The 116,997-nt window shown below is 43.7% G+C and overlaps 2 protein-coding genes across 4 annotated transcripts; one reads left to right on the top strand and one right to left on the bottom strand.

The window, feature by feature from the left end:
- Window positions 1-38,983: 38,983 nt before the first annotated feature.
- On the bottom strand, window positions 38,984-89,583 carry WDFY1 (WD repeat and FYVE domain containing 1). The gene is made up of 12 exons (XM_047773635.1): window positions 89,361-89,583; window positions 74,526-74,593; window positions 69,129-69,202; window positions 63,461-63,515; window positions 61,030-61,180; window positions 58,547-58,659; window positions 56,077-56,203; window positions 54,720-54,825; window positions 47,815-47,916; window positions 45,855-45,985; window positions 44,320-44,428; window positions 38,984-43,514 (listed from the first exon to the last, which is right to left on the bottom strand). The coding sequence occupies exons 1-12, from the start codon at window positions 89,495-89,497 to the stop codon at window positions 43,455-43,457; spliced, it is 1,233 nt and encodes a 410-aa protein (XP_047629591.1). The 5' UTR covers window positions 89,498-89,583; the 3' UTR covers window positions 38,984-43,454.
- A 12,040-nt stretch (window positions 89,584-101,623) lies between these two features.
- MRPL44 (mitochondrial ribosomal protein L44) lies at window positions 101,624-114,270 on the top strand. 3 transcript variants are annotated; one of them, XR_007134093.1, is made up of 6 exons: window positions 101,624-101,840; window positions 103,640-104,108; window positions 107,514-107,692; window positions 108,827-109,038; window positions 113,700-113,844; window positions 113,970-114,270. XR_007134093.1 is itself a non-coding variant. In XM_047773637.1 (5 exons), exons 1-4 carry the CDS (start codon window positions 101,662-101,664, stop codon window positions 108,996-108,998), a joined length of 999 nt encoding a protein of 332 aa, XP_047629593.1. In that variant the 5' UTR covers window positions 101,624-101,661; the 3' UTR covers window positions 108,999-109,038; window positions 113,700-113,869. The 3 variants fall into 3 exon arrangements, 2 of the variants coding, with proteins under 2 accessions (XP_047629593.1, XP_047629592.1); XM_047773637.1 differs by lacking the exon at window positions 113,970-114,270 and having other exon boundaries at window positions 113,700-113,869; XM_047773636.1 differs by lacking the exons at window positions 113,700-113,844; window positions 113,970-114,270 and having other exon boundaries at window positions 108,827-109,352.
- The last annotated feature ends 2,727 nt before the right edge of the window (window positions 114,271-116,997 follow it).

Below are 116,997 nucleotides of genomic sequence, written 5' to 3' on the forward strand. Positions count from 1 at the left end.
AACCTCCTGATAGCTTCCACCTGGGGTGGTGGCATCTGTCAAGAGAACTCTAGGACCCAGGGGCCCTGTAAATCAAAATGCTCCACTGGGAAGATGGTCCAATCCTGAAGGGGCCTTTGGTGTGCAAATCTGCTGTCATAAGCCTAAGTCAGGGAGCCTGGTGTGGTATGTGACGTGGTTCAGATCAAAGCCATCTCTGAGCTGGTGTGTGTGATTCTGGGCGTGGACATCTACTCACAACACAAAGCCCTGGTGTTGTGTCAACCTGATTTGAGTTTCACTGCTCAAATCACTCCATAACTGTATAGTAACGGAAGACACCGCGAATACAGAAAAAACCACCATGGAGTCCAAGCGGGGGGAGAGGGAGGGTTGGAGTTACAATCAGGACATGATGATAAAGCAAAAATTATGATAGTCTAAGCCAAAATATCAGCTTTCTAGAAATTGAGAAGAGTCAAGCTACAAGTTTAAAAAAATAAATAAATAAAAGAAGCAAAGGAGAGGCCAGCTTCAAAACCAGCTCTTACCCTTCCTCCAGGGTAGCACACGTTTGATTGAAGCCTGACCCCGCTGTTCTTGAATGCCTTGCTGTTCATGTCTTAAGTAATCAACAGTAATCTCCAGTAATCTCTTCTGCAGCATTCAGGAATTCACCTTGTCATGGGGAAACTTGTGGTTGGAGGCCTTATGTTCTTAGAAAACTCCTTTTCCTTTGAAAACTGGACATTTTTATTCCAAATAAAAGAACCTTATCCAATAAATTTCTAAAGAATATTTTCAGAAAATTTTCAGTTAAAAAAATATTATAGGTTCATTGTAGATTTGGAAAATACAGAAAAGTGGTCTCTTAAAGCCCCACTTTAAATTTTACCTTATTGTATGTAGTGTATTTCCTTTTAGATTTGTATTCTGCAGACACAGAAGAGAGAAAGAGATTTCGTTTTTAAAACAAAAATTGGAATCCTATCATATGTCCTGTTTTATACTTAACTGATTGGGTTTTGTTGGTTGGTTTTTGCAAACATGGTTATTGAACACATGTTAATGGAGCATCTGCTTTGTGCCAAGAACTGTGCTGGCTACTGGACATAGAACAGTGGGAAAAAAAAAAAAAAAAAAGACATGGTCCCTCTCAAGTTGAATGTACTGTGTTATAGGGAAGACAAATGTCTTTTTTAAAATAACACCTAAATGTATAATTTTCACAAATGCTATTAAAGGGAAGGAGAAAGTGCTATGTTAACATGTAGTAAAAAAAATTTCCTTGGATTTCCTGTTGTGGCTCACAGTAACAAGTCCAACTAGTATCCATGAGGATGAGGGTTCAATCCCCAGCCCTGCTTAGTGGGTTAAGGATCTGGTGTTGCCGTGAATGTGATGTAGGCCAGCAGCTGCAGCTCCAATTCCACCTCTAGTCTGGGAACTTCCCTATGCTGAGCGGCGTGGCCCCACCCCCCAAAAATCCTGGCAGACATTTGTTGTTTGCCTCCCCAGGAACCATTCCTCCTGCTTCTGGAAATCCCAGTTTGGGTGTGGGGACCCAACGCACACGTAACTCTTAGCCTTAGGAGTAGCACGTGGCCTGACAGCAACCAGAGAGCTCAGAGAACTGTTTTCAATGCATTTCAGCGGCAATGATTGGTTCTAAAATCGGCATAAGCTTGGAGTCAAGTAACCTAAGCCAACCGGACTAAATTCTGGGACGTTTTTTGGCATCCTCTTGGAGAAGTACATCCACTCTTCCTACTAGGTTAGAAGGTGAAAGAGGAAGCTGGAGCCACTGCAGCCACCTTAGCACCACAAAGGATGAGCTTCTGTTCGGAGCCAACACCAAAGAAATGGGGCCAAGAGACAAGGAGATAATCAGGTCCTGGTGAAAGTTTTTAAGTCCCAGATCAAGCTGGAAATGAACTCTGGATTTTGTGATTACCTGAAGTAGTTTGGGTTGTCACAGTGTGGGTGATTAAGATGAGTCACAGTATAAAGTTTCCCTGAGGGCGGGAGGTATAAGGTGAGACCTGAGGAATTAGTAGGAGTTAAACTGGCCTGGAGCAGGGGGGAGGTGAAGAAAGCAACTGAAGGTGAGAAACGGCATGCTCAAGTTCAGGGGCCTGGGGCAGATGTAGCTATAAAATAGTGGAGCAAAAAGCTTGAGTGCAGGAGTTTGGATTAAGGATTCAGAACATGAGATCAAGAAATGAGAAGCCATTTAAGACTTACAAGAAGAGAAGTGTCAAAATTTGTCTTAAAGATATTTATTAACAGTCCCATTTGCTGTGGTGTGAACAGAACAGGTGGCAGACAGGAGGGGATGCAGGGAGTCTAAGGAACAAGTGACGGGTGATACTGTGACTTCCACAAGGATGTTCCGATGGATGTTTTTTTTTTTTACTCAATGCTACTTTGTGAGAATCTCTCAATATTAATTTCTAGTTTAAAAAACCACAGTACTTTTTTTTTTTTTGTCTTTTTAGGGCCACACCCACAGCATATGGACGTTCCCAGCCTAGGGGTCTAATCAGAGGTATAGCCGCCGGCCTACACCACAGCCACAGCAACGCCAGATCTGAGCTGCATCTGTGACCTACACCACAGCTCACGGCAATGCCAGATCCTTAACCCACTGAGCAGGGACAGGGATTGAATCCACAACCTCGCGGTTCCTAGTTGGATTCGTTTCCACTGCACCACAATGGGAACTCCCAAAAAACCTCAGTACTTAAAGAACATATAAAGAGTCCATTCTTGGTCTATTCCTATTCTATTCCCTTATACTGATATATAATGAAATTCCAGGAATCTAAGTCCTTATGACAAAATACTGAGATTATTTTCACTTGTTATTTTATGAATATTACAATGGAAATCTTGTACATAAAATTTTTCTCCCAGCTTCTGGTTACATCAGGATAAATTCATAAAGTTCAAATTACTGGTGCAGAGAACAAACCTTCTCGAAGCTCCTCTCTCTCTCTCCCCATACACACACAAACACACACACACACACACACACACACACACACACACACACACCCATTAAGGAAGATTGTACCAGGGAATTCCCATCATGGCTCAGTGGTAACAAACCCGACTAGTATATCCATGAGGACTTGGGTTCGATCCCTGGCCTCAGTCAGTGGGTTAAGGATTCAGCGTTGCTGTGAGCTGTGGTGTAGGTCACAGATGCAGCTCGGATCCCAACATTGCTGTGGCTGTGGTATAAAGCTGGCAGCTACAGCCCCTATTTGACCCTAGCCTGGGAACTTCCATAGGCCACAGATGTGGCCCTAAAAAGACCAAAAAAAAAAAAAGTATTGTACAAGTTTACACTGATCCACATTCCTACCAGTAACAAACAACCCATGTAACTCTTGAACGAAGAATAAATTTCAGGCGTTCCCTGTAGGCCCAGGGGTTAAGGATTCAGTATTGTCACTGCTAGAGCCTGAGTAACTGCTGTGACTCAGGTTGGATCCCTGGCCTGGGAACTGCCATGGGCATAGCCAAAATGAATAAATAAATAAATAAATTTCCTTATAAACAAAGTTCCAGCTGAATTACCTGGAGAAGACTCACAAGTAGGCTGACTAGTCTCACTTTAAGTTCCTGCTCACAAATGTAAACAGCCTTTAGGGAGTTCCTGTTGTGGTTCAGCAGGTTAAGAACCCAACATTAGTGTCCGTGAGGATGCAAGTTCCATCCCTGTCCTGGCTCAGTGGGTTAAGTGCAACGGGAGTGGCAGACACGACTTGGATCTGGCGTTGCTGTGGCTGTGGTATAGGCTGGCAGCAGCTGCTCGGATTCGACGCCAAGCCTGAGAACTTCCATATGCTGCAAGTGGGATCACAAAAGGAAAAAAAAAAATAACAATAAATATATAAATAAATAGCCTTTAGGGCCACGGGGGGTGGGGGGGTTCCCGCAGCCAACTTGCTCCCCTCTGCTGAGGCCTGTTGAACACCTTCTCTTCCCTCCTCAGACCTGAGCACTTCCTCCCCCTTCCTCCCGCTGAGCTTTTCATTCACTGAGCGAATAGGAGCAACCAAAAGACAACCTCTTTCACCCTTAACACACCCATGTGCAGCCTTCCCGAGTTCTCTCTCATTTCCCACCCGCTACCACCATGCATGGCCTGTCAGGACCCCTCTATTGGGGCACAGGTACCCCACCTCGCCCCTCGCAGAGGCAAGGATCTCATTCTGGAATGGCCACTTTCTTTCCTTCATCGGCACTTCCTTTCTACAGCAACATCCTTAAATATGCAGTGATACCCTCCATCTTTTAAAAACAAGACAAAATTTCCTTTGGCCAACCTTCTAGCTGCCAAACTATACCTCTTCTCTCTCTTTTTTAATGTTTATTTTGTTAATGTTTATTTTCTAGCTGCCAACCTATACCTCTTCTCTCTTTTCTTTTAATGTTTATTTTGTTAATGTTTATTTTTAATGGTTTATTTTTTTAATGTTAATTCAGCAGGCAGAATTTCCCAGGCCAAGAATCAAACCCGTGCTGCAGCACTGACTATGCTGGATCCTTTAACCACTAGGCCACCAGGGAACTCCTCTCTTCTCCCTTTTATAGTAATGTCTCAAACAGTTCGCCGTTACTCCCTGTCTGTATCCACTCATCCCACAGGCTTTTGAACCTACTCCCATTAGGCTCCAGCCCCCGCCATGCTGCTTTTATGAGGTCACCACCGAGCTCGTGTTGCTCAACCCAGTGGGGAGCGCTCAGTCGTCCTCTCCATCCATCCATCAGCAACGTTTGCCCAAACTGCATACAACTTCCTCCAGGAAACAGTTTACCTGGAAGCCAGGACACCACCCTTTCCAAGCTCCAAAGGCTTCCCTGGAACCATCCTTTTGCCTTTGCTCAATCCCCTCATTTTCCAATCCTCTGAGCACTGGACTACCCAGACCCAGGGTTTGCACCTCTCACACCTTCACACTCTCCCTGGTTTAGCTGAGATATGGCATGGGTTAGGATAGTGAGTGTTTCAAAGCTTCTAGTGTGGGTTTGGACCAGTTTTTGAAGGGCACTAATGTCAGTCAAATAATACCTGTTTTACTTTTAGACAATGAGGATCTATTGAAGGTTTTTAAGCTAGAGTGAGGATGTAGGGAGGGGGGACAGAGGAGAGGGTGAGTGTGTGGCTGGAACAAAGCTGTGCTTGAAGGAGATTAACTCGAGAAGGTATTTGGCTGACGGGCATAAGAACATGATGCCAGAGGAGCTCTTGAAACAACTGGATGCCCAGTCAAGTGGGACGTTCAATGGACCTTGTGAGATTTGAGAATGAATCTAGTAAACTGGCCAAGAAATTCAGTGTGTGTATGTGACATAATTTACTGACATGAGCATACACACACACACACACACACACACACACACACACACACCCCAGATGAAGATAAAAATTCCGCAAGGAATTCAGTTTCTTTGGGTTATGGTTTTATGGATTCCTGAAATCAATCACCAGGAGAGGCAGTACACAAACTCTCAAGTTGTTTCCATTTCTATATAAGCATGTTTCCAACATGATTCTCATGCAGAAGGGATTTATGGAAAGAGGGGTGTGAATCCCAGAGCCAGAGCTGTGGTGGAATCAGGACAGATCCCTGAGAAAGGTGGGAACCCAGCAAGTCACCCCTATAAGTTCTCAGTGGGGGATGCTTTGAGTAGGCCCCTCCCTCTTTGGGGACCACAGATTGGCTTTCAAAACATAGCTACCTGCATATGACCAAGAGTGGGCTGGTCTCCCATCTCTTCCTGACATGCTAAAGACCTTGAGCAGACATCACACATCCCTGAGAATGTGAAATTATTATTAAAGAATGAGACAGATATCCCTGCAGTTACCTGCACCTTTCCCTTAGAGGTTTAATGGTCTCTCACCAAATGGCATGTATACTAATTAATACTATTCAAATGTTACTTCATCACCCTGTAAATGCCAGATTGTTTTCAGAAAAGAAAAAAGATATCGAGTGTATATTAGCGTATGTGTGTGATGATGCAAAATGCTTCCTGCTGGCTATTGAAATCTGCACGGTAATCTCTGGAATTTGCAAATAAGTAAGATTTACTGATGTCATCAAACAAGTCTTGTCAGGAAGTGAGCAAGGTCATTCTTTCTAATCATCGTGGTGATCTGGTTAAAGTCTCACTCAAAATCAATGGAATGGGAGTAATAGTTTCTGGGTTTCTTGCTTTGTTAATCTGGTCAAATACAAGATACTTCACCAAAGCAGGCTGATGGTTATCACTGCTACACCAAAGGAGAAAAGAAAACGGAACACACATACACCTTGATATTGGGTGGCAGTTACGATCACCACTGAGAATGCAGAATATGTCAACGGAATGGGTGCCAAGTAAACTCGAGAGCCTTTCATGTGTGAGAGCTGGCCTTGGGTTTGATCCTCCAGGCATGTTCCCAGACCTGCCTTCCCCAGCCTGGGCCTTGGTTTCAAAGGATTGGCATCCTTCCTGACTGCTGCACTGTGCTTTTTTTTTTTTTTTTTGGCTTTTTAGGGCTTGCGGCTTGTGGAAGTTCCCAGACTAGGGGTCGAATCAGAGCTGTAGCTGTCAGCCTATACCACAGCCACGGCAACTTGGGATGCGAGCTGCATTTGCAACCAACACCACAGCTCACGGCCACACCAGATCCTTATCCCACTGAGCAAGGCCAGAGATGGAACCTCCGTCCTCATGGATACTAGTTGGATTCATTTCTGCTGAGCCACGATGGAACTCCCCCACTGCGCTTTTGTCTGACTTCCGCCAGCATTTGCTCCCTACTTATTTCCACCCTACTTTGGAATTCTAAACACTCAACCAACTACCACACTCCAGGAAATTCTTGTGGCCACTCACCCAATCCAGTGGTGATGTTGACAAGTTGCCCAAGACATAAATAAGATGTTTGGGGCCAGGTTTTTTTTTTTTTTTTGTCTTTTTGCCTTTTCTAGGGCCACTCCCACGGCATATGGAGGTTCCTAGGCTAGGGGTCTAATCGGAGCTGTAGCTGCCAGCCTACGCCAGAGCCATAGCAACACAGGATCGGAGCCGCATCTGCGACTACACCACAGCTCACGGCAACGCCGGATCCTTAACCCACAGAGCAAGGGCAGGGGTCAAACCCACAACCTCATGTTTCCTAGTCGGATTCGTTAACCACTGCGTCATGACGGGAATTCCTGGGGCCAGATTTATAGCTGGGTAAAAGGAGTCTTCAGTCTGTTCTGAAGCTTAATGCCATGTTGGTAGCATACGTTGCCAGTCTCCTATAGAATAAACCAATATTTAAATTTCCCATCAACCAGAGCATCCCTGAAAGTTCCTGTTGTAGCTCAGTGGTAAGGAACCTGACTGGTATCCATGAGGACACAGGTTTGATCCCTGGCCTCCCTCAGTGGGTTGGGGATCCAGCTTGGTGAGCTGTGGTGTAGGTTGCAGACGCAGCTCGGATCCTGAGTTGCTGTGGCTGTGGCGTAGGCCAGCAGCTAAAGCTCTGATTAGACCCCTAGCTTGGGAACTTCCATAGGCTGCAGGTGTGGCCCTAAAAAGCAACAAACAAACAAACAACAACAACAAAACAGATGATCCTTAGCCCTGGTGTTCCTGGTAAGCAACAGCCTTTGGTTTTGTAGCATTTGGTCAAAGTCCCCGTGTTATCCTGTGTCCCTGTGCAGACTGAACATGGTACAGAGTCACTAGATAAAAGTGTATGTTGGGAAAGGGACTGAATCTCAAAGCCAGTGATTTCAAAATCCGGGGTAGGGAGTGAGGAGGACTCGGGAGAACAATCAGAATCACCTAGCCTTCAAGTGAGTTGGGAGTGGGTAAGATGGGAGAGTTAACTTCTCCCCAGGGTCATGTGCTGGAATTGTCTTAAAGGAGAGGAGCTCCTGCAGCAAGACGTCCTGAGTGGCAGGTTGGTCTCTCTTCCTTCCTGCCATGTGAATTTGGGCAAGATGCTTAACCTCCCTGTGCCTCCATTTCCTCTTCTGTAAAGTGGAGATAATCATTCTTTTGCCTCCTAAATACACTGGCAGTATTAAAAAGTCTACACTCAGCGCTTCTGCTGTGGCATGGTGAGTTAATGATCCGGCTTGTCTCTGTAAAGGTGTCGGTTCAAGCCCCCACCCAGCACCACGAGTTAAGGATCCAGGGTTGCCGCAGCTGTGGTGTAGATTGAAGCTCCAGCCCAGATTTGATCCATGATCCAGGAACTGCGGATGAGGCCGAAAAAGAAGGAAAAAAAAAAGTCTGCACTCAATAATTACAGTTGTTACTACTGCTATAGCAAACTTAATTACTATAAACTTTATTTAAAAGCTGCCATATCTACTCACTGAACAAAAACAACTTTCCCAATGCATATTAAAATGTGCGTCTTAAAAGCATGTTTCAAAGCAATAGAGAGCACTGAATGGGATGGTAGCTCCGTGGCTCCAGCCAGCTTGTCCCCAACCGTGCAAGCCACACTCAAGTTTCACATGAAACTCAAGCAATACGCGGAGTAATAACCTGCACACACAGGCAGGACTTGGATGATGACACAGTCTCAAGGTTCTTTAGGGTAAGTGATATAAATGCACAGGAGTGGTTGCTGGATCTGCAAAGGCAGAGGTTGTCACCTGAGAAAACGTCAGCTTGCTATCTCCTGCCTTCAGGAATTCGTGAGAGAATACTTTGCCTCCTTTTGTTGAAAGAGATCAGGTTCTCTGCCTTCTAATTTCCATCCTTAAATATTATGCTATTATAATATCTAACTGCATGTTGGCTTTTTTCTTTGGTCTTTTGTCTTTTTAGAGCCGCACCCAAGGCATATGGAGGTTCCCAAGCCGGAGGTCGAATTGGAGCTGTCGCTGCTGGCCTATGCCACAGCCACAGCAACGTAGGATCCTTAACTCACTGAAACAAGGCCAGGGATCAAACCCAAGTCCTCATGGATACTAGTCAGGTTCATTAACCACTGAGCCATGACGGGAACTCCCTTTTTTTTAAATAATAATAACTAACATTTATTAACTGGTTACTGAGATTCCAGTACAGGGCTTTAAATGTATTGCCCTTACAGGAGAAAATTGACAGAACACTGTAAACCAGCTATGATGGAAAAAATAAAAATAATTTTAAAAAAATAAATGTATTGCCTTATTTAATATGATTATCCATTGATATAGGTTGAATGTACTATTTTTTATGTTGATGTATAGTTTTTTTTTTGTTTTTGTTTTTGTTTTTTAATAATTTTTTTTATTTTCCCCCTGTACAGCAAGGGGGTCAGGTTATTCTTACATGTATACATTACAATTACATTTTTTCCCCCACCCTTTCTTCTGTTGCAACATGAGTATCTAGACAAAGTTCTCAATGCTATTCAGCAGGATCTCCTTGTAAATCTATTCTGTTGTGTCTGATAAGCCCAAGCTCCCGATACCTCCCCCTCCCTCCCCCCTCCCTCCCCCTCCCTCCCCCTCCCTCCCCCTCCCATCAGGCAGCCACAAGTCTCTTCTCTAAGTCCATGATTTTCTTTTCTGAGGAGATGTTCATTTGTGCTGGATATTAGATTCCAGTTATAAGTGATATCATATGGTATTTGTCTTTGTCTTTCTGGCTCATTTCACTCAGGATGAGATTCTCTAGTTCCATCCATGTTGCTGCAAATGGCATGATGTCATTCTTTTTTATGGCTGAGTAGTATTCCATTGTGTATATATACCACCTCTTCCGAATCCAATCATCTGTCGATGGACATTTGGGTTGTTTCCATGTCCTGGCTATTGTGGATAGTGCTGCAATGAACATGCGGGTGCACGTGCCTCTTTTAAGTAGAGTTTTGTCCAGATAGATGCCCAAGAGTGGGATTGCAGGGTCATATGGAAGTTCTATGGATAGATTTCTAAGGTATCTCCAAACTGTTCTCCATAGTGGCTGTACCAGTTTACACTCCCACCAACAGTGCAGGAGGGTTTCCTTTTCTCCACAGCCCCTCCAGCACTTGTTATTTGTGGATTTATTAATGATGGCCATTCTGACTGGTGTGAGGTGGTATCTCATGGTAGTTTTGATTTGCATTTCTCTTATAACCAGCGATGTTGAACATTTTTTCATGTGTTTGTTGGCCATCTGTATATCTTCTTTGGAGAAATGTCTATTCAGGTCTTTTGCCCATTTTTCCATGGATTGATTGGCTTTTTTGCTGTTGGGTTGTATAAGTTGTTTATATATTCTAGAGATTAAGCCCTTGTAGGTTGCATCATTTGAAACTATTTTCTCCCATTCTGTAAGTTGTCTTTTTGTTTTCTTTTGGGTTTCCTTTGCTGTGCAAAAGCTTTTCAGTTTGATGAGGTCCCATGGGTTTATTTTTGCTCTAATTTCGATTGCTTTGGGAGACTGACCTGAGAAAATATTCATGATGTTGATGTCAGAGAGTGTTTTGCCTGTGTTCTCTTCTAGGAGTTTGATGGTGTCCTGTCGTCTATTTAAGTCTTTCAGCCATTTGGAGTTTATTTTTGTGCATGGTGTGAGGGTGTGTTCTAGTCTCATTGCTTTGCATGCAGCTGTCCAGGTTTCCCAGCAATGCTTGCTGAATAGACTTTCTTTTTCCCATTTGATGTTCTTGCCTCCCTTGTCAAAGATGAATTGACCATAGGTGTCAGGGTTTATTTCCGGGTTCTCTATTCTGTTCCATTGGTCTGTCTGTCTGTTTTGATACCAGGACCACACTGTTTTGATGACTGTGGCTTTGTAGTATTTCTTGAAGTCTGGGAGAGTGATGCTTCCAGCTTGGTTTTTGTTTCTCAGGATTGCTTTGGCGATTCTGGGTCTTTTGTGGTTCCATATAAATGTTTGGATTGTTTGTTCTAGTTCTGTGAATAATGTCCTGGGTAATTTGATAGGGATTGCATTGAATGTGTAGATTGCTTTGGGTAGTATGGCCATTTTTACAATATTGATTTTCCCAATGCAGGAACATGGAATATCTTTCCATCTTCTTTGATTTCTTTGATTAAAGTTTTATAGTTCTCGGCATATAGGTCCTTTCCCTCCTTGGTCAGGTGTATTCCGAGGTATTGGATTTTGTGAGGTGCAATTTTAAAAGGTATCGTATTTTTGTATTCCTTTTCTAATATTTCATTGCTGGTATACAGAAATGCAACTGACTTCTGAATGTTAATCTTCTATCCTGCTACTTTGCTGAATTTATGAATCAGTTCAAGGAGCTTTGGGGTAGAGTCCTTAGGGTTTTCTATGTATAGTATCATGTCATCTGCATACAGTGACAGTTTGATCTCTTCTCTTCCTATATGGATACCTTTTATTTCTTTTGTTTGTCTAATTGCTGTGGCTAGGCCTTCCAAAACGATGTTGAAGACCAGTGGTGAGAGTGGGCATCCCTGTCTTGTTCCAGATTTGAGTGAGAAGGCTTTCAGTTTTTCCCCATTGAGGATTATATTTGCTGTGGGTTTATCATAAATGGCTTTGATTATATTCAGGAATGTTCCCTCTATACCCACTTTGGCAAGGGTCTTGATCATGAATGGATGTTGGACTTCGTCAAATGCTTTTTCTGCATCTACTGAGATGATCATATGATTTTTGACTTTTTTTTTGTTAATGTGGTGTATGATGCTGATTGACTTGCGTATGTTGAACCATCCTTGTGAACCTGGGATGAACCCAACCTGGTCATGGTGTATAATTTTTTTGGTATGTTGTTGGATTCGGTTGGCTAAGATTTTGTTGAGAATTTTTGCATCTATATTCATCAATGATATTGGGCGATAGTTTTCTTTTTTGGTGGTATCTCTGTCTGGTTTTGGAATGAGGTGATAGTGGCATCATAGAATGTCTTTGGGAGTATTCCTTCTTCTTCAACCTTTAGAAAGAGTTTAAGGAGGATAGGCACCAATTCCTCTTTATATGTTTGATGAAATTCACCTGTGAAGTCATCTGGTCCTGGACTTTTATTTGTAGGGAGTGATTTTATGACCTCTTCAATTTCATTTCTAGTGATTGGTCTGTTCAGTTGGTCTGTTTCTATTTGATTCAGTTTTGGCAGGCTGTAAGATTCTAGAAAATTGTCCATTTCTTCCAGATTGTCAAACTTGTTGCCATATAGTTGTTCATAGTATTCTCTTATGGTTTTTTGTATTTCTGCTGTATCCGTTGTGATTTCTCCTTTTTCATTTATAATTTTGGTTATTTGGGTTCTTTCTCTCCTCTTTTTAGTGAGTCTGGCCAGGGGTTTGTCAATTTTGTTTACCTTTTCAAAGAACCATCTCTTGGTTTTATTAATTTTCTCTATTGTTTTTTGAGTCTCTATTTTATTGATTTCTTCTTTGATCTTTATAATTTCCTTCCTTCTGCTGACTTTAGGACTTTTTTGTTCTTCTTTTTCTAATTCATTTAGGTGGAGGGTTAAGTTGTCAATTTGGGATCTTTCTTCTTTTTTGAGAAAGGCCTGTATTGCTATAAATTTCCCTCTGAGCACTGCTTTCGCAGCACCCCATAGATTTTGAGAGGTTGTGTCTTCATTATCATTTGTTTCAAGGTAGTTTTTAATTTCCTTCTTGATTTCCTCATTGACCCATTGGTTTTTTAGTAGCATGTTGTTTAGTCTCCATGTAGTAGGTTTTTTCTCTTTCCTTTTCCCATGGTTGATTTCTAATTTCATGGCATTGTGGTCAGAGAAGATACTTGAGATAATTTCTATACTCCTAAATTTATTGAGATTAGCTTTGTGTCCCAATATGTGGTCGATTCTTGAGAATGTTCCATGAGCATTTGAGAAGAATGTGTATTCTGCTTTTTTTGGATGTAGGGTCCTGAAGATATCAATGAAGTCTAACTTTTCTATTGTTTCCTTTAGGATCTCTGTTGCTTTATTGGTTTTCTGTCTAGAGGATCTGTCCATTGATGTGAGGGGGGTATTAAGGTCTCCTACTATGATTGTATTCTCATCAATATCTCCCTTTCTGTCTGTTAATATTTGTTGTATGTATCTGGGTGCTCCTGTATTTGGGGCATATATGTTGACGATAGTAACATCCTCTCCTTGGATGGATCCCTTAATCATTAAGTAGTGTCCTTCTTTGTCTTTCTTTATGTCTTTTGTTTTAAAGTCTATTTTGTCTGATATGAGCGTTGCGACTCCTGCTTTTCTGTCCTGTCTATTGGCGTGAAATATTTTTCCCCACCCTTTCACTTTCAATCTATGTGTATCTTTTGTCCTAAGGTGAGTTTCTTGTAGGCAGCATATTGAAGGTTTTTGCCTTTTTATCCACTCAGCCACTCTGTGTCTTTTGATTGGGGTGTTCAGTCCATTGACATTTAAGGTGATAATTGATAGATAATTATTTATTGCCATTTGAACCTCATGTTCCAGTTGTTTCTATGGTTCTCCATTCTTCCTTTTTTTTTTTTTTTTTTTTGGTTGGATGGTCTCCTGTTATTATCTGCTTGAGTGTATTTTTTTTTTTCATTTTTTGCAAGTGCAATATTTGGTTTTGGCTTGTGGTTGCCCTGTTTTTTAAGTATGCTAACCCCTTCCCATAATTGTGTGTTTTATCCTGATGGTCCTGTAAGTTCAAACACTTCATTACTATATTAAAATTAAGAAGAGAACCATACAAACAAACAAACAAAAAGGGTTATTTACTTCCTAACATCCCTTGCCCACATTTTATGGTTTTGATGACTCTTTTTTCTTTTTTTCTTTTTAATTTTATTTTGTTTGAGGCCTGTTCATGATTAAATCGTTATGCTGGCTTATTTGAGTGACTGCTCTCTGATTGCGGTTTCCTCAGTCCTAGTTCTTCCTCTTCTTTTTTTTTTTTTCTTTTCTTTCTTTTCTTTTTTCTTCCCTTTCCTTCCTTTTTGGTTTAGAGAAGCCCTTTCAATATTTCCTTTAACCTGGGTTTTGTGTTGCTGTATTCTTTAAGTTTTTGTTTATTAGAAAAAATTTTTATTTCCCCTTCTATTTTAAATGATATTCTTGCTGGATAGAGTATTCTAGGTTGCATATTTTTTCCTTTTAGCACTTTAAATATCTCTTGCCATTCCCTCCTGGCCTGTAGTGTTTCTGTAGAGAAATAAGCTGATATTCTTATGGGGGTTCCCTTGTAGGTAACATTTTGTTTTTCTCTTGCTGCCTTTAGGATCCTCTCTTTATCACTAACTTTTGCCATTTGTATTATGATGTGTCTTGCTGTGGGTCTATTTGGGTTCAGTTTGTTTGGGGCCCTCTGTGCTTCTTGTATCTTGAACCCAGTATCCTTTAGATTTGGGAAGTTTCCAGCGATAATTTCTTCCAATATATTTTCCATCCCCTTATCTTTTTCTACTCCTTCTGGAATTCCTATTATGCGTAGATTGGCCCGCTTTATATTATCCCATAGGTCTCTTATATTGCTTTCCAGTTTTTTGATTTGGTTTTCTGTCTGTTGACTGGATTGAGTGATTTCCATTATTCTATCTTCCATATCACTGATTCATTCTTCTGCATTATTCATTCTGGTTTTTACTGCCCTTAGTTCCGTTTGCATCTCTGCCAATGAATGTTCTAGTTTTTCTTGGCTCCTCCTTATATTTTCTAGTTCCTTTCTGAGGGCATCTGCATTACTGTTCATATCTTCTCTTAATTCCTTCAGTATTTTCACTATTTCTCTTTTGAACTCCAGGTCTGTCTGACTGCAGAGATCTGTTTCATTGTTGACTGTTCTAGGTGAGTTCTCCTGTTGGTTTGACTGGGGGTGGTTTCTCTTCTTCTTCATCTTGCTTGTTGTTTTCTTTCTCCTGAGGGAGTTGTACTCTCTGTTATCGGGCAGTGTTTGCCTTGTCACTGCTGTGGAATATTTCCTGAGGACTGGCATTGTTGGTCAGTCTTTTTTGAGGCAGTGTGGCTTTTCTGGAGTGTTGATGGGGCTAACAGTGTTTCTTTGAAGCAAAGGAGGGCTTCCTGAGGGCAGACAGGACTGGGAGGTCCACACCACGATGGTAGCAGATTTCACTTGGTCATGCAGAGCTTGCTCTGGTGTTTTTAGGCTGTGGGGTTCTTGCAGGGGGTTGGCGGTGTTGGGCAGCTGTTCCTCAGGAGTGCAGCACCCCCTTGGGGCTGGAGCAGCTATCTGGGTCACTGAGAACCTAAGAGGCTCTTCCCTAGGGCAGCCCAACTCAGAAGGACGGCCTGCGAATGTAGGCAGATCTTTTCACAGTCTGGCCGAGCTTGTTGCAGCTTTTCTGGGCTGCAGGGGCTCTTCCAGGGGGCTGGTGGTGCTGAGCAGCTATTCCGCGGCAGTGGGGCACCCTCTGGGGGCTTGGGCAGGTAGCAAGGCCGCTGGAAACCCAAGAGGCTCCTCCCCAGGGCAGCCCAACTCAGAAAGACCGTCTGAGATCTTTTCCTGGCTCGGCTGAGCTTGTTGCGGCTTTTCTGGGCAGCAGGGGGTCCTGCCTGGAGCTGGCAGTCCTATGCAGCTGATCCACTAGGGCACCCCCTGGGGGCTTGGGCGGGTAGCAGGGCCGTTGGAAATCCAAGAGGCTCCTCCCCGGGGCAGCCCGACTCAGAAAAACCGTCCGAGAATTAGGCAGATCTATTCACGGCCTGGCTAGGCTTGTTCTAGCTTTTCTGGGCTGCAAGCCTTTTCTCGGGGGCTGGTGGTGCTTGGTGCTGCTCTGCGGAAGTGTAGCCCCTCCAAAGGGCAAGCAGGCCTGTGCAGGGACAGCCCCTGAGGTGGTAGGCTTCAGGCAATTGTTGAGGCCAGCCCTCCTGGATGGCAGGCAGCCCCAGGTTCTGCGAGAGCATAGGGGGTGGCGGGGGTGGGGGGAGGGGATGCACTGGGAAGCACAGCTTTCAGCTAGCTAGCGGGCCTGTAAGCTTGCTGTGGCGTGGGGGGTATTCTATGGGGACCCACCCCTTCTTCTCTCCCCTCCCCAGCACGGGCGCAGACCAGGTTCCCTCTGATGCGGCTTTCCACTTCCCCGCCCCTAGAGTATTGCTCCCTTCCTCTGCGACAGCTTTGTTTTCTAGTCTCCCAGGCAGTCTCTGCCCCGTCAAATGGTTTCTAGACCTCCCAAGCAGTTTCCGATCCGCCCCGCCCCCCCAGCCCGATCTCGGGGACTAACCTGTGGAGCCGAGGTCTCGGTGCCCAGCCCCCACCCAGGTGTCCCCTGGCCCTTTCTCGGGGTCTAACCTCTGGAGCCGAGGATTTGGTGCCCAGCCCCCACCCAGGCGTCTCAATTTCTGGTGACTGTGCCCGTAGTTCAGACGGTTCGTTCGGTTCTTGATCGGCTTTTCTGTACTCCAACTTACTGCTACACTCTTCTGTGCATCTGGAGATTCCTCCAGTTTGTTTGATCTTTCCCCCGAGTAGGTGACTCTCCAGGGTGTGGGATCCCTTTCTCCTCCGCAGTTCCCTTTCGGGAGTGCCCGTCCCGCTCGGATTCACCTTCTCTCACTCTCCTCTTTTCTCCCGTTCTGCCCCGTAATGTCACGAACTTCTTGCCGTTATTGGAGTTTAGGTTCCTCTGCCAGCGATTGGTTGCTGTTCTGTGCGAGTCATTTATTCTGTAGATGTGCTTTTTTTGTTGTGTTTGTGGGAGAGGGCGAGCGTGTCCCCCTACTCCTCCGCCATCTTGTCCTCTCTCCTGATGTATAGTTGATTTACAACCTTGCTTTAGTTTCTGGTGTACAGCAAAGTGATTTATATATAGACATGTATTCTTGTTTATGTTCTTTCCATTATGGTTTATTACAGAATATTGCATACAGTCCCTGTGCTATACAGAAGGACCTTATTATTTACCTATTTTATATATAGTTTGTGTCTACTAACCCCATCCTCCTAATTTATCCCTCCCCACCACCTCCCCCTTTGGTAATTATAATTTTGTTTTCTCTGTCTGTGAATCTGTTTCTTTTGTTTTTGTTTCTGGCCACCCCACAGCATATGGAGTTTCCGGGTCAAGGATCAGATACAAGCCACAGTTGCAACCTGTGGCAGTGCTGGATCCTTTTTTTTTTTGGGGGGGGGGGTCTTTTAGTGCTGGATCCTTTAATTCACTGTGCCCAGGCTGGGGGTCAAACCTGCATCTGATGCTGTAGAGATGCTGCCAATCATATGTGCCACAGCAGGAACTCCTGCTTCTGTTTTATAAGTTCATTTGTATCATATTTTAGATTTCATATATAAGTGAAATATATGAATAATATCTTCACTTTTTATAAGAGTATCTAGGTCTATCCATGTTGCTGCAAATGGCATTATTTCATGCTTTTTATGGCTGAGTAATATTCCATTGTGTGTATGTACCCCATCTTTATCTAGTCATCTGTCAATGGACATTTAGGTTACTTCCACGTCTTGGCTTTCATAATAGCACTGTTATGAATAATGAGGTGCATGTATCTTTTCTAATTAGAATTTCTTCTGGCTATACCCCAGGAGTGAAATTGTTGGGTCATACGGCAACTCTGTTTTTAGGTTTTTCAGGAACCTCTATACTGTTCTCCATGGTGGCTGCACCAACTTACATTCCCACCAACCATGCAGGAGGCTCCCTTTCCTCCACACCCTCACCAACATTTGTTATCTGTAGACTTTTTAATGATGGCCATTCTTACCAGTGTGAGGTGATGCCTCACTGTAGTTTTGATTTGCCTGTTTCTAATCATTAGTGATGTTGAGCATCTTTTCATGTACCTACTAGACATCGGCATGTCTTCTTTGGAGGAATGTCTATTTAGACCTCTAACCATTTTTTGATTGGGTTGTTTGTTTTTTTGTTGTTGAGCTGTTTATACATTTTGGAAATTAAGTCTTCGTTGGTCACTTGGCTTTTTTCTAATATTTTTCTAATATTAGTATTTTCTAATGGGTTAGTATTCTAAAAATAGTGTTAGTAGGTAATAGATACTGATTGTTAACCTTATCCTGAATACAAACATTCCGCCCTTTTGATCTAGTATTTAAAGACTTGTGTAGAGCAAAAATGAGCAGGAATTCATTAAGCTGGGGTGTTCTGGGTAGGCTCAGCCCCCTCTTTATCTATTTTCCTAAACCACAGACTTATCCTCTCTGGCTACTCATTTCCTCTCTGATGACACTTGTTTCACTCTCGATTCCTCCCTAGTCACACATTTGGGAAAGCACTGAGATTGTTTCAGTTATTCTGTGTAAGTTATTATCCCTCTTTGTAGATGAGGAAACTGAGGCTCAGAATGTGACGAACTTGCTAAGATCACCTCATTAGTAAAGTGCAGAGCTGGGGTTCAGATGTGGGTATCCTTAGCTCCAAAGTCCATAATCTTTCCACTAAGGTGGTCCTTCAGTCCCTAGCACATGTTTGTGTGTTTTGTTTTGTTTTGCTACCCGTACAACACGTGAACATTCCCGACCCAGGGGTTGAATCCACACTGCAGGTGCAGCCTGCACCACAGCTGTGGCAACACCGGATCCTTAACCCACTGCACCACAGGGGCACCTCCCCCCAGCACGTGTTTTATTCAGACTTTGAGTTTTCCTTTATTCTTGTCCTTTTCATTCCCAACTCCAAATCTTCCAGGGTTTTCAAGCATGATGCTGTCCTGTACACACCATTCCCACTTCCTCCTCCAGCCTAAAGAGTGGAGTCACCACCCTGGACACAGGTGAGGTCCCACTGATGGAATAGGTAAACTCAGACACCCATGAGAAAAGTCCAGCCATGGGAAGCCCTGAGAAATCTGGATCCACTCACTAAAGCCAAGCAGACTCCAAACTCTGGTGTGCACAGAAGGAGGGAAAGATACACATGCCAGCCCCCCTTGGAGAAATGCTGACCCCGGAGATCCATTCTAGGGCCTAGAGTGAGGAAGCTTTGGGCTCATATTCCACTACAAGGCTTTGATTTTAGTCCTGGACTCTTGACTTATTAGCTCTGCAAACTTGAACTGATTGCCTAGCTTCTCTGTGCCTCAGTCTCCTCATCAATAAATGGAGATGACCTCAGTATGCAATTCACAGTTTTGTTGTGAGAATGAACCATATAACAAATACCTGAAAAGTATCTAGCATGGTGCCTGGTACATGGTACATGTTTACTAAAAGTTAACTGGTTTTGTTGATACTGAAGTTTTTGAACCTGTTTCTTGGGCAGAAAACAAACATCTCACTTGGACTGTGTGTCCTCAAGACCAGCAGAGGATCCGGTGTCCTGAGCTCACGCTCTCTGCCCCTGGCACCTACACACATGCTGCAGTTCAGTTCTGTCCTGAATGCTCCCTAATAAGAATCTCTACCTGAGAGCTGCCTGGGTGGAGAGCCTCAAAGTTAAACAGAGGTTACCCTTCACTTTCTGACATAGCTGATTAGAGAACTTGCAGTCTGTGAAGACTGCAGAGCTAACTTTCCTTATGCACAAGCATCACATCAACTCACCATCAGCGCTTCCTTTTCTAAGCCCATTTCAGCAATTCTGTATTTTGTACCTACTATGTGCTAGGCACTGTTCTGGGTCCATAAGAAACGGTGGATGACACAGACAGGATCCCAGTGAATTATAATCTAGTGGAAGGACAGAAAGCGAACCAGTACACCAACAAAAACAGTATAATTGAGGAGTTCCTCTTGTGGCACAGCTGGTTAAGGATCTGTTATTGTCACTGAAGGTTCGATCCTGGGCCCAGGAACTTGCACATGCCCTAGAGGTGCAGGCAAAAAAAATAAAAATAAAAAAGTATGATTGAAAATTGTGGTGAATTCTCTGACAGATGAAATCAAGGGATGAATTCTATGACAGATGAGACCAGGAGCCAGAGTGCATAAAGGGGAATCCACTTAAAAGGAGAATAAAGGCAGAGATTCTCTAAGAGACATTTAACCTAACTGCTGCTAACCTAACATTTAAATTACCTGCTTTACCAGCCAGGTAAAGGGGATGGGAAAGGACAGGTGAGTGCTTGGGAAGACAGGTGGGGATGGAGCAAGATAGGGAGCTGAGCAGTCAGAGAACATCTTGGTCCCAAGATCTTGTGGGCTCTGGTAGATCTAGGATTTTATTTATTAAAAACAAAAACAAAAACAAACAAACAAACAAAACTCTTTCTTTTATCCACCTGAACAAAATGGCACCCAGACCTCATTCGTGATTGACAAATTCATGACCAGGATGTTTGTCCACTGTCCTTCTCACCCCTCTCTGAATCTCTTTAAGATGGTGTCACCTATCTCAACCTTTGGCAGTGGGGCTGTTCCCTTACCTGAGCTCCCCCGCCCCCGCCCCGCAAGCAACATGGAAAATCATTTTTCTTGGAATGTGGGGATTGGGAGTGATTCCTCCCTCCCATTTAGTAACCATTGAACATTTACCTAAATAGTCCTCTTGGATTAAACCTACACTTCCAGGCAACGAGTGTGAATACTTGCTCAGAGTTTGACTTCCAGTAAAAAGAAGCTCTGAGAGCAATAAAGAATCTTTTCTGTCCCTGCCAGATTTAAAGACCAGACTCAAACAATATTAATGAGAGTTGGGTGTCTACAGCTTTCTAGGAGGACTGCAAGTGTGAGCTCATTTCCAGCCAAGACATGGCAGCAGAGCCCTCCTGTGTTCATTTTGAGTCATAGCTACTAGCAGGAAGCGTTTCTTCTCCAGACTAAAGAAAATGAGAGGAGTTAAGTGGAAACACGTCCTTTATGCACCAGGACCATTCTTAGGAACTTTATTTTTCTATCATCAGCTTCCACCTTTCCAAATACAACTTAATAAACAAAAAGTCAGCTCAGATTCGGTGGCGCTAAGAGGTAGGGCCAGTAAAGAACTGTGTTTCAACCACCTTGAGCCTTAGTGTTACCATCTGTAAAAATAGGAAGTTTGGACCATTTACTGTCTGGGGGCCTTTCCGACTCTAAAACCCAGGAGGCCGTGATGAGAACTGGAGACCTGGGTTCTGGTCTTGTCTTTGCCTTGAGTAGTTAGGTCACTGAGCCTCACCAAGTCTCAGGGTCGTGGAGAAGATGGGGGATTGGATTCAGTGCACTCACAGGTACTCTGCAGCTACTTTAAACATCCTTCAAAACTTCCACCCAACTTCCCAGGAGTTGCCATGAAGGAGTTGCCATGACAATCTGCCCAAATCTATGGACTCCCCAAGCTTGGCTCTCAGACTGGGACAACTCCCATTATACGGGGATCTCTGTCCCCAAAAGAGAAGACATGCGTACAAAAGGCCAGTCAGGAACCAGAGAAGAAAGACCTGGACATGAAACCACGGGATGCAGGTTGGGCTTTTCCAACCCCCCTCCCATCGAGCAGGGCTGGGTCCTAGGTCTGGCGTCTACCTGATGCTTTGCCTTAGTGAGTGACCCAGACGCCGCCTGCTGGGGATAAGGCGGCTCAAACTGCCTTGCAAGCCCTAATATGCATTATTATTCTTTGAATTTCTAATCTTCTGGTCCATTCTGGCACATCAAAAAGGTTGACATTTACTGGGCATTGAGTACGTGGCAGGCAGTGTTCAAAACACTTGATGTGTATTAACTCATTTACTCTTCACTACAAGACTCTCTGCAGGTAGGAGTTCCTGTTGTGGCTCAGTGGTTGGGAACCCAACTAGGATCGAGTTCGATTCCTGGCCCTGCTCAGTGGGTTAAGGATCCAGCGTTACTGTGAACTGCAGTGTAGGTCGCAGATTTGCCCAGATCTGGCGTTGTTGTGGCTGTGGTGTAGACCAGCAGCTACAGCTCCAATTCCCTAGCCTGGGAACCTCCATATGCTGCAAGTATGGCCTTAAAAAGCAAAAAAGAAGAAGAAAAAAAAAGACTCTCTGCAGGTACTTACTTTCCCCACCTTATACAGAGAAAGAAATCTTAAGCCAGAGGTTAAATCACTTGTCCTAGACCACACAGCTCTTAAGGGAACTTCCAGTCCAGGCAGTCAGCTGCACAGCCCATGCTCTTGGCCACTCCCAACACTCCCACAGCTCTGCAGAGTGAATCGATGCTGAACAAATCAAAATGGAACTCACATCAAGATCCTAGGAGTTCCCGTCGTGGCACAGTGGTTAACGAATCCGACTAGGAACCATGAGGTTGCGGGTTCGGTCCCTGCCCTTGCTCAGTGGGTTAACAATCCGGCGTTGCCGTGAGCTGTGGTGTAGGTCGCAGACGCGGCTCGGATCCTACGTTGCTGTGGCTCTGGCGTAGGCCGGTGGCTACAGCTCCGATTCAACCCCTAGCCTGGGAACCTCCATATGCCGCGGGAGCGGCCCAAGAAATAGCAACAACAACAACAATAACAAAAAAAAAGACAAAAAGACAAAAAAAAAAGATCCTACTAAGGAGGAGTTCCCTGGTGGCTCGGTGGGTTAAGGATCAAGCATTTTCATTGCTACAATGTGAGGTTTCCATCCCTGGCCCTGGGACTTCTGCAGGCTTCGGGTGTGGCCAAAAAAAAAAAAAAAAAGATCCCACTGAGGAATGTTCCTGGGTTCCAGATTCTCCTAGCCCCCTCTCTTCCTTTCTGGCCCCTCAAAGATACTTGGCCAGCGAGTCTATTCCTGGCCTCCCTGTTTCCCCTCCATGACTACAGAGCACTCTTGGCTGCTCTTGGAGAGGTGGCCTCACCCATGTTCCTCAATCCTGCTCACTCAGACTTTATGGTTTTTTTCTTTAACTCGTAACAAACACGCCAAGGACTGGGCCAGGGAAAATTCAGTGCACTGCCCAGGATCGGCCTTGTGTTAAAGCACCCTGTGTTCTCATTAGGCCATGAACCAGGAACTCAGGATGCAGGTGGACCACACACCTCAACTCTCCACCCCAAAGTGAGCTCTGCCTCAAGGGCACATCCCGCGCACCCCTCTCTTCTTCTCCATCAACTTCCCCAAAGCAGGGCCATCCTTCACTTGTCTCCATCATTTCTAACGGAAGGGAGGGTGGGGGAAAAAAAGTATTATTTACCATGGACTGTAGGCTAGCTGCTTTAAACACCTTACTCTTTACATCCATGAATTACTGGTAAGGAAAGGAAAGCAGTGGGCGCCCAGGATGTTTGCATAACTTGCCAGTGTCAACTTAGCCAATGAGCAGCAGTACAGGAATTCAATCCCTGATAAGTCCAGGACCAAAGTCCACTTTTTCTACCCTATGAGGTCTTGAACGTGTCTATGAGCACTTCCTGTGGGGTTCCTCTAGGATGCCAGGATCAATGTTTGGGCAAGTGGCAGAAAAGCAGAATTTAAGGACTATTTCTTCCTCTGTACAATAGGTATACAAGTAGTTCCACCACAGAGGGTTCTTAAAAGGATTAAGTCAAATAACCCCAGGTGAAGAAAGCAGCAGAAGTAGCAAAACTTCTCCCCCCCTCCTCCCCCTCCTTCTTCTCCTCTCCCCCTCCTCCCCTCCCCCCTCTTCCCCCTCCTCCCCACCTCCTTCTCCAGTCCTCCTCTCCCCTTCCCACTCTTCCTCCTCCTCCCCCCTCCTCTCCCTCCCACTCCTCCTCCTCTTTCTCCTCCTTCTCCCCCTCCCCCTCCCCCTCCTTCTACTCCATTTCTTCCTCTACCTCCTTACAGGTGATCCCACACTGGGCCTCACATAAGAGAAGCTGTAACGCCAGGCCATTCAGGAGATTATAGCAGCAGGGTGGTGGAAAAAAAAGTGGGCGGGGGGAGATAAGACTTTACATCCAGACAGGGTAGGCCTCAAATGAACACATTTTATAATCACACACTGGCGGCAAGTATGTTTTGAATAGAGAAATTAGTTAAGCTCTGATTCAGATTTTTAAATGAACTGCCTAAAATCCCATAGAGAAAATGCGCAAATGCAAAGAGAAAGCAACAAATAAGACCACAGAGACCTGAGGACAGTATGTGCCATAGGATATGGGCCAGACCCCCACACTAAAATGTAAGCATTGGATTCAAAACAAAATACAATAAAATATATATTCTGAGCCCCCTTTTTTTCAGCATGCAGGTGGCTATTCTTTGAAGGTGGAAATTTTCAAATTAATTTTTATCAAAATATGGTAAATGAAAGAAACATGCTTATTGGAGTTGCTGTCGTGGCTCAGGGGAAACAAATCTGAATGGCATCCATGAGAACGCAGGTTCAATCCTTGAACTCGCTCAGTGGGTTAAGGATCTGGCATTGTTGTGAGCTGTGGCGTAGGTGGCAGATGCAGCTCGGATTCTGTGTTGCTGTGGCTGTAGTGCAGGCCACCTGCTACAGCTCTGGTTCAACCCCTAGCCTGGGAACCTCCATATGCCATGCCTAAAAAGACAAAAAAAAGAAGGAAAAGAAAAGAAAGAAAGAAACATACTTATTAAAGTTTAAGATTACAATTAGAGGGAACCAATGTATGGAAAAGCAATAAATTAAAGAGATGAAATTGCGTGTACCTATGCACGTTTGAAAAATCTTTTTTTGTTGTTGTTTTGTTGTTTTTTTTGCTGTTTCTAGGGCCGCTCCCGCGGCATATGGAGGTTCCCAGGCTAGGGGTCTAATCGGAGCTGTAGCCTCCGGCCTACACCAGAGCCACAGCAACGTGGAATCCGAGCCATGTCTGCAAACTACACCGCAGCTCACGGCAACGCCGGATTGTTAACCCACTGAGCAAGGGCAGGGACCAAACCCACAACCTCATGGTTCCTAGTCGGATTCGTTAACCACTGTGCCACGACGGGAACTCCTGAAGAATCTCTAATATGCAGTATCTTCTGCATAATAACATCCTACTCACAGTTTTCTCTCTTTTCCCCAGAGAAACACTTTATTAAAAATGTATATCTATACCTCTATCCCCTAGGAATTCTTCACCAACCAACGTAACTAGTCCTTCAGTCACCATTTTCAAGTCCTATTCAGTGCTCCTCTCAACACAACTAAGGAGTTGTCTCCAATTAATTGAAATTCCCAGGAAGATAGACATTTCCTTCTTATTATACTCTGCGTATTGTCCAAAAGATTCTGGAATTAAGGTCCAGATAATCAACAGAGTTTCAGCTATTTCTCTGTTTTACCACATCCTCATGTGATATAAAATCCAGCACTCAGAGGTTCTTTTTTGTTTATTGCTATATCCCTAGTGTTTTGCTTAAACCAGCTACAGAAACTAAATATGTGAAGAGGATATTCAAATGAATGAATAAATAAATCAACAAATGAATCAATATTTACCCTCTTTGGAGTTCCCGTCGTGGCCCAGTGGAAACGAATCAGACTAGGAACCATGAGGTTGCAGATTCGATCCCTGGCCTCGCTCAGTGGGCTAAGGATCCAGCATTGCCATGAGCTGGGGTAGGTCACAGATATGGCTCGGATCTGGCGTTGCTGTGGCTCCGATTGGACCTCAGCCTGGGAACTTCCATATGCCATGGGTGCAGCCTTAGAAAGACAAAAACAAACAAACAAACAAAAATTTTATCCTCTTTGAAACCTTGGTTCTTCAATGCTCTACTTTTTAAGTTGACATTGTTGAAGTCACCAGTTGGCCGTAAGTAATTACCCAGTATTCCTTCATCTCAGAGAGACACCTAGAAAAATATATTGGATATTTTGTTTTTCTTTTTGGGGCCACACCTTAGCATATGGAAGTTCCTAGTGGTTGAATCGGAGCTGTAGCCGCCAGCCTATGCCAAAGCTACAGCAACGTGGGAACCAAGCTGCATCTGTGACCTGCACCATACCTCATGGCAATGCCAGATCCTTAACCCACTGAGCCACAAAGGAATTCCTATCAGACACTTTTCTTTTCACTGAATTAACTCTGAGCCCCTCGATGCCAGGAAAGAAAAGGTAAATAGGCTTCAAGATTTATTCGAAGTGCACATACTTCCTTTTAAGTATCTTTGAATATCTGATTTCTAGACACTAAGTGGGAACACTGAGATGAATTCTGTGACGGTAGTTTACTTCCTGAGATGTAAATGACCCTCTGGATCCTGCTGTGACTCGGTTTTGAGACTTAGGCAATAGGTGTAAATAAACACAACACACTACACTTAATTAGAGGCTTCCGCTGCATTCATGAGATTGCACATAGTTTAAATACAGAGATTAAAGAGCAAGTGAAATGCTTATAGGAGTACAGAAACAACTTTGCAACTAGGGAGAATTTTCCTAAATGTGCAATTGCATTTTCAACACAGTTAGGTGCTTAATTGTGTACTCTACTCCTTAATATATTTTAACACATAAAACATTAGATTGAGGGGGAGCTACCTTTGTCTACTGCCTTTTGGAAATATGAAAAATATATGGAACTTTCTTCTTACCCTCTATCCAATATGTTACTCAAGTTTTCAATGGTTCGAAATTAACACAAGTATAATCTGCTTAATATTTGTAAACAATGGTTAAAGATTTTTAAAGAATTTCTATGGAGAAAGTTCCCATTGTGCGGCAGTGGAAACGAATCCAACTAGTATCAATGAGGATGCGGGTTCAATCCCTGGCCTTGCTCAGTGGGTAGGGATCCTGTATTGCTGTGGCTGCAGTGTAGGCCAGCAGCTGTAGCTCCAATTTGACTCCTAGCCTGGGAACTTCCATATGCCGTGGATTCGGCCCTAAAAAGCAAGAATTTGTACAGAATAAAATAGATAAACAACAAGGACCTACTTTTGGCATGCGGAACTACAGTCAATATCTCGTAATAAATAGCCTATAAGGGGAAAAAATCTGAAAAGGATTTACTGTCCACCAGAAACTAATACAACATTGTAAATCAACTATACTTCAATAGAAAACTGTTTTGGTAAATAAATTAAAAAATAAACTTTGCATAACATTCAAACGAAAAAGAATGTATAAGTAGCTGTGTGAAAGAAGTATACATCACATTCCCAGACACCAGCCACAAATTTAACTTTGTTGCATAATTATGACTTTGAAGTTGTTTCCCATAATTAAATATGAAGATTTGAGATAACACTATGTTAAAATGTACATTCTTAATATTCATTTATCTACTTTCACAAATTGTGGTTGAAATGTGGCACACACACACACAAAAAAAAACTTCAAATAATTCGTTATAGCTATATCCCTGATGTCCAGGTTTTATGAAGACTAACAGGCTTTTGGAGAGGGATGGGGAAACACTCAGCAGCCAGAGTTCCTGCTGTGACTCAGCAGAAACAAACCTAACTAGTATCCATGAGGACGTGGGTTCGATCCCTGGCCTTGCTCACTGGGTTAAGGATCTGGTGTTGCCATGAGCTGTGGTGTAGGTCACAGATGCAGCTTGGTTCCCCCCCCCCCACACACACACACACAAAGGCACTTAACACCCAAGCAATAAAAGACTTCAGTTGAAAAGCAGAATATAATTTCAAAAGACAAAAAAAAAAATTAATAACCTTCATATATGCAATTACCAAGTAGGAGATACAATAGTTGAGAAAACTAATTTACCATATCAACAACAAAAAAAGAAAAAAAAACATGTTTTGTGGGAATAAATAATACAAACTGTGCAAACCTTAGAGGGAAACCAAAATTTTCTTCAAAGATAAAGTAGATTTGAACAAAAGGAACACATTCTCTGTTTCACACAAGATTACTCAACATTATAAAGATGTCAGTTCTCCCTCAGTTAATTTATAAATAACCTATCCCAATAAAAAATACCAAGCCATTGTTTATAGAGCTAGACAAGTAGAAATAAAATTTTTATGGAAAAATAAACATTCATGAACAATCAGGAAATGTCTTAAAAGAAGAGGTACAACATGGGACTAGCCAGGCTAGACATGAACACAGACTATAAAGCCTTTATGACTAAAGCAATGCAGCACTGAGACAGGAGCAAATAGACCAGTGGAACAGCCTAAGAACAGACCCGAGTCTCTTTGGAACTTTATGACAAAGCTGGTATGTCAGATCCCAGAGGCAAAGATGGGCTTTTTAATAAGTGGTGCTGAGGCACTGATTTACCATTTGGAAAAACATAAAGTTAGGTGCATATGTCATATCACATATGAGAGTAAATTCCACATGAATCAGGAATAAGAAAGAGAGAGGGAGAGAAAGGAAGAGAAAGAGAGAGAGACAGAGAGAGAGAGAAGGCAGGCAGGCAGGCAGGCGGGCGGGCGGGCGGGCGAGCGAGCGAGCGAGCGAGCGAGCGAGCGAGCGAGCGAGCGAGAGAGAGAGAAAGAAAGAAAGAAAGAAAGAAAGAAAAGGAAAGAAAAGGAAAGAAAAAGAAGGAAGAAAGAGGAAAGGAGAGTCAGAGAGAGAGAGAAGAAGGAAAGAGAGAGGAGCTCATACAGGGACTAAAGGAAATTGTTTTTCAAACAAGAGCCAAAATCAATTAAAACAAACAAACAAAAGGCTGAATAAACCTGACTACAAAGGAAAAAAAAATTTAATTTCATGATAGGAAAAAAAACTACCATAAGTCAAAAGGCAAAGGATACATGAAAAACTGGAGAAAAAACTTTGATACATAGCCACAGATTAAGGGCTAGTTTTATTTAGAAAGTATTCCTCAGAATTGAGAATGAGGAGTTCCCGTCGTGGCGCAGTGGTTAACGAATCCAACTAGGAACCATGAGGTTGAGGGTTCGATCCCGGCCCTTGCTCAGTGGGTTAAGGATCCGGTGTGGCCGTGAGCTGTGGTGTAGGTCACAGATGAGGCTCAGATCCCGCATTGCTGTGGCTGTGGCATAGGCCAGCAGCTACAGCTCCAATTAGACCCCTAGCCTGAGAACCTCCATATGCCTCAGGAAGCGGCCCTAGAAAAGGCAAAAAGAAGACACACAAAGAAAAGAGTTGAGAATAAAAGGGTCAAAACACTCCACTATCCTTGCTTTGTATTGAGGTACAACTGCCATCGCAGGATGTTTTAAATGGCCCTTGAACATATGAAAAAAGGTTCAATTAGAGAAATGCAAATTAAAACTAGAGATTTCTCACACTTTTTGGGGGAAGGGGAGGCACCCAGGGCATGTGGAAATTCCCCCAGCCAGGGATTGAAGCCATACCACAGCTGTAATCAAAGCCACGGCAGTGACAATACCAGATCCTTAACCCATTGCTCCACAAGGAAACTCCTCACCTATCTGATTATCAAAAAGTAAACAGAATGACAGCATACTCTGCTGGTGGGCCGTGGGAAACAGGCTCTCTCATACATGGCAGCGGGAATGCAAACTGGTTCAACCTTTATGCAGGGTAATTTGGCAACATCTAACAAAACTATGTACATGTTTACCTTCTGACACAGCAGTTCCATTTCTAAGGACTCACATTCCAACAATACTAAAACCTGGTCTTGCTTCTGCACACCATGAAAGGAAACACATTTTGAAGAAAGGGAAGATTCAGGGGCCGACACAGGGAAAACAAGAAAAGCCTGTTATGTCTTGTGCCTGAAAGAAAGCAAATAATGATAGTGACATGTCAAGAAGACACAAGAGCCAGCTTGAAAGCGCTCCCACAGGAGAAATCTAAACTAAGTCAAGCAACAAAATAATAACAGTAAAGGATTATAACCTATTGAATAAAATAAGAAGTCATGAGTCTATGTGGATTGATTGATTTATAACGAACAAACAAACAGGTGGAGGGAGAGGCAAAGCTTCTCTTACTAGAAAGCAACTAATAAATGAGGAATTAATTAATGCTGGAATTAGACAATCATCGAGCAGTCTTGGGGACTACCAGGAAAATCATCAAGCAAGAATCACCAGTGGATGCTAAAACTAATGGGTGAGGAGTTCCCGTTGTGGCTTAGCAGGTTAAGAAGCTGACTAATATCCATGAGGATGCAGGTTCGATCCCTGGCCCCACTCAGTGGGTTGAGTATCTGGCATTGCCTTGAGCTGTGGTGTGGGTCACAGACATGGCTCAGATCTGGCGTGGCTGTGGCTGTGGTGTAGGCTGGTGAACTGCAGCTCTGATTCAACCCCTAGCCTGGGAACGTCCATGTGCCACCTGAGAACAGTTCTCAAATCTGCTTCCCTAAAGGCAAGGATCTTGGGATATTTATGGGTGAAGAGTATAGGAGGTGCCGGGGAAGGTGATTAAGGCAGGAAAGGGTGAGGTGATTGCTGCTCTACAGACGTAGCTGGCTCACATGCTTTTCGTGATATGCATGTTCAGAAAATGGCAGTAGCACGATCAGAGGGTGGATTTTTTGACCTTCTGACATCAAAAGGTCATGTATTAGACAGTTGCACAGACCCAGTTTGAGGGTTGGGTCCAAACCAATGTTAGCCAGCTTGAACTGGACAAGAGCTGAAACCAAGTTCCTGAAAAACTGCCTAAGATACTGTTACTATAGCAACCCATGTATCAGAGGTCTTATCTATAGGGGGTGGCTCGAGAGCCTTGTGAGACATTAGCAAGACTATATGAAGCTTGGCGGGTATACAACTTGCAAAAATAATTAAAGCAAGCTTAGTTAGTAAAGGCAAGTTACAGGATATATTTATTTTATTTTATTTCTTTGTCTTTTCGTCTCTTTAGGGCCGCACCTTCGGCATATGGAGTTTCCCACGCTAGGGGTTGAATCAGAGCTACAGCTGCCGGCCTACACCACAGCTTACGGCAACACCAGATCCTTAACCCAGTGAGCAAGGCCAGGGATTGAACCCGAGTCCTCATGGATGCTAGTCAGATTCATTAACCGCTGAGCCATGACGGGAACTCCCAGGATATTATTTATTAAGCAAGTTACAGTTTAAAGGATCTAACTGATGACTACCCTTGGCTTCACATGTGGTAAAATATTAACATTTGGAGAATTTGGGAGGGTACATGGGAATTCTTTGTACTATTCTTATAACTTTTTGTAAGTCTGAAATTGTGTCAACATAAAAAGTTAAAGTCAAAAGTCTTATGCATGTCCCAGATGATTAGAATTTTTTAATGTTTAAATATTGACACATACACCAAAACCATTTGTCTTTAAAAAAACATTTTATTGAAATATAGTTGATTGCAGTGTTGTGTTAGTTTCAGGTGAACAGCAAAATGATTTAGTTATATATACATAATTCTTTTTTGGATTATTTTCCGTAATAGGTTATTACATGATAATGAGTATAGTTCCCCATGCTATATAGTACATCCTTGTTGGCTTTTTTTTTTTTTTTTTGGCTTCGCCATACAGAGGTTCCTGAGCCAGGGACCAAACCCACACCACAACTGTAACCAGAGCCACAGCAATGATAACACCGGATCCTCAACCTGCTGAGCTATGAGGGAACTCCAACCATTTGTTTTAGAGAACTTATTTCTGTAATAGATTTTCTATTTTTTTAAAAAAAATTTAAGTCACTTTTTCCCCTTTTTTTGGCTACACCCATGACATATGGAAGTTCATGGAAGTTCTTGGGCCAGAGATCGGATCTAAGCTGGAGCTGTGAACTTAGCTACAGCTACAGCAGTGCTGGATCCTTAACCCACTGTGCCAGGCCAGGGCTTAAACCAGTGCCTCTACAGAGACAAACTGGATGATCAATCCACTGTACCACAGCAAGAACTCCTAGATTTTTTATTTTTAAAAAAGACAATTATTTTAAAGACCTTGGGCCATTGAAATCATTTTTACCTGAGGTGAAAGTCACTGTTTCAGTAACAATAGTAGTTGTTCTTTTAAGAATCAATTAGCAATACTGTGTCAAACTAAAGAAGGCTGTATTTTCAATTATTATTATTATTATTATTATTTTGTCTTTTCTAGGGCCGCACCCATGGCATGTGGAGGTTCCCAGGCTAGGGGTCTAATTGGAGTTGTAGCCGCTGGCCTACACCACAGCTCACAGTAACGCCACATCCTTAACCCACTGAGCAAGGCCAGGGATCGAACCCACAACCTCATGATTCCTAGTCGGATTTGTTAACCACTGAGCCATGACAGGAACTCCGAGAAGGCTGGTTTTTGAGGAGGGGTGGCTGGAGGGAAGAAAGGAAGGAAGCTTTCATATCCTGGGAGAGGCAGTGGCTATTCTTTAGTTTTTAATTCATCTGAAATTAAAATGGAAGCTTTAAATATTTTAGTTTAAAATTATAGGAGTTCCCACTGTGGCTCAGTGGGTTAAGAACCCGACTAGTATTCATGAGGATGCCGGCTCAATTCCTGGCCTCACTCAGTGGGTTAGGCTGAGTTGCTGTGCTGTGGTGTAGGTCACAGACATGGCTCGGATCTGATGTTGCTGTAGCTGTGGCATAGACCAGCAAGCAGCTGTGTCTCCGATTCGACCCCTAGCCTGGAAACTTCCCTATGCCGCAGGTGCGGCCCTAAAAATTAATTAATTAATTAAATTACACTATGAGTAAAATGAAGTCATAATAGTTTTAAGTCTTGGAATCAGAACCCTAATTAAAATAAACATATATATCACTCATAATTATGATTATTAAACCATGTGAATTAAATTATAAAACCAAAATATGAGTTAAATGGAAAAACGCATCAAATATACCCTGTAGAAGTAATAATTCAAAATCTTCTTTTCAAAACAGTTCTAATGAGCTTAGACCCTATTTTAACTTAACTAGGTCTCTTACAGAGTAAGAAACCATCACCTTGACTAATTTGGGGGAAGATAACAAAGAAGGAATTTGAGGGTGAAAATGTTCATATTTTATGAGAACTTATAAGAGTGATGGTATTGATCTAAGTTTTGACTTCCTGAGTAGCATAAAGCCTGTGCATTTCTAGACAGAAGAGGCATTTAATTTGCTAAGGCTTAATAAGCTGAATTTTGAATCTGCGTAACATATCCTACCTGAGCACATATCCTGTGTGTCAGGCACCATTCTAAGCAGATTTATATGGATTAATTTATTTGGACATAACCTCGCAATCATGTAGGCACCATCACAATTTTCTCTCTCCCTCTCTTTTTTTTTAAGCAGTGCCAAAAAGGTCCTGGGCTAAGGGAGATGGAACCTGAGCCACAGCAGTTACACCACCAGATCCCTAACCCACTGAACCACCTGAGAATTCCCACAACCTTCTCTTTAAAGATGAGGGAAGTGGGAATTCCTTTGTGGCTCAGCCGTTAATGAACCTGACTAGGGTTTGATCCCTGGCCTCACTCAGTGGGTTGAGGATCCTGAGTTGCCATGAACTGTGGTGTAGGTTGCAGACGCGGCTCAGATCCCGAGTTGCTGTGGCTGTGGTGTAGGCCAGCGGCTGTAGCTCAGATTCGCCCCCTGGCCTGGGAACTTCCATATGCCACAGGTCCAGCCCAGGCATGAAATTATCAGGGAGTGTACTCCTAACCATTACACCACCCTGCCTCGCCTTCCCAAAGTTAGATGCTCATAAAAGAAAGGGCTATCACCTGTAACAACAAACACTAATTTCTTTTTAATTTATCCACTGTATTTTTCATCAGTCCCAAAGAGGTTACTTGGTACGTTCTTTGAAATAAACTATGTGAAGTGTCTACTCTTGGGACTTGAAATATGAAACATTGTGATCCTCTTACCGTTAGAGCATGCTGCTCTAGAAGTCACTGATTCACCTGTTTCCTGACCTATATACATAAAGCGTTTAAATTAAAACTTGAGGAACTTGAATTAACAAAAAGACACCAGGCAACTTTTAAGATAAATAAAAGGCCAGGGAAGAGAAAACAATAGCCATTTATTTTCGCCAAAAGCCAAAAAAAAATAAATAAAAAATCCAAAATGCTTCCATCTCAGCAAGAATGCTGGGCTGGCTTCTTAAGAATGGCCTCACATTCTTTGTGAGTCACATACACAGTTGGTTTTGTAAAGCCCATTCAGGAATACGGTTGGCTCAGAGACTTTGGGGGCATTTCTTTCAATCTAGATTAAAAACTTGAAATTAGAAGCAATAATTCTTAGAAATGGAAGACAGCCAGGGACTATTTGCCCAACATCTCCTGACTCGACTCCAGATTTGTTTTGGTTGAATGTTCCTTTTGCTGGCTCCTTCTTGTGACGGCGATTTTATGAGCACCTGCCACGTGTCAGGCAGGCCCAGGTGCTGTGACCAGGGCTGCGTTATCACCTCTGTGGGCTCCAGGCCACCCTTGCCATCATGGTCGGTCCCCTTTCCCCATACAAATATCTGAAACATTAGATGTTATGGCTATTTTGGTAATAAAGACAAATATGATCCAGGCTAGATTCATTATTATATATTCACTGTTGTTCATTTTTTCTTCTGATTTTAGAAAGAATTAAAATAAAGATTTTTTTTTTTTTTTTTGTAGCCCATAGGCACCATGCTTTCCTAAACCTACTGGACAAGCAGGCTCTACTGTATTTTCATTGAGCTTATGGTCTAAGGCAAGAGAGAAATATTAGTCACATTATTCGTGTTGGTAAATGTAAATGAATGAAGAGGACAGCTTCAGATTATAATTCTTAAGAAGACGAAGGTAATGCGACTCAGAGTTAGGATTGGGGTGCAGCCCAGGAGGCTCCTGGGGCAGAAAATTAAGAGTCAAAGCCACACAAGTTATTAATCCTGAGCTTGCAGGTCCCTGAAGGTGAGAGTAATTATGCACCATTTAAGGGAACCTGAAAGTGAGTAAAGGTGAACAAGATTCTGTTTAATTTCAGTTATTACTGCAAGTCTTTAACCAAGATTTAAAAGCCCCAAAGGATGGAAGTTCCTGTTGTGGCTCAGCAGTAACGAGACTGACTAGCATCCATGAGGATGCAGGTTCAATCCCCAGCCTCACTGAGTGCATTAAGGATCTGGCGTTGCCATGGGGTATATAGGTCGAAGACATGGCTCAGATCCCATGTGGCTGTGGCTGTGGTGTAGGCCAGCTGTAGTAGCTCCAGTTCAACCCCTCAACAGGGAACTTCCATATGCTGCAGGTGTGGCTCTAAAAAGCAAAAATGAATAACTAAACAATTAAAATAATAAAGTCCCAAGGGAATGTGGAGCAGTTGCAGTTTTGCATGTACCCTGCACACCAGATTGAATGCATGCTACTGTTTACTGATAAAGGTGTTAGCAGAGCCTTCACCTTTTAAAATGGTATGTATAAAATAATTAGTTATAGTTAATGGAAACCTCTGTATGGCACGGGGAAGTCTGCTCAGCATTCTGTGATTGAGAGAAGAATCTGGAAAAATAAGATGGATATGTTTATGAGTACAGCTGAGTCACTGCTGTACAGCAGAAATTGTCACATTGTAAGTCATCTATAATTCAATAAAATTTATAAAATATAATATAAAATGAAATAATAAACTCTAATGGAAAAGAAAAAAACGGTAAAATTGGGATGACTATTCCTCCCTAGAATAATAAAATGTCCGCAGACTTCTCAAATTGACAACCTGGGCATGACAAAATAAGGTATTCCAGAATAACAAAGTATTCTGGAATAGTTCCCTACTCCCCAGTGCCCCCCACCCCACCTTCTCTGCTACAACCGCCTCTCATTCCACTGCTGTCACTCTGGAGTCCTCGCTCTTCCCCGACATAACAAGCTCATTCCTGTCTTGGAGCCTCAGATCCAGCTATTTTCTGTCTGGGACCTTCTTCCTTGAGGTGCACTTAGCTATCTTCCTCAGCTCCTTCGAATCCTCTAAACATGTATCCCCCTATTTGGCAACCAGCCTCCACCCACCCACTTACCTGCACTCTCCATTCTGCTCTAGCATACTGTGTAGTTTACCTAATAAATAAAATATAAGTAAAATAAATATTGTTTACTGTCTACCTCCCTCTGCAGGAATGTAAACTCCACAAGAGCAGGGTCTTTGCTTACTTCACTTTTTTTTCTTTAAGGACCTAGAATACAATACAGACACACACACACACACAGTAGGGACTATTTTTTTCAATGAATGAATTGCGTTAATAAAAACACTACCTGGAGTTCCCATCGTGTCACAGTAGAAACGAAGCTGACTAGGAACCATGAGGTTGTGGGTTCAATTCCTGGCCTCACTCAGTGGGTTAGGGATCTGGCGTTGCCGTGAGCTGTGGTGTAGGCCGAAGACACGGCTCGGATCCTGCACTGCTGCGGCTGTGGCATAGGCTGGCAGCTACAGCTCTGATTAGATCCCTAGCCTGGAAACCTCCATATGCTACAGGTGCGGCCCTAAAAAGACAAAAGACAAAAGATAAAATAAAATAAAAACACAACATATATAATACACATGATATATACTAATGTTTCAGTACTTGGAAATTTCATAATTCAGAACTCTTTATGCCCTAATCATGGTACATAACTTACTTACACAATGGGTGATAAAAATTGAGAGAATTGGGCACCCTTCAATTTGGCCAATATAAGTCTAAATATGCTTAATTCAAAACCAAATTCACTGTAGCCAAAAGGGAAATCTCAGGAAAAGAGTGGACTGGAAGTACAAGGATGGGCTTAGGGGTAGGAATTTGGACACAATCTGAAGAAAGATAACGAGGATCATGATCCATTAGCTAAAGACCCCTGAGTAATCTTACAAAAAAGAACTCAAGTTGTTTCTGAAGAAGCTCCTCATTTGCACTCTACTGCTCTGGGTCCACTTCTCTGGTTTGGGGTGTGGGGGTCGGGGAGGCAGGGGTGGGGAGGTGCTCTACCCTCTGGCTCCCAGATAAGGAATTAAGAGTCCGATGGCTCATTGTTCAGGTTACCATTGCTGTGTCACAAATCACAACTTAGCAGCTTCAAACAAGCATTTTATTTTGTTCACAATTTTGGGGGTCAGGAATTCAGGAAGGGCTCACCTCAGCAGCCCTTACTCCGCGCCTCTCCTGCTCTGGCAGCTGGCAGCTGGATATGCAGACGTCTGGAAGCTCAAAGAGGCTGGACATCCAAGATGGTGCACCCACATGGCTGGCAGTTGGTGCTGGCTAGCTGGAGCTCAGCTTAGCTGCTGACCAGAACACCTGGTGGTCTCAGGCAGCTGGTTTCCCGCAGAGAACTAAGTGGAAGCTGCATGGCATTTTCTGATCTGGCCTCAGACACTGCAGTCACTTCTGCCACATTCTATTGGTGAGTCCCTAAGTTCGGCCCAGCTTCAAAGGGGAGGGCATATAAATCCCACCACTCAATAGGAAAAGGTCTAAGCACAGGGAGTTCCTGTTGGGATCCAGCAGTAATGAACCTGACTAGTATCCACAAAGATGCGGGTTCGATCCCTGGCCTCGTTCAGTGGGTTAAGGATCCAGCATTGCCCTGAGCTGTGGTGTAGGTCGCAGACGTGGCTCGGATCTGGCATTGCTATGGCTGTGGTGTAGGCCGGCAGCAGCAGCCCCTAGATTCAACCCCTAGACTGTAAACTTCCATATGCCATGGTGTGGCCCTAAAAAGACCAAAAGAAAAAGAAAAAAAAAAACAAAAAACCACTCATCAAACATGTTGGCTTCTCATTTGGTCTTATGCTGATGAGACACCCAGAACTAGTGTTTGACATCTTAAGACACATCTCATGTCCCTTGTGTACTTATCCTCTATAAACTCTCTACACTGTTCTCTACCTGCTCCTTTCAGCCTCTGGAAACTGTCAGAATAGCGTGGAAGGTGGAAAGAGTAGGAGGTATGATGGTGGAGGAGCAAGAACTTAACACGACAGACTCCAAGGAAATGCACCGCAGTTCCCTGCCATTGAGGCACCCAAACTGTATACATACAAGCATCACTACTTACTAAGTACCTACTCTGTGCCTGACACTCCATGCTGTGTATGCACAAATTCTCTGTCCCCAGAGAAGTTAGAGGGAAGGAAACAAGAACTGTGTCACTAGACAGGAGCAAGCCAGGACACAGAAGACAGGGAGATAATGAGGGGAGAGGTTTTTATTTTTTTTGGCCGAGCCCAAAGCATGCTGAAGTTCCCAGGCCAAGGGATCGAACCCGAGCCACAGTTGTAACCAGAGCCAGAGCAGTGACAACACTGGATATTTAACCCACTGTGCCACCAGGGAGTTCCATGATGGGACAGTTTAGAACTCACCAAGAGTATGGTGGGGGTTGTGAAGGCTTCATGGACAGGAATGGTGTGATCAGAATCATTTTAATGGGCGTGTTGAGAACAAGCTGACAGGGGCAGGAGCAGGGAAACTGGTTAGGGGGCCACTGGAACAATCCAGATGAAAGTGAACTGGACCATGGGAATAGAGCTGAATAGTGAAAAGTGGCCGTATGGGGATATACCTTGAGGGTACAGCCAACAGGCTTATCCTGGGCCTTGTGTCTTCAGGTTTGTCTATGTTTTCAGCACAGATTTGCAATATACTTGACAGATTCTAATTGATGTGACTCCTGCAGCAGAAGACATCTGATCTCATGTATGTCCAAACAAAATACAAGCATTCCCACTGTGGCTCAGCGGTAACGAATCCAACTAGTATTCATGAGGATGTGGGTTAGATCCCTGGCCTTGCTCAGTGGGTTGAGGATCCAGCACTGCCATGAGCTACAGTGTAGGTCGCAGACGTGGCTCGGATCCCAGGTTGCTGTGGCTGCGGCATAGGCCAGCAGCTGTAGCTCCAACTTAGACCCTGGCCTGGAAACCTCCATCTGCTGCAGGTGCGGCTCTAAAAAGACAAAAGACAAAATAAAATAAAATATAAAAATAAATAAAAATAAAAATGTATAATCTCACTTCAGCATGGATGGTGAAATGAACGATGCTTTAGCCACATAATGGAACAATGCCAATACTGTTGCATAGGCCAGATTTTGCTGCAATTAAAACACACACACATTGGAGTTCCCGTCGTGGCGTAGTGGTTGACAAATCCGACTAGGAACCATGAGGTTGCGGGTTCAGTCCCTGCCCTTGCTCAGCGGGTTAATGATCCGGCGTTGCCGTGAGCTGTGGTGTAGGTTGCAGACGTGGCTCAGATCCTGCGTTGCTGTGGCTCTGGCGTAGGCTGGTGGCTACAGCTCCAATTCAACCCCTAGCCTGGGAACCTCCATATGCCGCGGGAGCGGCCCAAGAAATAGCAACAACAACAACAACAAAAAGACAAAAAAAATAAAAAATAAAAATAAAACACACACACACAAAAACACACACCCTACCTCAGTGGATTAAAACAACAAAGATTTATTTTTCCCTCATGCAAAATCCACTGCAGCTCCAGGGCAAGTTTGGCTCCAAGGGACAGCTGGGCATCCTCATCCTCTACCAGCACGTACCTCCCTGACTGTTAGGGAAGAAACTGGTGGTTGAGCCTCCTGCCTGCGATTAAATGCTTCCGCCTGTACTTCACTGGCTAAAGCAAGTCACGTGCCCAGCCTCTCAGAGTTGGAGACTGGCAGTGCCAGTACACGTTTGGACAGCATAGAGCTAGTGTCCACTGCAACTTTGCAGCAAATGAAAATGCTAACAGGGTACACAATTTTCTGACATGGGCAAACTATCCATACTCTATCAGGTGGCGGGGGGGGAAGCAGGGCCCCATTAAAAACGTTATTACTAAGTGTGTGTTACATATGTACACGTACATTCAAAAAACCCTGGAAATAAATACAGCGTAAGTTTAATAGTGTTTTCTCTGGGCGGGTGGACTCAGGTTTTTAAAGATCCTTTTAAGATACTTTTGGTATTATCTTTTTATTTTCCTTTTTTTAACTCAAAGAGTTTTATTATATTTATAGTTGTACAGCCACCATCACAATGCAATTTTACATTTCCATCCCAAACCCTTCCTTTTCTTTTTATTATAATAAGCATATTATTTTGAAGATGAAAGAAAATAAAGCTTAGCTTAAAAAAAAATCCTCAAAAACCTGCCATCCTGATCTCTAAATCAACCTCTCATCAGTCAAGCCAAGGAATCGGTTCTCCTGGGTCAGAACCACCCTGTGTTTCTTTGTAAAACTGAGCTGTTGAGGTGGGGACCTAGGACAGGGATGATGCTGCCTCCATGTAGTTCAGTGCCCTCAGGAGCCTGGAGGTCCTGAGCAATCTCACTCCACGGCTTCACACACTTCAAAACAGATGACACCTACTTCCTATATATAAAACACTCAATGCACACCAGCACATTGAGGCAGGCAGTATGAAGGCATGGGCTTTCAAGTCAGACAGACAGACAGACAGGATCTAGGACCTACTTGGTTTTCTCACTTGTAAAAGGAAAAAATGATGCCTTGCAGAAGTGTTGCCAGGTCTGAATCATACAATGCAGGCAGAGCATTAATCACTGTGGTAGCTACTATTGCTGTTCAATGTCCAGGGGAAACATAACAAAAGCTAAATTAGGCAACAGAGTAACAAGCAAGGAACATTTTATTGTACGCATGTTCTCAAAAAAACACAAAAATGGAACCCACAAATGAGAGCAAAGAACAGTTTTCTAGCTCTCTGGGATACGCAGGGCATCCTATCTTACAGAAACATGGCTAGTACAAGACAAAATGTACTAATCAACACTGCCCTTTGCTTCTCTGGTCAAAAAAGTCTATAGAGGAAAAGCACTTTAAATTGTATTCTAATATAAATTTGTTGCACAATTAAACTTCAACTTACTCAAAGAGTTACTGTACAGTAAACTGCAGAAAATAGAGTAGGCATTCAATAATCCGCTCACAATTAACAATTAAGCAATAGACACTTGAATAAAATATAGCATGTATTACTTATTTGTTAAACCTCACATTTATAATGAGCAGATGATTTGTCATTAGTAGTGTCTGGTTTCTTACGTTTTAGGAGACACCAGATCCAGGAACAGAAGTTGGAAGTAAATTAATGAAAGTTGATTCTAGAAAACATCTCCTTGGGTCTGAGCCAATATGGTATTTCTTCCATACTTGGGCCAGTTTCAACAGTCTAAAAACGTAGGTATTAACAAACTGTATTCTTCAGGGGGAGAACAAAGAGACACCACTTTCTAGAGCAGTATGTTCTGTTTACATCTCTAGGTAGTACGACAGAACTAGGACACAGCAAAACAGAGATTTACAATATAATGAATGATCTGTTTTAATCTAATACTATAAGGGTAGTCCTAGCCCTTGCACTAATAAAGAGCAATTTTGAAACATGTTTAAAATGAGGAATTGGCAAGTCCTGATCACATACACACTAGATCTAAACAGAAGGATCTTCTCTGACATTCTGTGCTTCATGATCCCCAACCGCAACCTAGCGTTGAGTATTCAGGAATGGAAAAACTGGTAAACCTTTCCTTGAAAAACTGTTTTAAGTGAGCTGTAACACAGGGAAAATAAGGCAATAACTGGAAGTCTGGCTGTACTTTACATGCCTAGTTGGTAAAATTGTGAAAATAATTTTTGCCCCCCCTCTATAAAAAATATTACCCCATTTGCTACCCGGTGTGTGCTAGAGACAGATGAGCCTGCCACGTGTGTTTAAAAAAAAAAAAAAAAAAAGGTAACAGGCCCTGGGGGAGAGAAAATATATTGAAACATTCTCCTGTCCTTTTCTGGACACCCCAATCTAAATCTTCTTTAAATATACACCTTTCTTCCTTGACTTATAGTAGCTTAACCCCTCAGGAGGCACTGTGTCAGTCTTACGTTCTCTATGAAACATTGGGTTTTTCATTAAGAATTTTTTTAAACAAAAAAGATGGAAAGCTACAGCATAGTCTCCACAGCTGCCACACTTTGCTCAGTCTACCACAGACACCATAAAATCACATTTTACAGAAGTTAGAGGAGAGCAAAACCACAGTTCAGCAGTCTTCAACCTGGCAAGGAATAGATCATATCCTATTTTCCTTTCAGGACTTCATACAATCCCCAGGATAGCACCTTTGTATGAGCTGATCCATTAACTAAACCAAAGCTAACATTCAACACTGCCGTTCAAGTTACCATCACTCAGTTTTTCCTCTGGACTGTGTCAGTAACACGCATCCTGCAAAGGGTACAGGAAGAGTTTGAAAGAAGACATCATCTTCAGGTTACAGAACACAGACTATAAGGGGCAACAAAACCCCTCAGACTCACTTCCGGAGGCAAGTCAACTGCTGCTGCAGGTGATTCTCGAGCATGATGTGCCTGACTTCCTTTCCTTATTTGTGCCACTCGGCCATTAAGACATCTTAGTTTAACGGCCTGTCTTAAACTGCTATTCAAAACATTGTAATTAACAGCTATTATTACAAACCATTTAGTCTCTTTAGTTATATCACACAGAATGATGCTGGCTTGATATGACTCCCCCTCAAAGTGAAGCAGTGTTTTTCAATAACCACTAGTAAGACTAACAAAAATACGGTTGATATCTATTTTCAAATCTGTCCTTAAAAAAAGTAGAACTCTCTCCACTCACTTCCACAGCCCCCAAGAAACAGATACATGTACTGGTGTTAAAAACGAACAAGCAAACATCGGAATATTAAAAGACAGGCTCCCCATTGCCTACCTGCTCCGCATTCTAGTACTAAGTGGCCAAGAACTTTTAAAATGCCATTTTGATGCAACAGATTTTGCTAATTGTCATGAAAGACATTTACAAGTTAGGAATTACTGTGCAGGACCCAGCAAACAATGACTGCTCTGGGTTACCGATTTCCTTCTATGAAATAGTAGTAAGTTACAACTAAAAGTCAGACTAGTTTAAAACGCTTTGGAGTAAAGAACTGAGCTGTCTATTAAATTGCCACAATGTCACGGGGGCTCATCTTGGAACTGCAAATAGACCGTGTGTCTTTCAGGAGGGCTGGGCTGTTCCATGGAACAGCCTCATCATTTCCCATCACAATCGTGCTGGTGGCTGGGTTTTCCATTAGTCATCACCAACTGCAATGAGAGAAAGTCAGGCGGCTGGCTGAGCCCTGTGATAACAGCACCATAGAGCACATGTGGGGTAAAAGGAAGCGTGTGGACTGCCTTGGTCATTAGCGCAGAAACTGCACAGTTCACTTAGTAACAACCGTGAAGGTTCGCTCCCTGGCACGCTGGCTGGGAGGACAAACGACGGAAGTGAGCCACAGGCTAAGTGTGGCAGATGACGGCACTACCTGGAGCGAGCAGACCCTGAAGAGGAGCTTGTCGATGACTATGGGCACAGAATATTCACAGACTGCCAGCAGGCGGGCAGGATCTCTGGTCCTGGGTCCCAGTGCACCCCCGAGAGAGAGAACTGGTCTGCCCCCCACCGCTGCTCTGACAGCAAAGAAGCACGGAGCGGGGGGGCTGTGGGCCCAGCAAGTCTGTGGGAAAGTGTGTTTGTACTTGGAACTGCTTGAAGAAAGGCCTAGGCATTAACTCTTTTGTTCAGTATCTTTCCTCCGAAAGTCTCATGTGCTAAATTACCGTCTCGGTAACGCGTCAGCTCACCAATCGTGAGGATGTCTCGTTGGACTCATTCCACTCCTTGGGGACCCACGACGTCAGTCCCCACGGGTAGCTCCACAAACGCCCAGAAACACACCTTGACGTTTTTTTCTTTATAAAAATGTTGCTTTGTTTTTTTTTAGTGGCTACTGTCCATTCACATGACAGCGACTGTGGAGCTACGGGGAAGCATCGCATGTGGTGAAGGCGGCTGCTGGGAAGGCGCAGACCCCGTCAGGCTCCCAGATCAATGTGGAGAGAAGCCGGTCGCCAGGCTGCAGCCCACCACGGGCGTCATGTCCCAAATCTGCAAGAGAGGGAGGAGGCCTGGAGCGGCAGCACTGGTCACGGGGTCCGACAGGAGGCAGGGGCACGGAGACAGACTTTGTGAGCTGTGACACTTGCAAAGGGGTCAAAATAACTCATTCTCCTTTTACTACAAAACCTTCTCAAAGTAGAGAGTGCCTAAGCAACACAGTTGGCTAAAACATGAAAAAAGCTTATAAGCAGCACTTCTCTTGACCCTTGCAAATTAAATCATCATAAATGTTTTACTATAAATTTAATTTTGTTTTTAATAAAGAGCCCACCAGGAAAAAAACTCATTTTTTTTTTTTATCGTGAAATAAACTGCCTTAGTTTCACAACTCAGAGTGGTACGAAGTATAAAACACCCACTTTTAGTTTCTGTGTTAGTGACTCAGGGATTTAATGGAAAAACGCTTAGTTATTTCTTTCAAGTGGGAAGCCTTCTGCCCAGGATGAAAGAAGCATTAGCAAGGGATGGAGTGACCAGAGAAAGGGGTCAGCTGAGGCCGGGCAGAGGGAGGGAGAACCCTGGGGCTGGCACAGCGTGGAGAGTGATGGGAGGGGTGCCAGGCCCTCACCAATGCCACAGAGGGAGACGCCATGGGAATGAGCTGCCGCTGAGGGTGCAGAAACTCACAACCACGCAGGGCTTCCAGCTGGCTATTGGCTAGCTGCTTATGAAAAGGGAAGGTGAGCCTGCCACCTGGAAAGCAAGCCTGGACCAGCAATGCCTCCCACACATTCACAGCACGACAGTGGAGCATCCTACATCAAGGAGCTAACTGGGACAACGAGCGGGTTACCTTCACCACGCGGTCGGTCCCGCAGGTCACCATCAGGCCCCTAGCGACGTCCATGGACATGTGGGAGATGTTATGTTTTCCTTCATGAAAGGTTGCTAGAGAAGTCCGACTAACAGAGAGAAAAAAGACCATTTAAAGTCACATGACCGTTTCCAGAGCCAAGGGATGAGGGGTTTTTTTGAGGAATATAAAGGAAATACTTATGGTAATAGTGTCAAAATTTGCTCCTAAAAAAGTGACTGCAGTTTTGAAATCTAAGTATAATTAATTAAAGGACGACAGAGAGTATAAGTTGCTATACATACTACTATACATAAAAGAGATAACCAATAAGGACTTACTATATAGCTCAGGGAACTATACTCGATATTTTATAATAAGGGAAAGGATTCTGAAAAAAGAATATACATATTATATATTTATAACTGGTGATAAATCACTATGCCATAAACCTGAAACTTGATATTGTAAATCAACTACTTCAATTTAAAACAATTTTTTTAAAAAGAAAGTGTAAGTTGCAAGACTGTTTTATAAAAGACTTTATAAAACTCTAGCAACTGATTTTTTTTTTTTTTTTTTTAGTGGAAAGGCTGATATATTTCTAGACACAAGAACATGACCCTTTAACAGAGAAGAGGAACTACACTGCATGAGATCATAGGCTACAGGCTCCCCCAGGAACCCCAGGTGTCAGAAGCCACATCCCCCGGGTGGCGCTGGTGCTGCTCCTGCTCTGAAGCCTGCATCCCAGGCCCCAGCACCAGCTCGCAGACCAACAGTGGTGCTGCACTCGCTTTCCCACTTGGGCCTCGGCAGGGTGTGCCAGTCTACTGCTTTCGAAGATGATTCAAAAAGAAACGAAAGAAAACGCCGGTTCTGCCCTAATGGACCTGCCTGAGTCAGGGAGAAAGGGGGAGAGACAGATTTGTCTTACAGGCGGTCATTTAAGAACAGATTTCAGGCATTTGTGGAAGAGAGAACACAGGTCTCTAGAATTTCCCCACAAATAATTTCCATGCATGTGTGGGTAAAGGTCGCAGCCAGGATGCTTTTGGGGAGGCCAGCCCAGGTGTGGCATCCTTGTGCACGCGGCCTTGACCCTCACAGCATCCTGAGCGGCGCGGGCTCGGAACGTCGCTCAACTGCCGGCCTGGTCTTAGCGGCATCAGTCCTCACAGTGTTTGGGAGAGACTCGAGTCTTAAACCTAGGGCAGAATTCTCTCTTTAGAGACTGTTCACAAAACTGAGAAGAGTGGGGAGAGATACTGCTGACCCTCTAACTACATGGGCCCTCTTACTCCAGATTTTTTTCTGACAGTAAATACCAAGATTCTACATGATCCGCAGTTGGTTGAATTCTCGGATGTGGAAAAACCGCGAATGGGAAGGGCCAACTCTCTAAATTAAACCCAGATTTTCAACTGAGAAGAGGGTGGTGCCCCAAGCCCCTAATTGTTCAAAGGCCGGCTGTGTACCCTATGCCACTTCTTGGGTTCTCCCGCTGCGGAAGACAAAGGTAAGCAAAGACTCACTCCTCGTCCTTGATGGAGTCGTAGCAAGAATCACACACTCGGACCTGGAACTCGAAGCCCATGACAGGGTAGCTGGAGCGCTTGCTGCTGCACTTCCCACAGACAGCCTGCCCGCACTTCCTGCAGTGATGCTGGGGGAGCGGCGAGGGAAAGGGAGGGCTTACCTTCTGCTTCAATCCACGTGGTCTCGCTTCAGAGTAGGGGAGTGGGGTTGGGACACGTGCCTTGAATTACAATCACCCCCAAGTTAATGTGTCAATTAACACACATAAGGCAGACGATTTCAACACCTGTCAGGGATTTCCAAATGTCCCTGCCTTGTTGGTGGCCAAATACTGCTTTTGATTTATTCATATAATCTATCCAGATGACAACAGACAATACTTAAAACCAGGCTCGAACTAATTTAGGAGTCTCCAATGGCTAGAGACTTCAGGAAGGAAAAATTTATTCCTGTAAGAGAGAAAAGGTTTTGGGGGTTTTTGTTTGTTTGTTTGTTTTGTTTTTTTTGTCTTGTCTTTTTATAGGGCCACACCCATGGCATGTGGAGGTTCCCAGGCTAGGGGTCCAATCGGACCTATAGTCACTGGTCTACACCAGAGCCAGAGCAACGCAGGATCCAAGCCAAGTCTGCAACGTACACCACAGCTCAAGGCAACGCCAGATCCTTAACCCACTGAGCGAGGCCAGGGATTGAACCCACAAACTCATGGTTCCTAGTCGGGTTCATTAACCACTAAGCCACGACGGGAACTCCAAGAAAAGTTCTGAAATAAGGTTTTACATGTAATCTGCCCTCATTAAGAAATAAATATCCATAATCATGTTTTGCTATTTCTTTTATTCTTTCAAATCGTGATTCTGCAAATAAGCTTCAAAAACATTCCAAAATAGTCCAGTTTTTATTACTACCTGTGACATACACTTCTGTTAACCACTGTAAGCTTTGTGACCTCCTTACTTCTATTAGTTGTTAACCCCTAAGATTAAAATTCATTGTTCACGTTTCCTTCAGAAGTAGGGATGGCTTCACCCATCAGTTACCAACACACATGCATTCAGAGAACTAGGCTAAGGATAGAATTTAGGTGCTATTTCCAAGCATTAGAAAGTTATGAATGCTAAAATAATTCCTTCATGGCCTGCCAGTCTCATATCTGACCTGCTGTAGAACAGCTTTGTAAATAAAATCAAAGAAAGTTTATTGACACACACAAACTTTTGGCCAATCCCTCAGGGAAGTACAAGGAATAAAATCAGCATTATTTTCTACTTACCTGCACAAATTCATATTCAATCTGAGTGAGTGGCTACCTCCATGGCTGTTGCAGAAATATGGTTTTTTTGCAGAACTTTAGTATTATATGAATACCTAGTGATCAGTGCGTCTTTCAAAGCTATGACTATTTGGGGCATGCATCTTTAATTAATTAAAAAAAAATAAAAAACAGTTCATACTTGAAACATGCTTAATAGAAATGCTCCAGGTATACTTACATAGAATAATTTAGGAACAATCTAAATTTCTTCTGTGTCAGAGTATTGCAGGAAGGGCTAACCTGTTACTTTTTATCTGTTTGGGAAAGCATAAGGCTTAGACACTCCCCCCCCCCCCAGTTCATTCTAATTTTGTGCTGGGCTAGGATAAACACTGACTTTGAACAAGTGACAGCTCTGGACTCAAAGCTCTGTCATCTATTTACAAACAGGCTCTCAGGGGATTCTGTGCATCTCTGCTTTTCCAGTGCAGGTCAAGCGATGGCACAGCTTGGTGACAGCCTCACTATGACCACAGGAAAAGGTCTAACTCATTATCAGTCACACAGTGATGGCGATACCACAGATGTAGGAATTAACAGTATTTACAGAGAAAAGTGTGATTCCAAACAAAATAACAGATTTATCACACAAATAACAAGATACATGATTAAGAAAGGATGATGCAAAATTGGCCACTCACCTGTCTCAACCCCAGTGTCTTCGTGTCCCACATCTGCTTTATATTCCAGAAAAAGGGCTGCTCACACTTCTGACAAGAATCACTTTCTAACCACTGAGGAGCCTGGAGGGAAAAATTCAAACCCAACATCAGAGCATCTGCCTGTTTACAGTGAGTTTTCAGGTATTAATACAACAATTCTAGACCTTGTTGGGGTTATCCTTTTTTTTTTAAATTCGTCAATATATTAGAGCTGTTGTCATATCCAATATTATGTTTGTGTTTTGAGTAATCTTTACCATTTAAGCAATGTTTACAGGATTGCTCAGGAGGGAGTAATCTGATTTGCATTATGAACTCTCTTTTTTTTTTCTTTTCTTTAGGGTTCTACCTGCAGCATACGGAAGTTTCCGGGCTAGGGGTTCAATCGGAGCTGCAGCTCCTGGCATACGCCACAGCCACAGCAACACCAGATCCAAGCCACATGTGCAACTTGCACCACAGCTGGTGGCAATGCTGGATCCTTAACTTACTGAGCGAGGCCAGGGATTGAACTCAAATCCTCATGGATACGAGTCAGGTTCTTAACCCACTGAGCGACAACAGGAACTCTGCATTATGAACGCTTATGAGTTGTCTTCACTTCTTTCTCTCTCTCTTTTTTTTCGCCTGGCACCATTTTTTTTTATTAGCTTCTCAACCACCATCTGGCAAGAAAACATTCTAGAATAACGTCATTAAAAATGGCTCTGATAAAGCACAGTCACTGCTACATATCATAAAGCAGGTACAAGATATGTCACATTCTCAGAGGTATGAAACAGTACTGTCCTATGTCTATAATACTAGAGGATATACTTAAAAAGGGATTATTCGAGACTTGATTCTACTTTTCCAGCAGAGGGCCCGAAGGATGCTTATGACACAGCTCTGTACGGAAATGCATCTTCTTAGATAGAATTTCCTTTCTTTAGTGGCACAGCTCTAGGTACTCACTGCTCTTCATGAACATCAGCTAAAAACCGTTTTAAAAATAAACAAAAACCCACCATTGGATGCATACAAAGATGACTCTGTAGAGGCAAGCAAGGCTCAGGTAACCTAACTAGTATTTGACCAGCTCTGTTGTTTCTGAATCTTTCTTTTTTTAATGCCAAACTTGTTTGATACGTACATCGGTTGAGTAAAAAACCCTTTCTTGCAGAACCTGGTGAACAATGAGCACTTGGAAAGGCTTGTAGGGTCAGGAGGTGACCAACAGGAGTTGTTCTGGGTGGGCATCCTGTCAGATAGACTTGCCACCCACCGCGTTTCCAGCTATTGGGAGTGGGTCCCTCCCTCCCTCCCTGCGCTCACAGAGCAGCCTGGAGCACCCTATGCTAGCAGTGTTCTTTCCACACATTAATTCTTTTTATTTATTTATTTATTTTGTCTTTTGTCCTTTTAGGGCCACACCCGTGGCATATGGAGGTACCCAGGCTAGGGGTCTAATCAGAGCTACAGCTGCTGGCCTACACCACAGCCACAGCAACACCAGATCCAAGGTGCATCTTCGACCTACACCACAGCTCATGGCAATGCCGGACCCTTAACCCACTGAGAGAGGCCAGGGCTCGAACCCACAACCTTGTGGTTCCTAGTCGGATTCGTTTCCAATGCACCATGACAGGAAGTCCCTCTGCATGTTACTTCTTGATACACATCACTTCCTCCCAACCCCCTTCAACTACCCTATGAGTTATTCACTGACCTTTTCATCTTTAAACATGTTCAGCCTGTCACAGGGTAGGTTCTCAATGAATTTTTGTTGAAACAGGGCAATTAGGACTCAAAATTATTTTATTGAGAACTTGAAAAACATTTCTTTTTTTTTGTTTGTTTGCTTTTTGTCTTTTTGCTATTTCTTGGGCCGCTCCCGCAGCATATGGAGGTTCCCAGGCTAGGGGTCGAATCGGAGCTGTAGCCACCGGCCTACGCCAGAGCCACAGCAACTCGGGATCCGAGCCGCGTCTGCAACCTGCACCACAGCTCACGGCAACGCCGGATCGTTAACCCACTGAGCAAGGGCAGGGACCGAACCCACAACCTCATGGCTCCTAGTCGGATTCGTTAACCACTGCGCCACAATGGGAACTCCTTGAAAAACATTTCTCTAAGAAAAACATTACAAATTGTACTGCATTACAAGATGAATCTGTTAAAAGCCTATTTAACCTCAATTACTTTTCATCATATGCACGCAATAAAAATAGAAAATACTTATTTCCATAAAATTAAACCAAAGATTATAAAGTTAGAAATAATCTTGTTTTGATCTTGAAAGCTAACATCTGAGAAAAATTTATCTGATAAGAGGAAACAGTGATGGGAGAAGCATGGAAACCCAATGACACTGACCCTTATAAAATATGCAGTGAAGGCGGACAGCTTTACAGAGATTCCAAAGGGGACTTCTGGTGGTTTAAAGAATGAGTGTCCCTTTTTTTTTTTTTTTGGTTCCTATTGCATCAAAACCTCTGGCTTTCCTTCCTATTTCTTCTTATATATATGGTATTAGAAATATGTCCATATAGAGAGCCCCCATAATGGCCTTTCTTTTGAGGGTGGGTTAAGGTGCTCGCCAAGAGGATGGAGTGGCCTGAGACAGAGGAGCGCTTTCTTTAAGTAACTGGGGCCATACTGGAAATGGGAAGGGACGACAGAAAGGCTAGAGAGACGTGTGCCCACGTGAGGAAGATTACTCCTTGATGCAGAGTTACTCCTTTGCTTCTGTGAGTGAGGGAGAGAGAAGGTGGTTTGAGAACCCTGCCTGTGAACAAGGTCCCCGAAGGAGAAATGATGACCCAGTGACACGGCTGCCCACAGTGCGGGGACGTTTACTCGCGGGGTAAGGAGAGCAGGCACCACTGCTTAGTCTTATGCTTGTGACACACGCCAGTCTAACTCCCCCAACACCACACACATGGGGGACAGGCAGGTGGAACAAAAGAGCGCAGAAACCTTTTCAAAACGGTATACACCGAACAAGACTGTGAGGGTGGAGTTCCTGCTATGGTGCAGTGGGTTAGGAATACGACTGCAGCGGCCTGGGTGGCCGCAGAGGTGTGGGTTTTATCCCCAGCCCAGCACAATGGGTTACAGGATCTGGTGGTGCTGCAGCTGTGGCTCAGATTCAGTCCCTGGCCCGGGAACTTCCAAATGCTATGGGTGTGGCCATTTAGAAAAAAAAAAAAGATGTGAGAACTAAATAATATTTGCAAAGTACTTTGCATAGTGCCTGGAATACAGCAAGTGCCAAATAAGTCCAGCAGCGTGCCAAGGCCTTATTTTGCTTAATTTTTTAATACCACCCTAGGAGACACAGAGCAACATTCTCTGAATTTTACAGGCAAAGAAACTGGCTCAGATCCTGAAGCCACTGTCCATGGTGGGTCAGCAGGTGGACCTCCCAGGAGACACAAGAGTCCAGCTCACATCCCTGCACTTGTCCACTGCGCTCCATAAAGCCTCTGGCCATGGTCCTATTCATTTCAACATGGGAGGGTCTCCCGACGGGCCTGGAGTATGACAACCAATGAGACTGAGCTCCGGTCTAAGGGTTAGGAAAAACTCCTTGTGCTGAGCTGGACAGAGTGGGGCACAAGGGAAAAAAAATATGCTGAAAATAATCTGAGATAACAAACTAAAGCACAAACTCAGAAATAAACAGACTTTCCTGGAACATATTTTAACATAAGGAAGAGCCTCACCTTTGTTTCTTTTAATAGGATTAAGTGTTATGCTCCATAAGCTATTAAGAACCATCCTTTTAAATGCTTATTCTCCAAGGAGAAAAAGTTTTCTTTTGTGCTGGGAACAAAAGAGCAAAAGAGAACACTGGTCGAGTACTCCAGTTCACTCTCTCTTCTCCATCTTGTTCCATCTGCACAACCTGGACAATGACGGTGTAACAAGAATAATCCCAAATGTGCTGCTGCTGCTAATGGTACACTAACGTATAAAACAGTATCCACTCTGTGATCCAGTAGCTTCGAATAAAGTTCTCACTTCCAAAGGATTCATCCTAATCATTGTTACTGGCTCGTTTATTTTTTATGCCTACTTCCAAAAGGAGTCCCTCTGATTACAATCTGTCAGGAAGGCAGATCTGCAAGATCCAAACTTGCCAGTGTGGTGGCCAACAGCCACTGTGGGCTGGAAATGCTCTAGTCAGTGTTTCCAGGTGACTGAGAAAGAAATTCCAGGCAAGCACTGTGGGGCGGGAAAATCTAGGATCAACCCTCTACATGTGTCCCTAGGGAAGAGCTACAACTTCACAAGAGTCAGAATCTATAGACAGATCAGAGGCTTCCTACTTTTGCACGAATATTTACTCAGCTGGTTTTAAAAACCTAAAAACGAAGCATCTTTTTGACATTAATTTTTTTCCCCACCAATACTGCCAACCACTGAGACAGATAAGCTAGTAGGGGCAAAACGTGTTACCCAGCCGGTGTGCAGAGGATTTGGGGTAATCGTCCCTAAGTCACCAAAAGGATAAGGGTGGCCCCCACAGGAAGCACCCTGAACGACGAGACTGTCCTTTCTTTCCCTAGAGATACAAATAAAGTCCACTCTCACATCACCTCGAAGGTGAGGACTTTTTACTTCTTCTAAAAGAACTTACAAAGTATGAGAACACTGGATTGAAATCCAAGTGGTGAAGCCTCTGCAAGAGCCACTAGTAGCTTTGGGCCCAGCGGTGTCCTTCCTCACAATCCAGGGAACACAAACTCTCTCCAAGCTTCCTGACCTTTCAGAAGAAGACTGAGAGCAACAGGCCAAAAGTCCAGGAAAGAGGACGGTACACTAGCTGCTGCTGTTGCATATAACTAGCAGTTGATAACTATAAAATGCAGTGCAAATAAATCTCTGCAAAGAAAGTAACATATTCTGTAATACTGAACCAATGTTACATATGTTTCATAACAAATTTCTCTAAGCCTTATCAAAAGATTTTTAGAAAATTCAAAAAGAGAAATTAACCAGTAGACATGCAATCAAGATTTGCTCTATGTGACCTATCTTACAAAGTCACTAAAAAACTAGCATCAGTACTTCTTCAGATTATGGACTGAACTTTCTATTTATAGGGTAATCTAATTCCTTCATTAGATCACAAGCTTCTTGCAGGCAAGAACCTTTGGTAATCCATAAAGTCTGAAAGTGAGTTATTGTCACTTTTTTTTTTTTTTAATAGACTGAACCCTTTGATTAGATCCCCTAGGGTATGCTAAAGATGCAATTTTATTCAATGAGAATCAGACCCACAAGTAATCTGATGCAACACAGAGCAGGGGTTGCAGGGGATGTAGGAGTTGTAGCGATTGGTGGGAATGCTGCATTCACACCTGGCATCCCACGCAGTGGTGAGCAGCACGCTGGCCCAAGCATTATATAAAAGACAGCACCTGGAACACATCACGCGATGTCACACAACACAGTATATACTGCAATGTAGTATCATTTGAAAGGCACATCTGAGAGTTCCCATCGTGGCTCAGTGGTTAACGAATCTGACTAGGAACCATGAGATTGTGGGTTTGATCCCTGGACTAAGTGGGTTAAGGATCCAGCGTTGCCGTGAGCTGTGGCGTAGGTCAAAGACATGGCTCAGATCTGGTGTTGCTGTGGCTGTGGTATAGGCCAGCAGCTGCAGCTCTGATTTGACCCCTAGCCTGGGAACTTCCATATGCCACGGGTGCGGCCCTAAAAAGCAAAAAAAATTAAACAATTTTAAGTTTCCAGATTCTATCGCCACCCTTCAGGTGCTCGTTAAATGTTTCTGAAGTTAAACTATATGTCTTTAACACCCCCACATACTCTAAAACCTTCTCTGGAATCAACTCCCCTGTATATATCACAGGTTGGAGACGCTACTTGGAAAAGACAGATAACAACACCTGCACTGGCAGAGATGAGAATGGAAATTATCTGACGACATCTCTAAAAAGCCTTGAGAATGTATACACCCTTGATCCACAGGGTCTATTTCCAAAAATTTGTCTGAACTAACTAAACAACCACAAAATGACAAGGTCAGAAATGTCTGCTGCAGCACTATTTAAAATAGAAAAAAGGAGAGACTGTTTAGACAGTGTCTGAAGAGCTGGAAGAGACTTCAGAAGTCATCTCATTCAACTATTTCACTTTATGGAAGAAGGAGGAGGAGTTCCCATCATGGCACAGTGGAAACAAATCCGACTAGGAACCATGAGGTTGCAGGTTCAATCCCTGGCCTCGCTCAGTGGGTTAAGGATCTGGCATTGCTGTGAGATGTGGTGTAGGTCGCATAAGTGGCTCAGACCCCAACTTGCTGTGGCTGTGGGGTAGGCTGGCAGCTGTAGCTCTGACTGGACTCCTACCTAGCCTGGGAACCTCCAAATGCCGCAAAAAAAAAAAAAAAAAAAGAAGAGACTCAGGGAAATTCAGAACTCAGGTCTCCTGAAAAGAAGACTATGTGACATGGATGCAGTGGAAAATAAAAGAGAAAAGAAGTATATTGTCTCAGCTACCTCCCTGGTGCATCTCAGGGATCCCAGGATAGGTGTGCCTGGGGCCACCCTCAGAGCGCCTCCACGCAGGGCACTCCTTGGACGCACTGGAGACCGTCTCCAGCGTCATCGCCACGTACTTCTCTGTGAAAATCAGCCTACACACTACGCAGTCTGTGTGTGCTGCCTGTCACTGTGGAAATTCCCCAGAGAGTAGAGAATGCAGTGCAACGTGACACACAGGACACCCTCAGACCGTAACCAGTAAGCACAGCAGTGAGGACCCGGGACTGCCTGCCCCGCCGCTGGCATCTCCAGGGAACAGGTGGAAAACGGAGAGGCACGTCTGGGGATCTCTCCCGGTCCGTGTGCCTTGCTCTCTCTCTCTCTCACCTCCTCTCTGCTAACGTCCATGTTCCACACCGCGATTCCGCCGTCCGAGGAACAGGAGACCAGCTGCCTCGTGAGCTGAAGGTAACACAGCGACTGCACCCTGTCACTGCAAAGAGCACAAACACCAGTCACGTGTCTCAATGAGGGCAACACAGAAACTGTCTTCGTGCTGATTCCCTGCAATCAGTAACTGGCATGTCATCGCTGATTATTCGGTACAGTAACGGGGACCCCAGTATAAACTTCAATTGGCATTCTATAACTCACTATACGGAAAAAGAGTTTCTAAGAAGTAAATACCACTACTTTCAAATCAGTCATTAAGAACTGCGGGTCAGAGATGACATGATGACTATGCTTTTCCAGACCAATCACCTTTCCCTCCCAGGTGCACAGGACTGTTTCTGAACCATGAGGTAAATCCTACAGGAGGGCTAACCCCCTGACTGGAACAAAATCCGTAAGAACAAGTAATCAAGCACTGTGGAGATGACTGGTGCACGTGCGCAGGCGCACACACGCACACAGACACACGCTCGCACACACACACACACACGGATGGGGAGAAGCCCTGCGTGTCAGCGACGCCCCTGGACACCCTAGGAGACACTCTCCTGACCTGCAGACCTGTGTGGAGACGCTTTCCTTGGCTACTTTTCCACCCGATTCAGCTGACAGCTGACAGCACAGCCTAGTCGCCACCAAGGAGGAAAGGGTTCCTTGTCCTTCCAAAGCCTGAGTACCAAAACATCATAGCTTCTTCTGTGGTTCAAGTCCTCACCTGTGCTCTCTAACCCAAGTCTGCCTGAAGTAGATGTTTCAGGGGCATGATTCCCTGGGAGGAAAAGGTGGGAAGTGGAGTTCCCACATGGCTCATTGGTTAACAAATCCGACTAGGAGCCATGAGGTTGCAGGTTTGATCCCTGGCCTCGCTCAGTCGGTTGAGGATCTGGCGTTGCCGGGAGCTGTGGTGTAGGTCGCAGACGTGGCTCGGATCCTGCGTTGCTATGGCTGTGGTGTAGGCCGGCAGCTACAGCTCCGATTAGACCCCTAGCCTGGGAACCTCCCCATGCCGAGGGAGCGGCCCTAGAAAAGGCAAAGAGACAAAAAAAAAAAAAGGTGGGAAGTGCTCTCTGGTCTGAGCAGAAAGAAAACCCTGGTCTCCATTTTTGCTAGAGCGCACCTGACACTCACGCAGGACTAACAGAGAAGCGGTGAGAGGGAGACTGCGCGAGCCCCCACACACGGCCAGCTTAAAAGGTGGGGCTTGGAGGAAGGAGCCTCACGATACTAAAGGCTTCCCCGCCACCTCGCCCTGCCTCGGATTCCTTCCCCACCCACACCAACAGCCACGCACTGATGTCCCTGGAGCAAGAGCGTGCGGCCTTTCCTTCCTCCAATGTCCCACATGATGATGCTGTTGTCAGAGGCTCCTGAGAAGAGCAACCGCTGGATGGGCTCCCACCAGAGGCAGGCGATGCCACCTAGGAGGGAGAGAAGGCGCTTGACGTCACTCTCCAGCAGGGTACACACACACCTTTGAGAAGAGAAGAGGCAACCAGGACCAGGTGAGGCTTTAAGTTGAAACCTGTCTTCGTTGTGCAAAGAGGGGATCCACCCTTTACCACGAGTCACAGAGAAGACACAGCTCATCCACGACCCCCAGCTCCCAGACTAGGATTTTCAGTGGTACATCAAACTACTCTGAGCATAAACATGCTTAAAAATGATCTTCTTCATCTGCACCTAAATGTTTTTAAATAGCTATATATGAGGTCAGAAAAAGCTTTTGAAGAAAAAAAAATAGCTACTACTATTTAATGAGAAAAGACAGTGAAATTTTCTGTGGTTATCGCATGCAAGATAAAAATCTAGATTATTCCAGGGCTCTGGGACCTTGTAAGTGTTTTATCCCAGGATGCCTATGTTTAAGAAAATTAAGTCTCAGGGGAAAAAAAAAAAAAAAAAAAAGACCTGTAGGTGTACCACACACAATTATGCCAAGAATTTAGGTTAAAAATGCAAACCCTATTTTTTACACTCTATTTTGGCTAAACGAGCAAATTTGATACCCTTGGGAAAATCTTTCTACAGATTTCTCTTTCAACAGATCTATTCATTGTTCCACTGATTGCTACTTGCCTAAAAAAAAAAGAAAGAAAGAAAGAAAAAAGAAAATTGAACCAGTCACACAAGCTAATAATATTTTTGGTGGATATACAGAAAATAAAGCCATAGTCAAAAGCAAACAACAGAGATTAGTTTCTCACAGAAGCTTAACAAAAGTGAAAAAAGAAGTATTGTGCAAAACTGGCTTCAGGGATCAGTTCTGCAGAAACCCTGACCCCGTCTGATCATATGCCTCACGCACTTCAGCCAGAGGCCTAACAGCAGACAAGCAAGATCTTTCTACAGGAGTCCTGCTAAGTAGTTATCAGTGCCCATTCTGTCCTTAGCAACTCGGGGACTACCTAAGAGCCTGGGGATCATGAGACCATTAGTCATAAACAGGAGGTGGTTTCTGCAGGGCCTGTGCTTTCCTGCCCAAATCTATTCTAACATATTGTCCTTCTGTCTCCCTTTACCGCTACAAGGTCCCTGATCTGAAAGACTCAGTTTCACCTAAATGGATCAGTTAGAGAGGACATTTAATTGGTTAGACTTAAAAACACTATTGTGAGGAGGAGTCCTGTTTGTGGCTCGGTGGTTAACGAACCCAACTAGGATCCATGAGGATGCAGATTCGATCTCTGGCCTCACTCAGTGGGTCAGCGATCTGGTATTGCCATGAGCTGTGGTGTAGGTCACAGACTCGGCTTGGATCCCGTGTTGCTGTGGCTGTGGTGCAGACTGGCAGCTGCAGCTCTGATTCGACCCCTAACCTGGGAATTTCCTCAGGCCATAGGTGTGGCCCTAAAAAGCAAAACAAACAAAAAAACCCACTATTTTCATAAATAAGACCTTTTTTGTGTGTGTGTTTTTAGGGTTGCACCTGTGGCATATGGAGGTTCCCAGGGTAGGGGGTGAATTGGAGCTACAGCTGTGGGCCCACATCACAACCACAGCAATGCAGGATCCAATCCAAATCTACGATCTACACCACAGCTCACGGCAATGCCAGATCCTGAACCCACTGAGCAAAGCCAGGGATCAAACCCACAACCTCATGGTTCCTAGTCGGATTCGTTTCTGCTGTGCTATGATGGGAACTCCAACAAGACCATTATTAATTCCTTCAACAAACCTCCAATTCCTCAACCTGAACCAGATGGCCTCAGAGCTTTTCATTTGTTACTCAATATAGCCAACTGAGTTTTAAAACCTTTCTACGAAGCCCTGCCAATTCACCAACACTACAGAAATAATAAAATTCTACCCAGTTGTTCCTTTCCCTCGGCCCCTCCCAGGGGAAGTTTCCCATGTAAGATACCAGCCCAAACATTTCTCCTACTTGTACTGACTTACCAAGTCTTGTTCGGTGTCCTAGAAAGTGACAAATTTAAAACAGTAATAATAACATTATTCCAAAGGTCTTAACATTTATAAGAAATTTTAACAGGTCTTCTGAAAATAATTTAAGAAGGTAAATAAAACAGAAAGTATTACCCACAATCCAGAAGGGATTCTGACAATAATGAAACTCAGCCCAACAGTTTGCCTTCACTTAGTTTCCACGCTTTGAGATCTTTTGAGACTTAAATCCCTTATCTGGCCATTCAAACTGAAATCTGACGGATTATAGACAGATCATTTGTGAAACCACAGAGCTGGGAATTAAATCTGGATGGCCAAATTAGGTGAAAAACAGCAGTGATTACACAGCATACCTTCATGTCCTTTAAGGGTTGTAATAACGGAACAGGTGTTCTGTTCGAGCTTCAGCAAGGTGATCTGTCCAGAATAGTCACCAACAAAAGCATACTGAGTATCAAAATCGTATCTGTGAAGAAGCAGTCAAGGATATTCAACACAATCCATCTCAAAGGGATGAAACAGAAAATGTACATTCTAAAGAGAATAGGCACGAACCTAAAATATGAGAAAAGCAATACCCAACTGAAAATCATACATGTAAATATTGAAGAAAAACATGTTTTAAGCTAGAGTTACCAGGAAAATTAATATTCATTCATTCAATAAGAATTGACCAAGTCCCTGTTACTATTCCAACCAATATCCTAGGAACTGGCAATAAAAAAAGAGTTAATAAAGACAGACATGAAAACAAGTAATTAAAATGAAATTATAATAAAATACTCAAGGAGTTCCCGTCATAGCACAGCAGAAATGAATCCCACTAGGAACCATGAGGTTGTGGATTCAATCCCTGTCCCTGCTCAGTGGGTTAAGGATCTGGCGTTGCTGTGAGCTGTGGTGTAGGTCGCAAACTCAGCTCAGATCTGGTGTTGCTGTGGCTCTGGAGGAGGCCAGCAGCAACAACTCTGATTAGACCCCTTAGCCGGGGAACCTTCTTACGCCGTGGGTGTGGCCCTAAAAAGGCAAAAAAAGGAGTTCCTATCGTGGCGCAGTGGTTAATGAATCCGACTAGGAACCATGAGGTTGCGGGTTCGATCCCTGCCCTTGCTCAGTGGGTTAAGGATCGGGTGCTGCCGTGAGCTGTGGTATGGGTCACAGACTCTCGGCTCGGATCCGGCATTTGCTGTGGCTCTGGTGTAGGCTGGCAGCTACAGCTCTGATTAGACCCCTGGCCTGGGAACCTCCGTATGCCGCGTGAGTGGCCCAAGAAATGGCAAAAAGACAATAAATAAATAAATAAATAAATAAATAATAAAAATAATAATAAAAAGGCAAAAAAATAATAACACTGAAAGCAGTAAGAAAGAATGGGAAGAAAATTGCTCCTTGTGAAATTTCTCTGGAAATAATGTGAAACTAACAGCAAATACGGACGTGAACCCATCTTTCTTTGCAGCCTCAATGATTTCACTTTAAGTGAAGAGGGTGGTTTACTTCAAACTTCTGTGGAGAGTTTAATCATCCAAAAGCAGTTACTTGGGGTAGCAGTAAATTTAAGATTTAAAGATATATTAACTATCAGAAAGCATTCATCACTTTCTTGGTCATTTTACGGCTGGAGAAATTCTTGGCAAATCAACTTGCATACAAGGGTTAACTATTATTTCAATTCCAAGACAAGGACCGTAGGAGGGCCCTGATTATGTGATTCTATGCCCTTTTCTATCAACCCATATGAAAGCTTAATATATAACAGAAAAGCCTATTCAGCACACAACACATCTGAGTATTGTTCCCTTATTTGATCCTAAAGTGTATGACCTATTTCAAATATCTCATGATGTGCATTCGTTCACAGCAAACATTTTCAATAATGGCTTTCAGTGGAAAAAAAGAATTGTACTACACCAAAGGTCAGCCCTGAAACAAGCCACGATGGGCATTTGCCTGCAGCTGACAGCTGTGATCCTGCCATCAACAGATACACAGCTATACACCCAGCCCCGAGCAAGAGAGTGCTACGTGAGACAAATACCACGTAGCAGCAGAAAAATCTCCAAATGGCAATTTCGTAACATTTTGGGGATCCCGAGGCATCCCTGGGAGTATTATAAGGATTATTAACTTTTTCTAAACACACAAAAGACTACAAAACTCCTTGTAGCCCACTTCTGAACTCCAGAGCCACCCACCCTTATTATATTCTCTTACAGGGTCTACAAATAACTAATTACTAGAAGATTTATTCCTTTTTTATTTATACAACAAAAAGTCTTTTCTTTCACTTTGGAGAGGAAAGGAGTGAGGAGAGGGGTTTGCATTAACGAGGTTTAGGTTTTCTGAGATTTTGTATTAAAACACATATGTATTAGCACTTCCCAGCAGAGAACGGCAAGTCATTTAATTATTTTGTCTTGTTTTGTTTTTTAGGGCCACACCTGTGGCACATGGAAGTTCTCAGGCTAGGGGTCAAATCAGAGCTGCAGCTGCCAACCGTGCCACAGCCACAGCCACATCAGATCGGAGCCGCATCTGTGACCTACACCACAGCTCACGGCAACGCCGGATCCCCAACCCACTGACAGAGGCCAGGGATCGAACCTGCATCGTCATGGATACTAGTCAGTTTCATAACCTGCTGAGCCACAACAGGAATTCTCTAATTATTTATTATATTTAATAAACCAATTTTATACCAAAGAAAAGTAGAGACAGAAAGTCTTGGATTTTATGTGAAACATTTAGGCATCACCCAGTCTTGGGATTCCAATTGGCAACCCATGATCAAGACAAGGAGGTAGGGGCAGGAGCTGGTCAGCCCCAGGAAGGATACTGTAAACACGAAGCCCAGGAAGTGAAGAAGTGCTTCCCGAGCATGTTTCCACTGCGGGTGCACATCCAGCTGACACACTTGTCGTGGCCAGTGCTGATCACCCACTCCGCAGCCAGGCTGAAGATAATCGCAGACACCCGGTTCTGATGAGCTGTGGGAACAGAAAGGGAACATCTGCGCCTTTTGGGAAGAAATGTCACCTCTGGCCTTCAGTGTCTAACGGGTGAGAAGTGAGCCTACCCTGCCCTCCTCAACCTGGTCCGCCCGCAGACTCATAGGCTAAGCAGTCCTATCCTGGAAACAGCTGCACTCTGAACAAGTCTTCAGAGAACCTGCTTTCCCCCAACCCATAATCGCCCCACCCTGTGCCTCTCTACAGAGAGGACAACCAAAAGCTAGAAATCATTGAAGAGAAACTCTCAAGAGAGATTCAAATAACATATAAGAGAACCGATTAAACACACACACACGCACACACACCACACTTGACTATCAGTGAGTTCCATATGGAAAGCAGCAATCTTTTCTTTCTTTTTTTTTTTTTTTTTTGTGGCCACACCTGCAGTATGCAGAAGTTCCCAGGCCAGGGACTGAACCTACACCACAGCAGGGACCCAAGTCACGGCAGTGGCAATGCTGGATTCTTAACTCACTAAGCCACCAGGGAACTCCACAGCAATCTTTTCTTAACAGAAGTTTTCCTACTGTCTATAGCTTTAGTGTTTTGATCTTTTAGAAAACACTGGCACTATAAAAAGAGAAACTAAAATGTTCTGGAATTTAAAAATAATGTAAGCATTTTGTTTCTGGAATAATCTGTTTGTCTGTAACTTTTAATTATTTGTAAAATGAAGCATTTTGATTATTGGTAAAACAAAGTTCCGTATTCCAAAGTAATAGCTGAGAATGAGGAAGGTGGTTCCATGACCTAACTTCTGGAACATTTGTATTTTCAGGTCAATTTCAAGTCACACCAGGGCAGTAACCTATCTATTCCGCCATATAGGACCATGCGTGCAACAAGTGTTTAATAAATGTCCACTCTGGTGAATGAGGGCAAAGGCTAAACAGAGATCTCTCTCACCTTGTTCTCAACTGTTTAGGCAGGTTTAAAAAAAATGGAGGGACACTTTCTTGTAAATTTATTAGGAAACACTACAACTCCCTGGGAATACATGCAAATTTACCAACAGGTATTCATAAAATGCAACAAATGGCCAACATGAAATAAAGCTTAAATAACTGTAAAACTGAGAACTATTTTGACTATCAAACTGGCAATAAATAAGCGTTCCCATCATAGCTCAGTGGTAATGAATCCAACTAGTATCCATGAGGACTCAGGTTTGACCCCTGGCCTCAATCAGTGGGTTAGGGATCTGGTGTTGCCAGTGAGCAGTGATGTAGGTCACAGATGCAGCTTGGATCTGGCGTGGCTGTGGCTGTGGCATAGGCTGACAGCTACAGCTCCGATTCAACCCCTAGCCTGGGACCCGCCTGCCATATGCCACAGGTGCAGCCCTAAAAAGATGAAAAAAAAAATGATAATAAACACATAAAAAGAGCAATGAAGACTTAATCAACAGGCACTCTCAACCATCACTCATTAAAAAATTTACACTATTGCTGGAAAGAACTGTGCAAAATAAATCTAGAGTATTAAAAAAAAGTTTTAAAGTTTGGCCCAGGAGTTCCTGTCGTGGCTCAGTGGTTAATGAATCCGACCAGGAACCATGAGGTTGAGGGTTCAATTCCTGGCCTTGATCAGTGGGTTAAGGATCCGGCACTGCCGTGAGCCATGGTATAGGTCACAGGTGCAGCTCGGATCTGGTGTTGCTGTGGCTGTGGTGTAGAACAGCGGCTACAGCTCCGATTAGCCCCCTAGCCTGGGAACCTCCATATGCCGCAGGAGCAGCCCTAGAAAAGGCAAAAAGACAAAAAAATAAATAAAAATAAATAAATAAAGTTGGGCCCAGTTATTCCACTTGTAGGAATGTCTCTTAAACAGAAGTGATCAAAGTTACAGGATCAGAGTCAGAGTAAACATCAAGGACACACACACACACACACACACGTATGTATAAACACATATAGAGAAATACACACACTCACTGATATACACACACACCATCATATATGTTAATATGTTATCAAAAAAATGGAAGCAGTACAAGTTTTCAAAAATAGAAGAATGGTTAAATTAAATCTGATACATGCACCCAACGGAATAGTATCCAAAAGTTTAAATGTTAATAAGCAGGAAAAGGATCATAAATAAACTCTAAAGAGCTAACAGCCTCTCACATAACTGGGGGTAACAAAACTTCCAAAAAGTTAAAGTGGAAACCTAATTTTGAACAGAAGCCATGGTGTTCTAGTTTTGTGTGTGCACATCTATGTGTGTATGTATACGAATAAATATCACAATTACCTGGGTAGGTCTTGATAAAGTTCATTTTATTAAAATCTTCAGAAATATGAAATTCCTAAAAGCAAACACATGCAATAAGAAAAGCGTTATGGTTCTGGAGTTCCTGTCGTGGCGCAGTGGTTAACACATCTGACTAGGAACCATGAGGTTGCTGGTTTGATCCCTGGCCTTGCTCAGTGGGTTAAGGATCCAGCGTTGCCGTGAGCTGCGGTGTAGGTTGCTGATGTGGCTTGGATCCCCAGTTGCCGTGGCTCTGGTGTAGGCTGGCGGGCTACAGCTCCAATTAGACCCCAGCCTGGGAACCTCCATATGCTGCGGGTGCGGCCCTAGAAAAGGCAAAAATACAAAAAAAAAGAAAGAAAGAAAGAAAGAAAGAAAACAGTTACGGTTTTAAGAACAACAGAAACTGAACTTTCAAAAGGAAGTAAAATCCAAAATTGGCCAACACCAGCCTTGAGACTAGTTACATCAGAACAATATGAATTGCTTCTTTCATCAGCCCTGTCTGCAGGACACCATTTCTTTTGGGACCAGACAAATAAAGGAAGTGCTGCTGAGCAGCACAGCATTTTTGTCCAATTCTTACTTTACAAATGAGTGCTCTGCATTTCCTCTTCCTCTAACTGCAAAGGAGCCACTCTGTTAACTGTGCTCCCTTGTCTTCACTAAAATTCCCTCAAGATGATACATATAAAGCAAAACTACAAAGATTCATTAACAGCAGAGTTCTCAGCCCCAGTGAAAATAAGGCATTGGGTATCTGAAGCAATGCAAGGGGCAACATGTACACACACACACAAAGGTAAATTTAGAGATTGTGGATGGTTTTCTTTTTTTTATATACACTTGTATTTTCCAAAATTTTTAGAGACTATGTAATACTTTATAACTATGGAAAAAATTAAGGCGTTCCCACTGTGGTGCAACAGGATCGGTGGTGTCCATGGAGCACTGGGATGCAGATTCAATCCCAGGCCTGGCACAGTGGGTTAAGGACCCCTCACTGCTGCAGCTGCCTGCTCTGGAAACTCCCTATGCCCTGGGGTGGCCACAAAAAAATTAGAAGTATATACTTCTTAATGAAAAAGTTAGCCTTAGTATGACAGAAGTTCCCACTGTGGCTCACTACTAGTGGTTATGAACTCGTCTAGTATCCATGAGCATGAGGGTTTGATCCCTGGCCTCGCTCAGTGGTTAAGGATCCAGTATCGCCGTGACCTGTGGTGTAGGTCACAGACGCGGCTCAGATCTGGTATTGCTGTGGCTGTGGTGTAGGCCGGCAGCTGCAGTTCGGGTTCAACCCCTAGCCTGGGAACCTCCATATGCCACAAGCGCAGCCCTAAAAAGAAAGAAGAAAAAAAAAAAAAGCCTTAGCATGAAATTGAGAAGATAAAACTCTGAAGAAAAAGCATTAATTAAAATTTCTACTGATCAATGTTAAATTGATAAGTTCTTAAGGGTCTAGATAATGTGGACATCATGAATTATTGATTGGTCAGAATTAAAAGAGAAAACCTGCAAAGGAATTGCCAACTCCTTGTTCTCCATCTTGGTTTTACAAAGTACAAAAACGTATCAGCATTTTACATACATTAATCTCTGTTGGGGCAAAAAAATCAATAGATCAATACTAACTAATGACAAATTGAATTTACACTGCCCCTTTCCACTGAAGAGCTGTAAGAGTTTTAATACGCCCTCCTACAACCGCAGAGCGTACCCCTGTACCAGGAGCTACAAGAAGGGTCCCTGTGGAAACAGCTGTGTGACCACTGCCACCACTAGAGAGGCTATTTGAGGCTTGCACTCTTTGCTTCTTGTTATATTTGAGTATGCACATCACCATACTATTCCTAGAGAACCTTCCGAAGGAGAAAAACAAGACCACTGGCATTTATTACTACAGAATGTATTTACAGCAGCTCCAAGCTGGTGGGCACTGACTCCCCAACCCCAGAGCCCCCCAGCCCTCGACACCTGGCTACTGTTGAGTGAATTGCTTAAGCAGACAGCCTGTCCTTTCTCCTGGCTCTTTCCTTCTTGGCCCTTAAATACAGTCAGGGCTCCTTCTCCTTTAATTTAAAAAGCAAAAGCAACAAAACCCTCTCGGCAATACTACAACCTTCCTGGTCCCCTCCTCAGCCAAAATCTTCTCTACAGATCATCCCGCTCTCGAAACATTCATGCTCTCTAGCTCCTCACCCCGTCACTCATCAATCCTCCACACCCCAGGGCCCCATCCCCACAGCATGGAAAGGGCTCTCCCTGCAACACCAGCTGCTAACCGCCATCCCCAAGGTCATGTTCCAGCCCTGATCTCATCCTCTCTCTGCCCTCCCTGAAACTTACTGCCTCTCCGGCCTCTACGACCATACTGTCCTGGCTGGCCTTCCTCCAACTCTGCCTATTATTCTGTCTCCCCTGTGGGTTCCCAACCCCTGGACTGACATTCTCCAGTGACTGTGACCTTGGCCCCCCACTCTTCTCAACCTACCTGCTATCCCTAACTGACGCCAGCGACCAGCGTAGCCTCCACTGAGACTTAAATCAGAGGACTCCCAACCCCGGCCCACACCAAGCCCTTGAGATTCAGGCCCATGAACCCAAGTGTTAAAACTGAGCCCATCACGTTTTCCCTCAAGATCAGTATCTTTTCTGTCTCTGGAAGCAGCTAATCATTTGCCACCATCCAGGCTAGAAATCCGGAATCTGTCCTACACGTACTGCTCTCGATTAAACACCTCCGCCTAATCAAACATTGATTGTCTGTTACCCAGACAGTTCTTACAGCCATCATTTCATCTCCATCACCACCCCCGTGTTCACAGTCTCATACTGGGGTCCTCTTCCACTTCCCAAATGGCACCCCACTTTCAGCCTGGACTTCCCAAACCCACTTTCCACATATCAGGACTCTAAGCTAACAAGACAGACACCTGGCCCTTCCACAGCCCTGCCTGGTGCTCTTCACTGGCTCCCATCGTGCAGTGACTCCCTAATGCACTCGATCCGAAGCGTCACCAAGAGGACTTGCTAGAATACAGGTTCCCAGGCCCCTCCCCACTGGTTCTGAAGCTGGGGGTCTGGCATGGAGCCAGGGAATGCGTATTTTAATAAGTTCCCTAAATGATGCATAGGACTGACTATGCGAGTTTGGGAAGCTCAGCTTACAGGATGCAGTCTACACTCCTTAAACGCACTCAGGATCATTTCCCCTTCCTCCCTGGCAGGCTTCCCCATCAACCCCACTCCTAAGTCAGAGTCATTCAGGACTCAGGCCCGCGTCCTGTCTGCTCTCTCCTGGTGATAGCAGCTCTTCTTATGGCTTGAAAGATACCTTATGTGCAAATGACTCCCCAGCCCAGGCTCCCCCTGGGTTCCAGGCCTGCAAATCCAATGCCAACTCCACATGGCCACTGGGCATCTCGCTGTACATCGAAACTGTACAGGTGGCCCCCCGTGGTCCTCTTTCCCTCCACGGCCCTTCTCCCCACACACCCCCACGCCTTTCTCTTCTCAATAAATGATACCGCTGTCCATCAGTTACTCAAGCCAGAAAGCTCTCTGTCACCTGACTTGTTCTCTTCCTCCCTCCCCGCAGCCCATCCCTGACAGATGTATCTCGAGCCACCTGCTTCTATCCATCCTCACTGCCACCACCCTCTCCTGCCTGTACTGCCACGACACCTGATGTTCCTGCCTCCACTCTAATTGCCCCCCGTCCGCTGGGCAGCCAGAGGGATCTTTCACAAATACAAATTACATCACACCATCCCTCTGCTGAAAACTCTGTGAGAGTTCCCAGCAGTGTTTACAAAACTTAAAACTCCACCCAGACCTGCGAGGGCCTGCATGACCTGGCCTCAGCCCACATGCCCCATCGCACCTTGGGCCTGCCCCGTCACTCAGCACCATGCAGCCAAGAAGAACCACTCTCTGGTCCTCAGGCCCAGAGATCTGCCTGCCTCGAGCCTTCATGCATATCCTCACTTCTGGAAAACTTACTCTGGCCCTGCCTGGCTGTCTCTTGCCCAGCCTTCAGGCATTAGCTGAGTGTCACAGCCCTAGAGCAGCCCTCCTTCCAGAGGATCCTAACCAAGAGGGGGTGGGAGGTGGGGTGCACACCCCTGTGCGGGCCTGATCTCACTGCACCTGTTCATTTCTTCATAGCATCTACCACCACTTGTGATTTGATGTTTACCTGCGTATTACCTGTCCCTCCCACTAGGCCACAGAGCCCTGAGAACAGGGCCCTTGTCTACTCTGTTCCTAAATGATCACTCTGCACCACACCTAGAGCGGAACAGGACCTGAACGCAAGGCTCTCTAGGACCTGCTCCAGCCGCCTCTTCAGTCTCCAGTGTTTAATGCTGCAAAGCTGCTTCATTCTCCTTCCCTGCATACACTCTGACTTTAAAACTTGTTGGAGTTCCCGTCTTGGCGCAGCAGAAACGAATCTGACTAGGAACCATGAGGTTGCGGGTTTGATTCCTGGCCTCGTTTCAGTGGGTTAAGGATCCGGTGTTGCCCTGAGCTATGGTGTAGGTCACAGATGCGGCTTGGCTCTGGCGTTGCTGTGGCTCTGGCATAGGCCGGCAGCAACAGCTCCAGTTCCATCTCTAGCCTGGGAACCTCCATATGCCGCAGGTGCGGCCCTAAAAAGACAAAAAAAAAACAAACTTCTCTGTCTCTGCTCACACTGTCCTGTCTGAGGTCCTCTGCCTCCCCCTGAGACTCAGCACAGCAGCAGGCCAGCCGAGAGCTCCCGCCAGGTGCAGGCACCACGGCAAGTTCTCACGGCTCCCGTGTGCACTCACTATGGCTCTACTTACTATACCACTTTACACGTAATAGAACGTCACTAGCTAAATCTTGTTTATTGTTCCCACTGCCAGTTCCATAAAGCAGTACAACTCAAAGTGCGGTCTTCAGACCACCGGTCCTGGTGAAAGGAGGAGAGAAACAGAGAATGAGTGTTCAGAAACCTGTTTTTCACTTTCAACACAGTATGCCATCAACTACTTAGATATTCAATACTTGCTATTACAAAATAGCCTTTGTGTTAAGTGATTTTGCCCAACTGTAGGCTAATGTGAGTGTTCTGAACACGTTAAGATAGGCCAGGCTAAGCTATGACATTCAGAAGATTAGGTGATTCAAAATATATTTTAAACTTATGATAGGTTTATCAGGATATAACCCCATCATAATCCAAGATCTTAAATCTGGGAAGATCTACAGTTTACAATTAAGCACTAACTAAAAGCAATCCACTTTTAGGTCTAACTACCTTTTTTTTTTTTTTTTAGGGCTGCATTGCAGCATATGGAGGTCCCAGGGGTGGAATTGGAGCTGTTGCCACTGGCCTACTCCACAGCCACAAGCAACTCGAGATTCAAGCCAAGTCTGCAACCTACACCACAGCTCACGGTAACACCAGATCCTTAACCCACTGAGCAAGGCCAGGGATCAAACCCTCAACCTCATGGTTCCTAGTTGGATTCGCTTCTGCTGAGCCACGACGGGAACTCCTGGTCTAACCATCTTGATGAAACATTTTCTAATGCCAAACAATCAGGCATTTATTGTTAACTTTATTTAAACTGTCAACACGAAGGAACATGGGGAAGTCAGCACAATAAATGAATACATTCTGGAAGCTACCTACCATCACGGCTCCGTTATCCTGGCCCACAAATATCCGTCTGCTATCATGATGGTAAGCCATAGCAGAGCAAGGAGCTGCCAGAGAGACAAAGACCACATTACCAGCAAAGCTAAGCATGTTAATTCACTGTTCAAGGTACATTATTAAAAAGAGCTACACAACTTAGGTTAAAAAAAAGTGGGCAATTCTCTCTCACCTGAGACCCTCCACATTCTGCCTATGGAATGGGTATCTCTCTAAATAAACTTGCTTTCACTTTAAAAAAAAGAGAGAAAGGGCAAAAATGTTGTATAAAAAATGTCCTTAAAGTTCTTTCTGTTGCTTTAGTTTAAAATTTTAATCTCAATCATCTTCCAAGTTACTTTAACTTTGGGTGAAGTGAGCCAGCATGAAGTTTCAGCTGACTGAAACTTGTACCTGTTTCTGGAAAGGTCTGGGGACCCATGCTTCCAGTGGGTGATTTGCGACTCAAAGGTGGCAGGGCATCCTGCCCCTCCCCCACTTCCCCAGCACAGGTTAAACAGCAGCTGGCATCTGTGGCAAGAGGGGGTCCCGGCACCACAATTTCCACTCTATGGCATGTGAGCAAGCTGGGGAAACCACTTTGGGATTACTTGTCTCTTTTCCAACAGCCAAAAAAAATTCCGTTTTGCAGTGACACACACAACCCCAGTTTGTGGTAACTGGCGTTGCGAGAGTAGATGTGCTTCTCCATCCACAGCAGTACTGTGGACTGGAACAGCCCTGGACTCGTCTCAGATACATACCTCTTCCAGGTTCTCCCTATTCTTCCAGAAAGCATGGGTCAGAGAATGAGTTTCAGAAAGGGGAAACTCTAAATCATCTCCTTCTGCTAAGAATCAGAATTAAAGTGATTTATAAAGTGGAACATTTGGAAAAAGAAATGTTTGGGTTCACTTCAGCCTTAGGAATCTTAATTGACCATGGAAAGAAACGCACGCCAGGAAAAAAGCAAACGAACTTGAGTTTACTTTTCACATAAAGCTTCTCATAAAAAGGTAAAAGGAAAAAAAAAATCTTATAAATGAAGTTACCATTTGAAAATAGCTTAAAGTTCTCTGTCCACAATGGCTGATATTCTGTACCAAAGCAAGAAACTAAACTACAATACTGGATTGTACTCAAAGGCAGAAACATGATCCGAAGATTAAAGACTACTTCAGTTGCATTCAAAGGACTATCAACTTGAAATGCAGATTCCAAAATTGTCTATACAAGAAACAACTAGAATTGAATACAAGTTTGTATACTTTTATCTGCCATATTGATGTTTGAAACTACAAAAAAAAGATCATGTTTAAGAATTATAACCACAGGAGTTTCCTAGTGGCCTAGTGGTTAAGGATCCAGTGTTGTCACTGCTGTGGGGTGGGTTCACTCCCTGGCCTGGGAATTTCCACATGGGTGTGACCGGAAAAAAACAAAACAAAACAAAACAAAAAAACTATAACCATAAATATATATGTATCTTCATACAAAGTGCTCTTTAATAATCATGCATAAAATTATCTAACAAATCAAATCTCTAATGATTTTAAAGTTTCGCTGTCATCATTTTTAATTGCTTTTCTGTTGGTACTAAATCTTTATGCTTTAGCTTTAAGGTTCTTTCATTTCTTTTTATGCCCAACCCTACAACTAACTGTACATAAACATGTAACAGCTCTCTTCTGTGTAAAAATTACAACGTGCTGAGTAATTTTATAAGGCTAGAGAATTCTCACATTTAAAAAAGAAAAAAGGAGTTCCTGCTGTGGCACAGTGTGTTAAGAATCCTACTACATAGTGGTTGTACCAGCTTACATTCCCACCAACAGTGAAGGAAGGTTCCCTTTTCTCCACACGCCCCTCCAGCATTTGTTATTTGTGGACTTACTAATGATGGCCATTCTGACTGGAGTGAGGTCAATTATGATGGAACACGTAATGTGAGAAAAAGGAATGTGTACATGTATGTGTAACTGGGTCACCATGCTATACAGTAGAAAAAAATATATATATATATAAATAAATGATATTTAAAAAAAAAAAAAAAAGAATCCTACTGCAGCAGCTCAGGTCACTTCAGAGGCACAGATCTGATCCCCAGTCTGGCAGAGTGGGTTAATGTATCCAGTGTTGCCACAGCTGTGGCACAGGTCGCAGCGGCAGCTCAGATTCAATCCCTGGCCTGGAAACTTCATATGCCATGAATGTGACCTTAAACCGCAAACCCACCGCCCCCCAAAAAAAGAAGAAAGGAAAAAAAAAAGCTTCTGTAATTTATTTGGTTTGTATCTAAAAATGTTCTGGCTTTTTTCCTAGAAGGGAAGCTTCTAGTGAGATAAATAATATACTTTTTCTTTTAAACACAGGGTTTTATGGAACCTCTTTCATTTATGTATGCTTTATGGATGCTTTCACACTGCAATGGCAGAGGTGAGTCGTTGCCACAGAGACTATTCGGCCAACAAAGTCTAGTATCTTTGCAGAAAGAAGTTGGTAGGCCCCCCACCCCACCCGGCCCCGCAGCACTGTGGTGAGCGGGAGTCTGATGGGTATGAATTAGAATTTCAATCTCTGGCCTGTCTCCTTGTCTACTAAATGGTGAAAATATCACCTACCTTGTATAGCTCTTGTGCTGATTTCATGAAACAGTGCCCCCCCAAAACGCATGAGGCATATAGTAGATACAGAAACTGAGAGTTACTTTTCTTCAGCTAAAGCAGATTTGGAAAGTTATTTCTGTTATGTGAGGTAATGTTATAAATCATAGTTGGTCCATGCAGAGCAATATGCTAAGGTCTCTCTTATTGATCACCTCTGTTAGGCCATAGGAAATAGTTTAAATTGGTGGATGACCACTAAAATGTCTTCAGCCGGGCAAACTGCAGATAGTTTTTAAAACATGGCACTTTTCTTCTCATATTTCGAATTTACTTTTCAAATAAAAGTCGTCTTAAAACAGACACAGTTATTTCTCAAAATTAATTCATTCTGTTTTCTTCCGGCACTGTCCTTGTGGTTTTATCAGCAGACCGTGCTCCAGATGGAGGCAATAAAGAAGCATCTGGAATCAACAAGCTGCATTCGTGTAGCTACACGAGGGTGTCAGTCACCCACAGCAGAGATGCTGTGCCTGCTCTTTCCTGGTTTTACTGGTCTTTGCAACTGAAGCATTCTGGGAGCTACTTCCAGAGGGTCCTGTTAGGCCAAGATAGGAATGGCTGGCAAGAGAGAAAGCAAAGCCACGTGCCCAAGCCCTAAAAGCCATGGAAGCATGTGCACTGTTCCTGCTGGGTTCTGGTGCCCTGGGAGAGAAAACAATTACAAAGTGAACTAAACATTTGGGGGAATTGCAAGCCAAGGAGTCACTGAACTAAATACTGGACAAAAACCTATCTCCATTTCTCTCTATTCTGAAGAGCATGAACTCCAGGGTTGAGGACTCAAGGAGATTAAGCTGTGGCCAAAATATAAGTGTGGGGGATGGGAGAGGAGGGAGAAATAACCGCAGTAGCATTAATAGATCTGTCCATCCACAAAGACAGCAAAACATTCCCCAGCACTGGCAGCGGGTCCCCAGGCTGTTGCTATTCTGAGCTATCAGATCTATCAATGGCTCTTGGATGTAAGGAGCTACCTGCGTCAGAGAAGCCTGTTTCTGCCCCCCACTGGGTAAGGGGTAAGCTCCGAAGCCCAGGGCATCTCACCTACCTCTGCCCTGCTCTCCAAAAATCCCAAAGTAAATTTATCAAATGGGCTCTATAAGTGCATTTACTAAAATGCAGGTCACTTCACATTTTGCACAGAGTAACCAAGGTTACCCGTCCACAAATACCCGCAGACCCAGGATAGGAGATACGACTGCTTGGCACAATAAACCACGATTAGGGTTTCAGGTAGTCTTAACATACTACACATTATAAAGTTTTATGGTTCTTTTTGTAATAGTTATCTTTACACCAATATTCCAAAAGGTCTACTTCATTTTCACTGAATGGTTATCAAGACAGAAAAGGTGACCAGCCAGCCCAGGCTGTCTGTGGAAGGTAGATTAAATGAAAATCCTAATCATTCTTCGTGAGAGTCTTTACAGGAACTAAATCGTGCGTGTACTCTGGATTATATGGGCAAAGGAGAAAGTGCCAGCCAAGAAAGCAGGTGCTTAGAAGATGACCCAAGCTGATTATAGGGAATTTACTGAATAAGGCTGCTCTGTGTTTGTAACAAACCCCCCAGGCCCTGGAATGACTCTTCAGGAGGCTGTGAGCAGTGTCAGCAAGTGTCTAGAACTGGCAAGCACTCTTCTTTGGAGAACTTCATAACAGCCTTTAGTGACAAACCATCAAGCCTGCCCCAAAGCCTTCTGTCTTTTCCTAGGGGGTCCTCTGATTAATTGAAAACTTAACTAAGGAAAACCCCTCATTAAGGACCAAAACCACAAGGATGTCAGCAGCTATGGATGCCTTCCCTGTGGCTACTGGGGAGCAGACAGGACTCAAGCCCAGCTTGGCTCTGGCTGGTATCTGGGCACTTTTTTTCCAGCAAAGATGAAGACCAGTGGAAACAAAGGATGCAAGGCTGCTTAGGTTTGCAGGACACGCGGAGTGTAAATGCAACGTGATGTCACTACCTCTCGGGGCTGTTCTAAAATCTCCATGCAAAAGCTTTATCTTCTGAATTCATTTTTAAAACATATTTGACTACTGAGAAAATTCTCCATTTAGAGAATTTGTGCTGTGCCTTGGGCCAAATCTCTCAACAGTACTATGAAAAATGAGGCAAAAGGCTTGTTATAAAGGAGAAGAGTTTTCAGAGCCCTGTTTTAGTGTCAGTATCAGCTATTACTATGTACAGAGTTACTACTAATGTAAATTGGCAAAATTAAGACAAAGAAAAATGAGGAGAGGGTGCCTTTTTCTTTTTTTTTTTCCAAGTTTTGCTCAAGTTGGCTTCAGTTAAGCCAAGAGACCCAGCTTCCTTTGAGAGAGAAAGGGAATTTTCCTGAGGTTTAACACAGCCCGTCGGATGTATGAGGCAACTAAGAAGCTCATTTTGAAATCCAGTAGCACTTTCGAACCGGCATTTCGAAACTGAATTTTTCAAAGACATCAGAGACATCTTCCTCGGGGGCAACAGTTCAGCAACTGGAATTTCCATTGTGGCTCAGCGGTAACAAACCCAACTAGTATCCATGAGGATGGGGGTTTGATCCCTGGCCTGGCTCAGTGGATCGGGGATCCAGCATTGCCTTGGCTTTGGTGTAGACCAGCAGCTATGGCTCCAATTCGACCCCTAGTCTGGGAACTTCCATACACCACCAAAGTTAAAGATAAAACAACAACAACAAGTTAAAAAGATACAACGACAACAAAAAGCAGTTCAGCTACTCACAAGCCATCGTGTGGTAAATGCTGGGCCAGTACTGACCGCTGTCTCTTTTCAGCCATACTCGGATAGTTCTGCGGAGAAAAAGAAAAAAAAAAAAGAGTAGTCTTTCGTAATTTTGTCTTCTTTTCTGCTTCAGGCAAACCTTTTTATTTTCAATAGTATTTTCCAATTGATTTTATAATGTTAATTGAATGGACAAATTAGACATATACACATGCAGTACGTGGCATATTATATTAGTATACGTGTATACATAGATACAAACACATATTATATATGGTTACCTACAATGTGACCACATATGGTAAGCTATGCAATAACTAGGAGTCAGGATTCCAAGTAATTTTAATAACATGGAAAATGCTCATTATATAACGACATACAAAGCAAACTGAGAACCATTAACTGCTTGTCCTGATGAAAACAAACTGCAAACTTGGTCACTTGGCTGTCTCGGCCAAATGAGGAGCGTCGTGGACACAAACGGCAAGAAAATGCTTCTGGGCAACTGGGCGAGGTGTGCCCACAGGGCAGGGCCCACACCACTGCTCGTCCACCGACGGTTCCCGCTCATCCCAGCCAAGAGGAAAGCCTCCCCCACCAGCCTCCGGGCCTCACCTTTCATCAGGACACACACAGGAACATGAGGAAATCCTGTACATACGCAGGAAAATGACACAGGACCAAAATAGCCAAGGTTTAAAACTGTGGCTTATCACCTCAGAAGACCAGTAAGGAATATCTCTCTTCCAGTCACAGAAGCTCGTGGAAGCTCTGGGCTGGCTCTTCAGAGCAGGACACCGCTGCCTTTCCCGGCACAGCCGGGCTCTGCCTTCCCAATGACTCCTAACTCTCTCACTGTCCCTTACTGTCAGCTCTGTCACAATCACTCTTGTATTTCCAACAGCTACATAGATTCTGACACACGGCCAGCACTGAATTAATGTTTATAACTTTGAACTAAAGTACACTAAGACTTGGGATTTCCTGTGGGATGCAGTGGGTTAAGAATCTGACTGTAGGAGTTTCCCTTGTGGCTCAGCAGTAACAAACCTGACTAGTATCCATGAAGACACAGGTTCGATCCCTGGCCCCGCTCAGGGGGTTAAGGATCTGACATTGCTGTGAGCTGTGGTATAGGTCACAAATGTGGCTTGGATCTGGCATTGCTGTGGCTGTGGTGTAGGTGGCAGCTGCAGCTCCAATTTGACCCTTAGCCTGCAAACTTCCATATGCTGCAGGTGCTGCCCTAAAAAGCAAAAAAAAAAAAAAAAAAAGAAAAGAACCTGACTTTAGGGGTTCGGGTATCTGGGAAGGTACGGGTTCAATCTCCAGCCCAGCACAGTAGCTTAAAGGATCCGTGTTGCCACAGCTGTGGTTAGGCCTATAGCTGCAGCTCAGATTCAAGCCCTGGCCTGGGAACTTCCATATGTTGCAGGGTGTACCCATTTAAAAAAAAGAAAAATTACATTAAGGCTAAATGTTGACACTCTGTGTTTCCGTTTTGTTTGAAGTTCAAAACAAGTAAGACTGGTCTGTGAGGATAAAAATCAGAAGAGCGGTTGCTTCTGGGGGTGAGAGCAGAATGCAAAGGGATATGAGGGAGTTTTCTAGGGTCATGGCAAGGCTCTGGGGAGTTGATGCTGTGGGTGTATGCATTTTTCAGAACTTGCCCAGCTGGACTTAAGATCGTACAGATTACTATAAATGATTAAACTGTAATTTAAAAAAATAAAGACTAGAAGTTCCCGTTGTGGTGCAGTGGAAAGGAATCCGAATAGTAACCGTGAGGCTGTGGGTTCAATCCCTGGCCTCTCTCAGCAGGTTAAGGATCCGGCATTGCCATGAATTGCAACGTAGGCTGGCCGCTGTAGCTCTAATTCGACCCCTAGCCTGGGAACCTCCATATGCTGTAGGTGCGGCCCTAAAAAGCAAAAAAATAAAAAAAAAAAAAAATAAAGACCAAATATTGTTCATCCAAGTAAGATAACACAGCAGCACAGCAGGCATAATGCCATTTTACATGTGAACTGGATACAAGCCTTAGTGTGGCAACAGCCATTTGTACAACATGCCCTGTCATCCGGCCACTGCTTACTGGTCACAACGGAACCTTTTCCAAGTTGAATCACTCAGAATTTTTCCCTTCATCCCACCCTGGCTCACAGCTGGCCAGACCAGAAATGGGGTCAGTCAGTTCCTTCCCTGGGAAATGGAAACTGAGAGACAGAAACAGATCAGGGTGCCTCCAGGAGTTGAAACGACTCTTTCTGGTCTCGTGTTTCACAGTTTGGATGAGAGAATTCCATACGTCAAAAAAAGGGGGAAGAACGAAGCTGACGCGTGGAGCAAAGCAGGAAGGAGCTGGAGAGCGTCCCTCCTGGTCCACCCCGGGCATGGTGACCACCAGCCACATCTCCCAAGGAGCCATGCATTTCACTACTCCTGTGCTTAGAGCCCACCAGTGTCTCAAATCAGGGACTTCCAATTCCCAGACCCAGACCCTCCATCCCAGCAAGCTGTCATGCCGAGCTCGGGTCAGGTCCTAAGTCTTCCTCCCTCACCAGGAGTTTCTCTCCCCAGACAGGAGTTCACCTGGGCAGCCGACCACAGGATGGGTACCATTTCAGCATGACCTCCCTCACCTAAAATGATCAACAAAAGCTTATAACGATGACCCTTAGGCTTGAGCTACTAACACACGATTACATTTTGTTGATTATATTTGCTGTGACTCAATACATAGTATTTAAGGATACATGTTCATTACTTATGTTCAACATAGGTGACCAAACAGAATGAGTTACACTAAGTTACCAGCCAACTCTCCTCAAAGCGTTCAATCTGCTCAAGGATTTTATTCCACCTGCAAAGACAGGACAGCAAAGGCCAAGGCCCTCGATGAGGGCATCAGGCACTGCCATCATTTACACAAAGGTCTCAAAAGGATTAAACCTGCTAGTAACCTACCTGTCCAGTTTTTTTTTTAAGGGTCTAAAGACCAGAATGTTGACATATTCTAAAACCCTCCAGACAGTATTAACTCCTAACACTCTAGCGCTCTCAAGAAAATATGTATTAAATAGTCATTATGATTTCTACTAAGTGACACAGAAATTTGTTTTGTGTTGAATTCAGAAAATGTCTCACTGTTCTAAAAAATAATTGTAAAAACTGGCTTAAGTTGGGCTGTTTAAAAAAATAAATAAATAAACAAATTCTGGAGTTCCCACTGTGGCGCAATGGAATCGGTGGCATCTGGGCAACACTGGGACTCAGGTTCAATCCCCCCCTCTGCACAGCAGATTGGGGATCCTCATTGGCGTTACTGAGACTGATACTTAGGTCACAACTGTGGCTCAGACCTGATCCCTGGCCCAGGAATTCCATATGCCACAGGAAAGAAAAGGAAAAAAAAAAAAAGGAAAAAAGAAATAAAAAAATCAATAAATTCCACAGACTAAAAGAATTCACGATTCAGTAAACGGGAAGCAAAAATCTACTACTCCCAATAATACATAATAGTAACAGGAGCAAACTATTACAAACTCTAGGTTGATATTAATAAGCCACGTAATCACCAAAATGTCAAGATCAGATGGTTTTTACAAAAACCACAATAATGTCTAAACCACTCTCTGCACTGAGATAAAATAGCTTAACTATTCCTTCACTGTTTTGACAACTTGACACCCACTCACCTAAACTCATTTTATGTTCTGCTTGCTGCTTATTCTGCTCGTTTTTCTAGCAGAAGGATTTTCTTTGATATTCCAAAACCATGTCAATCTAAAAAAAAAGTCTTTCCTTAAAACCAAAACCTTAGAAACACGTGCATCTTTGCCAAGCTCTATTTTTAAGTCATTTTTAAAACAGAAGTCTGCTATTTTTCCAAAAGGTACTTGGAAAGGAAATGTGTCATTTCTTTCAGAGCCTACGTAAGTGTCTCTCAAACTTCCCCATGCTACTGCTGTCCCTGTGGAGGGCTCCACGACCCACCGGTCTCCTTTGCCCTCCTACTTGGAGAGGCACCGACTCACATACGGCTGTGGTGTTCTCCTCAGGCAGACGGGAGGCAGGATCTCTCCGTAAGACTGTCAAGTGATACACATGCCACCCCACTGTGTGCACACCGCTACCATCACCTCATACTCATCTCGCTGTTCAGCACAGTGGAGAGTCCACTATATTCAACATAAATGGATTGTATTTTTTTTTACTTTAAATATTTTGGTCTGAAATGTGTTTAAAATGTATTGCCAGGCTGGACAAAGCCAAGGAAAAACTGAAAACAATAATAATGTGCCATTTCTAGGGTTCTCATGATGTTGTGGCAGCACTATACATTTGAACTAATTCTTTGGCAAGAATTTTGTTCCATATAGTGAGAAACACATTTCCTGCCCAATAATAATAATTACAACCACCAGCACTACCATAAATTGACTTAGGAATTCCAGGCTTGGCAACTGATTTTGAAGAAATATTTTAATAGAAGGAAATCAAAGAACTCTATGTTTTTAAAAGTTCATGTCAGCATTATTCAAAGGAGTAATATGAAATAATAAAAAGGGTTAACAACATATTGGAGTTCCTGGTGGCTCAGTGGGTGAAGGATCAGTGACGTCATCACTACGGCTTGGGTTCAGTCCCTGGCCTGGGAACTTCCACATGCCTTGGGCACAGCCAAAAAAAAAAAAAAAAGGTTAAAGACATATTAATTAAATAGTTTATACTGCCATTAAAGTTAGTTATGAAGACTATGGAGCCATGAAAAAACTGTTTATGATATGCTGGTTTTTTCAAAGGATAATGTACAATGATAGAACTAAATTCCACAACTACGTTGAGCTGGGCTGGGCTGGGCAGGCGGGAAAGCTGATTAGGGGCAGGAAGGAGAGATGGCTACAACGTGCAAGGCCAACAGGCTCCTGGCGGGGGTCTCCAGAGAAAAGATGTGAAGTGGCCGAGAAGCAAGAGACCAGCAGGGCCAACAACCATTAAACACCTCGCAGCACACAGCAATAGCTAACCGTTCCTAGCTATCTGTTCCAAAGAGTGTAACTTTAAGAATATTCAGGGAGTTCCCGTCGTGGCGCAGTGGTTAACGAATCCGACTAGGAACCATGAGGTTGCGGGTTCGGTCCCTGGCCTAGCTCAGTGGGTTGAGGATCCGGCATTGCCGTGAGCTGTGGTGTAGGTTGCAGACGCGGCTCGGATCCCGCCTTGCTGTGGCTCTGGCGTAGGCCGGTGGCTACAGCTCCGATTAGACCCCTAGCCTGGGAACCTCCATATGCCGCGGGAGCGGCCCAAGAAATAGCAACAACAACAACAACAAAAGACAAAAAAGACAAAAAAAAAAAAAAGAATATTCAGGAACCTGGCCCTTACCGAGTGCCAAGAATTTCAAAGTACTTCATAAACAAATAAGTCTACTTTAACTACATTCTGGGATCCTCACTTTGCTCGGATTCTAATTCGATTCCCAAGAAACTAAAGAAGTTATTATTGTAAAAGCATAAACAAAGTCATTACTCTTTACTGAACACTGATCAATATTCTCCATCCTGTCTCTCAAGAATGGTAATTCGGTATGTTCCTTTACCTTACTACAGTAGATCCATAAAAAGCAGACTAAAAACCATGGGTCTGATGAAGTAAGAAGTATTTATTCCAGGGAGATTAATCTGTGATCTGTTCAAAGACAGGCCGAATGATCAGAATAAAGAGGCTCCTTTTAGTTCTTCTGGTCCTTTTTGTTTTATCCCCTCAAAGAACTGACTAAAAGCAACTTAATAATGCACTTTAGGAAATCGCCAAGTCTACAAAGGCTCGCCCACAGTACAGTAGAGCAGAGCATGATCCTTTTTTTCTGAAAAGCACTGGCTCTTAAACCAGGAGGCAGCTCGCGTAAGTCATGATTAACACCGTTTTCAAACCTATCAACCCTCGAGAACATACGTTTGGATTCAATACATATATTTTTTTCTTTTTTTAGGGTTGTACCTTCGGCATGTGTACGTTCCCAGGCTAAGAGTCAAACCAGGGCTGGAGCTGCCGGCCTACACCACAGTCACAGCAATGCCAGATCCTTAACCCACTGAGCAAGGCCAGGGATCAAACCTGCATCCTCAAGGATACTAGTCAGGTTTGTAGCCTCATGTGCCACAACGGGAAGTCTGGGTTTCAATACATGTCATTTTCCAGTATGATTACCTTGAAAATCATGTCCACACTTTGATAAATAGATTCAAATAGTACACAAGTGTTTCTATAAAATCGCAAGGCCAAGTTCTACCTCACCTGACATACCAGCATTTCTGAAACCAGATCATTTAAAAAAATTTCTCAAAAAAACCCCTCATCATCCCAAATAGCTACATTAAGCAACTTAACCATTTTTAAATTGTAAACTGATATACAGGGATTATTAGTCGATTTCAAAGACTATAGATAGAGTATATCACATGGTACAAATTATACCCCAGGCATGATTTCTTTTAAACTCTAGGCAAATAGTAAGGCTGAGGAAATCTGATTTTCCAGTCACTCTTAGGATTCCTGATGCTATTTCATATCGTGGTAAGTCACCAAACGTTTCTGTTAACCTACCACAAAGGATATTTTTTCCTAGTCTGACAGTACCTCCTTGGTTACAGACAAAAAATGTATAATTCTGGTAGCTGGGGTAGTTTCGATAACATTAAGATATTAGCCTAAAAGGAACAGGAAAGGATATGGCACAATCTGCTTTTATCAAATAAATAACAGTTTCCTTCCAGGCATGGCTCCTGAACTCTGCCCTTTTCATTACTGCTGCAGAAAGCAGCCCTTCTCCTTTGATAACAAAGGGAGGAAACACTAGGTTTATATTGAATTGATTATCTAAACTGAAAGGCAGCGAAACCAGCCTCTTGCTATGAGGAGAGTTAGACTGGTCTAGAAAAACAAAAATATCCATCTCCTTCTACAGTCTAGGGAAGGAGACCTGGACACCATTCATGATGAGGGTGACTCTCAGACTTCTAACTTCGTCACAGGCAGGTTTTTATCCTGCATGGAAGGCCACTTGTGTGGTACCTGCACCAGCCCTAACTGAATAATGCTGCGCCAGAAGCCAGATGGCTGGTCTTCTACCTGCAGGTATTTTCTATTTCTTTTATGGCCACACCCACAGCATATGGAAGTTCCTGGGCCAGGGACTGAACCCAAGCTGCAGCTGTGACCTACACCTCAGCTGCGGCAATACCGGATCCTTTAACTCAGTGCACCGGGCCAGGGTTGAACCCGCACCTCTGTAGTGACCAGAGCCGTTGCAGTTGGATTCTTAACCCACTACACCACAATGGGACTCCCAGGTATGTTTTTTTCCCTTGAGGAAACATTCCTGCTATTATCTTTTCACTAGCAGCATCAAAATTATTTTTTGTGACCTCTGTGCCACCAAGGAGGGTAAAAGCCATCACAACCTCTGAGGAGCAGGAGCAATCTAGCCAAGATGGAGTCCATCAATGTATGGCCCATGCAACACTGATTCTTGAACTAAAAAAAAAAAAAGTTTCAAACTCCGTTTATAGTTTAGAAGTCTTAAAACCCAAGGTTAAACAAACCCCAAAGAAGCACAGCTGGAGGCAGTGAGGAAAGTAGCCTGTTTTTCAATTCCGGTCCATGCTTCTTTATTCTTACTAAGTTTGTTTATTGATTCGCTCTAACAACTGAGGGACCAGTGACACCTGCTTTCCTCCTGGGAGTCTGGGATTTTGGAGCCCTAGAGGCAGAGGCTGCCTTCATGAGGGCCCCCAGTGAAAGCCTTGGGCACGGAGTCGAACCAGCCTGCTGGCAGACAGTACTTGACACACGTGGTGTAACTCACTGTAGGAGGAAGAAGCACCTCCTGAGCGACTCCACGGGGCCAGGACTCTAGGAAGCTCACACTGGGTTTCCTCCAGACCTCACCTGTCGGTTTCATTCTGTGTCCTCTCACTGGAATACATCACAGCCGTGAGGGTGACCCTAGAGTGGCAGCCCTCCTAGTGAACCAAGGAACCTGGCCGTGGTCTAACAGAGCAAGGATTTTTAATAAGGGGAAACTTATCACTGACTTGATTTGTAAGTGCTCAAATATGGCAATGATGAAAAGGCATGACCTGAAGATAGTTACAAGAACTTCCGTTTTTAAGTGACCCCTACAATGGTACTGTCCTATTGCGGCAGGAAAAATTTCATTCCATTTAGACGCACACACACATAAACACACACACAGAGAAACAGAGACAGCTTTAGCTTTTGATGAGATTAAAGCAATTAAATGGAAAATAGATGGGAATGAAAATAATTATAGCCAAGACCATACGGAACGTTTTTCCTGAGCCGGGCAGTCTTCAAAGCACTTTGCATCTGAATTTGTCTCATTCTCACAAAACCTTATGAGGTAGGTGCTGTTATTGTTTTCATTTTACAGATGAGAAAACTAGGATACAGAAGAGAATAAGAAATCTGCCCTGACATCACAGGGCTGCATTCAAACTCAGGCATCAGGGATCCAGAATCTATTCTTAACCAAGCTATAAAAAATGAAATTCTCTTGTGGTACAGAGGGTTAAGGATCCTGCATTGCCTCTGCAAGGGCTTGGGTCGCGGCTGCAGTGCAGGTTTGATCCCTGGCCCCCAGAGAACTTGCACATGTTGGCATCACACAGCCAAAAAACCCAAACTAAAACAAAAAACTATGCTATAAAAAAAAAATGATCCTAAGAGTGAAAAACTACTCTTTAAGGAGAGAGGAATAAATGCCTTCCCACCCTGGCTTCCTGCCTTCTCACTTCTTCACTTTATTTTATAACACACTGTAACAAAGAGTCTATTTTTAGGCACTGCATGACAACAAAGGCAAAGCAGTCAACATTCTGGTTTTCTATATATACAAGAAACTTCCAGCTAGGCCAGGTCTCCACCTAAGCATAACACTTAAAAATCAAGTTGTTTATGTAAGATTGTTTCCATGTGAACAGTTAACAAACACACTTTTCCTTCATACCATCTTAATATGCTTAGAAATGTCTAAAAGGAAACAAATATGTTAAAGTAAGTAGTTTGTATGACCCCCCCCCAAAAAAAGCAAAGCTACCAAAAATATTTTACAAGTCAGTTGTCTATAATCTTTCTTGTTTACCAGCTTAATTGCAACATCCTGCATATCTTAAAAACACAGGAGATGTCTTTACTAACTTAGGCCAGAAATCAATGATTTTCTGCAGAAATCAATCTTGGTTTACAGGTCCCTGAAACAACAGCATTAGCACATGTCTCTTCAAACACTATTTTGCAGAAATGAAGACAGTAGATTCACAGCCTTAACTTACTTACAAGGCTTTTTAATAAAGATTTTACTTAAAAAAAAAAAAATGGATCCTTTTCAACCAACTGACTGTCTAAATGTTTGGTGTAGTCCACAGCAGAGAAGTTCAAACAGCAAATGCATCTAGGTAATCAATTCCTGCTGTCTCACCACATTTCAGTTCTGCTCTGAAAGCAGACTCATTTTGTTTCCCCCTACCAGAAAAAAATGACCGTTGTCATTCAAATTCTGAAACGTAATACTGAAGCGATCACTTTCATTTGTACAGTTTCCTGACTAGAAAGACAGTCATACTCCACTGATTCAGGAATATTCTTAACTCTACAAACGTATTGTTCGTATAATTTGCATGCTCACATATTCTAGTTCCAGAGTGCAGCCAAGAAAACTAAAATTTAAAAATACTAATTAAGGCGTTGCAAAGGTTTAAGTCTAAACAGAAGAGCTTAGGGCCTTTATTACTTCAGCGAAATATAAATGAATGCACAGAGTAGAGCTGTCCTCTGTTAACTCTTTAAAGGCAGAGTAATGGCTGAAAGTTTCTGATTAAATCTCTAAGCCCCAAACCATTACCAGTGACTCCAGGTATGATAGAAGCTGAATATCCACATTGATTTATTACTCATTGGTGTAATTACCTGTATTTAGTGCCATTATATATAGTTTGGTTGTACCGGGAAATAGGTAAGTACACATAAATGACTCCAGGCAAATATGGCCCAGAAGCAGGAAAAAAAAAAAAAAGAGGACAAAGTGTAAATAGACTTCTCGCCCAGCAGATCTCCACAGGTAAGCACCATGCGCAATTAACACTCCTTTCGTGACTGCAGCGGTTTTCAAAGTGTAGTTCTTGGACCCAGAGCATCAGCATGGGCACCACTGGGAACTTGGCAGAAATGCAAACTCTCAGGTCCCACCCCAGACTTATTGATGTCTGGGGTGGCCCCAGCTATCTGTGTTTTAACAAGACCTACCTCCACAGGACTCTGATGCACGCTCACGTTTGAGGACGACTGTCCAGAGAGACCAGAAAAACAAGCACGTTAAGCCTGGACCAGGGTTTCTCCACCCCCACACTGCTGACATTTGGGGCTGGATAATCCTTCTCAAGAAGGATGGAGTTCCCGTTGTGGCGCAGTGGTTAAGGAATCCGACCAGGAACCATGAGGTTGTGGGTTCGATCCCTGCCCTTGCTCAGTGGGTTAACGATTCGGCGTTGCCCTGAGCTGTGGTGTAGGTTGAAGACGCGGCTCGGATCCCGAGTTGCTGTGGCTCTGGCGTAGGCCGGTGGCTACAGCTCCGATTCGACCCCTGGCCTGGGAACCTCCATATGCCGTGGGTGCGGCCCAAGAAATAGCAACAAAAACAACGACAAAAAAAAAAAAAAAAGAAGGACCGTATTATGCACTACAGGATGCTCAGCATCCTGTACCCTCTATATGCCAGGTGTACCCTCCTCCAGTTATGGCAACCAAAGTGCCAAATATCCCATGGGGGGGCGGGGGGGGATGGTGGAATTCTAGCATTTTACACTTGCAGTCGGAGTAGTCAATCATTGATACTGCCCAGGCTCAGGTTCTCCAAACGTTTAGAAAAACTAGGTGCTGGCAGAAAGAACGAGGGCCTCGGAGCCAGACTTGGGTTCAAATCTTAGGCCTATCATTTACTGGCTGTGTGACCTTGGGTAGTTGCTTCAATGTGTTTTGAGCCCCAGTTTTCTAAATGGTCAAATCCAAACAAGATGTCTGCACCATATGTTCCATAAAACTCCCAGCAGGCCTGGGACACCACCTGCAATTAAATGCACTGCTATTTCTGCAGTAAAACAAATGAATATTCATACCACATGGGATAAATTAAGATTACAAATAGTCTCATCTATGCAGACCAAGTTTTAGCACCAAAGAGTTTTCAGGCCTAACTCCCCAAAATGAACAAACAAAAAACACATCTGATTTTTAAAATACCTTGAATTTTGGAACTGCTAAGAAGAAAAGGTGACTTGTATCCACCTCACCAGAGCATGTGAGGACTGGATACAGTCACATACATTGTTCCAATTCTGTACTGAGAGAGGGAAGGGACTTTATTCTTTTTTTTTTTTTGCTTTTTAGGGCCCCACCTGCAGCATCTGCAAGTTCCCAGGCTAGGGGTCAAATCAGAGCTGCAGCTGCTCGACTACACCATGGCTCACGGCAGTGCTGGATCCTTAACTCACTGAGCCAGGTCAGGGATCAAACCTGCATCCTCATGGATACTACTCAGGTTCATAAGCCACTGAGCCACAATGGGAACTCCTGGGAAGGGACTTTTAAAAGGTTAACTGTTGTTATTTCCAAAGTACAATTTCTTTCTTTTTTTTGCATTTTAGGGCCACATCCACGGCATATGGAAGTTCCCAGGCTAGGGGTCGAATCAGAACTGCAACTGCTGGCCTACACCATAGCCACAGCAACATGAGATCCGAGCTGCATCTGCAACCTATACCACAGCTCACAGAAACACCAGATCCCTAACCCACTGAGCAGCGAGGCCAGTGATCGAATCTGCACCATCATGGATACTAGTCGGATTCGTGTCTTCTGAGCCACAACAGGAAATCCTAAAGTACAATTTCTGATCACGTTGTTTTCCTGCTTTGAACTCTCTGATGGCACCCCCCCCCCCCGCCCCCACCCTGCTGCTTGCAAAGTAAAGTCCAAATCCAAACTCTTAACATTGGCTCACAGAGAAAGCCCTTCTGACATGACACTGTGCCTTCCAGCTCCTAGCACACCTTCTGCTCTTGGGTGCCTAGAAATAACCGTGGTTCTGTACCCCTCGCTAATCCTTCTGTCCTTTCCCTCTGCCTGGACCAGCATCATACAGACCACCCCTCTCTCCACCAACATCTCCTCCAGGAGGCTTTCCTTGAAACTCAGCCCTCGCCCAAGGATCCACCTTCCACTGTGTCTCCCCAGCACCTGAAAAGCTGAAAGCACAGAGCCATCTCTTCTTCACTACACCATCCAGCCCTTTGGAAACAGCAATTGCAGCATCAGTTTTTTCTACCCACAGGTCAGGAATGGGCCCGGCACATAATAAATGTCTAACAAACGTTTGTTTGATGAATAAGAGTGGTCAGTGTTCTGTTTCCTCAACAGGTTGGTTCCACAAGATCAGGAGCCATTAAAATTAATGAATCAGAAGGTATATAAAGGCAGGTGCTGTGACTTTTGATCCCTGTTGTATCTCTAGGGCCTGACACTCAATATGCACAGTCTCTCTAAATACATAAACAAGTGAGTAAATAAATGAAGACTATGATGCATGTTTATGACAATGTAAAACCACCACATCAAACATCAGCCAAAAAAATCCTTAACCACATGCTTTCATACATCTCATAAAGGGCAGCACCAGCTGAAAAGTGTGTCCTACCTTCCAGGAAGTTCTATGGGCCTGAAACACAAATTAGAAACCCAAAGCCCCAACCTTCATGGATCCAGTCATCTGCCGGGCCCTGCTGTGCCCCAGGGGGAAAAAAATGAGCTGATCTAAGGCTCCCCCAGAACATTTCAGTCCCAGAGCAGCCAAGTAATCACTTTCCATAAAACATTTCTCAGCACTGCTCCTGGCCAGTAATTTTTTTTTTTTTTTTGTCTTTTTGCTATCTCTTTGGGCCGCTCCCACAGCATATGGAGGTTCCCCGGCTAGGGGTCTAATCGGAGCTGTAGCCACCGGCCTACACCAGAGCCACAGCAACGCGGGATCCGAGCCGCGTCTGCGACCTACACCACAGCTCACGGCAATGCCGGATCGTTAACCCACTGAGCAAGGCCAGGGACTGAACCCGCAACCTCATGGTTCCTAGTCGGATTCGTTAACCACTGCGCCACAACGGGAACTCCCTGGCCAGTAATCTTAAATATTCAGCAATTTACCCAACATGCATGAGTCATGAATAAAATACTTTACTGAATAAAGACAGCTAAGATGTATAAAGTGTTGTCTGCATCTACGTGCAAACTATATCATGCAAATATAATTATTCTGTCCTTGGCCTGTTTTTACATTCCCCTCTCTCCCCCTCCCTTCCTGGAGACACACCCACACCTAGGTCATACCAATTACCCCCCCACCTGGTCTGAGGTCAGCTACCTGTAAATTGCCCGCTCACAATAAACTCCCTCAAAATCCAAATACAAAGGTCAAGGAGGCATTGGGAGCTTCAGGATTCTCTTCCCATTCAGGAAAGGCTCTCAAAGCCACAGGACTTCAAAAGACAGGTTACAGAAAGGCTAGATTATGCCTCAGCCTTAAGAGAACATCAGTACCTTCCTTCTTCCAGAAAGCCCTCCCGCTTTTGCAGTATCACCGCTCAAGATCACTCACTGTAGCAAAGAAAGTTTCACCCAACGACATTAGTCATTTCCTCTAAATTCCTACAGTAAAGTCATTAACCTTTTAAATTTTTCGGATTTAAAAAATGCTACAGTTTTAAAACAATCTCTCGCAGAGTCTTGGGAAGACCAGAGAGAGCTGGACTGGGGAGTCCTGGGGTGCATTTCTGGCTCCCCAGTATCTCTGTGCCTCTCCATGGGCTCCAGTTCCCTCTTGAGTAGAATGGCAAAATCGAATGAGATCAGTTTCCCTAAGTGTGGTAGGCACGACATCTTGTTATAAGATAGAGCTGACTTTTGAGTGCAGACAGACGTTTTAGCTATTAGTTTAACTTTTTATGGCAAGCGGTAACTGCTTTTCCATTAATGGTGGAAACCGCAAACATCCTTAAAAAATAAAACTCTTTTACCATTTTTCCCGTGAGTCACTTTAAAAAAAAAAATTGTAAAGAAGAATTCAGGTGGTTCGAGCAGCTGGGGAAAAATAACTGATCTTGGGACCTGGCGTTGCTCGAAAGGGAGGTGTAAGCCTCAGCGTGGAGCAAACAGAAGTGTGTGAAAGCTCTGGGAGATTTACTGCAAGAAAGGCATCCCCAGCACTCGGTCCCGCGGTAACCCGCCAGCAGTCCCGGCTCCCAGAGCAAGCGGCTAGGAACTGACCGCGGAGGGGATGCTTCCAGTTCTAGGCGAAATCCCACAAAGGAGAGTCGGGGGCGGGGGCCCAGGGATAGAAAGGTACCGAGGGGGTCCAGAACTGGAGCGACACAGCGGAGACCAGGGTAGCGGGAAGGCGGAGCGCAGTGGACGGGGTGGGACAGGTGTCCCGGGCTGGAGGTGCGAAGCAGGGACCAGAGTACCAGGCTGCAGGAGCGAGACCGGGGTCGAGACTGGAGGACCGACGAGCGGGAACCCGGGGCGGGGGGGAAGGGGTCCCAGTGGCCAGAAGAGCCGAAAGGGGTGACAGGCCGCGGGACAAGGGGGCCGTGGACGCCCCCACGCGGAGAGGGACGAAGCGGCCGCCTCCACGGTCGGTAGCCAGCGGCAGTCCCAGCCACCCCCCGTAGCGCCTCGGCCCCGCGCACGACCCGCCGGCCCTACCTGTCCTCGCTGGCAGTGATCACGCCGTCCTCCTTGGGGATAAGCTGCGCGGCCGTGACAGCGTCCTGGTGCCCCTCGATCTTGCTCAGCAGCACCGGGCGGCTGCTCTGTGGCCTGGAGTGGATCTCGGCCGCCATGTTCGCGCGGCAGCGGCGGCTGCGGCCTCCGCGGCGAGCGGCCCATCAGCTGACGGCCGGGCGGGCGGGGACGCGCGGGTTCCGCTTCGGCTCCCGGGGCCGCGTAGGGGCCGCGCCGCCGTAAGCTCCCGAATGCTGCCGCCGCTCCCGTATTGGCTGAGGTAGCCGCGAAGCTAAAATTACGTGGCTGGGAGAGAGGCCTGTTAGAGGCTCTCGCGAGAAGTGGAGAAAGTTACACAGCTTGGAAAGTGAGGTCATTCACTCAGGAATGGCTTGAACGGTTAGTGACAAAGAGTAATTGTCACCCAAACGGAGCCTTTCGAAAAGAATGATACTACATTATATCCATTCTAAGAAGCCTTTGGACCACACCTCCGTTTCAAACGAATGGAAGTGTGAAAAAATAAAGTGTAATTTGTAATCTTTGAAAGACACTCTTTGGTGACTATACACCGAGAGCTAGTCTAATTTCACATGGGTTATCTCAATACTGATAACAATCTTAAGAGGTGGAGAGATAAGTGCTCCCTTAGTCTCATTTTGGAGATGAGAAAACTGAACCACAGACAAGTGGAATCACTTGCATACGGTCACAAGGCTAGGAGGAGAAAAGTAGACCTTGACCTTGACCTTGACCTTGACCTTGACCTGGCCTGACACTGAGCTGGCTAAGTGCCCACAGCTTTTTCCTGTGGAGCGCAGGTGTTGCTGAACTGAATTTGGGTCCGTTAGCCTGGAGCACAACAAAACCAATCCACTGACACCAGGTTGTGGTGAAGGAAAGTACAGCATTTACTGGCTGAACACCAAGCCAGAAGATCAGGCAGCTCATGTTCAAAAGACCCAAACTCCCCAATGGCTTTCAGGGAAGGGTTTTTAAAAACAACATTTGATGTGAGGGTTGCAGTTTGTGGACTTTCTTCAGATTGGTTGGTGGTGAGGTAACGGGTTATGTTTCAGCATCATCAATCTTCTGGTTCCAGCTGGCCTGCCGCTTTTGGTCAGCCTGTAGTCACCATCCTCCACATGGGTGAGGAGGTCTTTGTTTCTGCAGAACAACTCCAAGATATGCCTCAGATAGCTCTGTCTACCCTTGAGGATAGCAGTCTGTCACTAGGCTATTATTTCACCTATCATTACTTTTCTTGCTTGACTGCTTTGCCTTTCCTTCTGCATTCCCTCACTTCCCTAATTAGTAACCAAGTCTACTCTTTGGAACTCAGGAAAGGTTTAGGAGATTAAAGCCTTTTTCTACAAATAAGAAATGGGGGACATGGAGGGGCCCCACTTTTCCTTGCTACTCCTCAATCCTGAAGGGAATGGGGGCAAGGAAGGGAATAAAGTTTTAGATACAGAGGTTACTCATAAACTTTGCAAGGGAACTAGATTTAGGGGGGGGATTTGGTTCCATAAACATCAGATAAGGCCACTTCATATGCATATCTAAACCCAGCCAAAATATAAACATTGTTTAAAACACAAAAGTGACCAAACCTCCCCCATCCTGGCTGATATGAATGAATCCTGTTTCTTCACCAATTAGACCTTTAGCCTCTTCTTGCACCCAGACAAGATTTATAAAGACATCCAGGAGTTCCCACCGTGGTGCAGCAGGTTAAGGATCCAGCCTTGTCTCTGCAGCAGCCTGGGTCACTGCTGAGACGAGGCTCAATCTCTGGCCCTGCACAGTGGGTTAAGGATCCGAGGTTGCTGCAGTTGCAGTGTAGGTTGCAGCTGTGGCTCAGATTCATTCCTGGCCTGGGAACTTCCATATGCTCCAGGAGCAGCCAAAACAAACAAACAAAAGACATCCAATCATAGAATTACCCTGACAGCATTCAATTTAAAGTGAAGCCCTTCCTCTTTAAACCCTCCCCCTCCATCATCTAACACAAACCTAAATCCTATAATAAGTCCTTCCTAGTACAAACTCCCCACAGTTCCCTGGATGTGCTTTCTTCCTCCAACAATGCACCCAACTTGTTCCACTACATGTATGTTCCTGGTGGCTTTTGGCTGGAGAACATCAACAGCAGGTAAGTTGAAGGATCATGACTGGAACCCAGAAAGTCATTGACTCCAGAGAGCTCCCCTCTCCGACCCACAGCCTCCCATACACTATCTCATTCTGCCTGTTGATTGCAGAATTGTACTACAGTTGCACTGTGCACATGGCTATCCAGCACATGAAACGTGACCAATCGGAATTGAGATGTGATATGAGTACACACCAGATTTTAAAGAGTTAGTACAGGGAGTTCCCATTGTGGCTCAGCAGGTTAAGAATCCAACTATATCCCATGAGGGTGCAGGTTCAATCCCTGGCCTCCCTCAGTGGGTTAAGATCTGGTGTTGCCACAAGCTGCGGCATAGATTACCGTTGCAGCTTGGATCTGGCATTGCTGTGGCTGTGGCATAAGCTGGCGACTGCAGCTCCAACTCGCCCCCTAGCTTGGGAACTTTCATATGCCACAGATGTGACCCTAAAAATAATATAAAACAATAAAAATATAAAAATAAATAGTTCAGGGAGTTCCCGTTGTGGCACAGGGGGTTAAGAATCCCACTAGGATCCATGAGGTTGCGGGTTTCATCCCTGGTCTCCCTCAGTGGGTTAAGGATCTGGCGTTGCCACAAGCTGTGGCGTAGGTTGTAGGATCAGCTCAGATCTGGCATTTATGCGACTGTAGGGTAAGCAAGCAGCTGCCAGCTCCAATTAGACCCCTAGCCTGGGAACTTCCATATGCCTTGGTTGTGGTCCTAAAATAAAAAAATAAAAAAAAAAAGAGACAGAGCAAAAAAGTAGGTAAGCTCTTTTATTAATAGTTTTTATACTGATTACATGTTGAAATGATAAAACTGAGATCTGAGTTAAATAAGATATTAAAATTAATTTTGCCTGTTTCTTATTTTTTAATATGACTAATCAATATTACATTGCATATGTGGTTCACATGGTACTTCCATTAGAAGTACTTTCTTATGATGACGTTAATAATATCTGTTCATGGATATATTTATTTATCTATTCAACAAACACCTAATGTATATCTACTATGGGCGACATGCTGACAAGATGAATAAGACAGTCTTCCTGCAAGACTTGCACAATCTAATTATTAGACAAACAACTGAATGACTTTCTTCAAACAACAAATATTTATCACATGCCAACTATGAGCCCAGGACAGTCTTCCTTCAAGACTTGCACAATCTAATTATTAGACAAACAACTGAATGACTTTCTTTGAACAACAAATATTTATCACATGCCTACTATGAGCTCAGCACAGTCTTAAAAGCAGCCATGCTCAAAAATCACCCCTTCTGCTACCATTAGAACGTGTATTCCAGGGAAAGAACCAGAAATAAATAAAATAAATGAGTAAACTACACAGTATATTAAAAGATATTAAATGCTGTGGAGGAAATAAAGCTGGGGAGGGTGATGGGGATGATGGGAGGGTCAAAATTGAGTCAATTTTAGACAGGATAGTGCAATAGAGCCAGAGATGTACTACTCAGCCCTACCTTCATGGAAGGAGGGCTGTCAGCAGACTAGGTTGAAGATTTCGTCTCCTTCAGAGCCCACCTGAGCTGCAAAAGTCACAGTGGCTGGGCCATGCCCTTCATGAGGGGACAGCCTGAATTCAATAACTGAATGAAGAGTTCCTGTCTTGGCTCAGCTGTAACAAACCCAACTAAGATCCATGAGGATGCGTGTTCAATCCCTGGCCTCCCTCAGTAGGTTAAGGATCCAGTGGGTTAAGGATCCGGCATTGCTGTGACCTGTGGTGTAGGTCACAGGCAGTTGCTGTGGCTATGGCATGGGCTGGCAGCTGCAGCTCCAATTGGACCCCTAGCCTGGGAACTTCATATGCCATGGGTGCAGCCCTTAAAAACAAACAGACAAACAAACAAACAAACAAAAACCTGAATGAGACAGGGATATAAAGGCCAGGCCATTTCACCCTGACACAGGGCACTTGCTGGGCACTACTTGCTCCAGAGCTCTCTCCTGCTGGGTCAAGGCTTTGTCAGGCAGTGGAATTCTCCAGCCTAATCCTGTTATACACTCCTCCTTTCACAGCTGTTAATTCCTAATGAGTATAGTGCATGCCAACTTCTGTCTCCTAAGAACACAACTTGAGACAGGTGGTCAGAAATGGCCTCACCAAGAAGGTGACATTTGAACCACGAAGAAGAAAGCAGTGTGGAAACACGGGAGAAGTGCCTCCAGGAAAAGGGAACAGCAGGTGCTAAAGCCCTGAGGTGAGGGCATGCCTAGGGTTGGCTAGGAATGGAGGGCAGCCAGGGCAGCTGGAGGAGCGTGAGTGAGGAGGACAGACAGAGGTGAGGACAGTGGGGTCACCAGGCAGCCTGAGCCCTGAGGCCACTGTAAGGACTTTGGTTTTTACCTTATGTGAGAAGGGAGCCACTGGAGGGGTTTGAGCAGAAGACTGGCTTAATCTTTTTTTTTTAAGGCAGCACCTGTGGCATATGGAATTTCCCAGGCCAGGGGTCGAATTGTGGCTGCATCTGCACCTATGCCACAGCCACAGCAACGTGGGATCCTTAATGCATTGAGCAAGGCCAGGCATCAAACCCACGTCCTCATGGATACTTGTTGGGTTGGTAACTTGTTGAGCCACAACGCAAACTCCCAGAAGACTGGCTTAATCTGTCTTCAATTTTAAAAGGATATCAGTCAAGAAGCTAATGAAATAAGGCCTTTGGCAGTGTATCCTGAGTTGCCCAAGAAGCAGAGAAGATGAATCATCACCCAGCATAGCTCAGTGTATATAACAAGGTCCAGATAACTCTCACCTTCAAGACTGTGGTAGACACAACATTGTAAATCAAAGAAACTTTAATTTAAAAAGTTAAAAGTAAATACAAAATAAATACGCAAACCAAAAAAAAAGAGACTGCGGTAGACCAAAAGAGATGAGAAATTGGCCCCTTTATTGAAAAAGCTGATGCTTCTGTGTGATTTCTTCCAAAGATGCTTGTAAAATTATATACACAGCTGTAACATACCTTGCAGGCAACGTACATGAGAAAATTAAAAGTTGAGTTCACTTTCATGTCACATTTTGTAAAATCAGTGTTTAGATACAAAATGACTCTTTAAAAAAGATCAAAAGCAAGAGTTCCTGTTGTGGCACAGGGGAAACAAATCTGACTAGTATCCATGAGGGTGTGGATTTGATCCCTGGCCTTGCTTGGTGGGTCAGGGATCCAGCATTGCCATGAGATGTAGTGTAGGTTGCAGGCTTGGCTTAGATCCCTCATTGCTGTGGCTGTGGTGTAGGCTGACAGCGGCTACAGTTCTGATTTGACCCCCGGCCTAGGAACTTCCATATGCCTCGGGTGTGGTCCTGAAAAGCAAACAAACAAACAAACAAAAACAGATCGAAAGCATTTAGACAGCAATTAAATACTGTAAATAAATGACAGTATTTAATGATGAGGGACAAAGACTGAGTCCTTGGAAACATCAACATTGAGAGGCATGCAAGAGAGGGAGGAGCCAGAAAGGAGACTGAGAAGGAGCTATTGGGAAAAGGCAGACCACTCCAGATTGGTAGATGGCAGTTTTAATAAGCAAGGGATCTTACACATCCGCCTTGTCTTGGATGACCCTAGGAAGAGCAGATCTCTTCACCTGCCCCCTATACTGTCTAGATGCTCTCAACAAGGCATTTCTCAATGCGGAGTCGCTGAAACAGCTCTTAGTGTGGCAGCAGTGGGTAGCACATACATTCCAAGGATAGCGAAGGGGGCCAGTAGCTTCGGGTTACCTGGGTCCACAGTAGTCCTGCCCTCTTGATACCCTCTTCCAACCCGAGCCACTATAAGCCAGGAAGAAATGGAATCAGTGTGTGCTGTCACGAGGCCAAAGGAGAAAGGTGTTTTCTAAGGCCGAAGGAGGGGGGTCCTTTAGATTAGTCAATCAAATAACTGGAAGTTTCCATAGAACTGCAGGGGCAAATCCTGATGGGAGTGGGTTCAAGTGGTAATAATAAAAGATCTCTTGTGGAGCAAGGGGTTAAGGATCCAGTGTTTTCACTTCAGTGGCTTGACTCGCTGCTCTGATAGGGGTTCGATCCCTGCCAGGGAACTTCCCCACACCGAAGGCATGGCCAAAAAAAAAAAAAAATCATTAACACTGTTCCTCAGAACTGATGGACTCTAGGTCCACAGAGAATTGATTTCTGAGCTGCCCTGCCCAGTCAGAAGGCAGAGTCTATTAATACTAATACTGTTCTGCTGTTGACAGCTACAAGCCACATAACCCTAACAATGAACGAATGTGGCCTTTAGAGTCAGAGAACTTCATTGTTTACCAGCAGACAGATCTTTGACAAGCTAGTTAGCGTTTTTACCAATTTTGCATCTCCAAAGTCCGAAACATAATTCCTTTTATTGGTGATGTATAGAAAGCAGAGATTATATATGTAGCTATTATTGCTAACTCAGTTTCTTATTTCTTTTTTGTCTTTTTGTCTTTTGAGGGCCGCACCCTCGGTACATGAAGGTTCCCAGGTTAGGGGTGTACAGCCTACAGGGCCAGAGCCACAGCAACACCAGATCCGAGCCGCATCTGCAACCTATGCCACAGCTCATGGCAACACCAGATCCTTAACCCACTGGGCGAGGCCAGGGATCGAATCTGCAACCTCATGGTTCCTAGTCAGATTCATTTCCGCTACGCCTTGACGGTAACTCCTTTAACTAAGGTTCTTTACCTTGGACCTGGTCATCTTTTTTTTTTTTTTTTTTTTTCTTTTTAGGGCTGTACCCGAGGCATATGGAGGTTCCCAGGCTAGGGGTCGAATTGGAGCTACAGTTGCCGGCATACAACCACAGTCACAGCAAACGCCAGATTGCCAGATCCAAGACAAGTCTTTGACCTACACCACAACTCACTGCAACACTGGATCTTTAACTCACTGAACTAGGCCAGGGATCAAACCCGCAGCTGCATTGTTCCTAGTCGGATTCGTTTCCACTCTGCCACAATGGGAACTCTGACCTGGTCATCCTTAAATGTCTGTCCTGCCATCACCTTCTATTACTATCAGTACCTATATCTTATGCTAAACTTCCTTGACAGGATACTTTATGATTTTATTACAATAGTAATAAATAAATATGTATTTCTTTTAACAAAAAGTTTTTACCTTTTCATCAACTAAAGTATGTGTGCTGGAGTTCCCATCATGCCTCAGTGGAAACGAATCTGACCTGTATCCATGAGGACACAGCTTCAATCCCTGGCTCGCTCAGTGGGTTAAGGATCTGGCATTGCTGTGAGCTGCAGTGTAGGTCGCAGACTCGCAGACTCGGCTTGGGAGCCCCCACAGCTATAGCTCCGATTTAACTCCTAGTCTGGGAACTTCCACATGCCAAGGGTGCGGCCCTAAAAAGACAAAAAAAAAAAAAAAGGAACAGTAAACCATTAAGCAAATACACTTTATTTATTTATTTTTGTCTTTTTAGGGTTGCACCCAAGGCATGTGGTGGTTCCCAGGCTAGGAGTCAAATCAGACCTGTATCTGCCAACCTACGCACAGTCATAGCAATGCCAGATCCAAGCAGCATCTTCAACGTACACCACAGCTCACTGCAATGCTGGATCCTTAACCCTCTGAACAAAAACAGGGATCAAACTAGCATCCTTATGGATCCTAGTTGGGTTCATTACCACTGAGCCACTGTGGGAACTCCATGGACTAGTGTTCTAATTTGTCCTTGACTTTTCCGCTCTTCACGCTCTTGATACTTTAAGTGTAATAACCATGCTAGTCCTTTGCCTGTTTGCTCTTAGATCCACTAGCCCTCTGCCCTGCCACACTCACTCTTTATTGCAGGAAGCTGACTTCTGCAAACTACATTTCCCAGACTCCTTTGCCAACTTGCTACCCCAAAAGCTTGCATGTACTCCTGAGCCAATGGTGGGAGATTAACAAGCAGGAAGAAAGCAGAAAACAGGCTATGTATTTCTCCCTCGATCTCTCTGCTTAGGAGTTGAGTCTCTTCTGTGGTTTCCGTTCCCAGGGATGTAACTTCTCTCTTCTGTCTCAGCTGTCTGCAGGGCAGTCTCTGCGGGGGTTCCAGCCCCATGCTGTGCTCTGGTACCACCTCTTCCTTGTGTCCTGAGGTTGTTAACTCTCCTTTACCCCATGGTCCCTCTTTGGCCTTTTGTTTTTTCTGACACCTTTGTAACTAGTTCTTTGTATTACATTCCCTCCGCTGAACCATCAGGTGTGAGTTCTGTTTTCTTGATTGGACCCTGACTAATACAATTGCTGCAATGCTGATGCTTAATGAACAGCATCATGAGGAGCAGATAGCAGAACTCAACAGAAATATAACATTTTATAAGCAAATTATAAGGAAATATTTAGCTAATTAAGTATTACAAATAAATATCAACAATATGACCAATGTAAGTGATATCACACAAAGAATAACTTATTCATGTGAAGTATCCAGATTCTTTAATATGCAATTTTAATGACCATAATCTAGTTAACTCTAATCAAAAGGAAATACTTTAAGAAATTATCAGCATCTTTCAACAGATGTTATAGGTAACTAATCAGCATTTATCTGTTCAAAACATACCAAATCTGAGGAGTAGACTAAAAAATAGAGTCTACAGTGATTTCTTGTTTTGGGACAAGTTCTATCTCCTTGGGCTTTGCCAAAAAACACTGGAGACATGGTTACATCCCAGAGAGATTTGATGATCCTGTCTAGCAGTTTTTCTCGGGATTCTTTTAAACAGTTCTCTGAGTTTTACCCAAGCTGACAGTGTGGTAAGCTTAATAACCTGATTACAAAAAGTTCAAGCCACTTCTACAATACTTGATTTATTTTTTTTAAAGGGGGGTTTTGAAGTTTAAGGAGTCTAACTATAAAGGTTGTATATCTTTCTCTTTCTTTCTTTCTTTCTTTCCTTCTTTCTTCTTCTTCTTCTTCTTCTTTTTTTTTTTTTTTTAGGGCCACACCTGCGGCATATGGAGATTCCCAGACTAGGGGTCCAATTTGAGCTACAGCTGCTAGCCTACCCACAGCTATAGCCATGCCATATCCAAGCTGCATCTGTGACCTACACCACTGCTCATGGCAATGCTGGATCCTTGACTCACTGAGTGAGACTGGGGATCGAACGTGCATCCTCCTGGATCCTAGTTGGGTTCGTTAATTGCTGAGCCACCATGGGAACTCCCAGAGGTCATATATCTTTAAAGGGTTATTTTTTAATATCATTATTCAAAATATTCCCCTTCTTATTATAGGTCTCCTCTCCCACTCAAAGTTCTTTCCCCTCCTTAAAGTTTTCTGGGGCTGAGTCTTAGAGCCAAGTAATCCTTTTAGTATGTGTTTATTGAATAAATGAACAAATGCATGCATGAATAAAAATACTGGTTAATTCCTGAGCTCAGTGAGTTAAAACATTAGTAGAAGAAATTTCTTGAGACTCTGCATTTTTGGTCTAAAGATGATATTCCCATTGTTGTATTGTTGAGAAACTTTCAATACAGAGACACTTCATTTACAATTGTGCTCCAACTAGCTTATTGAATTATTTATCTCAATAAATATTGCAGATATAACAGTTCCTTGTGCTTTCTTCCATTCATTTGATTGATATCGAATGAATTTTCAATATTTCACATGCAGTATTATACAAAGGCCAATCACAGTCCCATCTCTCCTCTTCTTAGAGCACTTGCTTCACCCAGAAATTTCATCAGCTTGTTTGTGATATGAACCAAATTCCCCTTTTCCTCTCTCCCTTCCCACAGGGAACCCTTTTCCAAGCTGGAATGAACTATTCAGATTCTTCCCCTTGAACAATTAAGCTAAGAGATCTAAACAGAGTTGAATGACCTGTCAAGGAAAAACCACAGTTGGACAGTAGTTAACAACACATTTTATTCAGGAACTATTGCAATGGGGGAAAGAGACCCCAGCATAGAACTGGGCTCAATCCTTCATAAAGCATGGGCAAGCAGGGATCTATAGTCAAGAAGGAGGCTGGGTGGGGGGTGTCAGTGGGTGGAAAAGTACCAAGAGGAAGCATCAGGGGTAATAGGGCATTCTTGCAAGAATAGTTGACAGAATTCTTGCTGAAGGCAGGCTGGGGTGATCAGACATCACTGGGGGATAGTGAGTGGTAATGAATTTGATTAGATATTGGGGCTGGGGGATTCTCTCTAAACTGACCTAACAAGATTCTTGCTGACACTGGGTGATGCAGACGTGACAAAGACAGACAGACTGAAGCCTAAGGTCAAAGCCTCCTTGAGAAGAGGGCTTGGAGGAGCCTGACAGAAGTTTGATCAGCTGCTAACATTGGAAATTCTTCCTCTTTTTTTTTTGCCTTTTTTTAGGGCCACACCCTTGGCATATGGAAGTTCCCAGGCTAGGGGTCAAATCCGAGCTGTGGCTGCCAGCCTACACCACAGTCACAGCAATCCTGGATCTGAGCTGCATCTGCAACCTATGCTATAGCTCATGGCAATGCCAGATCCTTGACCCACTGAGCTAGACCAGGGATTGAACCTGTGTCCTCATGGATACTAGTCTGGTTCATTTCCACTGAGCCACAATGGGAACTCCCAACATTGAAAATCCTTGACCTAAGTAGTAACATGCTTGGGTCTGTGTCTCATCTGGGATATGAATGTAGGTGAGATGTGTCCAAGAAAGAGAGTATAAGACACATTACTTTGGAAGCTAATTACAACAACCTGGGAGGGAGGTAGGCTAGCCATCAGGTAGCTGCTTTGGAAATAAACTGAGAAAGAACTTGACAACTGGACAAAAGATTGGAAATAGGAACCACTGAAAACATAAGAACCCAATCTGGGTGTCTATATCGGGGCAAAGAAAACACAGAAGAGTGTCCTTTTGAATGTCTAGATGTTCAGTAGGCAACTCAAAACTAGGAATTCAGACAAGTCTTTCTTTGTGCATTAACGTTAGGTATTTTTTAAAAATCATAGTATTAGGTTAGTAGGAAAGCAACATAATCATATTGCTATAGAATGAAAGAAAAAAGACCTATAAGTCCACTGTTATTTATTTATTTATTTAATTTATTTATTTATTGGTCTTTTGTCTTTTTAGGGCTACACCCATAGATATGGAGGTTTCCAGGCAAGGGGTCTAATTGGAATTACAGCCGCCAGCCTACACCACAGCCACAGCAATGCTGGATCCAAGCCTCATCTGTGACCTAAACCACAGCTCACAGCAAGCTGGATCCTTAACCCACTGGGCGAGGCCAGGAATCAAACCCAGAACCTCATGGTTCCTAGTCTGATTCGTTTCCGCTGTGCCATGATGGGAACTCCTATTTTTTTTTTTTTAATCCAATGATTCCCCCCCCCCCCCCATTATAGCTGGTTTACAGTGTTCTGTCAATTTTCTACTGTACAGCGAGGTGACCCAGTCACACATACACATTCCTTTTTCTCACATTATCATGCTCTATCATAAGTGACTAGATATAGTTCTCAGGGCTATACAGCAGGATCTCATTGCTTATCCATTCCATAGGCAATAGTTTGCATCTATTAACCCCAAATTTCCAGTCCATCCCACTTCCTTTCTTTGATTAATAAAAACTGGTACTGTTAGATTTTTTTAAGTAACAATTTTAATTTGGGTAAGTCAGTATCTCTTATTCTAGGTCTCTTGAAAGAAAGGCTTTTGGAGATATGCCAGGTAAATATTTGCACATAAACAGTGTTTTTAGCTTGATGGTCTGGAACTCTAAATAATATGTTGCTAAGAAGTGTTTCCTCCCTTTTGAGAATGTGTTTTCTTTAAACGTGTTCTTCTGTTTTACATTAATGAAAGGAAGGAACGAGAGCAACCAACAAAACGAAGCAACTTCGAGAAATTTCTGGATCCAAACGGACCTCAAACCAAGTTCACCAGAGAGTAATAACCAGGTGACCAAACAAACAAAAAAACCCCACAGAGTGTGCACTCGCAGTAAAACAGCCCCGGCTGTCTGGCTGCCCCGCTCTGGCTCCGCTCCACCTTCGCTTTCCACCACCAGTTCCGGGGGGGACGGTGTTACCGGGGACACTGATCCGGCTCTTTTCCTTCCGCCCTCCATTGCTTTCTCCCCTGCAATGGCATCCGGGCTGGTGAGGCTGCTGCAGTGGGGACCTCGCCGCCTCCTGGCACCGGCCGCCCCGATTCTCGCCCCGCCAGTTCGGGGAGCAAAGAAGGGGTTCCGCGCCGCCTACCGCTTCCAGAAGGAGTTGGAGCGGTGGCGCCTCCTCAGGTGCCCTCCGCCGCCCGTGCGCCGGTAGGAGTCGTCTAGGGAAAGGGTCAGGGTGGCTGTCGAGGACCCGGCGAGGTCTCCTCTGCGGCCTCGGCCGGGCGGCGGGACGGGTTGCTCGTCGTTAGTGCGCTCCTGGCTGGCGACGAGGAGTTTGTGCGGTGGAGGCACCCGCGGGACGTGCATGTGTGGCCCGAGGCAAGGGAATGGATTTCTGCCGAGGGGTTCCGACACTTCGGAGCTCCCACTTAGAATCCTATTAAGTGAGAGTTACGAGAAATAAGGCCGGCTGGAGGATCACCTTCATCTGGGCTTGGGTGCTGTGGCCCCTGTTTTGTCTTGCCTGAGACTTCTTCGGGATTTGGGGCAAGGAAAAAGATTAAGTGTACAGTCACAAGTCCACTGTCCAGAGTAAAAGGAAAACGGTTTGACGTCTGGTTTTTGCCGTGATTAATCTTGTTCCAGTAGTAGAAGTTCTCGTAGAAAGAGATGCAGATCTTTATAGCTACCCCCCCGCCCCCCAAAAAGATCCTATTAGACATGAGGTTTTGCATCTTTTTCTCTTTAATAATGTATCTCTGACACGTAGTTGTGGTCGTATAGGTAAATGAACCTCACTCTTTTATGGCTCCATTTATGGGTGTTCGAATTCCATGTTACTGCTGTCACCACTGATGTAACAGTGAATAGCTTTGAAGTTATTACTCCTTTGGAAATTTAGTATGAAATTTTGATAGGTACTTTAATATTGCCCTCCCCCCTAAAAAAAGTTGATCCGGTTTACATACCTAATTTAGGAATGTATGTGATCATAGTTCTGTACTCTTTAAAAGTTCTTTCCAAAAACAAAATACTAAGTTCTTTTCCTAAAAAGAATAACAAAATAGTGTTTCTTAGTTCGCATTCCTTTGATTATTGTTGAGATTAGGCTTTTGGAGTTGGAAGAAAATTTACAGATTATATACATTTTGATTTATAATCCAGATCTTTATAGTTTGTTGCCCTTTTTTACTTAAAAGAGTTTTCTTGAAAAAAAGACCTTTTAGTCACTCTTGAGAATGATTATGAACTTTTTTTTAAATTTTTTTTTGTCTTTTTTTTTTTTTCTATTTCTTGGGCCGCTCCCACGGCATATGGAGGTTCCCCGGCTAGGGGTCGAATCGGAGCTGTAGCCACCGGCCTATGCCAGAGCCACAGCAACGCGGGATCCGAGCCGCATCTGCAACCTACACCACAGCTCACGGCAGCTCCGGATCCTTAACCCACGGAGCAAGGGCAGGGACCGAACCTGCAACCTCATGGTTCCTAGTCGGATTCGTTAACCACTGCGCCACGACGGGAACTCCTGATTATGAACTTTTAACCTACTTATAATATTGATACTAGTTTATTTAATTGCTCATTTAAATGGATACTATCAAAACTTAAATCAGTAAAATACTGGGTAAATAAAATGTGCTTACTGTTATGGCTTGAACCTTTGAAATTATACTTTGTATTTCATGTCTAAGTATAAAGTAGGTCTGTGGTTAGAGCAGAAATAAAGAACCCAAAAGTTAGGATAATGTTTTAGTCTTTGATACTGAAAAACCGTTTCGATGTGGCGGTTGATTTAGGGAAAATTAATCCGGCAAAGAACCACAAATAATCTTCGGACTTGAGTTTTAATTTTCAGAAAATCAGAGTCTGGAATTAAAATGAAAGTCAGTCTTTTAAAATTTCCTTTATATAATGAATAAAATTGCATCCCAGTGAAAAATGTTTGCATCATAATAGCATCTTGTTCTCTTTACCTACTTTTTCTGTCTTCTGTTTTACATTTTCAGTTCAGAGAAGCCCAACTGGGATTACCATGCTGAAATACAAGCCTTTGGCCATCGGTTACAGGAAACCTTTTCCCTAGATCTTCTCAAAACTGCATTTGTTAATAGCTGCTATATTAAAAGTGAGGAGGCCAAACGCCATAAACTTGGAATAGACAAAGAAGCTGCTCTTCTGAACCTTAAAGATAATCAAGAACTATCTGAACAAGGGATATCTTTTTCACAAACTTGCCTCACACAATTTTTTGAGGACGCCTTCCCAGACTTGCCCGCTGAAGGCGTTACAAGTCTAGTTGACTTTCTCACCAGTGAGGAAGTTGTGTGTCATGTGGCTAGAAACCTGGCTGTGGAGCAGTTAGCGCTGAGTGCAGAGTTTCCCGTTCCCCCGCCTGTGTTACGGCAGACTTTCTTTGCAGTGATTGGAGCCCTCTTACAGAGCAGTGGACCAGAGAGGACTGCACTTTTCATCAGGGTAAGTGATTGGTGCTGGGACCTGCTAATTGCAGGTGCTGGGATGTGCTTGAGGTGGACAGAAAGAAAAGTTGTCTTTTATCCTGAATTTCTTGGCAGGTTACCTGTGAAATGTTCTCCCTACCCAAACTGAGAAAGACCTAAAGCTTTTTTATTATGGTAGTGTCTTAATTTTTCCAGTTGTCTCTTACTGAGGACAGAATCAGAGGTGAATATTGAATTTTGGGTTGTGAGTTATAAGGACTGCAAGCCATGTCTTTAGTTTTATATCCATGAGTACAAGGGTAGTGCCTACATGTAGATGCTCAGTAGAAGTCTGATGAATGAGTGAAGGACACTATTGGAGGGCCTAGTGTGGTTAGGGAGCACCATGCTTAAATACTGGCTCTTGTTCTGCTCTTTTAAGTGATAAAATCTTGGATTTCTGATGCCTGTGACATATACCTAGCTTGTTGTTAGCCAGTAGTTTAGCTAATTAAAATATTTAAATAATTAGTATGGCTTAATTCCGCTGTTGTTTTAGAATTTGTTAGCTGGAAGATGTTTTATCCTTTGCTTTTGGATGAAAACATGAGTTTTTGAATTCTTATGTAATGGATAGTCAGGCAGTCACTTCAGGTCACAAAAACAGTCTTTTTTTTTTTTTGGTTTTTGTGGGCCACACCCATGGCATATGGAGGTTCTCAGGCTAGGGGTCCAGTTGGAGCTACAGCTGCCACCCTACACCACAGCAACTCGGGATCCAAGCCACATCTGCAGCCTACACCACAGCTCATGGCAAAGCTGGATCCTTAACCTGTTGAGCGAGGCCAGAACTGGAAACCTGCAACCTCATGGTTCCTAGTCTGATTTGTTTCTGCTGCTCCACAACGGGAAATCTACAAAAACAGTCTTGATTCAGACCTTGGAACTCAGGTGTTTTGAACCAACATCCCTTACTATCGAAATCTATTTATTTAGTTTTGAGACTGAGTTTGATCATTTTGATTAGGAATACCTGTCTTAACCAGCATTTGGACATCATTCCTAGATAAGTCCTGTCTTCCTCCTTCCCCAGCCAGGGCTTATCATAGGTGAACTACCCATCTGCCTTTGGGGAGCAGGTATGTTAACTGACCCCTCTGGGGTAGGAGCTCAGGGAAACAGAAGGGGAAAGGAAAGCAGAAGATATTGACTTGATGGCTATAAGTTGGTATAGTGCTTTCTGAGCCTGGTCAGTATTTAAAACAGACTCTCGTGAGCATTTTGTTCCCTGCTGGAACTTTCTAACCATGTTCCTTGACGAGGGTGTTGGCTCTAAACTTCTGCTTTCTTGGATAGGATTCCTTTCAAAATCGCATCCTTTCTGTGAGTTCCACATCAGGTCTTAAGGGTTTTTATACCTTTGACATCAGGTGCAGACTTCTGTCCTACTGCTGCAGGCAGCTCCTGTCAGCCTGTGGCCTTTAAGCAAGGACTGTGTCTTGGCTGCCAGTTAACTGAGCGTCCTTTGCCTCAGATTCAGAGGCTAATGGACCCTTTGAAGCTCTCTAGGCTGAGGTGAGAAGGAAGGCCTTCCCTGTCCCCTCATCCCCCTGCAGTTAAATAGCAGTTTCTAAAGAAATTCTGACAAAATCCCCTCTTGGTTCTCTTCATCACAGTAACTAAGAACAGTCTAAATAATTTTGGGGCACTTTTTTTTTGCTTTTGCTTTTTTAGGTCCCCACTCGAGGCATATGGAGGTTCCCAGGCTTTGTCTGCATCCCATACCACTTCTCATGGCAACACTGGATCTCTGGCCCACTGAGTGAGGCCAGGGATTGAACCCACATCCTCATGGATGCTAGTCAGTTTTGTTTCCCCTGAGCCATGACGGGAAGCTCTGGTCACCTTTTTGCATTTTTCACAGGTAGTCATGAGACTGTTTTAGTGCTTCTGTTGACAGTTCCCTTTGTAAATCCCAGTAGAGATAGATAAGTCAAATGTCTTTTTTTTTTTTTTTTGGCTGGACCCACATCATGGGGAAGTTCCCCAGTGAAGGATCGACCTCGAGCTACAGCTGTAACCAGAGTCACAGCAGTGACAATACTGGATCCTTAACCTGCTGAGCCACAAGGGAACTCCATAAGTTATCTATTTCTAAGTTAAGAGCTTTGGTATCTCCCAGAGAAGAACTGACAGGTTGGAATTTTCTTATTTCATTCATTTGTCCACCTAATATTTATTGTCTGCTGTGTGGCAGGCACTGTGCTGAGCACTGGAGCTTAATAGGATGTGATCCTTGTCTTCAGGGTCCTACTCGCAGCTCATTAGGCAAATAGAGTGGAATGTGGCAGGTGCTCTCCGGGGTTATAAAGGTGTGGAGGCCACACTTAACTCTAGCAGGTTAGGGAAGTTTTACAGAAGTGACACTTGCCCCAGGAAGGTCATTCCAGGAAGAAACCTTGAGGATGAGCTTCTGCTTTGGAAACTGCAAATAATTTTGTGGTCAGATCATTTTGAATCTAGGGAAGTGATGGGAGGTGGGTCTGGACCTGTAAGTGCCAATATGGGGAAGATCTTTTGAACCTGTGCAGCAGTATTAGCATCACTGAGAAATCAGGCTCTCAGTCACCACCTCCCACTGATGATGAGAAGCCCTGAGAGTGGGACTAGGGATCTGGTTTAACTAGGTCTCCACTTCATATTTAAATACGCCCAAATTTGAGCAGTGCTATTCTTAGCCATGCTAGGGAGTCTGTATATGATGGTCTGGTAAAGGCTAACGTAGTGATGGCTGGAGGGGCTCTAAGTGGGAGATCTCCATGATGAGCTGCGCATTCATTTATTTACTTCCTTATTGAAGGATAGGTGAGTTATGGTGTTATATTAGTTTCAGGTGGACACTATGGTGATTCAGTGTTTTTATAGACTATATTCCATTTAAAGCTACTATAAAATATTGGCTACATTCTCTGTGCTGTATAGCATATCCTTATAGCTTATTTATTTTACACATAGTAGTTATAGTAATGCCTCTTAATCCCATTAAATTTTTAATTTTTGTTAAAAGTGTACTTTTTTGTGTGTGTGTCTTTTCTACGGCTGAACCCAATGCATATGGAGGTTCCCAGGCTAGGGGTGTAATTGGAGCTGTAGCCACCAGCCTACACCAGAGCCACAGCAGCGTGGAATCCAAGCTGTGTCTGATCTACACCACAGCTCACGGCAATGCCGGATCCTTAACCCACTGAGCAAGGCCAGGGATCGAACCCGCAGCCTTATGGTTCCTAGTCGGATTCGTTAACGACTGAGCCACGACGGGAACTCCCCTGCTTGGATTCTTAACCACTGAGCCACGATGGGAACTCCTACAAGTATACTTTAAATTATGATCCTTATTTTCCTTTTACTAATTTAAATGTATAAATTGTATTTTTATATGCAGGACTTCTTAATTACTCAAATGACTGGAAAAGAACTCTTTGAGATGTGGACGATAACAAATCCTATGGGGTTACTGGTAGAAGAACTGAAGAAAAGGAAGATTTCAGCTCCCGAATCTAGACTTACTAGGCAGTCTGGAAGCACCACAGCTCTCCCTGTATATTTTGTTGGCTTATACTGGTTAGTAAAATTTTAATCTTCATAATATTGATCAGAAACCTTAAAGACAGATTTCTCATGATTCCTTAATATAACCTCTAATTGCATTAAAAGATTTTTTTTTTTAAATGTTATATTCCCATTATCATCTAGGCACTACTTCCTTTCCTGAAGGTCATCCTTAGAGGAAGGTAGATAGCCTGTGGTTTGCTAATAGAAGCTTTTGTTAACCAGTTACTCACTGTAGAATTTCATAGAGTATCTGCTAATCTAAATATTTTTGTAAAAAATCTTTGACTAGTAAGTATTGCAGATTTAACCCTCATCCACACTTGTAACACCTTCGATTGAGCCTAGAAGTGGAAAAGAAAGGGTTTATTGTCCATCAAAATGTGTAAGCACTTTGACAGAACCTAAAATGCGCACATGGATTTTTTAGGTTTCTTAGTAACAGTTGACTTGCCTCAAACTGATTTCAGGTGGATTGAAGTGTTAATGGTAAACTGAACGTCTAAGATAACTAGAATAAAAATTTAGGTAAACATTTTTTCTTTTTTGTCTTTTTAGGGCTGCACTTGCATCATATGGAAGTTCCCAAGCTAGGGGTTGAATGGGAGCTGCAGCTTCCGGCCTACATCACAGCCACAGCAACACGGGATCTGAGCCATGTCTGCAACCCACACCACAGCTAACAGCAACGCTGGATCCTTATACCACTGAGCAAGGCCAGGGATCAAATCCACATCCTCATGGATACTAGTCGGATTCGTTTCTGCTGCGCCACAATGGGAACTCCCCCGGTAAACATTTTTATAATCTTTATATAATGTAAGACTTTATAGGTATAAAAGCAATGGAAGACATCACAAAGGGGAAAATTTATAGTGTTCTAAGAAGTTTCACCTTTAGTTTTAATTGATGTACAAAGCAAAACGAGGTATTCTTGCTTATCAGATTGGCAAGCCTTAAACATCCTTTGTCAGCAGTTCATACACTCTGGTAGAAAGATAAAAATGGCACAATATGTCAGGTACTTCTGGTGAATATTATTGCCAAAATAAGATCACGCATACCAGTCTGTAACTGTGTTTTACGATGTACCATGTTTTTACGATGTACCATGTAATTTCAGACTATTGTTGGTTTTTTCCCTAGTGATAGAAAGTTGATTGCGGAAGGTCCTGGGGAGACAGTGCTGGTTGCGGAAGAAGAAGCTGCCCGAGTGGCCCTTAGGAAACTCTTTGGGTTCACCGAGAATCGCCGGCCCTGGGACTATTCCAAGCCCAAAGAGCATGTCAGAGCAGAAAAGACCATCACTGCCAGCTAGCCAGCCAAAGAGATGGCAGCCTGAAATTGTGAGCAAAACGGTGAGACAGACGTCAGAGATGTTCAAAGTTGGACATTTTTCAAATTGTAAAGAAATGTGTCTCATTCCTCATACTGAGTTCCTAAAATTAAGTATTTATCAGGTCACTTTTTTTCTTTTTCATTTTTTGTTTTGTCAAAAGTCTTTTTTTGATAGTTTTCAATAAATTTTAACTGAAGTCCTTGATTTTATTATTGTATTTAACTTGTACAGTTAGGTGTATTTTATTCCCTTCTAGCTTTGAGGTATCATAACTTGAATATACGTTTTACGTGAACTTTGCTATATTACCAATAAAAAGTTATTCTTTAAGTATTTCATTGTAACTTAACTGGATATACCAGATTAGTGACTTCTGCCTCTTTAGTATGGTTTTAGCTAAAATAGTAATGTCAGAACTTTTAACCTTTGGAAATGTAAGGTGCTGATTATAACAATCAGGTGTTTACATGACTTGTAGATTCTTTCTAGGTTTAAAGTTCTGTACACTGATTAATTTCATAGTTATTCAATTTATATAAAACAAATAAATGGCAGGGAATGTACATTTTATGCTTTTAAAATAAAACATGAAAATCAAAATTTTAAAATCAAACATGAAATGTTGATGCTAATGGAAAAATAAGTGTGTATTTAGCAATTTGTACTCCATAATCGTAATCCTAGTTACCATGTACCAAGTACTGTTCTATTTTACCTCAACACATTTAATTCAGTAGAGGACAAGTCTCTTTTTAAAATTTTTTTTATTTTTTGCTTTTTAGGGCCATGCCCACAGCATATGGAGGTTCCCAAGCTAGGGGTTGAATCAGAGCTACCAGCTGCTGGCCTACACCACAGCCACAGCAACGCAGGATCCAAGTTGCGTCTGCGACCTATACCACAGCTCACGGCAATGCCGGATCCTTAACCCACTGAGTGAGGCCAGGGGTTAAACCCACATCGTCATGGATACTAGTCAGGTTCAAAACCCACTGAGCCACAACGGGAACTCTGAGGACAAGTCTTAAGTGTGTCCTTCTAGCTCTTTAGTCTTTTGTTTTCAATTCAGTAATTTTCCTACTGTAAATTCCCTTTGATTTATTTCTTTTCAACTTTTTGGCCACCATAACAATTTTTCGTTTCAATCTGTTGGTAATCACTCCTGGAGGTTAATCAGAAAAGTGGGACTTGGGAATTGAGAATTAAAAAGTGGTAAAATGTTTAAACTGACAGCACTTTTGCCATGGAATCTTTTTTTTTTTCACCATGAAATGTTTTTGTAAAGGAAGATGAAGGACCTTTGAGACTTAGGTTAGTTAGGAAAGTGGACTTAATGTTATATGTAAGAGGATATGACAGCTAATGCAAAGACTGCTTTCAGAGGGGAAATTGAGAATGACCTAGTTGGCTGAATTGGTAGGTTAAATGTAAACTATTTCACTTTTCTTTTGAGAGTAACTTCAACTCCTAATAATCAACAAGGAGGCAGAAAACCAGACACAGTAGTAAAATGCTGCTCTTGTGCAAATCTCCCACAAGTCCAACATGATGTGATGAGCATCTCATTGACACCGTAGGAGGGAAGATTATAGAAAGTTTCTGAGAAGCAAAAAAATGGTACATGTCCTCTCAATACTTACTCTATCAGCATTTGCAAAGTGTCAGATTCTACTTAGAGCACTATTCTAATTTTACTGTAGGAGAATATTTTTTTTCAAGTCTCTAGAGAACTTGGTTGAAAACTCAGTAATTCTTTTTTTTATTCCCATGAGCCATGCTGATATTTCTCCTGTTCAGAGCAGTTTACAGGACATTAATCTACAAGGTTGGAGAGGAACTAGCCTCACCCTTAGGTTTTCAAGCTTCTAGACTTTGAATGCTTTTAGATTTATAAAAGGAACCAATCTAACTCGAATTCATAAAAATTACTTTTGCAAGCAAAGAGATCCAAATCTTATAATAGAATGTGATTTCAACACGTTTCTAAATAAAGTCCTAAATTAAGTTGTACCTCTTAAAAGCATCCATGAAAATATGATAGGCTAGAGTGCAGAAAATATTATACTTTTGCAGTTCCATGTGAAAAAACCTGAAACTCGGAACAATCTTGAACAACTATTTCATTTGCCATCTGAGAAAAAACTACTGTATTAAGTTTGATATGTGGGAAAAAGAAACGAGGGTGTTGATGAAAAGGGGTGTATACCCAAGGTCATTTGGTGACCATTTGGAGGACTCCTCCACACAGTGGTCATGACTGTAGAAAGTTGGTGAGATAAAAGCACTTCTACTTGACCTTGGCACCAGAGAAGGACATTAAAGTCATTTACTTTGAAATTCCAACACCCTTTCCCACCCTCTGGTTTCCTAAGCCCAAATTATAGCACCAGTGTGCCTTGGTGGTATAGTGGTGAGCATAGCTGCCTTCCAAATTACTTTGTTCTCTAGGCCCTAGAGCTGTGACCAAAAAAAGTTGGCTTAGTCAAAAAAGATTGTTACATAAGCCTTATTCTTTTTAGTTCACACTATGTTTTCATTATATGCATATATAAAATAGGGCATTTTCTCAGTGTTTTATGTGGTCATGAGAGAAAGTGAACTGTTCCTGGAAACTATTAAACTGTCATCCCAAGTAATAGAACAAATGAGGCTCTCTTGTGTCAATATGTTACAGATTTTGGCTACAAGATGGTGCTGTAACCCTACTTGGCAGTGAAATAGCCCGCAAAATGGGGAACACTCTTTTCTCCGTCTGCAGGAAAGATTGGTTATATATGATTACAGTGAAACTTGTCTAGCTCTCCCCCCCCCATAGCTCTAATCTACTAGCTCACCTTTTCTTTCTTCAGGATGTTAAGAATTTCTTGTCTGAACACCTTTGATGCCAAAGCATGGATGTTTAAGTTTTTTCCCTTTGGCCCCTTCTCAAGCTATTCTCTTCTCCTACTTTTCTTTTTATGATGGGAGAAAACGCACTGCAGAGGCCAGGGAATCGCAGTGTCCAGCTTGACACTTCATAAAACCAGACATGGTTGTTCTTCTCACCAGCGGGGGTTCAGCTCACCACCTTCCCCAGCTGAGGGTGGCTGGTTAAAGGATGTCCAGCTGGCAGCATCTGCATCTTTAAGCCCGCTTTTTCTCCACCTTTGTTCTCTAGGCCCTAGAGCTGTGACTTTAGTTGGTTGGCTGTCAGAGCACTTGAAAGCCATGGTTCTCTCTGTAAGAGACCAATAACAATTGCTAGATTGAAATGCATCTTGCAAACGGAGAACAGTTTTTTCCTTGAGAAAATTCATGCAGTTAAACATCATAGTCTCAGGCACACATGGTCCTGAGTAAAAAGCAAGCTGTTGTGGTGTTAGTAGCTCAGAAGAGATGAGTAACAAGGTCACTGGCAGCTAGAGGACTTTTTTTGCCAAAGGAGGAAGGGTTTACCTGACTTTCTTTTCTTTTCTTTTTTTTTTCTTTTTAGGGCTACATCCATGGCATATGGAGGTTCCCGGCTAGGGGTCGAATCAGAACTACAGCTGCCAACCTATGCCACGGCCACAGCAACACCAGATCCAAGCCTCGTTTGTGACCTAAACCACAGCTCACGGCAATGCCGGATCCTTAACCCACTGAACGAGGCCAGGGATTGAACCTGTGTCCTCATGGATGCTAGTCAGATTTGTTTCTGCTGAGCCACGATGGGAACTCCTACCTGACTTTCCCATAACACTTCCTCTACATAAATGATTGATACCATGTCAGTGTCTCCACAGCAAGACAGCATGTCACTAAGGGCAAGAGATATTTATCAGCAGACAACACAGTTAACAAGTCAAATACAGTCAAATATGAGCTGACCATCCTCAGATCAACTTGACAGTGGTGACCGGTCCTGACAACCGGCCACTAGGACTCAGGTTGTGGTCTTGGGATTGATTTTGTCTAGAAAGGACAAGCAAAGCCTTGCTCCCCTTCTCTTTACCTTTGGTGGCTGGGATTATAAACTTCAGATGAAGGAGATACAGTGTAAGAAATTAAAAACATTTCCATTTTGCTACCTCATTCACAATCATTTAATCTGCCAACAATAATGTACCTGGTATCCTGTGGAGCAGTGGTTTCTCATTTAGTAAATTTCTCCTTTAACTCACAGCATCTGGGAGTTCTCTAGTGCCTCAGTAGATTAAGGATCCAGGATTGTCACTGGTGTGGCGAGGGTTCGATCCCTGGCCCGGGAAATTCCGCATGCTATGGGCACAGCCAAAAAAAAAGAAAAGAAAAGAGACACTAAGTCACAACACAACATCTGCTGCTTTTTTTCTTCAAGGTTTGGGAGAGTCAAAGGGGAAGCTTGTAGGAAATGGGGTTCCCGAGCCAGTGGTTTCTCCCACTCTTTGGCCGCCTGAAATGGACCCTTGGTAGGACACAGTGTCTTTCGGCATTCACGGAGGTCAAAGCCAGAGTTGCCCACCAGCTCACCTAAACCTCCTCTCCCGGGCAGTCACCATCACCCTGTTCTTTACTGGCTCCGAGCAAATCCCTGTCCTTCCTCCTTCAGTTTCTTACATCCTTAATGTGGAGCTTGTGTGTCATTCAGGTCTTTATTTTCAGAAAAACAGCTGCTGGTACAAAAGTCACTCTTTTGCATCTTTCTGTAAAGTTTTCTTATGACTGGCATTTTTTTTCCAGGTGCCTGTCTTCACTTCCTTTTCAGGATAAAGACTCAAAGGCCAACAAGACATAGAGCTTTCAACTTATTTGGGTCAGCGCCTCCCCTTTTTCCACTGTATCTCAGGCAGCACTGAAAGTCCCTCTCTCATCAAGTATCAAAAGAGTGAGTTTACTGGTTGTTGTCCTCAGTTTCTCCGTAAGTTTACCATTTTGTTACTTTAGGGAAATCGCAGCCTGTCTCGGTCCAAACTCTGTGACATCTAATCTCGGTGGAAATTGTTTCTTCAGATATCTACAGAGCAAGTGAAGAGTCAGACACCCACTTCCAGCGTGTGGGTTTTTTCCCCCACACCAGCTGGGTGTCCTGCAGTTCAACTCAACTGGGACATCATTTACCTGGAGACAGCATCAGATTCCAAGGGGAAGGGCTCAGGCCCACAAGACTGCTCCCCGCTTCGGATGCCACCTGCAAGCCCAGGTTACCCCCCGGGCTTCTTACTGACCTACTGGCTGTAAATCAGAGGTTCCCACAATCCCCTCCGCAGGTTTGATGACTTTGCTAAAGTGGTTCACGGGATGCAGAAAAACATCTTTTTGTGTGTGTGTGTTGTCTTTTTTGTGTGTCTTTTAGGGCCACACCCGCAGCATGTGGAATTCCCAGGCTAGGGGTCCAATTGGAGCTATAGCCGCTGGCCTGCACCCCAGCCACAGCCAACACCAGATCTGAGCCGAGTCTGCAACCTACACCACAGCTCACAGCAACGCTGGATCCTTAACCCACTGAGTGAGGCCAGATATTGAACCCACGTCCTCATGGATGCTTAGTTGGGTTCGTTAACCACTGAGCCACAATAGGAATTCCAGAAGAACATCTTATTGACTAGATTACTGGTTTCTTATAAAAGGGTGTAACTCGGGAACGGCCAGGTGGAAGAGACAATAGGGCAAGGTCTGGGGAAGAGCCAGGGTGAGGGGTCCTTAAGGAGCAGGCCCTTTTCCCTGCATCACTGCATGGTCAGCTAGGTCCCCAAGGCAGAAGCTCTGCAAACAGCCGTTTTGTGTTTTCATAAGCATGACTGATTAAATCATTGGCCGTTGGTGACTGACTAGACCTCTGGCCCCCCTCCCCTCCTCAGGAGCAGCAACAGTTACCTCATTAACCTAACAAAGGACACTTCTGTGGCTCTCCTCACTTAGGAGATTCTGTGGGTCTTGGGAGTTCTTTGCTGGAAGTGAGAATGAAGACTATATATATATATATATATATATATATATATGTATATATATATATATATGTAATTTTTAAAAATTATACATCACAGCAGCCCGGCAAACACGATCTTTTACCCCAGGGTCTGTAATTTTTGTGGCAGTCTCTTTATCTTAAATTTATTCCAGTTTCCCTCAAGTAAATTTTTCATTTTATCATTTTGAAGTACGACAAGGCCTTACAGTAGACTCATTAAGTAAATGAAGATAGAAGTTGCATTTTAGAAAAAAGATAGGTTAAGAGAAACTTTCCCAAGTCCAGAGATTATAAACAGGGTCTCAGAGTCAGCCAGGGTCAGAATCTGGGTTGTTGACTGAGGAGCAAAAAGAATAAACTGGAACCTCAATTAAATAAAGTCTGGTGACCAGAAGGGGGCGCTCTCACTCCCTGTGAAGACCGCTGAGTCCAACAAGGAAAAGAGACTCCTCTTCTTTCCTGGCAAGGACTCAGCCAATGGGAAGCCGTGAACTTGTTTATCAGAGCCTTCCCAACCTCTTTTTCTCCTCTATACAAGCACCTGCCTTCCCTCGCCATGAGGGCGTATTGTAGGTGGTTCCTCATGGCTGTAGACTCTGAACTGTAATTCTCTGCTGATTCCAAATGAACTCATCTTTGCCGGAGAAATCTTGCATTCTACATGTTTTAGGTCAACATGAGGAAGGCCTAAAGAGAAGTTAAGTTGGGAGGATCGAATGAAAAGCAGAATATATAGTCAAGAGAACCTTGATATAATGAAGCTTCCACGAGATGTTCCCATTTATATATCAGAAATTTGAAATGTTACAACCTGAAGAGACATTCAGAAATGGGACCAGATGCTTCTCAATTTAATGTGCCCAGTAAAATTTGACTATGTTTACTGGGGAGCAGACTCTGTGCCATGTAAACAGGGCCACTATATTGAAAGGCAAACTCTTCCTGTCCTTTCTGGAATGAGCAGTACTGTCAAGAGCTCAGGGATCTAGTCATGGCCCTACAGCCACTTTTATAGCCTCTCTCCTGAACTAATGACCACTTGGTCATATTTCTCTATCTTGCAAATATACCTGCAATAGTTAGATAATTTGCTGGGCTAGAATTCTCTCCCCCACTGCCACCATCAAATCACTTAGGGAAAGAACATCTTTATCTTTGTACACTGGTACTTGGTACCCAGGAGGTGTACAGATGAATGAATGAATCAATCAATGAAATGTATAATTCGAGAATTACTACTAACACTATTCTTTTAAAAAACTAGTCAAAATCATATAACTGAATGGGATCAGAAAACTGGAAAACCAGTAAAACTACTTGAAAAGGGATTAGTAAACTATTCTAGCATGTTTGCTAGAATACAAGTGGCCAGAGGTAACTCTTCAAAATAATTTTTTGGCATTTACTCATAAATCAGGAAAACATTTGTCCCCTTTCTCCCTTCTCTCTTGGTTAGCAACCAAGGTATCCATACCTAAACAGCTGGAAACAGCAAGATTCAGCCCATCTGACAAATAAGAATTACCAATGGTAATTTTAAGAGACTTGAACGTGAGGTTTTAATGTATAGAGAGATGGACAGAGCTCACAGCTTGCCAAAAAAAAAAAAAAATTAAAATTTTGATAAGTATTTTAAACTATTTTGATTTTTTTTTTCTTCTGTCTTTTTAGGGCTGCACCTATGTCATATGGAAGTTCCCAGGCTAGGGGGTTGAATCAGATCTGCAGCTGCCGGTCTACACAGCCACAGCGATGATGGATCCTTAACCTATTGAGCCCCACTGAGAAAGGCCAGGGATCGAACCCTCATCCTCATGGATTCCAGTCGGGTTCCTTACCACTGAGCCACAACAGGGACTCCACAAACTATACTGATTTAGATAAGACTAACTAAATCTTTATGAAATTAGTAAAAAAAAAGAAGAAAAAAAAGGTAAGTCAAAAAATGGTAACTAGAATTGTGATGCGTAAAAACCCCCCAAAAACAAAAACTCACAAAGACTTGTCATTTTGAAAAACAAACCCTTCAGCCGATCACCGAAAATGAAACAGCCATTGATCATCAGGTAA

The sequence above is a fragment of the Phacochoerus africanus genome, chromosome 3, assembly GCF_016906955.1.
Source record: "Phacochoerus africanus isolate WHEZ1 chromosome 3, ROS_Pafr_v1, whole genome shotgun sequence".
NCBI classification, from domain to species: Eukaryota; Metazoa; Chordata; class Mammalia; order Artiodactyla; family Suidae; genus Phacochoerus; species Phacochoerus africanus.

What these genes read in the sequence shown, in the direction of transcription:
- MRPL44 (XM_047773637.1), top strand. Translation starts at nt 101,662, where the DNA reads ATGGCATCCGGGCTGGTGAGGCTGCTGCAGTGGGGACCTCGCCGCCTC. An exon ending in CCTCCGCCGCCCGTGCGCCG is followed by an intron (nt 101,841 to 103,639) that starts GTAGGAGTCGTC and finishes TTACATTTTCAG; the next exon opens with TTCAGAGAAGCCCAACTGGG. An exon ending in TATTTTGTTGGCTTATACTG is followed by an intron (nt 107,693 to 108,826) that starts GTTAGTAAAATT and finishes TTTTTTCCCTAG; the next exon opens with TGATAGAAAGTTGATTGCGG.
- WDFY1 (XM_047773635.1), bottom strand. Translation starts at nt 89,497, where the DNA reads ATGGCGGCCGAGATCCACTCCAGGCCACAGAGCAGCCGCCCGGTGCTG. An exon ending in CTCTTGCTCCAGGGACATCA is followed by an intron (nt 54,826 to 56,076) that starts GTGCGTGGCTGT and finishes TGCTCTTTGCAG; the next exon opens with TGACAGGGTGCAGTCGCTGT. An exon ending in GGACCGACCGCGTGGTGAAG is followed by an intron (nt 43,515 to 44,319) that starts GTAACCCGCTCG and finishes CCTCTCTTGCAG; the next exon opens with ATTTGGGACATGACGCCCGT.